At 37.3% G+C, this 103,185-nt stretch overlaps 6 protein-coding genes across 7 annotated transcripts; all 6 read left to right on the forward strand.

Annotated features, from left to right (window-relative positions):
- Window positions 1-42,437: 42,437 nt before the first annotated feature.
- Window positions 42,438-51,509, forward strand: LOC139120208 (cytochrome P450 10-like). The gene is made up of 8 exons (XM_070684449.1): window positions 42,438-43,009; window positions 44,968-45,161; window positions 45,634-45,837; window positions 46,018-46,193; window positions 46,590-46,756; window positions 48,918-48,996; window positions 49,607-49,813; window positions 50,243-51,509. Exons 1-8 carry the CDS (start codon window positions 42,549-42,551, stop codon window positions 50,354-50,356), a joined length of 1,602 nt encoding a protein of 533 aa, XP_070540550.1. The 5' UTR covers window positions 42,438-42,548; the 3' UTR covers window positions 50,357-51,509.
- Window positions 51,510-54,011: 2,502 nt separating this feature from the next.
- LOC139120265 (cytochrome P450 10-like) lies at window positions 54,012-71,615 on the forward strand. The gene is made up of 8 exons (XM_070684582.1): window positions 54,012-54,547; window positions 65,255-65,448; window positions 66,048-66,251; window positions 66,403-66,578; window positions 66,992-67,158; window positions 68,089-68,167; window positions 70,524-70,730; window positions 71,436-71,615. The coding sequence occupies exons 1-8, from the start codon at window positions 54,084-54,086 to the stop codon at window positions 71,559-71,561; spliced, it is 1,617 nt and encodes a 538-aa protein (XP_070540683.1). The 5' UTR covers window positions 54,012-54,083; the 3' UTR covers window positions 71,562-71,615.
- A 4,203-nt stretch (window positions 71,616-75,818) lies between these two features.
- Window positions 75,819-84,516, forward strand: LOC139150208 (cholesterol side-chain cleavage enzyme, mitochondrial-like). Its single transcript, XM_070722471.1, has 7 exons — window positions 75,819-75,970; window positions 77,956-78,013; window positions 80,711-81,114; window positions 82,640-82,833; window positions 83,346-83,549; window positions 83,715-83,890; window positions 84,511-84,516. The coding sequence occupies exons 1-7, from the start codon at window positions 75,819-75,821 to the stop codon at window positions 84,514-84,516; spliced, it is 1,194 nt and encodes a 397-aa protein (XP_070578572.1).
- A 261-nt stretch (window positions 84,517-84,777) lies between these two features.
- On the forward strand, window positions 84,778-87,756 carry LOC139120401 (sterol 26-hydroxylase, mitochondrial-like). Of its 2 annotated transcripts, XM_070684830.1 has the most exons (4): window positions 84,778-84,931; window positions 85,943-86,021; window positions 86,335-86,541; window positions 87,285-87,756. In XM_070684830.1, exons 1-4 carry the CDS (start codon window positions 84,783-84,785, stop codon window positions 87,411-87,413), a joined length of 564 nt encoding a protein of 187 aa, XP_070540931.1. In that variant the 5' UTR covers window positions 84,778-84,782; the 3' UTR covers window positions 87,414-87,756. The 2 variants fall into 2 exon arrangements, 1 of the variants encoding a protein (XP_070540931.1); XR_011549102.1 differs by lacking the exon at window positions 85,943-86,021 and having other exon boundaries at window positions 84,780-84,931.
- Window positions 87,757-90,992: 3,236 nt separating this feature from the next.
- Window positions 90,993-101,586, forward strand: LOC139120332 (cholesterol side-chain cleavage enzyme, mitochondrial-like). Its single transcript, XM_070684704.1, has 6 exons — window positions 90,993-91,577; window positions 98,678-98,871; window positions 99,349-99,552; window positions 99,721-99,895; window positions 100,324-100,490; window positions 101,508-101,586. Exons 1-4 carry the CDS (start codon window positions 91,123-91,125, stop codon window positions 99,819-99,821), a joined length of 954 nt encoding a protein of 317 aa, XP_070540805.1. The 5' UTR covers window positions 90,993-91,122; the 3' UTR covers window positions 99,822-99,895; window positions 100,324-100,490; window positions 101,508-101,586.
- LOC139150283 (cholesterol side-chain cleavage enzyme, mitochondrial-like) lies at window positions 100,336-102,747 on the forward strand. Its single transcript, XM_070722596.1, has 4 exons — window positions 100,336-100,490; window positions 101,508-101,586; window positions 101,748-101,954; window positions 102,634-102,747. The coding sequence occupies exons 1-4, from the start codon at window positions 100,336-100,338 to the stop codon at window positions 102,745-102,747; spliced, it is 555 nt and encodes a 184-aa protein (XP_070578697.1).
- Window positions 102,748-103,185: the final 438 nt, after the last annotated feature.

Here is a 103,185-nt window from a genome sequence, read left to right on the forward strand (position 1 = left end):
CAAAATATTTTCGTATCCCCAATACAGAGTGCAAACTTTACAACACCTCTCTACTACCCCCAGAACTTTCAAGTTACCCCTCGAGTTCCTCCATCAAATTATGTTACGATCAAATCAAATCACACATATTGGTACGTCGGTGTACAGTCTCTCCACAAAGGGGAGAGGTTAGGAAAACATGTTGAAATGTAGGCCCTCGATTTCTTTCTTTTCGAAGTTACAGCGTTGTATAGTATTTTAACCTGCCTCAGTTGCCATATTGGCGACCCGGAGCTGTTTTAATCCTGGATTGTTATATGTGAAATTTATAGACCTACATGAAATGAACCTATCACAACGTCACCGATGACGTGGTAATAGAGTCGCACTCCACATCCGGGGACAGAGAAAGAATATAAAAAGTAAACAATCGATGCAAATCAGTAATACGGTGGTAGAGTTCATAGGTCGTTGCAGAACTTATTCTGATTGTCATATCGTCTCACCAACGACCATGTCGCATCGTCCGATGACCTGTAAAGAAGAGAACCTGGCTGCGAAGTCCGATGAGCCAGTTTCAGGACAGCAACCGCTGTATTGTACACGTCATCCTGACAACCCGATGAGCTTCTACTGTGACACGTGTGACGTAGTAATCTGTCATAAATGTACGACATAAGACCATCCAATCACAGATCATAAATACAGGTACTTGGACGACGCAGCCGCAGAATACTCCAAAGATTTGAAGGCTGTAATCGACAAAGTGAAAGTGAAAGAAAATGAAGCTGGCCAAAGCAAAGCTGTAGTCATGGAAATGATCAGATCACTTGATAGATGTTATTATAGAGAGGAAAAGAAAATGACAAGACACATCGAGAGACGACGTGTCACACTCGTTTGCGACTAAAATATGGTGACATGTTGCTTCGGGAATTAAATAACGTATACGACAAAAGGAACAGTGACTTAAACACACAGCTTACGGAATTAGAGCGCATCAAGTGTGACATGTCACATGCAAGAGAATATACTGAGAAACTGATGCATTATGGGAATGCTGCACAGTTGATGTCAGCCAAGAAAGAAATCGCATCTCAAATGGAGGAATTATTAAATGCGGAGACAAAAACTGACCCGGATGAGACTGATTACATGGAGTTCAGCCGTATGATGATTTCTACACCACAAAATCTGTACGAATTTCCAGTTCGGATAAACCTTGTATAACTCATTAAGTGCATGATAAAATGTCGCAAGAAAGCATATAAAACTCACAAATGGACCCTTTATAGGTACTGGAGAAATAAGATTAATCGTGCAATTCATACAAACAGACAGAATTACTATACTGAGAAGATAAAGTTTGCATCTGCGAATAGTAAACGGTGGTGGAATGAAGTTAACAGGTTATGTGGTCGTGGGAAAAATAGGTCTATCCCAGAAATTGAGGTAAATGGTGAATGCCTTAGTGGCGCCGACTTAACCAATGCCATCAATACCCATTTTATTAATGTCACAAAAGATTATGTCCCTTTAAATTAAGATGAATTCATTTCCAATCTTCCAAAAAGTTCTCCACTCCCTACAGTTACATATAATGGTATTGTCAACCTGTTAAAATCCTTACCTGGTGCTAAAGCAGGTGGCCCTGACCAAATTTCAAATAAACTGTTGAAGGAATTGTATATGAATTTACCAGTTCCACCGCGTTATACGGCCTCCCACCACAGCTCTGCTGATTGCCATGGACAAAACCGGCAACATGCGGACCCAATTCGGACAGAACACGAAAAACTACTTTTCGAACTGTTTTCGGCCGAAATCAACTCGATTCCGATCTATGCAGCCAACCCAAATCACTCAACCGCTCACAGACTGCGGAAAAATGCTCTCGTGACGTCCAAAACCGTTGTTTGCTGGCGATGCACGGTCATTGGCCCATGCAGTGGACGGCCATTGGATACGTTCACGCCACGATTATACAGGTGCCCATGAGCTGCATTATTTTCTATTGGGTCGGGGCGATGAAACTAAATCGCGATTGCTTCATCTCTGTCAGATTTGACCAAAAAGAGACATTGACATAGATTATAGCATCAAATGTTGATCGTTCAGACTGAAACATGATAAAAGGTTTGAAGATCGCCGTGATGTCGTTCTTCTCTGTACATTTTTCTGAGCTTGTTTTTTACTAAATTGCTCTAATATTATCTGACTTTTTTTGAAATCTTAATAAACTTTTCTTTCCCAACCAGGACTCAACGTTACCTTTTTACTTTCATAGTAACCTAGGATTCATTTAATTTGCAGATTAATAGACTCTTGTGTTCTTCCTCGATTGTCTGTGACTGATTTAGCTATCCCGATATCGATATTGCGTTCGCACTCATGTGTCTTGAAACTTACGTCATTCACTGAAATAGCTTTCGGACAAACTCATGAAATTCGACAACTACTAACGAATGTTCGGCAAAATTTACAGAGACTAGCAATAATAATTATGGTTATTTTACCGTCTTTGGCTAAGAGGACTCGCTTGGCGGAAGCAGTATATAACGTTCTGAGTTCCCATTTTTACCGTGTGAGTGTAGTACTCGAACGAGTGAGATCATAATCTTACGCTGTTCCGAGTGGCCTGGAGATTTTTAATAATATACAATAAATTGCCCTTATCAAAATTACTCTGTTTACAATGCTTGGATATTGATATTTTTCTATACTTTTTTACTTTTGATTTGAAGTCTTTTGATTCTCCATTGGCGGCAGCACATGTACGGTTACAACCGTCATGTGATGACCGGAGTGTGCTTGTAAAGTTGTCGGCAAGTTGTCGGGAAGTTGTATTTAGAGGCTGCAGTTCGGGATTTTTCAAGATGAACAACACATTATACATTTCCTACATCTTTGAAACGGGGATTACGGTAATCTTTCATGTGATGAACATTTTTGAACGTCTTTGCAATGTGTTCCCACGATGAGTGTGAACTGATTCTTTGTTTGTAAAAATCGTCAGAAATGGTCCAGTGACCGTGTTAAAATAGACACAGATGTAAAACCATATCGAGGAAAATAGTGAGAAATTCACGTTGCAATATTTGCTGTCGTATTTCACAGCAGGAATAATCATTTTTTACACGTTGAGTATAAGAACTGCAAGCAGGTGTTCGGCGGTCAATTGCTTCTATTATAATGATCTTGATCGCAGCTATTTGGCGAGAAGACAGCGGGTACTTATAATCTCGCAAAACTATATCGATATCATGTCTTTGTATAGAAAATTTTCGATCGTAGCAGCTCAAATCACGGTCCCTCCATGGAGGGACCGTGCTCAAATCAACAGCCATGGTATATTGGGAATAGTGTTCTCACTGGACACCGAACTACCTGCTATCAACAGTACGTTATGTACCATCGGCGGTAACACATTGGTCGTAATCTTGTCTAATTCTGCCCCGCCTTTTGTACCGTCCAGAAATTTCAAACTAGATTTTTTTACCCTGACATATAATACAGCGACCTTGCACACTACTGATCATTACACTGATTTCTGTTGGGATTTGTTGGTTTTTTAATTTGTTCCGTGGCCCCGGTAAGATTTTTTCAATACGATACACAGTTTGAATTTTTTTCAAGGTAAATTTAGTATATTCCCAGTTTGTGGGGTAAAGTTGTCTGGAGTGAAAGTTTGAGTTGACGCTGATAGAGTAGACGTCGAGCCCGGCACAGTTGACTGAGATCCGGTCGGTTTGGGGTCGTTTAGTCCAGAAACCTGCAGAGTTCTGTATGATCACCGTTCGGCATTTGGGTGAATTTTTTTTGGTCAAAGTAATTCAGTAACAATATACGCCAGATTCCTTGTGTTGTTTTTGTCACTGTCATACGCGTATACGGACGGTTTTCGATTAAAAACGGTAAAAATATCCAGTGCTCGTAAATGCGTGCAAAATTTATTCAGTGACTGTTTACGCAGCAGTCGTAAATACGACTAGGATTTACCACCACGTAACAACTGTAAACACCGCATCAACAGTCCATACGAAAATTTTGTGCTGAATCGAGGGAGATAACAATTGCGGTAGGAAAGGTCAGTCCACCATCTGTCAAAGTTGTTGATCGGAAAAATCTTCACTGTTCACAAACTACATGAGTGGCTGTTATAGTTGTACACGTAGTTCCATGGGCTTTCCACTGTCCCTTGTTACGAGCTATGTTCAAAGTGCGTCAAGCTACGAATATTTTCATGTATTGAGTTACAGACATCGGTGAAGTACCGGCTACATTATGTTCACAGCCCCTGTCTGTTTGTTCCTCGTGTTGTTTTTTGTGTCCCTAACGTCGACTGGCTCTATGTGCGTACAAACATAGCAGTCGGGATTAAGATTTCCTGGATAAATAGATACACCTATCGTTATTCCGCCTCTGACGCAAAGATACACACTGTTTTACATGTGCCACTCCTAGGCCTTGGATCGATTTCCATACCTTTAAGCTTTTCTCCGTTGACACTGGAAACTGTGTCCTTGATATTGAAGACAACTTTAAATGTCCTGGTTTAATCATAAATAATAAGCTTAAATGGGACAATCATATTGATGAAATGGTCAATAAGGCCTCTCAAAGACTGGATATTCTCCGTGTCTTGTCTAGATTCGGTGCAGCAGTTCATGAACTCAAACAAATTTACATATCATTAGTTAGGTCAACTTTGGAATATGCCGGCATTGTTTGGCAAGGTACTCTTTCAGAAAAAATAGATCGGCTATTGAAAGGGTTCAAAAGAGGGCTCTACAAATTATTTATCCATGTCTGTCTTACAGGGAATCGCTTTCATTGTTGAAGCTCGACACGCTTGAAATTAGACGTCAGAAAATGTGTAAAGAATTTGCCAGTAAAATCTTAAAACCGGATCATAAGCTAATTATCATATTCCCTCGACATCATGTCATGGGTATTCAACGAGGAATAAAAACAAGATTAATTTTAAAACCCGTACAAGACGTAAAGAATTAAGTCCATGCAGCGGTTTACAGCATGAGATTGCTCCAGAGTTCGTGAATTCCTTCTCTGGCATCAGCTGTGATTGTGAGTGTTATTGTCTATCGATTTATTTTACCGTCTGTCTCTCTTTGGACTTTTTAAATGTTTGATATCAATCAACTGGAGTATCTAAAGTTTTTCCTATATTTTATATAGATTTGAAAAAAAACTGTGTTGAACGTTTTGACACTTTTATATATCGTACACTCATTCTATTTGACGTTTGGGTCACAAATTGAGTACGAAATAAACCATGATAATAATTATTATGATAAAATCTGTCGGTGTATTGCTTATTTCCACAATATCAGCAGATAATTGCCAGTTGGTTGATATTCCGGAATCTGTTAGAAAAGACGAAGACATCATTTTCACCATAGCAACAAACATTCAACGAACGAAAACGGAGGATAAATATATGAAATTAATGCCGCCATGACGAGACCTGACAACACCTTGGAAGACCTTACAGCAATTAATAATAATGATGGTACGTGGAGTTTGAAAAGCAAAGCTAAGATGACAGGAAGACATGAAATCACGGTGTCAGTATTCGAGAAACCAGTCAAAGGATCACCAGTTACGATCAAGGTTTGATTTGTAAATGTGGCAAGTTTGGGTTAGGTGATGTGTATAGTGTCATGGTAACAGGAATAGAAATATCAGATTCTGTGATAACAGTAATGGTAGACTAAAAACTTTCACAGTCGATGGTAGAAATATATGTACAACAAAGTTCAGTTATATTTCAACAAGAGTTACTCCACTGTTTCAGCAGTATCTGAGGATGGTAGTGTCTTTACAACCGAAGATAACTTTCATCAAGTGATCGTACATAAAGAGAATGGTATAGTGATGCGATGTTTCGGGGAAGGTGTAATTTATTTCCCACACGGCATTGCGATAGTCCAATCGATGGTCGGGTCTACGTTGTTGATATCTTGGGTCACTGCATTCGCATATTTAGTCAAGACAGAAAGTATTATAAATCCTTTGCCAGTCAAGGTCAAGGTGATGGTCAACTCAATAGTCCTGTAGACATTGCCATCGATGCTGCAGGCAAGGTTTTTGTATCAGATAAAGAAAATCACCGTATTCAAGTGTTTAATGCTGAGGGTCAATACCTGTATAGCTTTGAAAGTCAAGGGTCAGGTGATAATCAGATGAGCAATCCCTGGGGCATATCACTTGATATGCGATGGCAGTGTGTATGTGTGTGACCATGGTAATAACAGAGTGATGAAGTATGAGTCACGTGGTAAATTTATCTGTCGTATCGATTATGAAGATAATTGGGCAGTGAATCCTGGTATCTGTGTAACTGATGATAAACCATTTGGTAAAGTTGTAGTCGTCAACAGAATCAAATGCGTTCAAGTTTTCTCACAAGAAATGAAATATTCTCAGTAAAAGGTTAATTCCAACCCAAGGACAAATGAAATAGAAACGTGTCATTTGTTTATCAGTCTATTTGAAATAAAGGAGTGATATACGTCTTTATGAGGTCTAGTAATGTGATATAATATAAACAAATAATGTCAATGGAGGAACATGTAGTGGATCATTTAGGGTTTCTCAAATTTATATCGATGTCTTTCATACAGTCTGTGTTTTTTGCTCACGTGTTGACACACGTGGGCATATGTCGCAGCGATGTCTGTGTGTCTGTGTGTCTGTGTGTCTGTCTGTCTGTGTACTCAATATCTCAAAAACGGCTCATCAGATCAGAATCAAATCTGGTACATAGATTCAGTTTGCAAATGGCAAGAACTGATTAGTTTTTGGTGGGTTTGGCTTGCTTACTTTTTGCTCATTTGCATAATTAATGATTTTAGAAAAAACTGATATATATTGACAACGACTGCACATAATTTGATGAGATTCGCTACAAATGTTGATCACACCAAGATATATCAGCTTTGAAAGATATTAAGGGGTGACGTGAAAGATAATTACTAATTTGCATGTTTAATGAAATTTCCTAATTAGGAGTATATATCTGAATTTACTCGATCAAAATTGACGAAACTTGGTATGCATATTGAAGATACTATGACTTAACATTATTGAAAGTAATTAAGCATTTTTACTTCATCCAAATCCTAATTTGCATATTTAATGACCTTTTGAAATTAAGGATATATATTTGAAGTTACAAGACCAAAATTGATAAAACTTGCTCTGTACATTAAAGATACTATGATAGAACATTATTAAATGTCATTAAGCATTTTTACATCTGCCAATTCCTAATTTGCATATTTAATGAACTTTCCTAATTAGGGATATTGATCGGAATTAACGAGACTACAGTTGATGAAACTGGTTTTCTCGTGAGCTTACTACGTATGATATAAAGATACGTTTGTGATGAATTCCATGAACACCATACATCCTTTAGTTTCATGTTTCGTCACTTGTGTACCTTTGCGCTTTAATTAATCTCTGTTATTTTCCATCATTTCATTACAGTTTTTGTAACAATGTCGTCATAAGTAACGTCTACCAAAATTGAAATTAAGGCATTTCAATTCCAATGTCAAAATGACGAGATGGCATTTTCTGAGATAGCTAGCCTTTTGTGTGAGAACATGTACAATTTTTCAAAGAGTGACAATTTGACTTCTTTGTGTGTAAATTTATTGTCGAGAGAATTACAGTTCTATGTTCATTTTACTTTACTTTGGCGGTATCTACAATAATCACTCAGCTTTTTCATTGTTTATATTGCTTTATGAAAAATTGTTTTCCTCAATAGAAGTAGGAATGAGATCTGGTGATTAAATGCAATGTTATTTGTTTTTAGCTGTGATTTCTGAAGTCGTACTGTCCAATATATATGAAGTTTTAAATATTGTACCATACAAGTAAAGAATATAATATATACACATTTTATGTCCATAAAACTATATAGAAAATTTTGATGTCATCATTTTCGAAGTGTTAACATTGCAACATGTGACAAAATGAAATTCTGAGATCATTAAAATTAAAATTGTCGTAATAGAAACCTGTGGCATGACTATTTTCTCTCGCTTCCTGTGGACAATAATTGTAACTTTAAATGAAGTTTATTGATATTTGTGTTCTTCCACATGCCAGAATGTTCATGTTATTATCACTAGATAATGAAAAATACTGTAAAGCATCGAATACAAAAGTATTGGTGTTGTCAATGCAACACTTTCTGTGACCTATTAAATGTAATTGTTAAAGCAATATTTGTCTTTTGACTTCTATTCTTTACTGGAAATCTAGGTCGTAAACAGTCACGTTGAACACACATAGATACACACAAACGCATATATATATATATATATATATATATATTATATATATATATATATATATATATATATATATATATATATATATTATATATTGATAATATATAGAGAGAGAGAGAGAGAGAGAGAGAGAGAGAGAGAGAGGAGAGAGAGAGAGAGAGAGAGAGAGAGAGAGAGAGAGAGAGAGAAGCGACATGTATTGTAAGTTGAACATACGATATTTTGACAAAGTTTGGGAAGTGGAACTGGAAATTAAATTTACAAACAGAACAGACATAAGACATCAAATTCTCCAGCTAGTAAAGTTCAAATTACTGTTGCCTAAGCTTAAATGTGGTAATAAGCGGCCAATCTAATACATTAGAAAAAACAAAACAGAGAAAAATAATCATGAGAGAGGCACGTACTCTTGCTAGTTCATTTTCTACTAGTGCATGGAAGGGTCACGGTTTTTCTATGCTAGTACATTGTTACCGTGCATAGAATGACACGATATTTGGCCTGACTACCAGTTTTTGGCCTTTTAAACTTGTATCCCCGACGAAGTAGAATTCAATTGGCTGTAAAATGAAAGTGGAGCTTAAAGTTTGTTGTAAAGTAAAATTCTGCCACTGATTTCCAGGTATCATTGTCACTATTTAGAAATCTCCCAACCCATCTACATTTCAACGCTTTTATCATACATTCAACATCAATCATTTCAATGCCTCCCTTTTCAAATTTATTTATGACGATCCATCGATTAACTTTTCCCTTTTTTTCTCCCCATAAAAATTTATAAAACAAACTATTGAGACGTGATATTACATACATAGACTTTGAACCTTTTGGACATATACATATATTCAAGGTCAAGGTCATGAAGGTCACGTGACATTTTGTCAAAAAAATTGTATTGCTAAGTTTATGCCTATTTACCAAAAATCAGACCTCTAGCTCTATTGGCTTGCCCAGAATTAGATATGTGCATATTTAATGAGGTACCGATATGGCACCATAAGGTCTCCCATCATACCAAATATGAAGGGTGTAGCACTTGTGGTTACTGAGTTATGAACATATACGTATATTTAAGGTCAAAGGTCATTGAGGTCACATGACAATTTGTCAAAAAAATTGTATTGCTAAGTTATGCCTATATACCAAAAATCAGACCTCTAGCTCTATTGGCTTGCCCAGAATTAGATATGTGCATATTTAATGAGGTACCGGATATGGCACCATAAGGTCTCCCATCCGGAGAATAAAAATATTGAAATTAATGCCGTCATGACGAGACCTGACAACACCCTGGAAGACATTACAGCAATTGATAACAATGATGGTACGTGGAGTTTGAAAAGCAAAGCTAAGGTGACAGGAAGTCATGAAATCAGGGTGTCAGTATTCGAGAAACCAGTCAAAGGATCACCAGTTACAATCAATGTTATTGCACAGAAAGGTTTGATTTGTAAATTTGGTAGGAGTGGGTCAGGTGTAGGAGAGTTGAATAATGCTTGGGAGTCAGAGTGACCAAAGATGGGAAGATTAGGGTCTGTGAGTGTGGAAATAGGAGATTACAGACTTTCACATTGGATGGCCAACATAGTTACACACCACGCTCAGTAATAGTTCAACTACAGTCTCTCCACTGTTTTCAGCAGTATCAGAGGATGGTAGTGTCTTTACAACTGATAGTGATAGTCGCAAAATAATTGTTCATGATGAGAATGGTAGCGTCATACGATGTTTCGGGGAAAATGTGATTAATACCCCTTTGGAATTGCAATAAGTCCTGTTAATGGCCGAGTTTACATTGTTGATATAAATTGTCACTGCATACACATCTACAGCCAAGATGGTGATCATTACAAGTCATTTGTTGTCAAGGTCAAGGCAATGGTCAGCTAAATAGCCCCGTAGATATTGCAATCGATGCTGAGGGCAACGTCTCCGTATCAGATCAAAGCAATCACCGTATTCAAGTGTTTGATGCTGAGGGTCAATACCTGTATAGCTTTGGAAGTCGAGGGTCTGGTGATAATCAGATGATCAGTCCCTGGGGCATATCACTTGATAGCGATGGCAGTGTGTATGTGTGTGACCATGGTAATAACAGAGTGATGAAGTATGAGTCACGTGGTAAATTCATCTGTCGTATCGATAGCGATGATAACGCTGAGTATCCTACTGCGGTGTGGGTAACTGATGATAAGCCGTTTGGTAATGTTATTGTTGTCAACAAAAACAAATGCATTCAGATTTTTAGACAGTGAATGAAGCGATCCAACAATAAAGGAACAAAGTCCCTCTCCTTTCAAATTATTTCTGCTTTCGTATAAGAAGTTTCTTATATTGCTCTGCTTAATGAAACATGTTTGATTATCGATCATGAAGAGCTCTACCCGCACCTTGCATGTATGTGTGACATGTGATTTCTGGTGTGTTCCGTTAATTATGCTCTGCATATTGTTATATCTACAAGCAGGGAGGGAGTAGAAATCTGAAGACTGACAGTTTTGTATGTCTCAATAAGCAGAACATAACGTGAAGAATGAAAAATAACCGAAATAATCTGAAAAAATTATGACTTTGTCTGTAAAATTGACTGGGTAACATATTTTGACATATGCAAATTTAAGATTATAGGAAAAATATACTTAGCAGTGTGAGCATATTGTAAGCCGTTGTCACAGGGGAAAGAAATCAGTCCCCTGGGGTGGGGAGGGAGGTTTTATTTTGTGCAACGGTTTACCTTATTTGATTTTATTAAGGTTGACTATGATATTTCAAATAAAGAGTTCAACTCCACACCGTCTGACTGCTTTCTTTATTACTACAAGTAATTTTATTAATTTTGACTGTGGTATTTCAAAGACTTTAAAGTGGTGTATACACAAGTTGGAGAGGAGATAAGGACTTATTGGTAATATACAAAGCAGTAAGACGGTGTGGAGTCGAAATCTTTATTTATTAACATATGAACAATTTTACAGTGTGATTAATGGATTTAAAGTTCATAATTGTCAGGTATTCTGTTTAATTGTTTTTATATATGGACGATGTAATGGTTATCACAATTTATGAAATTAATAGAGTACTGGGGAGGATGGCGCTGGATGTCCGCCATATTTGTTTAGCTATATCGACATGTATTGATTGCAGGTTGTTGTCAATGTACAATACAAGCTATAATAGTCAGCGCAGAATCCTTTTCAGTAAACCATAGAAAGAAGTGATTATCAAAAGACATGAAAGATATTGGAGTTTTCGTTGTATAAATTAGTGAAATATAAAGAAATAAATGATAATTTATAACATCATGAAATAGTGACCGACATTATGTCATCAAACAATCGTTGTTAAGGTAGAATTTGATAGTGAATGTCAAAGTCGCCATTACAATGTAAGATGTCAATAGACACGGCGAGAAATGTCTTTGATGGTAAAGAGCGAACAAAGTCCGCCCATTTACTTTATTTTTTACGGAAATGAAAACAGAAATGTGAATTACACATTTGTACCGCGCCTAAAGTATGTTAAAACATCAAATAATATTCAAGGCTTGCGATTACCTTAAAATATTACACAATATTTTTGTTTTCCGCATTTTACATCGTATCTAGCATTGAGAGCACCTGCACCCACTAAGCCTACACTCGTCCGCAGTGCCAAAACATGCTAGCTTTCACAAAAGTACATGATGGACACGTCGTCACAAATCTGTGAAGTGCATGCAGGCGATTTGTTCCGTGCCTACTCAGAAAAATTGAGACAAATACCGTGGACGAAATTGTAAACAGTAGGAGAAATGTTTGACAGTAGAGAGAAATTGAAACAGTACGTATTGAAAACTCTCTCCTAGCAAAGAAATTGGTAACAGTACGGAGAAATATTTAACAGCAGAGAGAAATTTGAAACAGTACGGAGAATTGTCGTTTTCGTCCACGGTAGACAAATCATCAGTCAGTTGGCAGATTATAGACGTGTCGACATTTTTTCACTTCAGGTAAAATTAGAACTGAATAGGACATAAACACTGATTGCCAAAGCTGTCATTTGGTCATATACATGCTCATTTCTCCCATGTTGGACCTTTCCGTAGATGACAGTTGACATTAGAGTGCCGTTTCCATCAGTTTCTATTGAGGAGTTCGTAATTTTTCTCGCAGCGGCGTTGCAGTAAAACTGATTGTCAAGTTCAAGTAGTCTACCTTTCAGTACAGTTACTCTTGATGATATTCCAATTATATTTTAATAATTTGACTGGAAGAGATGGGTATTTCAGTAAGAAACATTCACAATTAAACGTTATGGCTTCAGAACAAAATACGAACTCCATTTGAAGCATTGAATTAGGTTGGTGAACTGGTACATGTTGCCTTATTTACAAGACTACGAAAACATTTAAAAGCAGGACATCAATCATTACTTGACTTTATTTATTCACATGCAACCTTACAGTAACACTTTGGAAGGATACCAACTCTTCATGCATGGATAGTTTTTGTATATCACGAAAATTTAAGATATCTTCAATCAATGTTGAACTCAAAGTAATGTCCATAGCTTTATCTGCACACTTAGAAATATTGGGTACAAAACGTTCAAGATGTAACTTGGTACATTACCCGTTAGCTAATTGGCAAGAATATCACTGAATGGTAGAATTAAGCAAATCGCTTGCAATGTTGGCTGTGCTTTTTGTTCAAAACGTGATCTAATAACCACTTTCTCTGTCCACGCATTTCAAAATTGTCAATCGCTATGACAAACATCATCTCTTTACGACTGTAACGAAGATTCTTTCCCTGATCAGGCAAACGAGTTATGATTCTGGACCACATTTTCATTGTGTTTGCTTGTCAAGATCGCTTTCCCAATATCGTACTTCCATGGTAACTATGCTTATCCATCATCAATTAGTAGACCGATCACATTTACACATGTCAGTTTCCGTGGGAAGACTACGCTGGCGAGAATATTGTAAAATGTACAGACACTAATTTGTCAAATCAATAAGCAGATCTCCTTGCCGAACACCATATCTATGATAGCATTAAAAGCAAAACAAAATCGAAAACATCTTCAATGGTGTAACAATGTTTTGGAATTCGGCATGTAAGTCAAGGCTACCCCGTAAAATGCTTTAAGCTAGATCAATTACTGTGGCTTATTTGTTTGATAGTCACTACTTTTACACTAGCAATAGAGCAGTCCAGGACATTCGTGAAAAATAGACATTCAAGAGTCAGTGTAACATTTAAACTTTCTCTGCAGGGCAAAGTAGCACCTCCCATGATAGTTGTATCTCACGTACATATTCTGTATCGTCCTCCTGTATAATAATCAAAAACCATTTCCACCTGTGTAGGTACATATATATTTCACCTGCTCGACCAATCATTTACCTTTCCCTGAAAGGATATTATTTCCTGCTCTGGATAGTGAGCTTAGAAGATATTATTCCAATACCTTGTGTTAAACATAGCATCCTATCTTGCCTATGCAAATTCACGAGTATTTCTGCTCAAATTAAAAAGACAAAACAAAAACAAAGACAAAAACAAAAACAAAACAAAACAAAACACAAAAATAACAACAACTGTCAGCTGTGTGTGACACCCAATGTTAGATTTATGTCTACCTTATCAGAAGTTTAATCATCTTCACAATACTAGCTTACTTGTTCCTTCAATCGTTGAGAACTCCCTCGCTTCTAGCAGTAAAAATATGATTTTGATTGTTGACTTGAACTGTAATTGACAAAGGAAAGTCATAGTGAAAATAAGTATTGTTACCTTACAAAACCACATATATGCTGACATATTGCTTGATGTAGATGTTTTATTGTCACGTAGAGATAAAATGACATTTGAAGTGTTACTATTTAAATTATTAACTTGGTCATAAGCTAAAATGCATTACTTGAGTAAACATGCCTAGTCCTCGATGCTTTCACAAACTTGTCCTTGTGCACACACATGACAGGTCTATAAACTGTGGGGGCGCCCTCTAAACTCGCATCAATAAACGAACCGGGAGTAACATTACAGTCCATCAAGCGGCTGTTTACAATTTCATAATAACTGCTTTATGTTGATTATGAATATTCCAAAAGAGTACGGTTTTAGTACCAAAACCTGCGTTGATAGCAATCTCTTTTTTGCTTAACATATTTTGAAGTGAAAGTTTTGTTTACGTACTACTCAATAGTGATGGAAAATGTCGTCTCAGCAACATCGTCAAAAATTGAAGCTAAACTGTTTTGATCCGGAATAATGTGAACGAGGAAAAGTGCGCTAATAAATCATGTGGTTGGTTCGTTTGCATTTAAATGTCACTTAAATATTGTTATTAGTATAATATTTCATTTTCACATAAATTTCATCTTTTGTTTTTCCTTGCCTTGTTCACTCCTATGGTTGATTCCAATACCAACGAAATGTTCGACGTGTTTTCCATTGTCTCTTTACGGCATCCAGTGAATGGATTTATGAAAATATTTTCATCACATTGTCGGACACAATAAACGGACTCTCAGAAACTACCATTTTGCTTCGTTGAACCGTCCAGAATAATTCCGAATCTGCATTGCGAAAAGAGTTCGATTGAAAGTCATACAAGCGAGCAGTCTTTTTGGGCACAATTTACCATAAACACAATTTAGCACATTTGAAAATACCATAACCCAGTGCAAAGACTATTATGGGCGATAATAGTATATAGAAACTGGTCAGAAGCCAGAAGGAAAAATAATAGAGAGTTAAATCACAGTTTTCGGGACGATAAGCGTTTCTGTAGATTACAACGTTTCCTACAGAGATAAAAATGTAGAAAATGTGCACAGTTAGAAATGTTGATTATATAGTTCAGCCTCCTACAGAACCTTTTTGTTATTGTCTGCACTGTAACGAGACATACTTGCGAGGTTTATATATTTGCATACATACGTATGCGTGTGTTGTGTGTGTGTGTGTTTGAGCACAAAAACATATAACAATTTTACCCCAACACTTTAAGACATTGACGATATTACACACACACACACACACACACACACACACACACCACACACACACACACCATATATATATATATATATATATATATATATATATATATATATATATATATATATATAATACACCAATTTCTGAAGTCACCTGATCTTCCTTTTTTGGGTTACTATCAACAAATGTTTGTCATGGAAACAGCAAATTTCTATTGTCAAGTTCAAAATTAGCAAGTTAAAAGCATTATTTTGACGTTTGCGTTCCGTTGTACAGCAATCTAATCTTGTTATATCATACAACCATAGTTCTTCCATTTATAGTCTGGAAATTTTGGGGGTATATATAGCTAACGCATTTAAAGGATATTTTATACAAAAAATATGGTACGAATCGTAACTCTTAGCAATAGAAATTCATCGTCAAAACCACTGTTTAAGAGCATGGTATTATTATATTAAATACATACCAACAACATAGTTTACAATCGGCAATTTCTTCTATGACGTTTTACACGCGAGGTTGCCCACAGAAGTTTTTGATTTTTTTACGCCCATTAATCATTATTACTCACCAAGACAGAATGTTAGAAATGATCTTATAAGCCAAAAAATTAAACAAAGCTCGGGTCAATTTAGTTTAGAATTTGCCGGAGCAAAACTATGGAACAGTATACCATTAAATATTAGAGATATTATAATTGCAGGTCACAATTCAAGCGGGAGTACAAACATTTTCTGAAAACTGAAAGTTAATCACACTGATGGCATCTTAGTTATGTGTACGTGTGCTTGTACGAGCTGAGGTGATTTGAAAGATTGCTAGACATGTATTTTCGACCCTTTTGACATTGATTGTGTAAGCATAGTGTAACTTCCATATATTACTGGGAATAAAGAATTCAGTTCAATTCAATATGACGAGCAACAATTTAAAATTATGAACAGTGTAAACGTTTTTGACGACGTGCACAAAACTGATGTGTCCCAAATCGGTAACAGGACAGTTACCCCCGGGACATTTAGTCCCTGGACATTTGCCACCTACCATTACCCCCCCCCCGGCTATTTACCACCGGACACTTACCACTCGGACACTTACCACACAAGACATTTACCACCCGGACAATTACCCCATCTCTTAAAAATTAATTTAAAGGACGCCTGATTCATTATCTTTATTTTCAAACAGTTTCAACTTTGTTTTGACATACCATAGACACTGTCTATGATTCAAACAGCCTTATAGAGTGTATTTTATATGTTGGTGATGAAGGAATTAGTAAATATTTTATGAAACATCTAACACACATTCTACCGGTAAAAGAAACTGAAGATGAGTGTAACTTTCGATGCGACCCGGTTTTGACTGAGAAAAAGATAAAAATGGAAAAAGAGACAAATATTATTAGTTGGCTAGTGTTAGGGTCAAGGTAAGGTTCAGGGTAAGCAAATAAAATGATTCGTATAAAGACATCATTTCAGTCCGGTTACACCATATAGTTAACGTTGTCATTTTAATGTCATGTATAGTGTTAATTTATTATATAATGCATGGTTAGGCATATAATGTCAAGTTCAACATTAACATTTCAACTGATGGCCGAAGACAACTTCGCATGGCGTAGTGATTAGAGTGAGGTTCTTTAGTTCAGGCGTCCCGGGTTCGATTTCCTGTTCGGCATAGAGTAAAAGTTAAAATGTATTACACTTGTGAGGCATAATGAAATGTAAATCATGTGGCACCCATTAGGAGACAGTTCTACAAAAGATGAACACCCAGTATTCGCGAGTGTTCGGGAACATTCTTTTTTTTTTTTTCATCATTTCCCATCTGACGTAATTTCGGCAAAGCAATATTGTTGTTATAAATAGATAGTGTAAGGGCGTAAATATCCGGGTGTTAAATGTCTCGGTGGGCATTGGTTGGTGGTAATTAGCCTGGGGGTAAATGTCTGGTGGTGATTGTCCTAGAACCCCGAAATCACACATTCTGCGAATGTCGTTCGTGCAGCAGCTGCGACACTAACTGTATCTATCTGAAGTAGGATGTGTCTGGAGTGTCTGTTCAGAATTTCATAATCTGTCGATGTACCAATGGTTAGTAAATTTCAAAGTGCTATTTCAAAATTGTTAAAAGTTTAAGACCCTGTGCGGTCAACTTGCGCACTTAATCTCCCACGATTCCCACCAAGTTTCAACAAGTGTTGTTTGACAGAAAAATCGATCATGTGACACGACGAACTTAATAGACACTCAATACATAAAACCGATAGCATCATAATCAAGGAGATGAGGAAAACAATTACAGTTGCTACTTACCTGCAATGAACCATCCAAGGGAAATTAGAGCTATTACAACATCACAAGCTACGCAGCATCGTGGACAATCTCCTCCAACCGAGATACAGTAAAAATGTGGCCAAATAAGCAGAGATATCAGAATCAACAGCGCCCCCATTCCAATGTTGTAAATAGGAATAAAAGGTTCACCTTCGCATTTGTCCAAGAACGAAGCTCCTAACCATTTGGAGATTAAAATAATTTGGGAAGCCTGGAGTTATCATTACTACTAAATTAAGGTCACACCTTTTCAAAGTAATAATATTCATTTCTTTACCAATGCTCAGCTATTACCAATGCTCAGCTATTACCAATACTCAGCTATTACCAATACTCAGCTATTACCAATACTCAGCTATTACCAATACTCAGCTATTACCAATACTCAGCTATTACCAATACTCAGCTATTACCAATACTCAGCTATTACCATACTCAGCTATTACCAATACTCAGCTATTACCAATACTCAGCTATTACCAATACTCAGCTATTACCAATACTCAGCTATTACCAATACTCAGCTATACCAATACTCAGCTATTACCAATACTCAGCTACTACCAATACTCAGCTACTACCAATACTCAGCTATTACCAATACTCAGCTATTACCAATGCTCAGCTATTACCAATGCTCAGCTATTACCAATGCTCAGCTATTACCAATACTCAGCTATTACCAATACTCAGCTATTACCAATACTCAGCTATTACCAATACTCAGCTATTACCAATACTCAGCTATTACCAATACTCAGCTATTACCAATACTCAGCTATTACCAATACTCAGCTATTACCAATACTCAGCTATTACCAATGCTCAGCTATTACCAATACTCAGCTATTACCAATACTCAGCTATTACCAATACTTAGCTATTATCAATACTCAGCTATTACCAATACTCAGCTATTACCAATGCTCAGCTATTACCAATACTCAGCTATTACCAATGCTCAGCTATTACCATTAGCTCAGCGAAAACAATCAAACTCTGAGCATCTTCTGTGTCTGAATCTTCGCGTTGTTCTTGTAAGTCAGTTTAGTTGTTCACTAGATGAGAGTATATTCAGGGATATTTTAGGTGGAAAGACTCGCTAAAAACACCAATGATTCGCATAGGTTCTCTTGAATCTTAAAGAAAGTTTGGACATCGTTGGTTGTACAGTGTATTTTTGAAACAGCTATTGATTCCGACAAACGTTCTATTGTCTTCTTTAAGTTGCGTTCGTATGTGAATAAATAAGTTTGATTTTGTGATGAAAACTACTTTTCGAAGTCAGGGTAAAGGAAATAAATATACTCACCTATAACTATCATGGCGATGGAGATAGGGATCACAATGAACACTTGGACGGCACAGGTGATACGATTAACTTTGCATAAGGGAGATTAAAATGTAATTATGGTAATTAGTTCGCGACTCGAAAATACAAAAAGAATGCACTTTGCTCAAGCTTTCTTTAAGCAAACTTTCAACATGTCTTTCAAAATCAAGCATAATTATCAGGGCTTACCGAGCTAAATTTGCTACAAGAAAAAATAATTACGCAATATTTACCGATATTCGGACTTCAAAATGGCCATGGAGGGTTCTCGATTTGCACAGAATTAAGTCGGCGACAACTTTATCTACTCCACAAGCTTCAAAACGAGCTCCCACAAATGACGGGCCGAAATAATATTGTAAAAGTTTGAGAGTCCGAATATCTGTCCTCGAGGCGCATTCTACCGTAATTTAAAATGGAAACAGATATTCAGACTCTGTCACTGAAAATTTCAAAATTCTTAACTATATAGTCTACTTCCTTTGTGGACTCAATTTGACAGCTATGAACGATATAAAATTCTCACTTGCCCTTTGCTATACCAAAAGCTTTGGATGGTGACTCCTGATTTTTAGTTTTTTTTACTGTACAAAAGGAATGATTTCAAAGTTTCCTTATTAATGCAACTTTGGACAAAACAACTTTTCTTTCGAGGCCCCCGTGCCGTTATGTTATGAGGTCCTTCTTAAGGGATGAATATTTTGGCGACTCCCTTCCCACCCCATCCCACCCCCATAAAAATGTAGCGTCGACCAGCACGGACTTATCCCGTATTCTATCTTGCAAACTATGCACAATGTTCTCTCCGTACATAAGTAAATACATTTGTGTAATTATATATCTTGTACAACACTGTACTTCACTAGAATATGAAGATTAAGACGGCAATTGCATAGACGAATTTTGATTTTGAAATTTCAGCCAAAAGTGTTATTGCATTATACATTGTCTATGGTGCAAACTATGAATTTTTTTCCTATAAAAACTGTCTATATCTGTGCAGTTATATATCTTTTAAAACTGATATCACTGTAGTTCACTTAATTATAGTTAGAAGGGCATTTGTATTCCAATTTGATTCCAGAATTTTACCTCAAAGTTTCATTTCACTTTACTCTGTAGTCTATGGCAAAAAAATATAAAATGATTGAATTTCGTTAGTACATTTGCATATGTTTGAAAGTCGACTCCAATTTAATCGCCTAGAAGAAAGTGATCAGAAGTGAGCAACAAAGATGATATTAAAATTTCACTCAACATATACACATCTTATTCATGTCAATCTTCCAGGCAAACTTTATAAAACTAGCAGCATCTATCACAATTATTTTCCAAACGTCTTTTTCCCAGCCAACTGTTTACCTTTTTAGTACCCCTTATGATAGTCATCTGTTGCTCTCATTTCTCATTCCCACACTTTGATAGTCAGCATTACCTTATTCACAAGCACAAACTGTAAATGATCATCAGTCATTGTAAAGCAGCTATTTCATTATATAGGTAACTTCAGAAAACTGGTCGACGAAATATTTCTTTTCTGTTCCGTTCAGAGTGATTTAGCGGTACTAGACCCTCATATAGTACTCCGGAATTTTCAAGCCTCCCCCACACCCTTGCTTTTTTCGTACCTCACCTCTGCCATTAATAATGCGTGTTCTCTACGAATGACTCTCTCACAATGAGCCGGCTAAAACAGTCATAGTGCGTCATAGCCAGCAGGGGTCTGTGAGAGAGAGAGAGAGAGAGAGAGAGAGAGAGAGAGAGAGAGAGAGAGAGAGAGAGAGAGAGAGAGAGAGAGAGAGAGAGAGAGAGAGAGAGAGATAACGATGTTTTTCTCAGTGTTAGGTTGCTTTCGTATGTACTAATCCAAGAAGTGTTCCTATACAAAACCATCAGGATGTTCGTAAGGATACTCACACAGTTTGTATTCTTGACAATTTATGTCACAGCATTCATCAACACGACCTTCTTCACTGACTGCAAAATAAATTTATGACATAGTTGTCTGCATTGAGTCTCAATACTGAAAGTAGTGTAATAAATGGCAGTCATTCATTGGTAGGAGGGTATTGTCATATCTGTCAACTCTTGCAAAACTTTTTATCTAATCTTTTAACTTTCTACACACTGTCAACCAAATATTCTCAAACTGTTGCCAAATTTTCAAATTGGCCAAATGTATTATGTATACCTGTCTATACATGTGCTGGTGACGGAGTATATCCCACAAAAGTATAATTTGAGTACCTGTATTTGCTGAGTATCTATATTCTCTGTAAATGTCTTTTTGCATGAATTGTATTTTCTGGTATCAACGCATATATATTTACATTTTATTACACTTTTCTTGGAGTTTACTATGAAATTTATTCCTCTTACTTAGCCACCTTTTTTTCTGCCAGTCTGGAACAAGGTTTCCAAGAGTATTTCTATTAATCTGAATCAGAGCAGTTAGAGGGTCTGTTTTGATCAGCGTGTTCTCTGACCGTTTCGCATTGATCATACCATGATTATTTGGTAGTTAAGTTGGCATTTAGAAATTTTTTCACTTTCTTCTATTTTGACGTGTAACAAACAGCAACTAATGTGATTTCGCAATTGTAGGCGCAGGGTGTACGCAACGATGTATTTTTTCATGTGAAAAAATATTGTATGGTGTACGTACACTGTACGGATATCATCTCCAGTTTACAAAAGCTATAAAGGTAGTAAACTTGTTATACAAAGTTCACCTGGACTTATGTTTCGTTTTCTCGTTCTGAGAAATGGTACAAACTCCAGAGCTTACTATAAATACTAGCTGTGGAAACGCAGCTATCTGTTGGCGGGGTAGCGTGCCTCACTATGCGGTTCATAAAAAGGTCAACCCCGCAAAGGATACTTTTGATGATCCGGGCCGTGGCTGGGTTGACTTTTGATGACCCGTATAGCGACGCACGCTACCCGGACAACAGATAATTGCGTTTACTTTCAATAAGCTGCGGTTTTGTTGGACCATCACGCCATTCTAACGATTCCTGAAAGTTCGTCTGTTTTATCCAAAGAAAGTTACTGTAACCCCGACAAATTTGTAGTGCCTTGCAGTGACTGATTTACCCCGCCGGTAGTAGTAATATATATATAATACAATGATAAATTTTTACACAGTTTTATCCAAAAATAGCTACAGGATGGGGAGGGAAATCTCCCTCCCTGTAGCCCGCACAGCCATAGTAACGGTCATTACACATAAATGCTAACGCGTAAGCGGATTGTGCAAGCAAGCGGTTAAGCGTTGGCAGTGAGTCATAGACCAGTAACATGGATTGCGCAAGTAAGGGTGCTCTGTAGGGAACTCACGTAGACATGCATGGTATTTCATAATCCTCGCGTATAAGTATTGCAACAGAGACCATCATTTTCACACTACCCCTAGGGAGTCACGGAGCGAACTATGCATTCTAGCTATTCTGGCTACATGTAAGTATAAAAATTTTTAGTCCATAATTTACACCTAGAACAAAGTTACCAGGGTTTGACATGATTGACGTACATATACAGTAAGCACTTAAACGATACCTTGTAATAATATACAATGCGTCATTGGATTGAAAGCAAAACGGATGAACCCATTACTGTTAATTTTAACCCTAGCATTGGCATAACACAGTTTACTAAAATATGACTGCTGGAGTGCGTACGCTGTAATTCGTGGCATAACGTAACCAGTGTTCGCGTTGACTTTTTTTCTCCTTGCGTACGGCATACGCATTAGTCAGCTAAAATTGCGTAATGGCTGTATTTGAGTGCGTAGTTTCACTTTCGCACTCGATTGATGAACAAACTGACTGCAAAATACAATGTGCCATTCAATAAACCTACACTACATATTCGGATTGTACGATGTAAGACCGTGACTGTTTTAATGAATACAGTTCAACGAACAACTTGAACAACTGGGCATTGTTTCAAAATGCTGAAACGTAACAGCGAAGGGTATGCATGCGACCGTCAAAATACATCGGGCAAACCAAAAGTTAATGAGTTATGGCAGCTTATCCAGACACTTCTGCAGTGTTCAAAATTTATCAGGATTCTGACGAGCTCTGGCGATTAAAATCTCCCTGGCACGGTCAAATCGGGATTCACCTATTGGCGGGCCTTCCATGATCAGTAACATCAAATTGTCCGAGTGATCGTCCTTGAGTCTGCTGCGTCTGGCCGTCTTTATTCTGTTTTGGCAGCTGAAGCCTCTCTCACACGGAACAGATGACACGGGCAAGACGAGCGCCATGCAGGCGCAACTGACCAACGGAGCCGTCATTATTTATGGCCTGGGGGTTGGAGGAATCTGAGGGGGGGGGGGTCACTCAAAAAATCGAAAGCTACAAGGGGGGGGGGTTGCTCAAAAGTGGAGAGCAAGAAGGGGGGCTACTCAATGCTGAAGATAAATGCTGAAGCATTTAGTGAAGTTATGGATTAATACAACAATAATAGTAAATAATAGCAATATGTATGCTTGAGATATGTATGTTCATACCTGGTATATGTACACACACATACATACTTACATATATATATATATATATATATATATATATATATATATATATATATATATATATATATATATATATATATATATATATATATATCATAATACAGGTGGTTTCAAGTAGAAAAAAATCTCATTACACTATGTGTTTCACGTTATCGTGATCTTCAGACGAGAATGATCAGCTATCCGACGTGGTAAGCCTTTAATGTTAGAGGCTAGTACTGAGTACATATTTCAGTATTTCCTGATTAAAGATTGATATACTTGCCTGATCATTAATGAGAAACGTCTGCTTTCTATATTCTACATTGTATAGGTTACCGATAGGGGAAAATGTGTAAAGCAAGCTAATTCTGATTCTATAAAGTTTAAAACCTGTGGAATGCCTTGACAACAAACCCATCTTTTATTGCAGGAAAATGATGAATGTGAGTAAATGTATGTCTGTCGCTATTTTTTCGTTTTCAAAATATGAAATCATTGAAATCACTTAAGGTGAAGTACTACGAATTACGTCTAAATTAAGTTGTGGTGTCATTTTCTTGAAACTTTGCACAAATATCCTTGGAAGTTGTGCAAGTGCAAAAATGAAATAAAAAATGGGGGTCACCACGCTCGTTTCCATGGAAACGGACGTTAAAATGGCGTCGTTAGAAATAAATAAAAATGATATAATTCACTTAAACTAAAGAAAGCAATTATAAAACGCTTAGCAAATGAGTTAATTTTAATAAATACCAAGACTTAAGATCCATATCTATCGAATGTATAGTTTTCATGATGTTTGTAAAGAAAGTTTAACATAAGTATCGATTACAAAATGACGATATCGAAATTATATCACTACATAATTTTCGAACTTTCTTCCTGTCGCTTTGAATGGTGACATTTTGACCAAACTCGGCGAATAAACTCCTGACATAATACCATTTAGTTTATGAATGAATGAACGGAGATGACTCTCGTGTATTTATTGCATTATAGGCCTCCGGCCCCATTGCAAGGAGTTACATTTCAAAATCTGTACAATTTTGAAGCGGTATGAAGTACGCACTACAATACAGAAAATAATTTATTCAGAGAGACATTGTTTTCTTAAATTAAATGCTTTATAAAGAAATATACAGAGTTTTCGTAAAATTACATCATTTGAAGACTGTAGTAAGTTGTTAAATTTACATTGGTTCGGGTGGGTAGAGTATTCATTTGGAATATACATAAGACGGAGGTCTTTGTAAGCGGGACATTCTAATAGGAAGTGGAACTCATCCTCGACTTTGTTTGAATTACAAACTTTACAATATCTTTCAGTAGAAGTAATACCTGTGCGTCTACCTTCTTCGATGTTCAGTGGCAGACATCCACACCGAAAACATGCTAATACTTGAAGAAATTTGAAACTAAGACTAATATGTAAATACTTCTCTGGTTCCAATGCACTTTTATAATTGACATAGTTACGCATTTTGGGTTTACAACAAACATTTGCCCACCAATTCTGTTTAGAAACATCTTTAACTCTTAATTCGAAATCTTGTAAAAATTTATTTTTATTACCAACTTGTTGCGCAAACCAAGCATAACCAAAACCATATGTAAATAAAACGTGTTTAACTGACGTAACCCAGGTGTGTCTTCCCAAAGAATCTAGTTTCAAGAGCATATCGTAGGCTTGACGTGGCAACCTAGCAGAAGGTAATTCTATCAATCTTAACCAAAATTTTACACAACGCTTTACAGTTGATACAAAAACAGGAGCACGACCACATTCACCTATAACAGCTTCGTTTTGAGCGGATGAAGGAAGACCCAAATATACTCTGCACCATCTTCTTTGTACTTGCTCAAGTTTGTCATAATATTGATAGCCCCATATCTCAGAGGCATACAGTAAAATAGGCAAAACGGTTGCATCAAATAACTTAAAATGTGTATGAAAAGGCAGCCCACCGACTCTCTTACTTGCAGTGTACAGAACTGATAACGCTTTACTAGCTTGATCAGCCAACGTTGTCACAGCCTTTCCCCAACAATTTCTTGATGAAAGTAAAATACCCAAATACTTATAATAACTAACAACCTCAATAGGCTGTCCATTTAAAATCCAACGTTCTGAACGTGACAAGTGACCTCCCCTGCGAAAAACCATAACTTTGTTTTACCAACATTAACCTGCATGGACCACTTGGCACAGAATTGACCCAGTACATTAATGAGCTTTTGTAGGTTTACAACAGAATCTGCAACTATTGAAACGTCATCTGCATATAACAAAGAAAATAAATTACAATACTCTTGCATTAATTGAATACCCATTACATTGGAGTTGGCAAGCATGTCATTAATTCTTCGATGAAAAACGTAAAAAGAATCGGGCTTAACATGCATCCCTGTCTCACACCCACTGGACAATCAAAATACTGTGAAATTCTGGATCCTGATTTAACACATGATTTAACGTTAGAATACATTGATTTAAGGATATGAAACATCTTCCCACGGGTACCTAGCAAAGCTAACTTGTATAAAAGAAAAGAATGATTGACTCTATCAAACGCTTTTGAAAAATCAACGAATAAACAGTAAAATTTCCCTCCCCTAACACTTAAGTACTTCTGTCATTGCATGCAAGACAAAAATATTATCAACTGTACTGTGATTTTTTCTAAATCCTGCTTGACAATCTGACCTTAAGTCATTATTTTCAGCCCACGTTGATAATCTTTCATTCAAGATGGAAGTAAAAGATTTTCCGAAGGTATTTAAAAGTGAAATTCCTCTGTAATTATTAACATTGTTTTTGTCGCCTTTTTTAAACAAGGGGACAATTACACCAACTAACCAATCTTCAGGAAAATGCCCAGAATCAAAAATAAAGTTGAACAGAGTATGAAGAAAGGGAGTTATTACATCTGATGAAAACTTAAAAAATTCACTTGGAATACCATCCAACCCTGGTGCCTTTGAACCTTTCAGTCTTTTCAAACTTGACATAATTTCCTCTGTTGAAATAGGCCTATTCAGATCTTCAACAGACTGTGGTGATTCATGGAATGTATCAATGTTATGTATGACATCATTCACTGTTTGAGAAAAGCTTGTATTATTAGCAAAACTATCTGAACACTGCTCATACAGATCTTTGAAATATTCATACCATTCACCAAGGCTGATATCATTTGAGGTGTGACGTGTACGATTAGTGCAGGATTTTAAGATCTCCCACATGTCTGCTGAACCACCCTTGAAAGCATTTGTAAGTTTTTCTTTCACTGCAGTCTGGTAATCACGCTTTTTAAATCTACAGGTTTCTCTGAAGTCTTTCTTTGCAGCAAAATACTCTGACAAGGCAAAGTCTGTACTTGACTTTCTGAAATATTTCAACTTGTTTAACATAAAACGCTTTTTGTTAACACAGATATTATCAAACCAACCTTCATGTTTGCGATTCACTTTTTGCACGTTAGACCCTTTACATAACATATCTTTACCAGCAGTTTTCAATGCAATTATAAAATTCTCGATGGCACCGTCGATATTTGGCAAGATGTCAATAAAACTTTTGAAAAGATTTGTAACACGACTTGAAAATAAATTTTCAAGAAAAGCGTTTCTAAAATTTTCGGGCCATATATAACACATTGTAGTTGTATACCCATGATCATTTTGTGGTATTAGGTAACCATCATTTGTACATACATTACACAGAAAGTTGCAAACTAACGCCATATGGTCCGATTCAGTAAGATGACACACTTTAAAATTCTTTACATTACTGAAAAGCTCTGAAGAAAGAATGACATAGTCTACCACACTAGCACCAGCATACTATAAACAAGTAAAATTTCCATCTTGATCATCATCTGTTCTTCCGTTTACAATATGCATACTTTCTTTTTTGCACAAATCGACCAACACTCTACCAGCTGGTGTTACAACCAAGTCCTTAGAATGACGAGGTCTGCAAAACGCATCTGACACGTAGCCAATATCTACTAAGCCTGGAACATGCTCCATTGTATCGTCAATTATATAATCTTCGAGAGACCCAACTCTGGCGTTGAAATCTCCCGCTAAAATAACACAGCAGTCCGGATTATCCGAACGAATTTTAACTAAATAATTATCCAATTTTTCGATATCACAAGTGGCACTATCTGGCTTTAAATAACAACCACCAAGAATTATTTTTTGCTGACGAGCAAACATACCCTTGTCGAATTCAATAAAGACACAGTTTTCAAGCTCACTCTGTATTCTTTTGACATTTTCAATCCACTTTCTTGTGTAAATCATTACCCCGCCACTCGGTCTACCTCTTTGAGACTTTCTTTTGGCTGAATATGAAAATACATTGTAGCCAGAAAACAAATTTACAGAATCTTTCTCCGTACAAAATGTTTCTAGCAAACAAATTATATCAAAACTTTGACAGAAGGAAATAAATTCAAAATTATGTACATCTCTTTTCAAGCCCCGTACATTCCATACTAGTAAAGATAACTCACTATGAATTTCATGGCAAGGACCTTGGCCACATCCCTATTGGGGTGTATATCTATCAAATTTGACAAAGGATTTACATATTTCATCTGCCCCTTCATTTACACTGAAAATACGCTTGCAAGTAGTGTCTTGAACCACAGGTTTGTCGTACTGAAGATAAATATTCAAATCCTAATGGTTTATGAAGAGAACAGCGATGTTTTAACAATTTGGAACGTATCTTACGAATTCTTCTTGAAAAATCTTCACTGTTGATGGAAATGACCATACCGTTTACTTGAAAGCTTTACGGAGAATTTGTTCTCGGTCCTTATAAATTCCAAAGCAAGTAACGATAGGCTTATAACCGCGTACAAGTGACGCGTGCTGAATTCTCTGAGCCCGATCTATATCAATCGTGTCCGTTAATTCCAGTTGGTTTCGGATTACACGTGTCACTTTTTCTTCACAATCTTCCCAGCTTTCATTTTCACCGTCTTGTGGCACTCCAAAGAAAACTAAATTATTTCGCCTACCTCTATTCTCCAAATCGTCTTTCTCCTTTTTGATGTCCTTTATAGATTTCTTCATTTCAGCGATGTCGGATTTTAAATCTTCCCCTAGTGTTACCACATTACCAGCATGGCCAGGATCCTCCAGTAGCTTGTGCACATCTCCCTTCATTTTCTCAAGTTCTGTTAATCTATCGGACTCTTCTTGTATTTGTATTTTGATGTCATTTATGTCCTCCTCGACATTATCAAGTCTGGATTGCAAGAGCTCAAATTTTTGCTCATAGTTTGTGGGTCTTTCAAAATTGCATCCAATTTCTGATGCAATGCACAGATATCTTCTTTAGTTGCGGCCTCACCACCCCTCACTCGAGGACCAGGGTTACGTTCAACGTTACCAGCCAAAAGCAGAAGACCAACCAGGCATAACTTGATAGCCAATGACACATGGCACCTGAGGGCTGAGAGACGTATCGCCGCCATCTTTGCTGGCTTCCGTTGCCTTGCAGAGTCTCCACCACAAAAATACCCAATTCTCCTCCTGTAACTCTGTAATCTATTCCCATCTTCTATAACTTTAGACTCTGAACCTTTAAACACCTTCTGAGGCACATTTGAAAACTCGGACGAAAATATTTCTTTGGTAATTTTCAAAATATCACGGAGCGCTACACCATACCAGTGCTCAGCACGACTGCTTACGTAACTCCCCCACCATTTAGTTTACATCTTTAATAAAAGGGTGTCACCACGTTACTTTTTACAATATCTCTAGGTGAATGGGTAATTTGCGCCATATAAATGGGAGAGAAATGTTAATTTTTCGCTCATATTTAATAAAAAACCAGCTTCTTAGGGGGTCAAAATATGACAAGGTTATAGGTCACATGTATTTCTAAGACACTGGGTCAAAAAATTAGGTAAAAGCGCAATTTCAACAATGACAGGTGATGTTAAATACATACGCTACAAAATAACCCATTTGCGGCAGGCTGGAGTTAAATCTGCGCAGAAACGTTCTAAAGCGTGTGCGCGTCCGAATTCGTCGCCCTTCACCTTAATTTTGGAATACTGTCTCAGATTTCTGTTCCTTTGAGTTTTTCATACGAAAAAAATCTGCAAAAAATACTCCCCAAGTGCCACCAAATAACACCATTTTAATCTATATTTTTTCAAAACCTCCAACGGCAGGAGGGGGACACCCTCCTGACCTCCCCGCGTACGCGGTCGCTTGTGGTGCTTTTGCACCACATCTTCGCCCTCTTGTAAAAAAAATCCTACGGAGAACACTGCATGTCATCAGATAAAAGAGCACTGGATACAGACCTGTACATCAGCCCCTGTCACGGCAATGGAACCTCTTTCCGACACAAACCTGTACCACAGGGTTTAATCGGGGTCTGTACAGGGCCTGTCGCAGCAGCAATTACTGTATAGATATTTAACTTTCCCAATTTTTTTTTTTTTGGGGGGGTCACTCAAAATTTCTGTAGCAGAGAGGGGGTTACTCAAACACGTCATAGTTGGCGGGGGGGGGGGGGGGTACTCGAAATTTTGGAGTTTCTAAAGCAATTCCTACGACCCCCAGGCCGTAAATAATGACGGCTCCCTAAAAGCAGGGTAGAGTTCACTATATTCTTGAACAAGAAGTCGACATGATTCGTCGAAATTGGGATTTCCGTTGCTCTCAGTGAGAACTTCATTGGTCTGAAATCTCGGCGCAGGGAATCAACATCGATAGGAGAGATTGCATCATCACGGTTTTTAGGACTATTTGTAAAGTGCGTCATGGTTGTCACAGTATCCAGCGAGTCTGTGCCATAGTCTCGCAGTTCCATGTCTCTTTCGGGAAACTTACTTGCATTGAGAATTTTTCCAAACACGTTAACATGTCGGCACAATCTTGGGGAAAACGCTGAAAACGCTCCTCCATTCTTACGATCGGGTGCTAAATGATATCACCCACGACGACAGTTCTGGTGGCGTACAACGTCATTGTGCGCAGCATGCGTGAGTGTCTGGCCACGGTAGAGATTATTGTTTCTTTCGAATTCTTGTTGGAATTCCCCTTTCGTGTTCGCCAATATTGTCTAGCAGTCCCTGAAGTTCTGCGCTGGTGGCCCGAATCATGGGCTCAATCACTGACAGATTTACAGAGTCACGTTGAAATACAAAATTACATCGGTCGATGACCGGAATGACATCCATTAACATCGATGTGGTTGCGACCTTTGAATAGATACTGTTACTGTCTCAGTAAACCATTTGCAGTTGCGTTGTTGTTTTTACGATTTTCTTCTTCAAACTCTAGTACCAAGGCAGGCCAGTTTTCGTGTATCCCACGTACTGGTCGCCCGAGAGATTATAACCATCGAACAGAGCATGGTTGTTTCAAACTTTGAAAGTCATTATTATCCAGAGTTTTATTCAGTTCTCGAAGGTGTTCATACCTAACGGCAGAATACTCAAAGAAATTGTAGATATTATTGACCACTTTCTTGTACTGGGCAATTTTCTCAACACCATGACTGGCATCAGAGGCAACGAGAGCAAGTTTGTGAGCCACATACACAATGCATGTGTATTAGATACAAATTTCGTTGTTTCAGCCGAACGCCAACGCAGTTGCGACGGCCCGTCATAACGGCGGCGTCGTCAGATCCCAGACCTATAACTTTCTGTACATCAATGTTATTTTCCGCTACACAGAAATTATTTTGTCTGTAACAACTTCCGCAGTTCCATTAGATACTGTATAATTGCCAAGGAAAACAGTCTTGGGTTTTCCATCGTCAACAAGTCGAATAAATAATATTAATTTCTTGCACACCGTCACATTCACAGTCTCATCAACATAATCAACATAATTCCAACAAACGGAGAATTGGCGATTTTGACCGATATTTCCTCGCGAATCGTGTCCGCTAGTGCCGCCTGCATGGCTTTCACGCTTTCATGGTGGATATATGTCTCTGTTGATAGGGTTTCACATTTATTCAAGCGCTGTAACTCGATAAGTGAAAGAAACTTCCTGTCAGGGATTTCTTCTTGAGCCATGTAATATACTGTTCTCTGAACGGCACGCTGTTTATCATCGGAGATGGACTGGGCCCTCTCTGTGAAACGCTGTAGAACTTTCCGTGAATGCAGCGACCCTGATGCATCTCTGTGATCATCAGTCTTGAGATGCCTTTTGACAGCGGATTTCTGTACATTGGCCGAACCACGGGTAAATGCATTCCGCTTTCCATTTTTTTTTACATAATTGGCAGTACAGCAGTGTCTTGTTGTTGACTACATCGAAACGTAACCATGGATATTCAGTCTTCCACTGCTCTTGGTAGCCTGCATATGGTTGTGGACGGGATTTTTTGGTAACCGGTGCATCATCATCACGCGGCTCACGGTTTCACTATAGCGCGAATCCCCTCTTGTTGTATCGGCGACAACAGGACAATATGTCGTGGATTCCGACATGGGTTCAATTTCACTGCGCTTCTCTGTGTTCTCCATGTTGAGTTGCCCGGTAGTGTCTTTCGATTGACCCTCTGAATCATTTTTTCACGAAAACTCGGCCTGTCTCTGGTACACTCCTCGACCATGTTTATGTAAATTGCCCGATGAACATTTCCTCTGTGTGTATACCTAAAGTTGGTCTGTCTGATCACTACCCCGTTTGTATAATGAGGAGTAACCATGGCAACAAAACAATACTGGCTCCCACATTTGTGTTAAATCAAGACAGTTTCGTAACTTCAGTGTTGTCAATTTTACTAGTGATTTAATGGCGACTTCATGGCCACAAGTTTCTCTGTCAAATGACGTCAACTTAGTCGTTAATGGTTGGACTAGTATTTTCAATAATGTTTGTGATGCACACGCTCCTTATTTTGATAGGCGCGTGAAAAGGTACATAAAGCCGCCATGGATTTGCCCTGAAATTCTTGACCTCATTCATGTAAGGGACTATCATCTTATTAAAGCTACAAGGTCAAAGTCTCCCAACGATTGGTCATTGTATAGATCCCTGAGAACCAGGGCTGTTCCCACCATTACTCACGCAAAGCGCAGGTACTATAAAAATATTTTCAGTAGCAATTCTAGCAACCCTTCTGTTATATATTTGGCGCTCTGTGAATGAAATTGTGTCTCAGGGAGATATTCGTACACAAAGCCCTTGCGTTCATAGTGATGGTAGATTACTAAGTATATAACCATAAGGACATTGCCCAGGCATTTTATTGGAATTACTGATAAGTATCTTAACTGTATCTATGTTTCAAATGATTTGAGTATTATTACTGCTGCACGGGTTAATTCCAAAGTTGGCTCAACCCCTGTTACTTTTCAAATTCCCCCTTTCTCAGTTAATTTTGTAAAAGAGCAGCTTTCTCTATTGGATGATAGTAAATCTGCTGGAAGGGACAATATATCACCCAGACTTTTGAAACTTGGTGCAAATTGCATAGCAGATTCTGTCACCAGTATTTTCAACATGTCTATTATCAATGGCATCTTTCCTGAATGCTTCCAAAGTGCCAAGATTATTCCTATCCATAAGCGTGGTTCAAAAAGTGACATTAACACTGAACTATAGGCCTATTTCTCTTTTACCTATTATATCAAAAAAATTAATAGAATAGGTAAAAGATAAATAGGCCTATAGTTGGTAATGTCACTTACAATAGTTTGTACAATTTTTTGCCTAGTAATGACTTAATTGTTGACTCTCAATCTGGTTAAGAAAGTTACACTCATGTCATACTGCTCTGCATCAACTTCTCAGCAGTATGGCTCAGGGTTTGTACAGTGGCTTAATGTTTTTAGACTTGTATAAAGCTTTCGATCTTGTTGATCATAACATGCTGCTTAAGAGCCTTTTTACTTATGGTGTAACTGGGTCATCTTTAAATTGGTTCCGCTCCTACCTGACCGGTAGAAACCAGCTTGTCAGTTATATGTCTGAAAACTCTGACGTGTTACTAGTTACTTGTGGAGTCCCACAGGGCTCTATACTTGGACCGCTTCTGTTTTTAATTTTCATAAATGATCTTCCACTATGTCTCAATGGAAGCAATTTGGAAATGTTTACAGATGACCAGACCATGTGTGTTTCCGGGGCAACCATAGAAAATGTCAACTTCAGTATGAATGAGGATCTTATACCGGTTTCAAACTGGGTTTCAAACAATGCACTGTAAATTAATACCACTAAAACAAATGTATGGTTGTTGCATCACGTCCTAAAATCAAGCTTTTTACTGATTCTGATGCCCCTTTCACTATTCAAATCAACAACACTCCAATTGTGTTTTACTCACACACTTCTAGGTGTGCAAATTGACAACATCTTAAGTTGGGCTGATCACATTAAGGTAAAGGGCGACGAATTCGGACGCGCACACGCTTTAGAACGTTTCTGCGCAGATTTAACTCCAGCCTGTCGCACATGGGTTATTTTGTAGCGCATGTATTTAACATCACCTGTCATTGTTGAAATTGCGCTTTTACCTAATTTTTTGACCCAGTGTCTTAGAAATACATGTGACCTATAACCTTGTCATATTTTGACCCCCTAGGAAGCTGGTTTTTATTCAATATGAGCGAAAAATTAACATTTCTCTCCCATTTATATGGCGCAAATTACCCATTCACCTGGAGATATTGTAAAAAGTAGCGTGGTGACACCCTTTTATTAAAAGTGTAAACTAAATGGTATTATGTCAGGAGTTTATTCGCCAAGTTTGGTCAAAATGACACCATTCAAAGCGATCGGAAGAAAGTTCGAAAATTATGTAGTGATATAATTTGATATCGTCATTTCGTAATCGATACTTATGTTAAAATTTCTTCACAAACATCATGAAACTATACATTCGATAGATATGGATCTTAAGTCTTGGTATTTATTAAAATTAACTCATTTGCTAAGCGTTTATAATTGCTTTCTTTAGTTTGAGTGAATTATATCATTTTTATTTCTTTCTAACGACGCCATTTTAACGTCCGTTTCCATGGAAACGAGCGTGGTGACCCCCATTTTTTATTTCATTTTTGCACATGCACAACTTCCAAGAATATTTGTGCAAAGTTTCAAGAAAATGACACCACAACTTCATTTTGACGTAATTCGTAGTACTTCACCTTAATAAGCTATGTAAGAATTTGTCTATGAGAATCGGAATTTTGCGAAAACTGCGCCCTTTCACTCAGAGAAATGTACTACTCTTGGTTTACAATGCGTTATTTCTTCCTGTGGTCGATTATTGTTGCACTGTCTGGGGTAGCATTTCCAAAACAAATCTCCAGAAATTGTATAAACTCCAGAAAAGGGTTATTTTAGGCGTATATACATCTGATTTGGATTGATTGTGTCTTGTGAGACCTTTGATGACATTTTAGTTTCGCATATTTATTTATAATCTGTATAATTAATCCAAATGTTCCCAATTCAATACTTATTCCATGTATGCTTTCTCTGTTTATGATGACAATGGACTTATTTTAGAGGGCTCTGATGGAAATTACAATTCATTTTGTAAATCAGACTACCCTCGTTAAATAAAGTGTAATATAATAATAATAATAATAATAATAATAATAATAATAATAATAATAATAATAATAATTATAATTATAATAATAATAATAATTACCGAACACATCATTCACCAATCGTAAACATATAAATACCTTTTGAAGTGACCATATGTGAGTTACTGACATAGTAAGTTTATTTATTAATAAGCTACACTGCGGTAAAAGCTAGCACACGCAAATATCATGTTGGAATATTAATAAAGTTGCTCGTCGAAACAAATTTGTGAATTTATTCCCGAAATATCTAATATTAGAATAGAGTACTCTTGTTGCTGGTAATTGATGTCGGGTACATTCATTGAGTTTGTCATGGATCGCCAATCTATATCTTATTTACAAAGAAAGTCTTGACGCGTACCTCCATGAAGTTTAAGTGTGAGGATATTTTGTCGTGTAAGCTTACAGCGATCTCTCGTAGCAACGATACAAAAATATTTTTGTTTCAGGCTCAAATATATCCAAATTGTACTGTAAGTTGCCAAGCAAGCACTTGTACATTTCCCCACTACATTTTTCACTCAAGACATTGTGTAAGTAAAATCTGTAATTTTAAAGATACAGCCCATAAACTGCTACTCATACCGAACTCTGACACATTACATCAGCCTGTAAAACATGTGAAAATAGGTTTAGCCCTAAAGTTTATTTTCATTTGGCGGAAAGACCAGGAAAAATGCAAAAGCAGGAAGCTGGGTACATTCTCCCGACAATACTTTAATTCTATCAATTGTGTGTGTGTCCGTTTTGCTGAATTTCGAATCGAGTAATGACATATTGCCTTCATAGTGAAATGATATCAAACTAATAAGTATGCAATACTAATTGTTTATTTTTACAATCATACCAAAATGTTAATTTAGACCTCATTAGGGAAAAAATTACTGCATGTCCATTTTCCGTTTCGAGTGTCGGAATTGAATTATAGTAAACCTGTTTGTTCTTAAACACCATTTTCTCGGCCTTCATATGAATCTCTTTTCATTTATATCCTTCTATACCACGTTTCAGCACTTTCAGTACGTTCCTCTTTTATCTTTGAAGATAAAAGAACAACTAAGAGTTTCAAAGTCTTTGTTGGATATCACTTTATTTGATAGACCACGGTCCACGGTCGTGACAGAGGGACCGTGGATAGACGTGGCAGTAGTGCCTCCTACTGCACACCATGAAAGTAAAGTTTCCACCATCGCCACACTGTGGAGACCCATTTTTGCACCATGAAAAAAGTATGCCTACTATTTCTTAACTCAACAACAAATTTAAATGTTTTGTAGAGTGGCAGTAAATAAAACAGCGTCAACCGATCACAATCATAGAAATAAAAAAATGGGAAAACGTAAAAAGGGGTCGAAAAATAGTAAAACTGGTATTCTGAAGGTAACGCTGAAGACCATTCAGATTTGATTTGACTGATTAACACGTGGAGGGGATGTGGTCAGTGTTAGGTTTGAAGCTATTGAAAGTGGACGCAAAATATGTTAAAATGTAAGCCCTACTATCACAACAACTGAAATTACTGCGTCATCGAGGACACACTGTAAAAATAGCGGACGCTAGACGCGTCTTTACGCGTTCAAAATGTACATGTCGGTGTTCAATTTGAACGGCTAGTGTTCATATTGTTAACACCAGTGTTCATATTATTAACAATGATGTTCTAAACTTGAACACGTAGTGTTAACAACCATCTCATGCAAGTGTTCAAAAACTGAGCATCACAGAAATTTTACAATACTGTGAAACAATTAACAATCTTTTGTGTTTTTTACTTTACAATGACTATATTAAATTTACAATTGCTTCACTGTCCGGTAAACGTACACGGATTTTGGTGTAACGAATTTCACACTAAGTGAAAAATATTTCCGGCCGACAATTGCTGAAAGCATATTTTTTCTAAAAAAGGAAGTATACAAAAAATTTTACACGTTTATTACGGGTTGAAAGTTCAAAAATTAGAAAGAAAATCTGAAAACCACCATGAACGTTTTAATTTTAACATCGGCGTGCAAGAGGCGTTCTACTTCTAAACACTTGGTGTTCAAGTTTGGTGCCTTTTCCTATCCCAAGATGCATCAAAACGGAAGTTGCGACATTTTTCTTGTAAGCGCACGCTGAAGTTGTGATCGTGCGGAAGCAAGACCAGAAAGGGTAAGTTTCCTCTCCAAAATAGTAAAAGGTATTAGATTTTTGAAGCATCTATATTATCGTCCTTTGAAATTAATTGTATTGTACCTTGAAATAGCTTAACTACGTGAGGAAACCTTTTTTTTCTTTCATGGCTGCTATACCAACAATTAGCTGTGACTACGCAGTGGTACTTTTGGCCATAGCCTATCGATCGATCTCACTCGGGTCAAGGGTCATCAAAACACATCTGTAGCGATAACCCTTGACCTGAGCGCTATCGATACGCCTTGCATAGTAATGCTGCGTAATCACAGCTAATACATGTCTTTTAGCAAACACAATCGCATGTAAAACATCAGTTAAACATCGTAGAGTATACAATGTATTGTTTCAGCATAGGAGAGTTTGGCTTTTTTTATTTTAATCACAAGAAGCAGCAAATATTTTGTAACAGTATTGAAGAGAGGCACTGTATATGAAAGTCTCCCCTTTTCCTTAACTCAATCAGCTCCTTGTCTTTCGTTTAAAGTTTCATCTCGCCATATTACCTATTGTTGCATTTTTTCAGGATGTAAAAAGTTGGATTTAACTGAAAATCGAAGAGTTGTTATAGAAGCTGGTGGTACAGATAACGAAGAAGATGAGTGTACAGGTAGCTGTCTGGAAACAAGCTTGAGAACCTCAGTTCATCTCTAATGTAGATTTAAACTTCCAAGGGTCAGTAACTGAATTTTGATAAATTTCTGTATTTTTGTTCTGAATTAATCAAAGCTTTGGTAGCATGCTATAATCAACTAAATGTTGTCGGAGAATAAGCTTTCACAGACGTGTAGTCTAAAGCGACAGACCATTCAAAGTAAAAATGTCCGCTCTGAATTACTGATTTTCCTGAAATTTTCACTCTGAATTTTCTGTCACTTTTTGTTTCAATTTTTCATCCCCCCTTGCATCTGATGAAGGAGACTTCACGTCTTTGAAAGCTTATGCCCTTGTAACATTTAGTTGATCATAGCGTGCTACCAAACCGTATATTATTTTGTATTGTAGCTCAACACGTCTCGTGTACTTAGCAACTGGTTTTTAGCTTTGCTGTCAGCTACATAGGCGGATGTGTAGCATTGTCCTCAAATTTGTACATCCAAAGGTTTTTCTTCAAAACAGCCTGTACGAATCCTTAAATATTTGGATTACAGGTCCCAAGGGATTACCCTAATCAGATATGTTCAAATTATGATGAAATATGCAAATTTATATTTTTGAGGCTAATTTTGCTATTCTTTGGCAAAAATCTTCTTCTATTTTTCTGCCGTCTTCAATATTTGGTAAACATGACCCTGAAAATGACCTTAGTCAAATTTGTGCTAGTTGTGATTAAATATTCAAATTTTTATATTTCATGGCAATTTTTGTCATTTTTGGTCAAAAAATCTTCAAAAAGTCTCTTTCAACACTGCTAATCGAACAGTTTTGATATTTAGGACATAGATCTCTACTGATAGTCGTTTTCAGATTTTTCAAATTATGCAGACATTTGCAATTTTGTAATTTTAGGACATTAAAGATATTTCAGACATTTTTAAGACATAAAGGGATTACCAGAATGTGATATATTCAAGTTATGATGAAATGAACATTTCTTTCATTTTAAGGGCGATTTTTACCATTTTTGGTAAAAAAAATTGTATAAAAATTAATAGCAGGGTACACCAGAATTTGAAAGGTCTTTATGAATATGTTTTTAATTTCTCAGAAGTATATTTTTGAAATGTCAGCCATTTATTTCAGGGTTTATTTAAAGATATTACAAACAAACAAACCTTTTTGTTTATGAAGAAATTTGTTGGACTAGGAAATAGGTTTTACCCTGCCAAGGACCAACTTTCCCCACTTTCTGCATGTTGTGCCTTACTGTGACACTTTGACACTTTGACATGTTGTGTTTACTTTAGTGTGGACAACTATATACCATGTTCACTAGAGAAGCCTTGACTAACTTTTTTCTTCTTCAAAATTTACAATTGTCTATACAAGAGGAAATGTCTTTAAGAAACCATCTTACAAAATGGAGTATGCATTTCATACATATACTTTTCAACACAATAAGTATGCCAAATTTTGAGCTTTTTCAGATTATTTTTGTACATTTTAAACAAGTATGAACATAAAACGTCATCCACAATATGGTGATTTTTATTATGTTTTTGGTAGGAAGGTGTTAACACTGTTGGTTTTTTCCTCTGACAAACTTTACATACAAAGTTGCAATGTTTATTTGCCCATTTTACAGTAAATTATTGTATTTTACTCTAGAAATGTTTCGTGTATTTTTAGAATAAAATAATTTTACTGGATATCAATGGTCTGTAATGTTATTTCAAGGCTTGAACACCCCGTGAACGCCCAAAATTAAAGGTGTTCAACAAGCGTGCATCATGTGGTTCTAGCCTTTAACACACTTATCGTTGAACGGCGTCCATGCGTTCAAAAAGTGTTACAGCCCTTTGAACGCGTAAAAGCGTTCAATTTTTTGAACACATTTCATGTGCACGTGTGTTCAGATATGGAACACCATGGTGTTCAATATAATGTCTGATGAACACGTAGCGTTCAAAATCTGCACACGTGTGTTCAAAAATTGAACGTTGGTTGAACACGTAGTGTTAAATTTCTGAACGTCTAGAGGCGTTCAAAAAGTGTTACAAAAAGGCATTTAATTGGTGTTCTATCCTTGAACAGTTAACTTTACAGTGCGCATAGGACGAGTGGGGTTTTTTTCTGCATTGACAGCTACAGAAATCACAAATTTTACGTATTGAGGATTTCATTTCACTGGCATGAAAAATGTTGTAGCAAAACGAAATGATCAGGAGAATCTTGCGATTTGTAGAACCCAGAATATATATTAAGTCACATGGCTGTTTGAGCAGTGGAGTAATTATGGTCAGTTTGTCTATGTTTGAAAAAGTTTCATGTGATTGCTTGTGTATGAAAAAGTTTCACGTGATTACATGTACCGCCATTCACGTAGAGGCTTTATTAAATACCTGTGACGGGTTTTGATTTGTCTTTTGCTCAAAGATTTATTAAATATGCATGTCAGTTTGCAACTGAACACAAAAATTGTTTGTAGAAGACTTCCAACAACTGACAAGTACTTACATAGGAAGTTTCACAAGCGTTTGGACGATAAGCTGTTGTTTTGGCTTGGCCTCTGTTTTAAATAAAAGATGCTCTCTACTACCTCCATGGTGGAACCAAGAAAGTCATATCAAATGTCAGGTTGCTTTAAAAATACCTAATTGCATTTTGCATTTCTTGTCGAGCGGGGCTCTTGTGATCGTGGTAATTATTTTGTTTATTGTCTTTAAGTCATAAGCGAAAGGTATCACGGTGTACATGAGAATTGGTAATGTTTATGCCCACTTTGCAGGTTTTAACAGATACTAATTCCGGCGACAAACATGAATGACTGATTACACAGGTTCTAAATCAGACAAAGAGCTACCAGTAAGTTCATGTGGAAAAGCAGAAGCGCAGTTGCGAGATCGGCAGTGGGAATAATTGGTGTGAATAAGAAAGATATCGACAAACAGGTGCTGCATTGCAAGAGTAATCGCACTGTAACACATTGCAAGACTTCTCGAGTTTAAAACTTTGTAAGAAAATGTTGGAAATGTAATAAAAACGTCAGAAAATACACGTACGAATTGTATGTCACCTCATTCGGCGGGTAAATGATGAGAGTAGGCCTGTAAGTTTCCTGGCAAGACAATAATTAATACGGCAAAACATGACAGTGTTTTTGCATGAATAAGATTGATAAGAAAATAGCTGATAGCCAGCTAATAGCCAGCTAACATTGGCTAATAGCGGCTAAAAACGGCTATTAGCTTGAATAGCTGAATAGCCAAGGATTTGGTATCATAGCCAGTGTTCTCTCTGAATAAGGTAACAGGGGCGTGGCGCCCTCTTGTAAATTCCGAGCGCCCCCTTGCCAGAAATGAAAAAGATTTATTTTTTTGAAAAATAAAACAATAAAATGTACGGGGAAAAAGTTGACAGTGATTTACAAGCAAAATGCGAGCGTGAGCGTCGATCCTGCAGACTGCAAACGTAATTCTCATCGATCTTGCAAATCTCGCGAGTTTGTGATGTCATCCGAGATCATAAGCCCATGTGCAACTCATCGAAGGCAGCCATATTTGCATGGCTCAGTCCGTAACGTTACGTTAGCCACGGTCCCTCCATAGGGACCGTGCATTAGGTAACCGACTTAGCTGAGTAAACATGGCAAGGAGCTGGAGGGTAACCAAGGACAGCAGAGTACACTGAAGTTTTTATAGGAGGTTAGAATTTCGTTTGTGTATTCCTTCCAAAAGCAAAACAACCTAATTTTAGGCTCGGTCGGACTTGTATCAGGATGAGAACACGTGAGTGTTATGGTGATAATTTTGCCATCGATGAATAAATGTATGTCTCTAGACTCGCTATGTTTTCGTTTGTAATAAAAGTTATGGAAAACTGTTTCAGATCTCTTTTCCTTTGAGTTTTTTGTACGAAAAAATCTTAAAAAATGCTCCACAAACCTGAGTGTTATGGTGATAATTTTGACATCGATGAATAAATGTATGTCTCTCGCTACGTTTTCGTTTTCAAAAAATGAAATCTTCATAATTGAAATCAGTGAACTGTAATAAAAGTTATGGTACACTGTCTCAGATCTCCTTTCCTTGAGTTTTTTATACGAAAAAAATCTGAAAAAATACTCCCAAAGTGCCACCAAATAACACCATTTTAATCGCTGTTTTTCAAAAGCTCCAACGGCAGGAGGGGGGACACCCCCCTCCTGACCTCCCCCCGCGACCGCTGGCGCGGTCGCTTGTGGTGCTTCGCACCACGTCTTCGCCCTCTTCTCAAAAATCCTGGGGAGAACACTGATAGCAGAATAGCTGAATAGCTGCTCAACAACCCCGAAGCAGCTATTAAGTTTCCGTCAGGTCACAAACATAATAGCTGAATAGCCGCTAATTATCCCTTGAGTCATTGTTGTGAACCCTGTTAGCTGAATAGCTGCTAAATATGTCAAAGCTGGCTATTTTGGCTATCCAGCAATCCCGCACCTTTATGCATAGGACAGTACTAGCTAGGAACAGACAAATAACAGAATAATAAACAATCGATGCAAACCAGTCGTTCACAGTATTAGAGTTCAAAGGTCGCCTTGTGACCCAGGAAGACATACAGTGTGAACACAGTGCATTTCAGCGTTTCTACGTCTCTCTGTGTTTCTAACGACAGGTATAATTTGAAAATGGCCATCGCGATGACATCTTTACGAAAGTCCTGGTTGGTGTTTGGTCAACGGCCCTGGACTTGTCAGTCTCCAAGACAAGTTCTTACAACGTCCGTCAGAATGCGGACAACAGTTGCACAGTCAGTACAAGGCAGCAGCGACAGACACAACCAAATCCACGACACCAAAGTCAAGCCGTTTGAAGATATTCCTGGACAACAGAGCAAACTTGCAACCTACATCAACATTTTCCGCAAGGGTGGTCTGGCGAGATTTGACGAATACTTCACATGGCGTCGAAACACCTTAGGTCCTATTTGGAAGGAAAGTATCGGGGTTATGTCTGGAGTTGTGGTAGCCGATCCTAGCGCAACGGAGGCTGTTGTTCGTGCCGAGGGAAAATACCCCCGTCGAATGCCGATGGAACCATGGTTACTCTACAGAAAAATGGGAGGATATTCGCTTGGTGTCTTTCTAGCGTAAGTTGGCAATATGTTTTTGACCTAAAATGTATAGGATGAATGTTCAATACAAAAGAATACCTCGTCCAGGATTAGGGTTTATGTTGCCAGGTTGATAGAGGGCGCTCAGCTGTCGGGTCGTAGACTGCACTTCGCCCCTCAAAGGTTACAGACCTTTTATGGAATCCCTTCGTTCACGATTCTGCAGAGTCATCGATCGTATTGTACGGTCGAGTTTAGGTTGTACTAGATTATTGCCGCTTGTGGTTAGGTACACGGCGGAAGGCCTCAGTGACCCAGAAAAATGCCTTCTGCCGTGTACTTAACGTGGCCAGTAGGCTACCCATAAGTTCTATATGCTATTGTCGGTAGATATATGTAGAGCTCAACAAACTATGTGGTTATCTCTTGATCGGGCTAGACTGAAGTCTGTTCGCCCAAAAGGTGTGCTTATGACGTTTCTCGGTAAATCAGCGATGCTTATCCTATAAATGGCAAAGCATAGAGTTTTGATCTGAAGACACTGTTTGCAATATTTTTGGGGCACGGTCACTTGTTGTTCGATACCCAGCGAAGATCGCTGTATGCATTAGATGGAGAGCAAAAGCGGCCTTCATCAGGTATCGAACAAACGAGCGACTGTGTTTGGGAGTATAGCGGGTGGGTAGTATATAGACCGTTTGTGGCACTTGCAGACAAAATGACTGAAATGATAGACTTGGTCCACGGTCCGGGACCGTGCTTGGTCCAAGTCTATCAACAAACTGACTTCGTGAATACTACGTAGTTGAGTAATCGCAACTATTTTTTCTGGCCGCGGTGGTAGTGGAGTTATCCGAGAGAGACTTCCAGCCGACAGCGTTCACTCTAGGTGTGTTTAAATTCACTACCCTGGTTGTTCACCCCACACAATTATGAATGCAGTGCAGCATCGTATTACGGAATGAATTTTAGTTACACAATCACCGTCTTGAATTAAGTCTAGTAAAATGGGCACTCACGAGTGTTTGCAAAATCACGGAAAGAGTAAGTTTTTCAGTGTCAAGGTCCATATAAACACGAAAAAGAAGTACTCTTTTGCAGCTGATCCGTGAAAGGATTAGAATACCATTTTGAAATCTGGAAAAGAATTTTCTTAGATGCACAACTTTCCAAGGCTAAATTGAAACTGAGGGTTTTCAATGAGCGTCATCATGTACACTTCCCAAAAGTTATCATGTTGCGCCAAACTGTGATGGAGGTTAGCTGGTACAAACAATAGACTACATTGATGTGTCAAGACAATCTCATTGATATACATGATGCAGATTGTGCAAATGTATTTTTAATAATCTCACCTACTCCTAGGTTTCATATACTTCGGACTGTTTGCTCGTTTGTTTTCTTCGATGATTCGCACAATAAGGGCGTTTTTTTGTTGAGAAATCCCAGATAAGTTGTGTTTTGAAATTCGGCGGAACAAGCATGTGTACCCATCCTTTCCTATGGTTATGCTGATTCTGCGTGTCCGGCTAGACAAAAGCTGGCGACGACTTCTTGCATACACAATTTTAGTTTTAAATAGCATACGCTTTTACAATGAAAATATGGATAAATCATATTGTCTTAACGATTTTCGTAAATGCTGTAGTCATCCTCAACCGTGACCATCGATGTACAGTTTTATATTCAAAACATTAAAATGCCGTTTGCAAAGATTAAAGAAAATAACATCAGCTTATAATTATATCTCGTAAATTAGTCTAAAAATTTTAGTTCTTGTGTCTGTTTTTCGCTGCCGACAACGTTTCCGATAGGAAAGCAAATCAAAATATATTCACATGTAAGTTCTTTCTTGTTTTTATGACGTCACAGACCTTAAGTATTTTCAAAATACCTCCGAAGCCATTCAATTATTGAAGAAATCACAAAATGAGTTTCCTTTCCCTGGAGAATTTACTTAGTGCCTGAGATTAAGTCGATAATTTATTGTACAGTGAAGGAGAAGACTGGCAGCGTCATCGTAGTGTTCTACTGAAGCCATTACTTCGACCCAAGGAAGTTGCATCACACACAGACACACTGAATGAAGTTTCTGATGATCTCATCGCCAAGATCCGTCGCGTACACGCAACTCCCGGTCAGAGTTCCGGTACTATGGACGATGAATTAGCACGGTGGTCCATGGAAGGCAATGACATTTTCTTTATTTGTTTGAGTTTTTGTCTTTGTGTGTTCGTCGGCCGTCTCTATCTCTCTCTCTAACTCTTTCTGTTGCAGTTTCACCATGGCAACAGCTAGATCAACAACACAATTTATCGAACGTTTTATTATCATAAGGAATCATTAATCACTCAAAACAAGTCAATATTCAGTCAATTACGACACCGATGTATTGTAGCTTTGTTTCAAATAGAGGTATAGATAGATATCTGTTTGTCGACTCTAACTCGACTCTGTTCATAGTCTACGTGGAATACTTTAAATTATGATTGGAGACAACAACTTTACCTTCCTTAAGTATTTACTTCGTCGTCGTCATCATCATCATCATCATCATCATCATCATCATCATCATCATCTCCATAACCACCAACAACACTGTCAACAATGAAACATGCTGACATTATGCAATGTATTTCTGTATCCGTTATCGTACACAGGTATCGCGGCAACATTGTTTGAAAGACGGCTTGGATTGTTAGCTGATAGCGTGGATCCTACGTCAGAGAAATTTATCAAAAGTGTCAAGGACTTCTTCCATTACTCCGAAACATTGCTATACTTACCATTCAAGCTACAAGTGAAGTTAAATCTACCAGCGTGGAAAGGACTACGAGAGGCGGCGAGATCACTGTTTGAAATCAGTAAGTCTTCCCACTATATTCTTCGTCAGTTATCTTCATGTAAGTGTCATCCAAAGGCTTTGTTAGAAACATAAAAATAAAAATGCGTCTTGATACATGCAAAGAGACTTAATACGACTCAGTGAATCTTGATTCTTAATTCAAATGATTAAGTTGTAACTGAGCTTGAATAATTTGCAGCGGAGTTCCATGTCAAAGAAAATATCTCCGACAAGACGAAATCTGCGGGCGAGTCAGCTGTTGATAGTGAGGGACACATACGTCACATCATCCCATATCTGTATGAAAGTGGAAAGCTCTCGGACGGTGAAGTATTGGCAAATGCTGCCGAGATGTTCGGTGCTGCCGTTGACACGGTAGGACATTGAACCGTTCATCACACCTATACTCTGAAATACTTCAAATATGTACAGCATTACGCTTGTACAGACAAACTTTTCATTATTGTATTAAAAACTCAAAACGTGAAACCCGAATTCACTTTAAACTGATTATTTTCTGATTGCAGCCTTTCAACTTGCTTTGGTTAGAAGGGAGTATAAGATAAACTATATCCTTGACGATGTGCAAAATTCGAGGAATGTATGTTAACGTAATGACTAATGGTATATAGTAATTTTTATCATTAGAAACCTATACTAAGATAATATATACAAAATATTAGGACTAGTAAAGGCTTGACATTAAGAGAGAGAAAAAATATACTTTATGCAGTGTGATCACAATGTTTTCAAAATTATTTTGTGAGAAAGACATCAAGTACCATGGTATGGATACTGGATTTATTGGCCTGGAACAGAAATGTCCAAGAAAAGCTGCACGAGGAAATTACTGGAGTGGTGAAGAAAGGAGAAAAAATCACCCAGGAACACTTGAAACATTTGCATTATCTGAAAGCTGTTATCCGTGAGAGTATGAGGTAATTCTTGGTCACATATTTTCGTTTCTTTCCCGTGCATACAACAACCCGTGTCGGACTCTCTTTCTGCGTGTGTGTCTGTCTTGTATGTATGTATGTGTTTTACGTACGTATGTATGTATGTATGTATGTATGTATGTATGTATGTATGTATGTATGTATGTATGTATGTATGTATGTATGTATGTATGTATGTATGTATGTAGGTAGGTAAGTAGGTAGGTAGGTAGGTAGGTATGCAAGTATGCATGCATGTATTTATATATGTATGTACGTATGTATGTATGTATGCATTTATGTATGTATGTATGTATGTATGTATGTATGTACGTACGCACGCACGCACGCACGCACGCACGCACGCACGCATGCATACATGTATGTATGTATGTATGTATGTATGTATGTATGTATGTATGTATGTATGTATGCATGCATGCATGTATGTATGTATGTATGTATGTATGTATGTATGTATGTATGTATGTATGTATGTATGTATGTATGTATGTATGTATGTATGTATGTATGTAGGTAGGTAGGTAGGTAGGTAGGTAGGTAGGTAGGTAGGTAGGTAGGTAGGTATAGGTATGCAAGTATGCATGCATGTATTTATATATGTATGTATGTATGTATGTATGTATGTATGTATGTATGTATGTATGTATGTATGTACGTACGTACGTACGCACGCACGCACGCACGCACGCACGCACGCACGCACGCATGCATGCATGCATACATGTATGCATGTATGTATGTATGTATGTATGTATGTATGTATGTATGTATGTATGTATGTATGTATGTATGTATGTATGTATGCATGCATGCATGCATACATGTATGTATGTATGTATGTATGTATGTATGTATGTATGTATGTATGTATGTATGTATGTATGTATGTATGTATGTATGTATGTATGCATGCATGCATGCATGTATGTATGTATGTATGTATGTATGTATGTATGTATGTATGTATGTATGTATGTATGTATGTATGTATGTATGTGATGGATGGATTGATGGATGTAATGAAGTATGTAAGTACGGACATAGCTGAAAACAGATGCATTTTTGAACGGAGGAACCAATGGTCAGACATCTTTAAAACTGAAGCACATGCTGCTTTGATTTTTTCAATGACAGTGTCTGTATTTTTTAAACAGACATTTATTTAGCTGTCATGCAAGTGCCAATTATGCCAAGGAACTTCAAATGAGAAAATCTCCTTCAACACCACTCAGTAGAGAGAGTATTACTGCATTGACTCAGGGATATTTCAACTAGTTTAAAGCTTTCAAATGTATTTTATTGCCTGAGGATGAATATAGAATTGGTATTGGTATTTTACAATGATTAAAATTGGGAATATTTTAAAGAAACCGTAATGTGGCCGTTAGTAAGACAACTTTTCTCCTACAGTTACATCGTTATAATTTTCAAATTTAATTTTGTTTCTTGGAGTGAAAAGCTTCAGAAATTATTGTGAATTTTTGAAATTGAAATTCCATGGGTTGCACGCCAATATAATGCCTAAACCACCTTGCCCGATAACCCCCATATTTGGTTTGTCAAACTTACTTCAGTTCTCCACAAATAGGAGGGTAATCAATACTGTTTTGTCGTATGTATGACTAGATGTAAAATTTTGTCTTTGTTTTCCACTTTTCAACTTCGACATGTGCTTCTCGCTCACTTCTCGGTCAGGCCGTTGGCTTAAAATGTTTCAGTTAAGCTAAAAGGTGTAAAAATATCGGTGAATGACATATCAGCAATTCTCAGGCCAAATTTAAAAATGTGTGTTTCCGGTAACATGCCACCGAAAATTAGGGAAGATAAGGTTGGATGGATCTTGTTCTACTTTGTTTTGTCGACTGAGAGCCATAAAATACGGTAAAATTTAGAGAATTTACTCAAACTTTTTCGGACATGCGAAAATATGTCTAGGGTCGGCGTGGTTTTTCTAGGATAGGTTACTGGAAACACAAAGTAATATTTTTTATTTGGCCTCATAATGACTAAAAGAACCCCGCGCCCATTTGTACTAAATTTTTCAGCCTCTTCCAAATAACTGTGTTTAGCATGTGGTGAATTAGGACCATGTTCTGTAAAACTAACACTAAATGTTTTTGTGCATCTGTTCACTTAATAGAGTGTATCCTGTCACGCCTGCATTCTCTCGTATCCTTGCATCTGACGCTGTCCTCTGCGGGTATCACGTGCCAGCTGGGGTAAGCTTATATTGTCACCTGGAAGTATGCCATACATATATATTGCCAAGACCTTATACCTATATATTGCCAAGAATTTGACCATTTAACCATCGTCAATGAACTACGTTGGAAAATCGCCATGCCTGGTTGACTCTGCCCGATGTTCATTACAAAGCAGATAGTCTCACTTAGGGTCCTCCCTAGACTTGGTACAAGTCTGTGTATAAAAACAAATTTAGTGAGTGCGATCGTAGTGTAATTGCAATTGTTTTTACTATTTTTCGATGAGGTGGAGTTATCGCGTGATTCGCACAGGTGCGAAGACACTCGGCTTGGCGTAGGCTCGGATTTTTGAAATTCAGTCAAAATATTGCAAATACAAATTAACATCAAGGCATTAAAGCCCCGCTGAAATGATTTTATTTTACAAAGTCACCAATATGAACCAAGTCTGGGCTCCTCCCTAGCCTGACCAAGCAACTTGACTCCTCTGGAATTACGATGATTTGTTGCATTGCCCTGTGTGGATCCAGTGGTGTTCATCCTTGTCGGAAAATTTAACAACTGTAATTTTCCCCATTGTTTCCACTGCAATTTTGAAAATATGTGTCGATTCTTCACATTGTAGACTGCAGTCATAGTCCACTCAGGACTGATGTCACGTGACCCACAATACTTCGAAAATCCGGACCAGTTTATTCCGGAAAGGTGGCTGAGATCAGACAAGCCCATACCACGACTCAATCAGTTTGCTGCCCTTCCTTTTGCTACGGGACCACGGCAGTGTATCGGTAGAAGACTAGCTGAACTTGAAATGCATCTTTGTATAGCAAAGGTAAGACATGAAGAACATTTAAAAATTCACCGATTGTTCCCAATTTTTTCCTAATGGTGGAACACTTATGGTTACAACATCCCATCAAGCCATTCACTTTTTACTGAATAGTTCTTGCTTGAATCTTAACGCGTAATTAAATTAAATGATACACCTTGATTGTCCTTATGACTGGGTAGCAGGATTCAATTCTAAATAAAGTATTTTACGATCAATGTTACAACACATTTTACCCGCCCTCGACAGTTTCAATCACTGATGGATCCGGCCTCGGTTCTGTTGAAACAAAGTTGGTCTGAAAATTTGAACGAGATACGCGTTCATGTGTAATATTCTGTTCAAATAAGCTTATGACATACTTGTCCTAACTTAAGTGCATGGATTTTTCCCAATATGTGCTAATTTCTCATAACCCTTCCCCGTCTTCAGATTGTACAGAACTTTGTGCTGGAGCCAAACAGTAACCAGCCATTGAAGCCTAAAATGAGACTTCTTCAAGTGTGCGACAAACCTTTGAATTTGAAGTTCCTTGAGCGGACCTGATTTTGACCGAGGAAGATGCAATCATCTGAAAAGTAACATGCCAACTTCTTGCAAAGAGACTTTCTGTACATAATTGATTATATTTCCAACATGAGTAGATATATTAGTTATTATATATCAGCGATTGTCTGCCCAACTCAATATTCATTTACAGTAACTTGTATAGTATAAAATTTCTTCATATGTACTCAATTACTCAGAATGATGGTCGTATCGGATCTGCAGCAATCATATTATTACGAATTATCGTTTACTATTTGTCCACTTTGACAGCAATGTTTGGTGATCAAAAGTAGAAACTATGAACCCATAAAGGATATCATGAAAACTGGGCTTTATGGTGACGAATGTGTAAGCCCATTGTGGTTATTGTAAAATTCATTTTAAGAAGATCATGTCAATGGCTCACAGGAGTTAACTTTAAGACGTAGAGTTTAGTTACAATAATATACAAAATATACAATGGGTGACTGACCCACACCTCTTCAGCGAACCAAATCGAATTAAAGCTTTTAATAATTAAAAAGACCAATCAGTAATGTTCAGTAATGTTGCATATTTAAGGAAACGTAATCAGTACTATGTTTATTATTCAAGGTGTCAGTCCATGATTTAGATCGTCTACATCAATCAAGTAGATACCGAACATTAGTTTTGAAACACAACAGTCAGTTATGTTATGAATGGGTGACATCTCATAAAGCGTTATATTAATCGTGTTCAGAAGCTGTCGAACGCTCCTGGCGATTACTGATATCTGTGTCACCAATACCTGGCAGGTGTAGCAAATAGCGCTGATATGCTACTTTCAGAGATCGAACAATCAAATACTCCTGTTTTTATTCGAATCGTACAGTTACTAGTCATTCAAACGAAGTAATAAAACTCGTTCAGCATTGCGATTAATTTCTGACTGTATATTTCCGGAGTGTGTCTGTACTTCAACCTTGCTTTTGTCACAATATCACTGACAGTAATTCGTACAGTGCGACTCTTAACGTACACACGCTGCAATCTTGTTTAGATGATTTTATTTATTCACTTTCGATACATTCAAGGTAAGTGCCATAATCAGCTCCGAGTGGAATTCACGCAATTCACAAATATGTCATCATCAAATAAATTATTTTGAGAATAAATGATAAAAATTGTCGATTCATCATCTTTGAGATTTCTGTATCAACCATTAGCTGTATCTAGGTTGCATCGATGACCTGCAATTTATGTTTAGGGTAAACCCCGAAAACGAGCACTCTTCTTAGACATCGTCGGAAAAGCTGGCAGAGACCTTTCATGGTAGAATCGGACCAATGTAAATGAAGAGCCCGGGCATGAGAGGATAGAATCCTTTGCATAGAGACTATCGCATAAAATTTCTCTCACACACTGGCATTTTACTTCAATCGTTCTGTTGTCAATATAGCAATTTTGAGACTTCTTACAACATCATTAGTGAATTGATCTTCCAATGTGTGTCCCATCTCGCTCTTGAATGTTGAAAAGGAGAGTGACTTTCTCCAATTTCTGGGGTTTATAATCGCAGGAATAAACATCAACAGGCTGTCGCGTTAAAGGCGAGGTGAATGCGAAATTGAAGTAATATACCCTGGCAGACTGTCGCGTAGACGGTGGGGTCTCAGCAGAACTTTGGGAAGCAAGTAATTGCACGCCCAATAAATGCCGTGCGAGTGGTTGGCTAGTCTGATTGAACGGTACCAGGTGTCGGGAAGATGCGACATGTAAAAAGCCTTTTGGCTTTTGTAAAGGCTATAGAGTTCTGTGGCTGATCCCCACATAAGCCTAAGAACGCTACATTGTGATAGGTCAATATCACATGATGGTCGTAACCAGCACAACAGTACTTTTCAATCTAACTTCGCTTGGCCACTGCCTTGATTCTCACTGATATAGTCAGCAACACTTCGATTTCTTCAAAACACCAGTTACATCACCGTTGTTTGTTCGCGTTGAAAGTCATCGACACTTACAATTGTTGCACATACCCTGGACGTAACTTGCGTTTGCTGAGTAGATTTGATAAACTTGAACGGTCCTTGCCCCATAAAGTGTGGCAATAGGTTTGTGCAACAAAATCATATGTAGGTAACTTAGTATAAAATTGCCACTTGTAATATTGCCTTTCGGTTTTTGCTCGAACCCCCAAAACTAGTAACTCAGATTAGAGTCCAGACTGACAGTCAGTTGTCAGTGATACAAATGCACAGTACACATACACAGGCTGTGTTGGCAAGCTGAATACTAGACAGTTTAAAGTGCTGTAGGGAGTAGAACAAGAACGAAGTTGTATAAACTGAACAAAAATATTGTCAAAATTATCAAAATTAAAACAGCTACTGCCTACGGGCAACTGGCACTATCAGATACTGCCCTACTACTGTAGTGTCACTGTTACTGCATACCTGAGCAGTGACAGAGATAGCTCTGACTCTGATGTACATGGTAGTTGAAGAAGAGTTTGGGTCAAATGACGCCCGTGACAGTGAAACATTACTAAACAAGATCAGGCCAGAGAGAAATAAATGGAAGAACACATGGAAATTTTTGAATTCTGGCATATGAGAATAATCAAATATTAAATAAAAAAGATGGGGTCACCATTCTTGATTTTCTAAATTTTCACATTCTCGTCATAAAATAATACAAAAGAAAAACTTTGAACAGTAAAGACTAAATGAAAAAATATATGACTAAATGGAATTATTTTTTAACCGAATTTGCAATTATTACTCCCAAAATTTCAGAGATGACAACATTTATTTGATGGAATATTTTAACCTTCCAGTATTGTCAATTTTGAGTAGTATCTATTTCATATATGTCTTGTACTTTTGAAACAATTTTTGGTAGGTCACTGTGCTTAGTATTTACAATATGGCAATTAGCCAGAATTCACAATTTGCCTACTCTCTCATGATCATCATTTTGTGTGCTCTTCGGCAGGAGCAATAGACCTGGCCAGAGTTGGATTAACTAAAGTTGGCTTAGACCAATAAATCCAAAAAGTTCACTGATGCGTTTAAAGAACTTGCCTTGGGAATATGACTATAGAAAGTGCTAATAACAGGTAGTGTTGAACACCTGTGAGCAGAACGGCGCAATACGTGTTTATTATTTCTGAGCGCACATCCTTTACAAATATGCGGGCCTGTGATAGTTGGGGGGACTTGAAAAATTTTGATCATATAGAGGGGGCATCTGAAAAAAAAGATTTTAATCGCGATTCCTCCAGCCCCCCTTATCATTATTTGTAAACGCAGCCTTATGGAGGAAATCGTTTGCTACAGGAAGATTGACCATAGCTCGTTTAACATGAGAAGGTTCTTTGGAATGCACAATGTCGCAGAACTGGATTACAATATGGAACAATAAGCAGAGCGATCAATTCTGCGAATGGAAAGGTTTGTAGGTATTTTGGAATATTAAGATTGTTGATAGATGTCGTATAGGATGCCGCATTTTGACAATATTCGGTCTGGCAATAATGACATCCTGCCATTGTCACTTCACTAACGCATGTTTTAAAGTCGGGCGCTGTTGGACAAACTCCCCCGGGCCTCGAAACGTACCACACGGTGAAACCACTATCGATGCAATCACGTACAATAAAGACAGAGTTCAAAGTTCAACTTGAAGGGTAAGAGACTTCAGCCTCTCTATGCCAGTATCACATCGACTGTGGTTCTCTACAATAAGGTGACTTGGTACAATGGCAATGACATCGTCTTCGATGAGAGTTTATTCATTTTCGTTTACTAAACGAATCCAAACTCGTTGCCAGTCCCAGAGCTCACTATTCACTTTGTCTGCCAGAAGATCGACGACAGTAGCACAGCATGCAGATAATGGTGATGACAGACTGCAGTTGGTCAATGAGGTCAAAGTCAAACCGTTTGACGCAATTCCTGGACAACAAGGCAAGCTTGCTACCTACATCAATGTGTTTCGCAATGGTGGTCTAGCGAGGCTTGATAAATACTTCACATGGCGTCGAAACACCTTAGGTCCTGTTTGGAAAGAAAGTATCGGAGTTATCTCTGGAGTTGTGGTAGCCGATCCTAGCGCAACCGAAGCTGTTGTTCGTGCCGAGGGAAAATATCCCCGTCGCCTGCCGCTGGAACCTTGGTTACTCTACAGAAAAATGGGAGGATATTCGCTTGGTGTCTTTCTAGCGTAAGTTTATCATATATGTGTTTATATCTGTAGGTCTACATGATTTGTTTTTAAAACACATAACCCATGTGCTGAGAGCCAATAGCTAGTCGTTGTTGAAAGGGGTCGTGCAATGTTGTGTCCCGTGTGGGTTTGACTGCCTTACGTCAATCTGTACAAAGGTTACATTACGTAATGTAACCTGTACAAAGGTTACATAACGTAATGTTTTGGTTGAGAGCTTGTCAATACATCGTGCAGTAAGCAGAGTTAGGTGCGGAATTGTGTCTTTTCCTGAAAGCCATTTCTAAACTACGTGTATTCCCTATGGGAGCTAAACTAGCTAAAAACGATAAACACGGCAAAAAAACGATAATTATCACTTTCTAAATAGCGCTCAAAGTTTAGAAATTAGCTGTAGTTTAGAAAGTTTAGAAAGTCAGGCCTTAGGTTGAAATTTTTTTTCCAAGGATATATCGGATAAAAACGATAATTATCACTTTCTAAATAGCGTTCTAAGTTTAGAAAATAGCTGAAGTTTAGAAAGTCGGGCCTTAGGTTGGAAATTTTTTCCAAGGATATATCGGATAAAAACGATAATTATCACTTTCTAAATAGCGCTCAAAGTTTAGAAATTAGCTGTAGTTTATAAAGTTTAGAAAGTCGGGCCCTGGGTTAAAAAATTTTTTCCAAGGATATATCGGATAAAAACGATAATTATCACTTTCTAAATAGCGTTCTAAGTTTAGAAATTAGCTGAAGTTTAGAAAGTCGGGCCTTAGGTTGAAATTTTTTTCCAAGGATATATCGGATAAAAACGATAATTATCGCTTTCTAAATAGCGTTCTAAGTTTAGAAATTAGCTGAAGTTTAGAAAGTCGGGCCTTAGGTTGAAAATTTTTTCCAAGGATATATCGGATAAAAACGATAATTATCACTTTCTAAATAGCGTTCTAAGTTTAGAAAAAAGCTGTAGTTTAGAAAGTTTAGAAAGTCTGGCCCTAGGTTGAAAATTGTTTTCCAAGGATATATCGGATAAAAACGATAATTATCACTTTCTAAATAGCGCTCAAAGTTTAGAAATTAGCTGTAGTTTATAAAGTTTAGAAAGTCGGTCCTCAGGTTAAAAAAAATTTTCCAAGGATATATCGGATAAAAACGATAATTATCACTTTCTAAATAGCGTTCTAAGTTTAGAAATTAGCTGAAGTTTAGAAAGTCGGGCCTTAGGTTGAAAATTTTTTCCAAGGATATATCGGATAAAAACGATAATTATCACTTTCTAAATAGCGTTCTAAGTTTAGAAATTAGCTGAAGTTTAGAAAGTCGGGCCTAAGGTTGAAATTTTTTTCCAGGATATATCGGATAAAAACGATAATTATCACTTTCTAAATAGCGTTCTAAGTTTAGAAAATAGCTGTAGTTTAGAAAGTCGGGCTTGGAGTGGAAAAAGTTTCCCCAAGGATATATCGGATAAAAACGATAATTATCACTTTCTAAATAGCGCTCAAAGTTTAGAAATTAGCTGTAGTTTATAAAGTTTAGAAAGTCGGGCCCCTGGTTAAAAAAATTTTTCCAAGGATATATCGGATAAAAACGATAATTATCACTTTCTAAATAGCGTTCTAAGTTTAGAAATTAGCTGAAGTTTAGAAAGTCGGGCCTTAGGTTGAATTTTTTTCCAAGGATATATCGGATAAAAACGATAATTATCACTTTCTAAATAGCGTTCTAAGTTTAGAAATTAGCTGAAGTTTAGAAAGTCGGGCCTTAGGTTGAAATTTTTTTTCCAAGGATATATCGGATAAAAACGATAATTATCACTTTCTAAATAGCGTTCTAAGTTTAGAAATTAGCTGAAGTTTATAAAGTCGGGCCTTAGGTTGAAAATTTTTTCCAAGGATATATCGGATAAAAACGATAATTATCACTTTCTAAATAGCGCTCAAAGTTTAGAAATTAGCTGTAGTTTATAAAGTTTAGAAAGTCGGGCTCCAGGTTAAAAAAAATTTTCCAAGGATATATCGGATAAAAACGATAATTATCACTTTCTAAATAGCGTTCTAAGTTTAGAAATTAGCTGAAGTTTAGAAAGTCGGGCCTTAGGTTGAAAATTTTTTCCAAGGATATATCGGATAAAAACGATAATTATCACTTTCTAAATAGCGTTCTAAGTTTAGAAAAAAGCTGTAGTTTAGAAAGTTTAGAAAGTCTGGCCCTAGGTTGAAAATTTTTTTCCAAGGATATATCGGATAAAAACGATAATTATCACTTTCTAAATAGCGTTCTAAGTTTAGAAATTAGCTGAAGTTTAGAAAGTCGGGCCTTAGGTTGAAAATTTTTTCCAAGGATATATCGGATAAAAACGATAATTATCACTTTCTAAATAGCGTTCTAAGTTTAGAAAAAAGCTGTAGTTTAGAAAGTTTAGAAAGTCTGGCCCTAGGTTGAAAATTTTTTTCCAAGGATATATCGGATAAAAACGATAATTATCACTTTCTAAATAGCGTTCTAAGTTTAGAAATTAGCTGAAGTTTAGAAAGTCGGGCCTTAGGTTGAAATTTTTTCCAAGGATATATCGGATAAAAACGATAATTATCACTTTCTAAATAGCGTTCTAAGTTTAGAAATTAGCTGAAGTTTAGAAAGTCGGGCCTTAGGTTGAATTTTTTCCCAAGGATTTTCGGATAAAAACGATAATTATCACTTTCTAAATAGCGCTCAAAATTTAGAAATTAGCTGAAGTTTATAAAGTTTAGAAAGTCGGGCCTCAGGTTAAAAAAAATTTTTCCAAGGATATATCGGATAAAAACGATAATTATCACTTTCTAAATAGCGTTCTAAGTTTAGAAATTAGCTGTAGTTTAGAAAGTCGGGCCTTAGGTTGAAAATTTTTTCCAAGGATATATCGGATAAAAACGATAATTATCACATTCTAAATAGCGCTCAAAGTTTAGAAATTAGCTGTAGTTTTTAAAGTTTAGAAAGTCGGGCCCCAGGTTAAAAAAATTTTCCAAGGATATATCGGATAAAACGATAATTATCACTTTCTAAATAGCGTTCTAAGTTTAGAAATTAGCTGAAGTTTATAAAGTCGGGCCTTAGGTTGAAATTTTTTTTCCAAGGATATATCGGATAAAAACGATAATTATCACTTTCTAAATAGCGTTCTAAGTTTAGAAATTAGCTGAAGTTTAGAAAGTCGGGCCTTAGGTTGAAATTTTTTCTCCAAGGATATATCGGATAAAAACGATAATTATCACTTTCTAAATAGCGTTCTAAGTTTAGAAATTAGCTGAAGTTTAGAAAGTCGGGCCTTAGGTTGAAAATTTTTTCCAAGGATATATCGGATAAAAACGATAATTATCACTTTCTAAATAGCGCTCAAAGTTTAGAAATTAGCTGTAGTTTATAAAGTTTAGAAAGTCGGGCCTCAGGTTAAAAAAAATTTCCAAGGATATATCGGATAAAAACGATAATTATCACTTTCTAAATAGCGTTCTAAGTTTAGAAATTAGCTGTAGTTTAGAAAGTCGGGCCTTAGGTTGAAAATTTTTTCCAAGGATATATCGGATAAAAACGATAATTATCACTTTCTAAATAGCGCTCAAAGTTTAGAAATTAGCTGTAGTTTATAAATTTTAGAAAGTCGGGCCCCAGGTTAAAAAAAATTTCCAAGGATATATCGGATAAAAACGATAATTATCACTTTCTAAATAGCGTTCTAAGTTAGAAATTAGCTGAAGTTTAGAAAGTCGGGGCTTAGGTTGAAATTTTTTTCCAAGGATATATCGGATAAAAACGATAATTATCACTTTCTAAATAGCGTTCTAAGTTTAGAAATTAGCTGAAGTTTAGAAAGTCGGGCCTTAGGTTGAAATTTTTTCTCCAAGGATATATCGGATAAAAACGATAATTATCACTTTCTAAATAGCGTTCTAAGTTTAGAAATTAGCTGTAGTTTAGAAAGTCGGGCCTTAGGTTGAAAATTTTTTCCAAGGATATATCGGATAAAACGATAATTATCACTTTCTAAATAGCGCTCAAAGTTTAGAAATTAGCTGTAGTTTATAAAGTTTAGAAAGTCGGGCTCCAGGTAAAAAAAATTTTCCAAGGATATATCGGATAAAAACGATAATTATCACTTTCTAAATAGCGTTCTAAGTTTAGAAATTAGCTGAAGTTTAGAAAGTCGGGCCTTAGGTTGAAAATTTTTTCCAAGGATATATCGGATAAAAACGATAATTATCACTTTCTAAATAGCGTTCTAAGTTTAGAAATTAGCTGAAGTTTAGAAAGTCGGGCCTTAGGTTGAATTTTTTTTCCAAGGATATATCGGATAAAAACGATAATTATCACTTTCTAAATAGCGCTCAAAGTTTAGAAATTAGCTGTAGTTTATAAAGTTTAGAAAGTCGGGCCTCAGGTTAAAAAAATTTTTCCAAGGATATATCGGATAAAAACGATAATTATCACTTTCTAAATAGCGTTCTAAGTTTAGAAATTAGCTGTAGTTTAGAAAGTCGGGCCTTAGGTTGAAAATTTTTTCCAGGATATATCGGATAAAAACGATAATTATCACTTTCTAAATAGCGCTCAAAGTTTAGAAATTAGCCGTAGTTTATAAAGTTTAGAAAGTCGGGCCCCAGGTTGAAAATTTTTTCCAAGGATATATCGGATAAAAACGATAATTATCACTTTCTAAATAGCGTTCTAAGTTTAGAAATTAGCTGAAGTTTAGAAAGTCGGGCCTTAGGTTGAAAATTTTTCCAAGGATATATCGGATAAAAACGATAATTATCACTTTCTAAATAGCGCTCAAAGTTTTGAAATTAGCTGTAGTTTATAAAGTTTAGAAAGTTGGGCCCCAGGTTAAAAAAATTTTCCAAGGATATATCGGATAAAAACGATAATTATCACTTTCTAAATAGCGTTCTAAGTTTAGAAATTAGCTGAAGTTTAGAAAGTCGGGCCTTAGGTTGAAAATTTTTTCCAAGGATATATCGGATAAAAACGATAATTATCACTTTCTAAATAGCGCTCAAAGTTTAGAAATTAGCTGTAGTTTATAAAGTTTAGAAAGTCGGGCCTCAGGTTAAAAAAATTTTCCAAGGATATATCGGATAAAAACGATAATTATCACTTTCTAAATAGCGTTCTAAGTTTAGAAATTAGCTGAAGTTTAGAAAGTCGGGCCTTAGGTTGAAAATTTTTTCCAAGGATATATCGGATAAAAACGATAATTATCACATTCTAAATAGCGCTCAAAGTTTAGAAATTAGCTGTAGTTTATAAAGTTTAGAAAGTCGGGCCTCAGGTTAAAAAAAATTTTCCAAGGATATATCGGATAAAAACGATAATTATCACTTTCTAAATAGCGTTCTAAGTTTAGAAATTAGCTGAAGTTTAGAAAGTCGGGCCTTAGGTTGAAAATTTTTTCCAAGGATATATCGGATAAAAACGATAATTATCACTTTCTAAATAGCGCTCAAAGTTTAGAAATTAGCTGTAGTTTATAAAGTTTAGAAAGTCGGGCCTCAGGTTAAAAAAAATTTTCCAAGGATATATCGGATAAAAACGATAATTATCACTTTCTAAATAGCGTTCTAAGTTTAGAAATTAGCTGAAGTTTAGAAAGTCGGGCCTAAGGTTGAAATTTTTTTCCAGGATATATCGGATAAAAACGATAATTATCACTTTCTAAATAGCGTTCTAAGTTTAGAAATTAGCTGTAGTTTAGAAAGTCGGGCTTGGAGTGGAAAAAGTTTCCCAAGGATATATCGGATAAAAACGATAATTATCACTTTCTAAATAGCGCTCAAAGTTTAGAAATTAGCTGTAGTTTATAAAGTTTAGAAAGTCGGGCCCCAGGTTAAAAAAATTTTTCCAAGGATATATCGGATAAAAACGATAATTATCACCTTCTAAATAGCGTTCTAAGTTTAGAAATTAGCTGAAGTTTAGAAAGTCGGGCCTTAGGTTGGAAATTTTTTTTCCAAGGATATATCGGATAAAAACGATAATTATCACTTTTAAATAGCGTTCTAAGTTTAGAAATTAGCTGAAGTTTAGAAAGTCGGGCCTTAGGTTGAAATTTTTTTCCAAGGATATATCGGATAAAACGATAATTATCGCTTTCTAAATAGCGTTCTAAGTTTAGAAATTAGCTGTAGTTTATGATATGTTTGATGAAAACGTTGGTTCAGCATTTGGTTTTAAATGTGTATTTTTTCCCATTGTTTCAAGGGAAAATGTGTGAGCTTGTAGAGTAGTCTCGTAGAACCAGGAAAATACTATTAGTTTCCCAAAGAAGTAATTTTTAAAATGCGAAGCTCAAATATGACTTATCCAATAGACCACCGAGATAGTCTACTTCCGATAAAATTTACCATTGGGCAAGAAGTTTAAAGTTACTAAGTAGGGAAATATGACAGTGAGTAAGCACAAACACAATTTGTGAGGAGTAATTGTAAATATTTGTTTTGTCCCTCAAAAACAAAGTCTGTCGAATAACCACCCGGCTATTGCTTATGACAAATAAACCAGTTGTGTGTCTTGAAGACAAATGTAAATACCGTAAAAGTAACCAGACTGCCACAGTTCAAATGACCAAGGTGTGTTGGGATTATCTTAGTTCCACGACAGGAGCAGATTAAGTAATGATGCAAATTAATGCTAATGGCCTTATCAAACGTGTTGCCCCTGTGGTTGCCATCACCTGGCAGCTGCGTGCTCGCAGTAAAATATGGCGTCATTAAGAAATCCGGGCCTGAAGTGAAACTTTTTTCCAGAATAAATCGGATGAAAATCTGCGAGCTTGTAGCAGCATTATTGTAGAACCAGGAAAATACTATCAGTTTTCCCCTGAAGTAAGTTTTACAATCGAAATCTCAAATGTGATGCCCGAGATACTATACCTTCTGCTCATTGCATTAGGCAAGAAGTATAATGTTACGAAGTAGAGAAATATGACAGTGAGTCAGCTTAAACCAAATTTGTGAAGAAAAATTGTAAATGTTTGTTTTTCAAGGTCTGTCAAGCAACCTCCCGGCTAGTGTATATTGCAAATAAACCAGCTGTGTGACGTGAAGACGAATGTAAATAAAAGTGACCATATTGCCAAACTTAAATGACCAAGGTGTGTTGAGATTATGTTTGTCCACAACGATCGCGTCCATTTGTGCTGATTAATGGAAATTTATGCTAATGGTCTTATCAAATGTGTTGCCGCGGCCAGGCCGCCATCTTCCAGCTGCGTGCTCACAGTAAAAGATTGAATCCTTCAGAGAATGGGGCCTGAAGTGAAAACAATTTTTCCTTGATATATCGGATAAAAACGATTATTATCGCTTTCTAAATAGCGTTCTAAGTTTAGAAAATAGCTGTAGTTTAGAGAGTCGGGTTGGAGTGGAAAAAGTTTTCCAAGATTATATCGGATAAAAACGATAATTATCGCTTTCTAAATAGCGTTCTAAGTTTAGAAATTAGCTGTAGTTTAGAAAGTCGGAGTCAGTGAAAACATTTTCGAAGGATATATCGGATAAAAACGTTGGTACACCATTTCTGTTGTCATCTGTATATGCCCTAGTGTTTCAAGGGGAAAAGTGTGAGCTTGTAGGAGCAGTCTTGTAGAACCTGGAAAATACTATCAGTTTTCCCCAGAAGCAAGTTCTAAAAGCCAAAGCTGAAATGTGACTTGTCCAATAGACCGACGAGATAGTACCTCCAAATTAATGCATTGGCCCTATCAAAAGTGTTGCCGGCCAGGCTGCCATCTCCAGGCTGCGTGCTCACAGTGAAATGTGGAGTGCGTGAGATGAAGTCCCGCAAACTTTTCCAAGAATATGTCGGAAAAAAGGCTGATACAACGTTTCTGTTGTCATCTGTATATTCCCAAGTGTTTTTATTAAAGTAAAAAGTGTGAGTATGTAGAGTTTCTTGTAGAACCCGGAAAATACTATCCGTTTCCCCCAGAAGTAAGTTTTAAATCCAAAGCTCAAATGAGCTTGTCCAATAAACCAAAAATGGAACAATACTACCACAGTTCTAATGACCAAGGTGTGTTCAATTACGATCGCGCGCGTCAAGTTAATGCTAATGAGGCATTGATAAGGCTATTAGCATTAATTTGCACTACAATGGACACGATTGTCGTGGAACTATCTGACCCTCTTCTTGTCTGTGTCTGAACACACCTTGGTCATGCGAATTGTGGCAGTATGGTTATTTACATTCGTCTTCACGTCACACATCTGGTTTATTTGTCATTAACACTAGCGGTGGCTATTTGACAGTCTTTGTTTTTGACGGTCAAAGAATAAACATTCACAATTTTTCGTCATCGCTCACTCAGAGCCACATTTCTCTACTTCATGACATTCAATTCTTGCCCGTTGCAATGGTCAATTCAATAAGGGGTGCTTTTCTCGCGAGTTTATGGAAAAAAACATTTGAGCTTTGGATTTGCCGCTTGGCAAAACTGATACAGTATTTTCCTGATTCTATCCGACATATCCTCGAACAAATTTTTTTCACCCAAGGCCCGATTTTCTAAACTTCAGCTAATTTCTAAACTTAGAACGCTATTTAGAAAGTGATAATTATCGTTTTTATCCGATATATCCTAGAACAAATTTTTTCAGCCAAGGCCCGACTTTCTAAACTTCAGCTAATTTCTAAACTTAGAACGCTATTTAGAAAGTGATAATTATCGTTTTTATCCGATATATCCTTGGAAGAAATTTTTCACCCAAGGCGCGACTTTCTAAACTTCAGCTAATTTCTAAACTTAGAACGCTATTTAGAAAGTGATAATTATCGTTTTTATCCGATATATCCTTGGGAAAAAATTTTAACCTAAGGCCCGACTTTCTAACTACAGCTAATTTCTAAACTTAGAACGCTATTTAGAAAGTGATAATTATCGTTTTTATCCGATATATCCTTGGAAAAAAATTTTCAACCTAAGGTCCGACTTTCTAAACTTCAGCTAAACTTCAGCTAATTTCTAAACTTAGAACGCTATTTAGAAAGTGATAATTATCGTTTTTATCCGATATATCCTTGGAAGAAATTTTTCACCCAAGGCCCGACTTTCTAAACTTCAGCTAATTTCTAAACTTAGAACGCTATTTAGAAAGTGATAATTATCGTTTTTATCCGATATATCCTTGGGAAAAAATTTTAACCTAAGGCCCGACTTTCTAAACTACAGCTAATTTCTAAACTTAGAACGCTATTTAGAAAGTGATAATTATCGTTTTTATCCGATATATCCTTGGAAAAAAATTTTCAACCTAAGGTCCGACTTTCTAAACTTCAGCTAAACTTCAGCTAATTTCTAAACTTAGAACGCTATTTAGAAAGTGATAATTATCGTTTTTATCCGATATATCCTTGGAAAAATGTTTTCACCCGAGGCCCGACTTTCTAAACTTCAGCTAATTTCTAAATTTAAAACGCTATTTAGAAAGCGATAATTATCGTTTCTGGCTAAACTTTCTAAGTTTAGATTTAGATTTAGACAATTCTAATTTAGCTTTCTAAACTTCCAGCTAAACTTTCTAAAAACGATAAAAACACAATTCCGCACCTTAATGGGAACTTGTCTAGGTACCGTCAGCTACTTCCATGTAAACTTCATTTAGAATTATAGGCTCTGCTTTAACTACTCAGTGATTCCAAAGTTAAACTAGTCTGCTCAGCAAACGACTGCATTACGGACTTTCACACAGTTAAGAAGCCTGACATAGAGCCGCCAAAGAAATTGGCCAATGAAAATAAGGTATCTACACTATTGGACTGTCTATACCTCTTCCCTACGATTTAAAGAATACAGCAATGTTTTACACTGACCCACACAAGGAGGGTTAAACTAACGATTATTCAAAGGGCGACCAGACAGCAGCTAGTGTCTAAACACATCTTGATGATTTAAGGCTGAAGCTTACGTCAAATACGCTTATACTTTTGACAAGAAATATTGATATCTGAGTCGTGTATTTTAGTGCAGTCCCATATTTTCAAATATTTTTAAATCTCAAATCGTTTTGTTAGTGGTGTCTAGGCCTCTCTGATGAGTCGAGTGGCAATCTTGAAGAAATCTGCCTTACGTGAAGTTTTGGAGTGGAAGTTTTTCTGCCTTCTTGAACTATGCAGAACAAGTGAGCATGAAAGTTCAGGCAGCTTTGGGAATCGACCGGCTAGACCAGTATCATATAAAATTTACATGTTCAAAATGTTTGTGAAGTTCCTTATTGAACTCAACGGTATGCTTTTCACTTGTTCATCAGGAATAGAGAAGAGACATACATGACATTGCAAAGGGTGGTGATTTGTTTGTGTTTCTCTGTCTGACTTGTGTGGAGTGGCCGTGGTGTGTTGTGTAACTGAGAGCATGTAGCTGATTAAAGATCTAAACAAGACCACATCAAGCTGCTGTGTTAATGTTGTAAAAATCACTGATACACGTCGATTAAAACAATACCTTGGCCAATTATGTTTTGCAGTTTGATCGAATTTGAGTGTATATCACCCGGAACCTATCTTCACTCTGCGTACTCATGAATCATTTGTCAGAAATGGTGTTTAGGTCCCTTTTTTCGTACCAACAATGATGCAGAGCAATATGTTTATTTGCAGTAATGCATCTTTGGGCCCTTCAGAAATTTTATGTTAGGTTACGGTGACCTTCTCTGTGTCCAATATTTTCTGTACTGATTTACACAGTGAAGGGGAGGACTGGCAGCGTCATCGTAGTGTTCTACTGAAGCCATTACTTCGACCCAAGGAAGTTGCATCACACACAGACACACTGAACGAAGTTTCTGATGATCTCATCGCCAAGATCCGTCGCGTACACGCAACGCCCGACAAGAGTTCCAGTACTATGGACGATGAATTGGCACGGTGGTCTATGGAAGGTAAAGACGAGCTTCGATTGATATCATTTGCTGTGTTAACATTTGCAATCCCTAATGTTTTGCTTCATTAAAATTCAACAACACGGTATTATTTGCTAATGGCATAAATAAAACTTGGTATTGTCAGGATACGAAAGCAACAGTAACATTGTCGTAGCTATAGACGAGTCAACGGAAGAAATAGAGCATGTTTGTTGACATCGTTCAATCAATCTTTTATTACTCAACACACACTGACAGAGAGTGTGGTATGGTACATTTCAGATGAAAGACTAACATGTCCAAAACTGACATCGTCCAGGATAACGTCGTAAGCGAAGTGTAATTCAGCTCTGATCGAAAGTTAGGAGATTAGAAGTATTTTTAAATTAGCACCCTCCCATGTTTACCCTTAAGTGGTGAGCCAGTTGGTTATTAATGCTTTCCAGGCTCATCTCAAATGTCAATAAACACCAGTCTTTACGTTACAGATGCAAGAAGTTGAGCTAATTGGGATGCTGCTGTTTCTGCTTCTGCTTCTGCTGCTGATGATGATGAATATAAGCGTCATGACATGAGTGTAGATACATTTATATCCACTCCTTTTCTCTCTTATACAGGTATGGCTGCAATATTGTTCAACAGGCGTCTGGGATTGTTATCAGATTCTGTTGATCCCATGTCAGAGGAGTTTATAAATGCCACTAAGGATTTCTTTCGATATTCAGAAGCCTTGTTCTTCTTGCCATTCAAACTGCAAGTGAAGTTGAATCTTCCAGCGTGGAAAGGTATAAGGCGGACGGCCAAGTCAATTTTTGATATCAGTAAGTCTGCATCATATTCTCCTTTAGTGTCTTTGACATACTTACACATGTTGATAGTCTGGTATCAACATACAATGCTATTGCTTGAAAGCCAAGCTATTTATTGTACATGGAAAACTTATCAGTGAAACGAGGGTGTTATTCTTTGCAGCTGAGTTCCACATAAAGGAGAGTATTGCCGCGAAGAAGAGTTCCAGCGATGACCCAAGCATCGATGATGATGGACACATACGTCATATCATTCCGTACATGAATGACAGTGGAAAACTCACAGACGGTGAAATACTGGCCAGTACAGCAGAGCTTTTTGGCGCAGCCGCTGATTCAGTAAGAAATTTGATCTATTCGTTCAGAAGCGTTCTGGACAATTGAGTTGTTCGAGGGGAGCTTAAAATGTTCAACTTTTTGTAAAGTAACTCCAGTTTCTGGTTTACAAAATACAATGCGAGAAATCATAATCATAGTACATCGGAATTTCTCATTTTGGTTCCACTGTATGATCCTAGTAAATATTTTCCGTATAACATTGAACGACGCGAAAGTGTGTGTTAATTTGAAACCTTATTATCATGATATTTTTGTTTTCTATGTGTCCAAATAAGTTGTGCACAGCTTTGCTTATATTAGCATAATATTTCACCAGTATAATACTGAATATGTTTTATGGATATCCGATCATATCAATATCTACGGAACCACATGAAATTATTGACACGGTTTTTTTAAATATTTCGGAAAAGACATCGAATACCATGGTATGGACCCTGGATTTATTGGCCTGGAACAGAAATGTCCAAGAAAAGCTGCACGAGGAAATTACTGGAGTGGTGAAGAAAGGAGATAAAATTACCCAGGAACACTTGAAACATTTGCATTATCTGAAGGCTGTCATCCGTGAGAGTATGAGGTAATTGTTTTAATATATTTGTCTCCGTCAAAATCGTTTTACGATTTTGTGTTTCATCTATGCCTTCTAAAATTTTTACTGTACTGCTCCAAAAACATTGATGATACTTGATCGGTGATTTTTCCATTTTTTTCCCCCCAAAAAAACCGTTTTATACTGACCAAAAACTAAAGGAAATTTAAGTTTTTGAAAATAACCGGTAGAAACGAGTACAGTGTATATGCTTTTTGGCGCACGTGGGTAATGACACGTCAACCTCCGTACTTTTGGAAAGGGTATTGTGTATCGATACAAAATGCATAACACGAATTTCAAAATGTAGATTTGATAGATAAATGTCGACCCTGAGAAACATTTTTGACTCACATTCTGTATTATGTATATATGCCAAAGAGAGCTTATATGGTATGTCGGTGGCGTATGTATGTATATATGTTAGTATGTATGTGTGTGTGCAGATGTATGTCCGTCCACATCAACGACGCCAAACCCGCAGCACCTACATATTCAAATCAATCTAAAGTCGAAATGTCCAACAGGCAGTTAAAGTGAAAACCGGTACGTAGACCATTAAAATATGCGAAAATGGAAAGGGCGCAAAAACGTCAGAATGCTACTTGATCTGTGAATGAACTAAGTTGTAGAAATGGTATAGTTCTTCACTAATTAACCCCATGCATTTCTCTTGTGATTTAATGCCTGGCCTGCGAACGCAAGAACTACTGAGATCAGATCATCTAGATACAGTAAACCTGTAAAGTATTCAAGTTTATAAGTTTTCGGTTTAGACTAAACATGCAACGGAAATTTATCAATGTCTATCAGACGTTCTAATATATAACGACGAAACCTGTCACTATTGTCTCTTAAAGTTGTGCATCATCTTGGAAACTAACCTGTCATCTTTGTCTCCTTTTCGTTGCCCAACAGGCTGTACTCTGTATTGCCTTTCTTCACCCGTATCCTCGCATCTGACGTTGTTCTCTGCGGCTATCACGTGCCAGCAGGAGTAAGTATGTATCATCATTATGAATGCTGCCCTGGCTTGTGAGGTGTGTTGACCTTTGTCCAATCGATTGTCTGGTGTGCTTAAATTTGATGGAATTGCCTGGTGTGTGAATATTTGGCCAAACGTTTGCCAGGTTTGTAAACATTTGGCCGATGGATTGTCAGGGGTGAACATTTAGCTAGTAGATTGCAAGGGGCTTGCACGTTTGGCAATGGATTGCGAAGGGCGTGCGTAATTGGTAGTGCGCGTGATGAATTTCATCACAAATAGAGAAAATTCAGATTCGAACTCATAACGTTCAGAAGCCAATCACAATGGAAAAAAACATCAAAGACAACACTTCTCGGCTAAATCCACGCCCTTAAAATGAGTTGATACAGTTCTTAGGTACTATACTGATACAGTTTTTAGCTACTCTAGAATATATAACTATTGAGATGGGTATCCATCATCATCCGGCGCCCGTCGTCAGTGTGTGTGTGTATGTATGTATGTATGTATGTATGTATGTATGTATGTATGTATGTATGTATGTATGTATGTATGTATGTATGTATGTATGTATGTATGTATGTATGTATGTATGTATGTATGTATGTATGTATGTATGTATGTCCGCTTGGAAGGATGTACTTACTGCTGTACTTACAGATTTGATATTTGTTGTGTAGATGCAAAATATGATTATTACAAACTTACTTTTTTATATTTTTGAAAATATGCAAATAGCACAAAAAGGCGTTTTTGGTAAAAAATCTTCTTCTTCATAACTGCTTGTCAGACAGCTTTGACATTTGGTATACAGGTCCCTACGGATGAACCAACTTAGATTTGTTCAAATTTTGATGAAATATACAAATTTGTATTTTTAAGGAATTTTTGTAGTCATTTTTGGTCAAAAATTTATTTCATCAAAACAGCTTGTCTGACAGCGTTGACATTTGGCATACAGGTTCATAGAAATGAACAAAATATGATATATTCAAATTATGATGAAATCTACAATTTTGTATTTTTAGGGCAATTTTTCGCTCATATTTGGTTTTGTATATAAATACCAAAAAGAGCTGATATAATGAGTCGGTGGCGTCCGTATGTCTGTATATTTGTGGGTATGTATGTGCGGATGTATGTCCGTCACACACAAAGGCTCCCATACCGCCAGAGCTACCATCTCAGTGTTTGGTGTACAGGTAGATGCAGGGGTTGAGATGTGAATTTGTTCAAACGAACACATCAGTGTCAAAAATGTGCAAATGAGGTAAGAAAAAGTGAAATCCTGCAAATGTGCAGGAGTGATGGCATGCCAGTAAGAAACAGGCCAACTCCACTGATCTTGAGTCATTTCCTGTCATTGTTTATGAACTGTCACATATTAACAGACCTGCTGAAACCATAGACAGTAGGGGGGGACCGTCTATACTCAAACTAAGAGGGGCTTGTTTCTGCTATACATGTTGCTAAAGTTGACCTCCAGTACCTAAAGTTTCAGACCTTAATTACTTTTGTCATTCTTGTTTTTCTGGTTTATATATTTCTTGTTGTTATTCTTGTTGTACTGTGCAGAAATCATTGTCATAACATCAACGTAGAATTTTCCTCCACTGAACAGATAGAAACAACATTTATTGTTGATCATTGGTACCCATACTGGTATATACCAATTCTGATCAAATTTGAGCGACACCGTATAATTGCGGTATTTTTGCCATTTATGGTCAAAAAAATCATTCCTCAAAAAGTACTCGTCTGATAGCTTTGATATTTGGTATATAGGTTCCTAGGGGTTGTCTCAGTGAAATCTTCAATTTTTGTATTTTTGGGTCAATTTTTGCCGTATTTGGTCAAAATCTTTGTTTCTCAAAAGTTACTCACCTGATAGCTTTTATATTTGGTATACAGGTTTCAAGGGTTTATCTTCATGTAATATATTGAAATTATGATGAAATCTTCAATTTTGTATTTTTGCAGCTAATTTTGCCATTTTTGGTCAGGCTGTCCTTTAAATGAGCTATCAAAGATATCCATCTTCTCCACCTTCGTCATCAATACATGCGTCACAAAAAGTTATTCTCTACATAACACAGCGGAGATCTGTCGACTGTTAGGTTACTTGTTTATTCAAAACTGCTGGTCAGACAGCTTTAATATTTGGTATACAGGTCCCTAGGATGACTTTAGTGAGATAATTTCATACATTCAGGAAACATTAATTTTTTGGTCCATATCTATAGTAGTTTCAGGGACATTGGTCCTTTGTTTTCTGACGGTGACCCCTCCACACTCTACATCGAGCTTTTTTATTGTTACCGTAACCACCTCTAAAATATGTATCCTTGTATATTTTGGGCCCTAGACTACCGTGATAGTCCATGTAGGACTGATGTCACGTGACCCACAATTCTTCGATAATCCGGACCAGTTTATTCCAGAAAGGTGGCTGAGATCAGACAAGCCCATACCACGACTCAATCAGTTTGCTGCCCTACCATTTGCCACGGGACCACGGCAGTGTATCGGTAGAAGACTAGCTGAACTTGAAATGCATCTTTGTGTAGCAAAGGTAAGATTGTTATAAAGATGCTGGCAGCCATTGTGTCAAAACTATGATTCTAGTTGTGCTATACTCATAGCCATAAGATTTCAGTGATCTGTACATTATAAGCTTCATCATGATGTTTTAAATGAACTTAAGTGTATGAGATATTTTGGAGAACAAAGATGATACTTTCAAATCTGTACGGACCCTATGAAAACAGAGACTTTTAACGAGGGCAACAGGGCCTACTTCGTCTTAAACTACATGCCACTTACTGATATATTAATTCATCGCAAGATATATTTGAGTTCTCTAATGGTCAAAGCTAAGTGGAATGTTTATCTTAAGAATGGTTTAATGTGTAAATATATGCTAAATAACATAAAACCGCTGAATTTTACAGCTCTCTGTTCTTCAAACTTTCGCTCATATATGAATGAACAATTTTGATCAATAATACATTATGCTCAAAATTTTGAAAGTCGCACTGAACTTGTCATCAGTCTGCAAATAATAGGTACCAAAATGTTGTCATGTGAAAAATATTTTCTTTTAAAAATAAAACTATTTGTTCTTTTATCTGCGTTTATAAAGACCAAACAACCTGTCATTGGGCGAAATATCAATGAGAACCTTGCTGGCAGCAAATAAATCTGTGTCACCCACACCACCTGATCCGTTACACCTTGTTCTTTACAAAAAAGTGCAAACATAACTTCTCCTTTACAGATTGTACAAAATTTCATATTGGAGCCAAACAGTGACAGCCCACTGAAGCCAAGAATGAGGCTTATTCTGGCGGGTGACAAACCTTTGAACGTGAAGTTTGTGGAGCGTCAACAAAAGAGCATTTGATAATGTGCATCGTATCGTGACGTGCATGTGTCCAATTTTGCAAAATAAAAGACATTCTCGTAATATATATATAATATATATATATATATATATATATATATATATATATATATATATATATATATATATCGGATGAATAAATTTGCACACGTCTACTGATCTGGTTGTATATTTTCTGTTTATTCTGTTGGTAATTTTGACACAACGTTTCGTCCTAAAAGTAGGACTTCATCAGGTTGAAGATGTCTACAAAAGGAGAATACAGACAAATACAGAACAATGTAAGGCTAGTGTTGATCTTCATTAAATGCTGAACGGACTTTATAGGCTGAGTAAATTAGAAAGTTACAAAAGATATAGGGTATGACAATTCTTACCGTTTATGTGTGGCGCAGATGGAAAGTGGCAATATATATATATATATATATATATATATATATATATATATATATATATATATATATATATATATATATATATATATATATATATATATTTATTACATGCCTCGTATATTGAACGTCGCGCGCTCCATAGGATTCAATGGTAACTCGTCGATGACGTCGCGGGCCGCATGGTCATCATTGGACTGAAAGTGAACCGGAACTATTTTCAACTTGACAACTTTTTTATGTAAAAATGTCGAAATTTCATTTTTGCACAGGAAATCCGGTTGTGGGAAAATTTTGCAGAAAAAAATTAAACGCATAACAGTTGTTTAAATATATCATTGCGCCATTCGATGATAAATCGTTCCATTGTTAACGGATTTTCGTCTAAGATGGAAATGAAGCATAGGATTATCATTTGCCAATAAATCTAAATATTTTGAGTGAAAACTGTGTAAGAAAGGAATGTAATAAAAAACATACGCAGGAGACCATTTGCCCTCCTTACGTCGGACAAATGGTCACCTGCCCTCGGGCACATAGTCCCATGTTTGGGCTAATATATATATTTATTACACCTCACTCATTCAGCGTGCACTGCCATTGGTTAAACACGACTCACGTGACATGTAAAAGAACGTGATGATGCCCTCTGCGAACGTGATGATGCCCTCCTCTGCGAACTTGATGATGCCCTCTGCATTTGATATTACATGGATGACGTCAGTTACATACTGTGCAACCTTTCTGCGCGTAACAAATTGTCGTTCGCTTGTAGGCCTACTTGCAGTCGGCAACTATGGCTGCGAAACGTCATGCAGAGCTGTCACCGGCACAGTTAGACGATATTTGACTCAAGTAAACAGCAAACGAACGAAAATAGCAACAAGGAATGCAATTTCTGTGTTCAGCGACTATGCAAGCAACAAATTTGGATACGCCAACGAGGAGATCGGCAAACTTTCAGCGGCAACCTTAGACTTGGCACTGACAACATTTTACGCTGAGGTCCGGACTCATGCAGAAAGGCGAACTGTACTCGAAGAAGTTTGTTCGGTGTAATAAAAATAATAACACATGAGAGCTAGGGCAAGATCACGATTTTTGCCTGCCCTCGGGCTGGTGGTCATGATCGAAATATTGATGATGCCCGGGCATCTTCGCCATTTCGATCATGACCACCATCCCTTGGGCAGGCAATAAATCGTGATCTTGCCCTCGCTCTCATGTGTTATTATTTAAATGTAAGCAACTCAAGAGCCAGGGCAAGGGAAACGTTGTTCACAAACCAGCTATACTGCCCGGTGATCTCGCTAAGATAGCCACGTACTTCAGTAGCTCAAACTCGGACGCAAAAGTACTGCTGCACAAGGTATGGTTCAACATAATGTTGTATTTTTGTCGTCGTGGTAGGGAGGGACAACGTGATCTCCGTGCAGAAAACTTCGAGATAAAGACGGACGATTGCGGCAATAAGTATGTAATCCAAGTTGGTAGCGAAGTAACAAAAAATCACCAGTGCGACGACGATGGTGTATCGGGCGGTGTGATGTATGCCAATAATTCACCTCAGTGTCCCGTTCTTGCCTTCGAACTGTACCGTTCAAAGATGAATCGTCGTTGTGATGCCTTATTTCAAAGACCTCGTGATAACTACAACACCGAGATGCTGTATGGTTCGACAATAAACCCATAAGCAAGAAACACCTTGTCAACGATGATGGCAAGCATATCTACAGCAGCAGAATTGAGTCAACGCTATACCAACCATAGTATCCGGGCGACATCAATCACACTTCTGAGTGAAGCAGGCTTCAACAATAGGCACATCATGAGCGTTAGCCGTCATCGAAACGAAGGCAGCATCAGTTCGTATGTCAGAGATACATCGATCCAGCAAAAGAAGCAAATGGCGGAAACGTTATCATCTGCAATTGACACGACCGGCCAAGTTTCCATCAGCGAAAACTACACTCAGAGTTCATCCGTCCCGACTGCATCTGCTACTGCTAGCCATCTTCAACACAACCGCATGCCGTTATCATCCGTCACTTCTCAACCTGTGTCTGGTCAACAGTCCCAACCAAACATAAACATTGATGTTCCAAAATCTGCTGCAGCGTCTCTTTTCGCGGGTGCCATGATCACTGGCGGAAATTTTCACATTTTCCTTGGACAGCAACAGTAAATGCTGGAACGAGTTCTCCTTTTCGTAGTTGTCCATTTGGACATTTAAAATATTTTCGGAAACCAAAGATTCAAATTAAATAATTTGAATTTCTACATAAATTATATTTTGATTGAAATTAATGAATTCCCCAATGTTGAATGTTCAAACTGTTTTCTGCTGTTCAAATTAGGCCTACAAGAGAAATGCGCCTAAAAGTGTTCCTAAGTGAGTTGTAAATGTTTAAAAGTTCACTCACTTTTAGTTTGTCGGATGTTTGATCGAATATTTATTAGCCATTAAATTAATTAGTGATTTGAATCCATTTTTGTTGTGTGAGTGTCGTTATTTGGTGTGAATCTTCGGTGTAATAAAATAAATAACACATGATAGCGAGGGCAATATCACAATTTGTTGCCTGCCCTCGGGCTGGTGCTCATGACCGGAATATTGATGATGCCCTCGCCTTCGGCTCGGGCATCATCAATATTCCGGTCATGAGCACCATCCCTTGGGCAGGCAACAAATTGTGATATTGCCCTCGCAATCATGTGTTATTATTTAACTATATCGTTAAGACTTCAAATTTCTTAATCAACCAAGAGTTTTATCTATGTTGTATCGACGACCTAATGGCTTATGTATAGGATAAAGCCCGAATACGAGCACTCTTCTCAGACATCATCTGACTTTAGGCAAATGATGAATCCGAGCATGAGGATAGAATCCTGTGTATAGAGACTATCACTTGTTTAAAATTTATGTTATGTACGTTTTACGGTAACTGTCCTGTTGTTAATATAGCAATTTTAGGATTGCTTACAACATTATTAATGAATTGATCTTCCACTGCGTGTCCCATCTGGCCCTTGAATGTTGAAAAGTAGAGTGACGTTCTCCAATATGTGGGGTTTATAAATGTCAAAACGGAGTGAATCGCAGGAATAAACGTCAACAGGCTGTCGCTATGATGGTGAGATGAACGTAAAATTGAAGCAACACATCTTGGCAGACTGTAACGTAGATGGTGGGGTCTGAGCAGAACTTTGGGAAGCAAGTAATTGCACGTCCGAGAAATGCCGAGCGACTAGTTGGCTACTTTCATGAACCAGTGCCAGTTGTCGGGAAATTGTGACATGAAAAAAGCCCTTTGGCTTTTATAAAGGTATGGGTGTAACAAATGCCGAGATCCCCAAGTTAAGACAAACAATGCCGCATTGTGATATGTCAATGTCACGTGATGATCATAATAAGAACAATACGAAACGTGGTCACTGCTCTGAATCTCACTGATATAGTCAGCAATACTTCAATTTGTTCGAAATACCAGTTACATCACCGTGGTTTATTCGCATGGAAAGTCATTGACACTGACAATTGCTGCACATATCCTGGACGTATCTTAAAGGGTATATCTCACCTAGATTTTTTTTTCATATTTTGACAAAAAATAATAATACAATTTATACGCTAAATGGTGGTCTTTTTTTACCTTTTTCTGTTGATAAATAAATATGAGAATGAAAAATGTTCACTGCTCTACGGAAAAACCTCTGTGAGGACCGCATCGATTTTTGTGACGTCATAAGTGGCGTCTGAACGTGAGTGTAGAACGGCGAAGCTATTTAGTAACATACGCAAAATGGCACTATCTCAAGTTCTGTCTATCAATTGGAAAGTGTCCACTACTCCAAGAACGGAATGTTGTTTGGAGTGTTTGATTCAGAGGGTAGTGATGAAGAGTCTGGTGTTATTGTTGAAAATGATCTCATCGGAAATATTGTGAGCGTAGATTTTGACCCTCAGTTCACTGCCTGGAATGTCTACCTGGTTCAGCCGGCCGCTATAGTAGAGTAGGTCAACACAATCAATGAAGTGTCCACAGCTCACTAGAAGTCTAGAATTGTTTTGATCTGCTTGCTGCCCTTTTCTTTATAAATATTATTCCCAACAAACTGCTTTTCCTGGCCTTACCGCATGTGGGATCGATCCCGTTCTCTCCTGAAGTACACAAATAAAAATACCTGAGACGTCAGACAGACACCGCACACTTGGGTTTTCAAGGCAGCACCATGGCAGTTACAAGATGGCCAAGGCCATCGCTTTGACCCCTGTAGAGCAGTAATTTGTAATACTTTCGTAATTTGTAATACTGCAGTAAATTGTAATAAAATTTTGCGGTAATTTGTAATACTGCAGTAAATTGTAATAAACTTTGAAGTAATTTGTAATAATTGAACTAGCGCAATTTGTAATAAAATTTGGAGTAAATTGTAAGTAGGCTTTTTAGATGAATATGAAGGAAAATGAGAGCAACTTTACACATCTTTTTCTACCTTTGTTAGTGATGCGGTATATTGAATCGATCAATGTGGTTTTTTGATATGGAGAAACATTGCGAGACACCGGTGAATCGATAGTGCTTTGACCCTAGTCATGTGATCTGGGTCCCCGGGAAAACCGGTTCCGTGGTAGAGTAATTCGTCTTAACGCTGTTTCGGAACCAAAGTGCGGTTTCTTCATCAGTCGCTCGAATTGTTTTGTTTTCCCACATGTTAGTTTGATGGTAGCGATTGTTCATCAAATAGAGATGCCAGTATGGTAATTTTGTGGTCTGAACTTTGAGTGGTTTGTTTGTCAGACCGTTCGTGTTTATTTTCATCCTCGTGCTTGATTTGTGCTTGAACGAGGATGTCTTCTATGTTTTTATTACTTTTGTATGCTATGGTGGGTTTTTCTGGAAAAACTTTGGGCAGTGTTTGATCGGCGTCTATCATTTTCCAAATTTTTATTAGACATTATTTGATTTGACTGATTTTGATGAAAGGACTGAAGGTCGTTGTGTAAACCAGTTTTGTTCTTATGTCATTCCCCTTATCTTTAAGGCTATGTATCGGCGATGTTTCGAGTGGAAAATATCCTGTACCTTTACCATTTCCAAAGATTTTTCTACAACATTTCGATACATTGCAGAATTTTGAAAATGTTCCAATCATTATTACTCTTAAAGAAATGCAAGAATTATAAGCCTGGATAGGAGTCAGCTACTATCGCTCCAGTTTAAAAACATAACCAATGAACTCCTTGATTCTTTCGAACGAAACTCTAGCGTGCATTATCCCCGCTTCAGCTATGCAAAAGTTTCAGTTCTCAGGGAAGGATGGCAAAGCGCCCCCTACCGTGGATAGATAGATAGAAGGCCGTCTGTTACCTGAAAATCCATCTATGCCTTTTACATGTTAAAACTGTGCTAAAACATGATTAAAAGAAAACATGTTTGCTCGAAATAAAAGGATATGTAATCAGCGTCTGCTCACTGACTAGTACCACCATTCAAATTAGAGATTGGTTCATCAAAAAAGCCTTATTACAATTTACTCCAAATTTTATTACAAATCACTGCAGTGATTGTTATTACAAATTACTCCAAATTTTATTGACAACTGCGCTAGTTCAATTATTACAAATTACTCCAAAGTTTATTTACAATTTACTGCAGTATTACAAATTACGAAAGTATAACAAATTACTGCTCTACAACCCCCATGATCAACACATGAGCCTGCCAGACTACATTGCTTCAATGTTGTGATCATCGTGACAGGCGGTTGGTTTTTATTCCTTCAGTGTATTCTGTTTTGATATTTATATACCGACAAGCTAGGGGCAAGCAATTCTAGTCAGACACCGACGTACGGGAATTCGGAGCCAAAATGGCCGCCTAGCCGCATTTTGATATTTTGATAAATAGACTAATCCGATTGTTGATATTTCTACAAGATGAGGACATTTTGGAGCATCATTTGAGATTAGGACGCTTTTTTCTTGTATACCCTAGCATAGGATCCAAAGAGTGTGCCAACCCTGAAACTGACAGGATGCAGTCCATCGGAAAGGTGATTGAAAATTGCCGGTTGCCTCGTCGGGGCCAAAATTATCCTTTTTAGCGGGGAGTCGCGCACGTAATACAGTCAGCCAGCCCGCTACAAATTTATTGTTAGTTAAAATGCCTAACCCTGATGTCTGGATTGTGAAAAATTGAAGTTTGTAGAAAGCTGGCTGGATAAAATAATCGAACAATTGGATGAAATTACATTACCCTCATCAGTGTCAACATTGGGGTATTAAGCTGAGCGGAAGTTTTCCGCCATCGAACCTCGCTTGTCGGAGGCTCTAAATAAATTACGGTGTGAGGTAAGAGTAAAGCATATAACGAGGAGAAATCTGATCTTAGACAACCTCATCGCTTCTTCTGTGCTGTGGTGTACATTATCATGTCCAAGACGAATGCCTTTTCTTTCCACTAACACGGGCGGTTTGTAAAAAGAAAGGGCTAGCTCTCTCGGGTTCCGCTCTCTGTGCATGACGTAGCTCGATGTTGCAGCGAATATACATGTACACAAGCTGTAGGCTTGAATCTTCCCCAGGCGTCACGGTGTATATGCTTCCCGCCGCACTCTGGACCTGGCCCAACAGTGAGCTCGCCTCGGATTCTGCACCGAATTATACTGACCTAAACAACTGTACATAGAGCATGAAAAAAATGCAAAGTCTCCACGATGTAATTTAACAGCTGAGGTCTTGTCTAATTCCCTTTCTGAAATACAATGCGCATCAGTCCTACATGTTGATTGTTGATTGTCTCTTCGGTGTTGGTGCGGTGGATGAATGGATTTTCGAAACACCTGACATCAGTTCTTCGTCTTTTGGCCAAAGGTCTATATATCTTTCTTTCATGAATTTGACTCTGCTGTGTGTGTACCGGTGATTTACTGTCTGTTCTCTGCTGTTTTGGTTTATAACTATTGTATTACGAATTTTGACCTAGTGTTATCGGATTATGGATTGCTATGATTGCGATTACAGCTGTGGTATTTTAGGCGTTATTACGAATTTTGACCAAGTGTTATCGGATTATGGATTGCTATGATTGCGATTACAGCTGTGGTATTTTAGGCGTTATAATGTAGAACAGTTTATTAAGCAGTACAGTTTAGGGAGCTACTAATTATGAAAGGGCTTGAGTCTGATTCATAGAAGTGGGATCGTGTTCAGGATGGGTCGGTTTCATGTCCGGGCATACTACTCCTGTAGACAGCGGTTCCAAAATAGCTCGGCGTGGGGCAGGCAGCTACAGCACTGGTAACAACATATAGCCCTGCCACGCAGAGCTAAAACGAGCGTGCTCTCATGGAAGTATCTTTCGCTCCACACCAAATTGTCGGCACATATGTAGACTAAAACCATTCAGATTTGTGTTGTTGCAGCTCTAAACCGCGCATCTTTCCATCTGAGATCTTCACAAAGTTGGTAGTGACTCACTGACACTCACTGTCAGTGAGTGTGTTGACTATTGCATTGCTCTCTGATGAGTGCTCTCAGTTATCAGCAACTTGTGACGTCACACCAAGTGACCAACACGCAGCGAATATGAACTCGAACGTTTTCGGACAGGATGTATTTTCCACCACTTTGATAAAGAAATACGCTACGGTAGAAAAAGTCACCACGAGAACGTTACGGATTTTTTGAAATAATGAATATTGTTTGACGCGATTCAATTAAGTTTAGACATACAAAAAAGGTGAGATATACATTTTAAGATTGATTAATTTCAGTTTTGGGGGTGGATTTTATAAACTAGAATGTTTCTTGCCCCATAAAGTATGACACTAAGATTATGATACAATATATCATATATAGGTAACGTACTTATACTAAAACCTGTAATTAGTATAAAATTGCCATTTGTATTATTGCCTTTCGGTTTTTGCTCGAAACCCAAAAACTAGTAACATCAGTGACAGCGGTGACATTGTAGTATCATCAAATGATTCAAAGATTTGTGAAAGGAAACATACGTAAAATTAAGGATCTGTTGTCTTTTTGGGAACAACATCATCTCTTACACACTAAGATACATTGTACACTAGTCATATTGTCTTGTTGAGGAAGCAGTATTTTGTCTAGGTAAAAGTAACACAAAGACTAGAATAAAGTGACAAACAACGACCATATCAGAACATCGTATGAAACAAAATTCAAGATAATACATCTTGTTATGAGAGTTAGAAGGGCGTTAAGCACACGTGTCGCCCTATGGAGGAAAACGTTTACTGTAAGAAGATTAAACATCGATAGTTTAAAATGAAAAGGTTCTTTGGAATACATTAAAATGCCGCAGAACTGGTATAATGGATAGGGAGAGTGATCAATTCTACGAATGGAAAGTCTGTTGATAGATGTCGTAAAGGATGAATCATTTTGGGCTGGCAATAATAAGTAATCCTGATGTTGTCACTTCACTAATGCATATGTTATAATAAAGACAAAGTGCGATGTGGCGGACGCCGTTGAACAAACTCCCCCGGGGCTCAATATGCTTTACTTGATAAAAGCACCATCGATGCAAGTCTCATGCAATAAAACAGAGTTCAAAGTTCGCCTTCTTTACAGCTCGAAGGTTCACGAATTTCAGCCTCTCTATGCCTTTATCACATCGACCGTGGTTCTCTATAATAAGATGATTTACAATGGCAATGGCATCGTCTTCGATGAGAGTTTCTTCATTTTCGTTTACTAAACGAATCCAGGCTCGTTGCCCGTCCCAGAGCTCACTATTTACTTTGTATGTCAGAAGATCGTCAAGAGTAGCACAGTCTGTTGATAAAAGTGATGCAAGACCGAAGCTGATTAGGGACAGCGAAGTCAAACCGTTTGAAGCTATACCTGGACAACAGAGCAAGCTTGCTACCTACATCAATGTGTTTCGCAATGGTGGTGTAACGAAAATTGATAAATACTTCAGCTGGCGTCGAAACATCTTAGGTCCTATTTGGAAAGAAAGAATCGGAATTTACTCTGGAGTTATGGTAGCTGAGCCTAGCGCAACCGAAGCTGTTATTCGTGTCGAAGGCAAATATCCCCGTCGTACAACTCTTGAACCGTGGTTACTTCAGCGAAAAATGGGAGGATATTCGCTCGGTATATTTCTAGCGTAAGTAAATCATGTATGTTTATACCTTTAGGTCTACGGGACTCATTTTTAAAACACATAACCCATGGTGGTCGACGGGCTTTATTTTTCAAACACATAACCCATGCAATGTAGTGTCCACGTTTCTGACGGTTTGTCTTACGTCAACCTGTATAAAGGTTTCATACGTCGGACAACTCATACACGTTCACCACCACATTATACAATGTTTAGGTTGAGTGCTTAACAATACATCGTGTAGTAACCAGACTAGCCTGGGTAGGCTAGTTCCAGGTAGACTTCGTTTACAATTTCAGCTTTTGCTTTAACTGCTTGCTGACCCCAAAGTTAAACAGCCCAGTTCTGCAAACGACTGTATCACGTACCTGTACACAGGAGTAGTTTCAGAAGTCGTTCATAGAGTTACCAAAGAAATTGGAGTATGAAGAATAAGGTATCTACACTAAGGACCGTCTATAACTCTACGATTTAAAAAATACAGCAATGTTTCACTCTCTCCCAAAGCAAACGATTACACCAACGGCAACCCAAGCAGCAGCTGGTGTCTATCATAATTGTGATGATCTAAGGCTCAAGCTGACGTCACATGCGCTGCAATGTCTTCGTTTGTAATTTCGACAAAACATATTGATATCTGAGAAGTGTATTTTAATGCAATCCAATATTTTACAATTGATGATCTTTCTGTGTAAATGATATTCATATTAGTGCACTATGAAACGATGACCAGTTTGATAAAATGTCATCGCGTGCATAGCGGAAGAAAGGAAAAAACTTCCACTCCAAAATTTCATTCAAGAAAGCAGATTTCTCCAGAATTGTTACTCGGCTCATCAGAGAGGCCTAGACACCAGTAACAAAACGATATATTTGTGACTTGAGGGACTCATTGTAAACATGAAACTATCTCACGGAAAACGGGAATAAAATTAGACAAAGCTGTTTTGTCTGGAAACCTCAAAAAGCAAGTTTATCACAAGATCTATACAATGTACATATAGCATGCTGTCAAGCAAAATACTACAATTTACTGTGAAACAAGCTCTGCACCACATTACATTTCGCTGACGTAGTGATTGAAAATTGGTTTTCACGAAGAGAGTCACTATAGTAGTAAGTGCATTTTGTAAGCTCTCGTTCAAGTAGATTGTAGATTGAGGAGATATATAGGCTTCTGTGAAGTAATTTAGCCACTCAGTGAAAGGATAAATAAATAAATAAATAAATAAATAAATAAATAAATAAATAAATAAATAAATAAATAAATAAATAAATAATTTAATTAATTAATAGGTAATGATTTATAAGTACAGTAAACTACATCATCTGGAAACTATATTCACTCTTAGTACTCATAATCATCTGTCAGAAATGAAGTTTGAAATCATTTTCATTGCACTTCTTAATGATGCAGAGCAATGCTTATATGTAGTAATGCATTTCAGGGGCCTTCAGAAATTCTATGTCAGGTTTGATTTTGTGTAACCTATTCTGTGTCCTATATTAATTGCACTGGTTTGTACAGTGAAGGAGAGGACTGGCAGCATCATCGTAGTGTTTTACTGAAGCCATTACTTCGACCCAAGGAAGTTGCATCACACACAGACACACTGAATGAAGTTTCGGATGATCTCATCGACAAGATCCGTCGTGTACACGCAACGACCGGCAAGAGTTCTAATACGATGGACGATGAACTAGCACGTTGGTCAATGGAAGGTAAAGACGAGCTTCGATTGATATCATTTGCTAATACAAGAGCCATTCATGTTTTTCGTGTTTTGTATTAATATTTGCAATCCCTAATGTTTTGCTTCATTAAAATTAAACAGCACGGTATTACATGTTTATGACATAAATAAAACTTGTTATTGTCAGGATAGGAAAGCAACAGTAACATTATCGTAGCTAGACGTGTCAGCATGTATAATGACATCGATCAGGATTACGTCGTAAGCCAAGTGAAATACAGCTTTGATCATAAGTTAGGAGATTAAGAGTTTTTGAAATTCGTACCCTTGAAGTTTATCCTTAGGTGGCGAGCCAGTTGCATATTAAAGCCTTCCAGGTTCGTCTAAAATGTGAATAAACACCAGTCTTTATATTACAGCTGAAAGAACTTTAACTAATTAGGATGCTGCTGCTACTGCTGCTGATGATGATTTGTCATGAATATAAACGTCATGACATGACTGTGGAAAAATTTATCCACTCCTTTCTCTCTTATACAGGTGTGGCTGCTATACTGTTCAACAAACGTCTGGGATTGTTATCCGATTCTGTAGATCCCATGTCAGAGGAGTTTATAAAAGCCATCAAAGACTTCTTTCGCTATTCAAAATCTTTGTTCTACTTGCCTTTCAAACTGCAAGTTAAGTTGAATCTTCCAGCGTGGAAAGGTGTAAGGCGGACGGCTAAGACACTGTTTGATATCAGTAAGTCTGCATCATATTGTTCTTTAGTCGTAGACATACTTACATATGTTGATAGTCTGGTATCAACATACAATATTTACTAAAGGTTGAATTGACAATAGGCAAGTATTTAATTGTACATTAATTAATAACTTATCAGTAAAACAAGGGTGTTATTCTTCGCAGCCGAGTTCCACATAAAGGAAGGCATTGCCGCGAATGAGAGATCCAGCGTTGATTCAAACATCGATGATGTTGGACACATACGGCAGATCATCCGATACATGTATGAAAGTGGCAAATTCACGGAGGGTGAGATGCAGGCCAGTGCAACAGAGCTTTTTGTTGCAGCTGTTGATACGGTAAGAAATGCGACAAAATGCTTAAAGTATTCTGGATTATTTAGTGTTGAGTGTCCTTGAGGGGAGTTCAAAATGTTGAACTTTTTGCACAGTGACTCAATTTTCTTGTTTTATAAAAGCAATTCGAGAATCCATAATCAAAGTACATTGAAATTTCTCATTTTGGTTAAATGGTCCCAGAAATAATGTTTTCCATATAGTATCGAACGATGCAAAATTGCATGTGAATTCGAAACATTATTAGCATGATATTTTGTAGTTTTCTATTATATCCAAATAAATTATGCAAAGCTTTGCTTCTTTAAAGGCGGAGCCTCCCTTTAAAAGGACGCCAAGGTATGGCGGCGTTCATTGTGTAAGTGGACACCAAACAGGCAACACGCGAGCACACGCTCCAGAAAGTGACACTTTTTAGTTTTCCCCGGCCGCAAAAACACAGACAGACTGCCAAGCGGTCAGCGCGAAGTTGCTGCTGATCGAACTCTGTGGTTATATTCAAAGTCTAATGCGACTAGAAGACAATTTTTTTCGGAAATTTTAGCATTTGTGGTGGGGAATCAATGACAATTGGCGATTTGAACCGACCGTCAATCAAAAGCTTGCATAAACTCTGTTTGCAGGATTAGCAAAATGTGACAAAAGGTTGAGATCAGTAATTAATGTTATAGAAATCAAATATAGTACTGGACAAACATTGACTTGGAGGAGAACTCCACTAATGCGAGAACCTGGGATTGAAAAGTGCGGCTTTAAAGAGCGCATGTTTTTTCATAAATGACCAGTATAATGTTTTATATTTTTTTTGAGTATCAATCCATACCCTATAACCGGAAGCACATGGCATTATTGACATTGTTCTTAAATATGTTGGAAAGACATCTATTACCATGATATGGACACTGGATTTATTGGCCGGCACAAAAACATTCAAAACAAGCTGCACGAGGAAATTACTGGAGTGGTGAAGAAAGGAGAAAAAATCACTCAGGAACACTTGAAACATTTACATTATCTGAAAGCTGTCATCCGTGAGAGTATGAGGTAATTGTTTTCATATTTTGTGTTTGTCAAAATCGTTTATAAATTTTATATATCCACCTTTGCGTTCTAAAATGTGTAATGTACTTCTCCATATACAGTGATGGAAGGCCCTGTGTCAAAGGTGTGTTGTATCTCTTTAAAAGTACTATTAGACTTGTTAGACTCAACAATTTAGCTTTGATTCACGGCCCTCTTAATTAAAATTGTGTAGTTAGATATGTTACTTTCGCCCCAGTCTGTATATTTTAAGTGGCAGTATTCAGTCGTCCGGTACAACTATTATTCTTTGACTCCAGAGAGGCTGCAAAATATGTAAGATTTCTCTACTACACATTTAGAAATGATTCAGCTTACTGAGATACTATTGTCGGGATCGTCCATAGGTTTTCAAGTGCACGCGGGCGTTTACATGTCAACTTCCGTACTTTTTGAGAAGGCATTTTTTATCGATATAAAATGCATTGCAGAAATTTCAAAACGTCCACAAAATAGGCAAATCTCGACCTAGTTAATCAATTTGATAATATTTGTATTCTGGTAAAATGAAGTGCGTCGATTTTCTCAAGTGATATGGCAATTAAAATACATATTCCGAACTACCAAAAATTCGAAATGTTTAACGATAAAGTATCATCTGTACAGACAGTGGAAGTACAACCAAAACTTAACATGCAAAAATGGAAACAACGCAAAACGTCAGGGTGCCAGTAGATCTATGAATGAACTAAGTTGTAGAAATGGTACGGTTCTGCACTAATAGTGACCTTATTGACCTAACCGCTCATGCCTGTGAGCGCAGGAACTACTGACTCAGATCAGGCTATCTACATATTAAACCAGCGAAGTATTCCACAGTTTATTGTCTTTCCGTTTAGCCTAAAACATGCCATGAAATGTATCAAAGTCTATCAGACGATAAAACCTGTCATTATTGCCTCTTACAGTTGTGCATTATCTTGAAAACTAACATCATGATGATGTCATCTTTGCCTTCTTTTCGTAACCTAACAGACTGTACGTTGTAGTGCCTTCCTTTACACGTATCCTCGCATCTGACGTTGTTCTCGGCGGTTATCACGTGCCAGCAGGGGTAAGTATGTATTATCATTATGAATGCTGCCCTGGATTGTCTGGTGTGCAAACATTTGGTCAATATTGCCAGGTTAGTGAATATTTGGCCAATGGATTGTCATGTGTGTGAATGTTCGCCGATAAATTGTCAGGGGCGTGAACGTTTGGCCAATAGATTGCCAACTTTGGCAAATCGATTGGCGGATGTGTGAACATTTCGCCACTTGATTGCAAGGGGCATGAATAATTGGTAGTACATTTCATGAGGTCCAACATAAATTCTTGTTCGGACTCCACAGCCTTATGTTTCCTATGTATATTTTGTGTCCTAGACTACGGTGATAGTCCACGTAGGACTGATGTCACGTGACCCACAATTCTTCGATAACCCGGACAAGTTTATTCCAGAAAGGTGGCTGAGATCAGACAAGCCTATACCACGACTCAATCAGTTTGCTGCCCTGCCTTTTGGCACGGGACCACGGCAGTGTATCGGTAGAAGACTAGCTGAACTTGAAATGCATCTTTGTTTGGCAAAGGTGAGATGTAAAGTTGCTTGCATAGATTGTATTAAAACTGTCTTCCTAATAGTGCTATGTTCATTCTAATAAGATTTCACATGACCTTGAATTATTTGCTACATCGTGATATTTTAAATGATTGTTAGGCGCTTGAGATGTTTTGGAAAACAAACGTTTTGTAATACCTTTAAATCCGTACGAAACATTTTAAATATGGAGTCTCTTCACAAGCGCAACAAGGCTTACTAGATTGGAAACTATTGACACTTACTGTTATATTAATCCATTGGTACATCTGCTTTGCAATGTGTGATTTATCTTATGGTCAGAGCTAAGTAGGACAATTTATGTCATCAATGATTTCATGTGTAAATATATTCCAAGTAGTTATAGCCTTTGAGTTTTACAGCGCTTAGTTCTTTAATTCATAATGCTAAACCTTCGGATATATATGAACGAAGAACTGGATTTCGATCAATGAAAAATAGGCTCCTAAATTGTAGAAAATCGCATAGAACGCGTCAATGGTCTGTACACGATAGTTACTGAAATATCATCAATTAAATTATTTACTTTTTAAAGATACTTTATTTCTTTTTAGTTGCGTTTAAAAGACCGAAAAACCGCACGTCGCCGAATTACCAATGGCAGTATTTCCGGCAGAAAAAAATCGATGGCACCCACACTATACTTCATACTAATGTGATCCGTTTCACCTTGTTCTTTACAATAAAGTTGTTACACAACTTCTCCTTTCACAGATTGTACAGAATTTTATATTGGAGCCAAACAGTAACAGGCCACTGAAGCCAAGAAGGAGGATGTTTCTTGTGGGTGACAAACCTTTGAACGTGAAGTTTGTGGAGCGTCAACAAAATGTGATGATGTAAATTATGACGTGCATGTATTTAATTTTGCAAAACGAATTCTCATTCATATAAGTGTGACTGGCAGATATGTGATACCGATACTGAAGCAAACCAACGTTACATAAGATTTAAAAAAATATAGAACTTTGTGAGGAAAATATCGACCAGTGCTTTCCATGTTGGTATCTCGTCTTCATATGTTATACCATTTACAGCTTTTATAATATATCAAGACTGATTGCTGAATATATGCATGTAACACTTTCTTGAGTTGAGTTTCCATAAAGAAAGAAATAGATATTCCTTACGAAATATTAACAAAACCAGGCAACTGATTAACCTTGTTTTGTGTAAAAGAGTATAAAGTCTTTTATGAACATGTATGTCTATATCGCCTGCCGGTTGTTAAGATAAAGTCATGGTTGTAGTGAAATTTTGATATACTTTTATTACCCTTTATATGACGAGTACTATTTAAGGTGCTGAAGTTCTTGTTTAAATGTGACAATACATTTCGGATCCAATGTAGAGTCGAGTAAAATCATAAAGTGCACCTCAATCATATTTGTCTTCTGTGGCAATCTTCATGACAGAATAACGACAAATAAAAATCAGAATTTCCCACTTGCTGCTCAAACCAGGCATATACAAACCCATATGACATAAATTATTTGGCTTGATTAGTCTTATGCTCCTTTCATTTCACAGAGACCTTTTAAGGTATGGAGACGGTCCGTTGTCAAATTTCAATCAATAGGATACACATATTTTTATATTAATGCGGGTACTTTGTATCAGCTCCATTTACCTGAAATTCACCGATATGCGCTATTATATGATACCAGTATAATGATGGCGCAAATACAGTGATCTGATTGGTCGAGGCGCGAAAAGAACCGTGGTATATTGGCGATATACCACGGCTGGCATACGCGCGTGCTCTCAGCTTGAGGAAAAATCCGTTTTTGACGTTCCACGCTAGAATTTCAATATACTGTTATGATATAATTGCAATAAATCACACCCAGCGACGGTATACCACTCGATTTTGACCAGTTCACGACATATATGCACTCGCTATCGCTCGTGCATATATGTCGTGAACTGGTCAAAATCTCGTGGTATACCGTCGCTTGGTGTGCTTTATTGCTTAAATATGCCCTTTCTTTCTGTCTTACATCTCATATCCCCTTTCCGTCGTCAGATTGTATAGAGTTATTTGTTGAAACCAAACAGTGGCCAGCCATTGAAGCCTAAAATGAATCTGTGCGACAAATCTTTGAATATGAAGTTCCTAGAGCGCACCTGATTTTGACCGCGGATGATGTAATCATCTGAATAGTAACATACCAATTTTTCTTCTTGCAAAGTGAAGGGCTTCTAGAGATTCTGTGTGTAAGGGGTTAAATTTGCAGCTTAGTCTGCTCAATATTACAGTAACGTATATCTATACTATGACACTTATTCAAATGAACATAGTACTCAAGAAGATGAGCGTATTGGATCTGCAGCTAGCACATGGCAAATTACTGTTTACTACTCCACTTGGTTAGAAATGTTTGATGATCAAAAGTGGAAACAATAACCCCAGAAAGGATATCATGAAGACTAGGGTTTGTGGTGACGATTATGACACTCTTTTGGTTATTGTAAAATTCATTTAAGAAGATCACCTCAGTGGTTCACATGAATAAGGCTTACAGTGTTTAGATACAATAGTATACAGACGATATAAGGGGTTAGAGGGTCACACCTTTTTGCGAACCGAATTAAATTAAAGCATCAATATTTAAGAAATGCCAACATCCCGTTTTGGACAAACGCAATCGGTGCGATATTTAGTGTTCCAGGAGTACTCTATTATTAAGGTCGTCTGCATCCATGTAGATGATGTAGAACGGTTAAGCTTTGAAAGAATCTGGTCAATTATGTCATGAAAGGTTGATACATCCACAGAACCTTAGTGGTATACGTTTTCAGAAACTGTCGAACGCTGCTGGTGATTACTGATAGCTGTGTCCCCAATACCTGGCAGTTGTAGCCAACAGTGCTGATATGCTACTTGCAGAGATCAAACGAATCAAATGCTCATGTTTTTATTCGAATCAAACAGTTATTAGTCATTCAAACGAAGTAATAAAAGTCGTTCAGATTAGCGACAAACTTCTGACTATATTGTTCCCTGAGTGTGTCTATACTTCAACCTTACTACATCGAAATATCATTGATAGTACCAACCTTACTTCATCAAAATATCACTGATAGTACATTCAAGTACACACGCAGAGTATAAACGCCGCAATCTTGTTTAGGTCTCTTTACTTTATTAACACGTACTGTCGCTACACAATAGCTTGCTGCCATATTCAGCTCCCAGTGGAAGTAATGCGAGTAGCAACAAATGAGTCATCATCAAATGAACTATTTTGAGAATAAATGCCAAATAGTAAAGATTGCAAATTTAGTATGTTTGCGAAAAACTTCAGATTTCTATGAACCGCTGCATCGATTACCTGCGATTTATGTATAAGCCCGAATACGAGCACTCTCCTTATATATCGTATCGGATTCTACTTTTAAATGATGAAAAAACCGGCAGGGACCTTTCATGGTTGAGTTGGACTTGATATAAAATAATTTAATGACGTCATAGCTGGCCAAGGCAGTCTTTACAGCCCATGCGATTGTTCCATTTAGATGGTTGAGTGGCGTAGATTCTACAGTCGTGACCGGAAGGTTCAAATAAGATTGAATATATCGTGATAGGTCATGAAATTCGCCGTTTTCCCACAGATTTTCTGGAGAGTTGGTAAAATAAAGCCAAAATTAGGTAAGTTACTTTAATGTCTGATCTCATACTACCATCTTAATTCGATAACTGGCGAAAGGGATGGGGTTATTTTCAGTGCCTTGAAAAATTGATACGTGGGCACTTACAGTGGAAGCTTTTATCCCTTGTGTGTATTTAGGAAAGTATGGCCACTGACGCTGTACTCTATCCTTTTGTCACCTCAACGCCTTGCAAGCTCTTTAATTATCATTTTCTTTCACACTTATTTAAGAGGTTAACAGTAAAATTGAATCAACAAAAAGAAAGTACGTCTTTTCTTCTGTTTTATTACCAATAGCAACATAAACAAAACAAACAAACAAACAACAAGAACATAAAACACCGACATTAGTCATGCGTTATGACAGTGAGAAGAGCATTAAGCAAGTATTTAGACTTACGGGGAAAACGTTTGTTGTGGGAAGATTTAACATCGTTGTAAAATGATTAAGTTCCTTGAAATGTATAAATGTCGTGGGACTGATAAAATATTAACTGGATCATAAATGGGGGAATGAGGTGGGCAAGCGCTGCTGCGAATGGGAAAATATTACTAGGTATCTCGGAGTATTAAGTTTGTTGATAGATGTCGTGTCGGATGCCACATTTTGGCCACAATGTCTATTCTCGCTTTCCTGGCCTTTCGCTTCTCTGCGCATATGTGATGACCAAGGCAAAGTGTGTCGCTGACATGCGCTGAAGGACAAGGTTCCCCGGGCCTGGAAACACTGTATACGGCACTGCTGGAAACCAAACATCGATGTAAATCACATGCAAATAAGGTTAGAGTTCACAGTTCGCCTTCTTTCAGCTTGAAGGGTAACAAAGTTCAGTCTCTTTATGTCGGTATCATCACATAGACTGTGGTTCTCTACAATAAGGTGACTTCTCACAGTGGTAATGGCGTTGTCTCCAAATCGAGTTTTAACACTTTTGCTTACTAGACGAGGCCAGACTTGTTGCCAGTCCCAGAGCTCACTCACTTCGTCCGTCAGAAGGTCAACAACAGTAGCACAGCCTGTAGATAAAGGCGATGACAGACCGAAGCTGATCAAGGAGAGCGAAGTCAAACCGTTTGAAGCTATACCTGGACAACAGAGCAAGCTTGCTACCTACATCAATGTGTTTCGCAATGGTGGTCTAGCGAGGCTTGATAAATACTTCACATGGCGTCGAAACACCTTAGGTCCCATTTGGAAGGAAAGTATCGGAGTTGTCTCTGGAGTTGTGGTAGCCGATCCCAGCGCAACCGAAGCTGTTGTTCGTGCCGAGGGCAAATATCCCCGTCGGTTGCCGATGGAACCATGGTTACTCTACAGAAAAATGGGAGGATATTCGCTCGGTGTCTTTCTAGCGTAAGTTTGCCGTAGATTTGTTTATATCTGTAGGTTTATATGATTTATTTTTAAAGCAAAGTCCCTATGTGTTGAGAGCCAACAGTTGTTGTTGAAAGGGGTCATACAATGCAGTGTCCCGTTTGCTCGTATGCTATTAGCCTGTACAAAGGTTACAGCGTTCGACAATTCATACACGTTCGCCACACTTTTTGACAATGTTTTGGTCGGTTTACTTTTCTGTACCTCGTGCAGTTAGCAGACTAGTCTGAGTAGGCTAGTTCCAGATAAACTTCATTTAGGATTGCATATAGCTTGCTTACTGATCAGTAATCCGAAAGTTAAATTGGTTCGTTCATTTACTGACTGCATTACCGTCTTGTACGCAGAACTAGTGTCAGAAATCTGACATAGAGCACGTGCAGCCAGCGAACAATGCACTTTTAAAGGGGCCATCATGACAAGATATATTGTGCATGGCAAGTAATGTGAACTGACTAATTTTACGTCCAGAGGCTAATTAATTAGCTGTTCATTATTTGCCCTCCCACTGAAATTTTTCGACTTACCCTGTCGCCCTCAAACTCAATTTTTAACCACTCCCCACATATTTTTGCGTGATTCCCCTCCCCATTGTGAATTTTTGAAGCTCCTCTGCCCTGTGTGACGAAAAAACTTGTCGATTTCTCCTGCCCTGGAAAATTTGCTTTCCTTGTTTTCCCCATTCCCGGTCCAAAGTCAACCAATATCTGGCAGTGCCCTGCCCGACCAAAACAAACCTGAAATCTGCTCCCTGCCAGCTAAAAATACACATCCCCTGCCCTGCATGCTGTCAAGCAAAATGATGCAATGCATGTGAAACACAGCTCTCTACCACATTACATTTAGCTGACTTAGTGATTAAAACAGTGATTGTCACGAAGAGAGTCAGTATTGCACTTAGTGCACACTTTACTTGCTCTCATTCAAGTACAATTGTGCTGTAAGGGAGATGTGTAGATAATGATTTACATAGAAAACTACATCATCTGAAAACTATTTTAATGCCAGTATGACTCAGACCAACGGTAACACTATAATCGGTTTTCTGCGGGAACTCAAGGCTTGGATCATGTCTGCCTGTGCTCGTATAAGGACATGACCCCATGTCATGTATATGCCAGAAGTGCAACTACATCAATAAGAAATTGTTTATTTGACCAGATAAAGATACAAATACAAGAGAAAAGTAACAAGAGAGGTATTACGGTAAAATATAACTTTATCGGGTTTGGACCATAGAAATCGTCCACTGTAGACTAGTCGAGTCAATGGCCCACTATCAACTCATAACAGTAACCGATGATGTCATAAAGGGTTTGAGTAGGGACAAGCTTGTTTAATTTTAACCACGAAATGATCGTTAACCCTTTGCACCCCAAGGCCCTGGGGTTGAGTTGACATTTGGAAGTACCATCTAGTATGACGTCTGACTTCTTAAATTAGCAAAGACTGTCCCCCATAACAATATATTTTTGGAATCACCATTAAACACTTGTCCAAAAATATGCAAATTATGGTCATGTGACCTCATTAAATATTCAAAATGGCCGCAAACATATAAAATATTGTATTTTTTCAACATATTTCTTTATATTCATAGGAAATCCTCATTAATTTATCATTTTTCATCACCAAACCATTGCTTTCTATCACATCAGCATGAACTCATATAATATTGAGACAAAAATTATGAAACATACTGATATTTTGTATATTTTTGGCCTGCTAAGTGTAATGTAAACAAAGGCCCTGTATAAGGGTTAGTTCAGTCAAAGCATAATGTAACATAACATCCAACATCTTATATTGTGAAATATTTCAAATGGTAAGGATGTATATTTGAATGACAATGAAACACTTGTCCCAAAAATATGCAAATGCTAGTCATGTGACCTAATTAAGTATTCAAAATGGCCGCCAACAATAGAAATTTATCATTATTTTTACATGTTTTCCAATTTTCCAGTAAAAAATAATCAATATTGTATCATATGCTAATGCTGAATCACATTTTATAGTCCCATGACCATGAACTTTGATGTAAACTTTATACATTATGATAAACTTTACACAGATTTGATCAACTTACACAGATGTCCTTGTCCTCACTCGTAAGTGAAGAATTATACACTGTGCCCTTGAATTGGGGTCAGACAGGTCAAGTATCCTATTTTATAACATCTAACTATTGAATTCATCAAAATTTGTCCACAATAACAATATATTTTTGAATTGTAGAATAACAATTGCCAGGAAAATATGCAAATACTGGTCACATGACCTCATTAAATATTCAAAATGGCCACCAGTATTCTAAATTTACAATGGTTTTCAAATATTTGCTTCTCTTTCTGGTGACATTCTAAAGAATTTATCACTTCCCATTACTCAATTATATCTAAATGTATATTAGATTCTGCTTTCTACAACTGATGATTCAAGAAAATGTTTGAACATCATTTTTATGAATCCAATACAAGCTTTTTCAAACCACAGAGAACAGTAATGTTACAATATTTTGCAAAACGCAGACTTTGATTATTCGAGTTTGCAAATTTCATCCAATATGCATGCAAAAACATAAGAACACACAATTTCATTGTAACCAAAACAACATTATATTTTTTCTTTAGTAAAAAAGTAAAAATAATGTAGCAACACACTATAAACCAGACCAAAAACCCTAAAAATATCACAAGGAACCATATCTGGACAAGGTGGGTTTTGTGGTATGTACATCATTTGTATAATAAAATTGGGTCTTAGAACACAACACTATCAATATTGATGATATCACTGTCTTTTATCATATTCTGAGCTATGCATGTAATCTGTAAGTCTTCCTCTTTCCATCTACCAACTGTAACATTGAAGGGAAAAAATGCAGAAAGACCTGCAGTATATAGTCTTTTAAAAGTACAGTATTGTGTGTAAAACCTATACTAAACTTTCTCATTTTGTTTTCTCAATTATAAATCACATACAGTAAATCTCATTCTACCTTCAATTGCATTTTTACAATCAAACAAATTACTCTGAAGAGAACAAAAGACTATAAACCCCAAGCATTATGCTTGAAGACAAAAACAAATTGAGTATCTATACAGTACAAAAATGTCATATGATACTATTTTTACTATCAAACAAATTACTCTGTACAAAATAAATACTACAGACCCCAAGCGTTATACTTGGAGACAAAAATAAATTGAGTATCTACACGGTCCTATATGTCATCTGATGCTGACATACAGTCACCGGTGGACCATCGTCCTCTGGTGAATGAATAGTTGACAGACTGGCTTACTATCCATCCAAGGAAGGGCCAGCTATCCTCAATAACATCATTTCCCTCTGAACGTAGGTAAGCATGTCTAGCAGAGCAGAACTAAATTTGACTGTTCCACACAGCCATGTGTCCTGTTGATAAAGGTCTTGCTATCCTAACACTTGTATAAACGTTGTCTGTCTTCAGATGATGGCCTAAATTTAGTAAACCCTGCATAAGATCAAACATTCCTTGCCTAGCTTGCTTCACACTCCTTGCCTTCTGGTTTTAGGTTCTCTTTGCCTGAAACATAAACAAATACAAAATTTTTAAAATGTTATATATTTTGTGCAAATAAGTTTCAGTAAGATAATCCAAGTACAAAGCCATGCTTTTTTCAAGGTGGCATATTCTATAAATAAGAAGAACAAAGCTTGATATGGACTAAGGAATTACTATTACCCCTCTCTCTCTCTCTCTCTCTCTCTCTCTCTCTCTCCTCTCTCTCTCTCTCTCTCTCTCTGTCAGGGTAGTGCAAACATGTTGCAGTTACATATTGCAAATACTAAAATATAAGAGTATGTAATACACTCTTGATGGAAATTTGCAAGGTATTAGCACCCATTTGCTTCGATAAAATTTATACCACAAATAATAAGTTTGTACAATGCTTACACACACTATCTGTATCCTCCTTACATTTGAACAAGCAGCTAAATAGTTCACCTTTGGCATTAGTATCCATGAATAAAAAACAATAAGATTATGAGGAATATTTATATAAAACCATATGTAATACAAAAGACAGACGGTAAGTTCCGCCTGCAATACACATCTACAGTCAGTAGGACACGTCCTACAGTAAACCTAACAATGCCTAAATGCCCTATCTTGCATCTGTCAACGTCTGTCTTATCATCTCTGTTGTTGCTCTGTCTTTGCCTTGTTGCTTTGAGGTCTGTCATGTTTACTAATAAACATCGAGCTATGCCAAGTGTCATCATCGATACATACATCTAACTGTGCACTGCAAGTTGTCAATTATAAAGAGGAACTAGCCTACCTTTTTTACTCTGCGCTGCCGCGGTGCCGGATTACTTTGAAGGCACGGGTCGGACTTCCAGTTGCTCTACTGGCGGCTGAATTTCTTCGCCGTTGGTGTGGTCTTAGGACGCCATTTTGATCGACATCGATGTCCCGTTGGTCTAATGTGCGATGTTCACTTTCTGAGCGGATTTCTACTCGGCTTCGGTCAAAACTATCCCCCAAAACACCCCGTCTTATAACGGAGCAAAGTGTAGCTGTCGTCGGCCGCCATTTTTAAATTCCTGTCAACTTTCGCTAACGATCGCCGCTTAAATATCACGAACTTGATGAAGCTGTTCGTATGTGAAACAGTATGTGGTTGTTTAGAAAGTCGTATTAGGCTCCCCTAGCTTTCTGACTCAGTGTTATATGGCTGGCATTGCTATTCAGCCGGGAAAGGACCTGACGTCAACGTATTGCAAAATCAGGGGTCAAAAGGTCATCTTGCGGCAGTTTAGTGCCGAACGGGGTTCAGAGGGTTAATACGTTTATATGACCGCACAGCAGCAATTTGTTTAGACCGCCTGATATTTGTTAAAATTGGCTCATTAATCTAACATTAAAAGGACATTGTCAGATATATTGATTTCGACTCGAGTTATTTTTGATAAAACTGCATATGGCCAGGTTTGTTGAGGATAATACACTGTGATTTCATACTTCCAATCGGTACATAGTATCGTAATCGTATATACTTTCATTCAGTCACATTTAATCCAGATATACCATGACATGCAGGGGTTATGTAATTGACAACGAATAGCTTTCCCGTTTATCTGTACGTAGAAAACTATTGTATGCCCACGCTAATATCGTTCCGTGACGTTTACCGTAAAATATCGGCCTTGATAATTTACGGTAAACGTCAAGATATGCATGATAAACGTCATCAGTTTTTTCCCGACTACATTTGACCAAGGTCCCTCGTTTTTGTCATTTGATGGTAAACAAAGTAAACAACAAGCTGTATGTCACTCTCCGTCTGCGATGTCAATGTTGCAGACATGAAGATTTGAAGGGCTTTGAGGAAAATTATATATTTCAATTTGCTAAATTCTGGAAAAATAACTTGAATCTTGTAATTTTATCCCGTGGTTATTTCGCGTAAGTTACTGTAATTTTTAGACAATCTCTAGCAAACATTCTGTTCTCACAGCATGGTCTACCTGCGAGTCCGGACAGACATGGCAGCATGCCGTGCGCGCGACGCCTGTTGACAAGTCAACTCTCAGTGTAAACAAACAAAACCGTCAACCACTCTCCGGTACATGCAACGATTGAGCAGACCGAAATCGGGAGAGATGTAAAGGACGGTTTATGATCGGTAACGATTGTAATAGCATATTGCACCATAACAAGCTCTTCCCGTGCGACTGCATTGGAATCCCGGTACCTTATGAGTTCATTGAGATATGGAGGATTTGTAGTGCGTGGTATTAACTTTTTCTTTTAGTTAATGAATGGGAGAGATATGAAGCCTATTTATATATTTCCATTTTATGCGTAAGGTGGAATGAAAGTAAAGCCTAAAAATTTAAGATTTTCTCTATCATTTGTAAAATTCTGAGCATGTGTGTATGACAAGGGAACGAGCACAATTAACGGCAGGGGGGCTGGAAGAGAAAATATGTGGTGCATATATTTTTTACAGCCCCCCCTAACACCAGTAAAAATTTTAGTGGCCCCCATCACCGGCAACAAAATTTTTGTGGCCCCCCTCCCCAAAAAAGAAAGATTACATAGGTACAAAGTTGTACACATATATATAATCCTTATAACTTTTAATATATGCTTTAGTGAAAACAACATTCTTGCATTCTTGAAATAAATAATAAACAAATAAATATATAAATAATAAACAAACAAAATAACATAAGTTCAAGCTTTACTACTTGTAACACCTACAGCTACTTTTCAGTATTGTGTTGTGCTATTTTAATCTCAAAGAATGATGAAATTACCAAATACCTTATAAACAATCTACAAGTTCATTCAGTGCTGTTATAGTTGTTATAGTTGAAGCATTGATTTAGACATGAATTATTTTTAATGATGACAGTGTTCACTGCACATCTCCAAGTTAGTCTAACAAGCTCAAGTCAATTTTCAATAATAATATTGCTCATTATACACATAACAACTGCATTGTGAGGTTTAAGAGTTGTTATTTCATCATGCTACAAGAAGTTTGACAAGGAACTCCATCTTCAACAAGGAACAAAAATGCTGAAAAATATTCTCTGTCTGTCATGGTGTAAAAAATTTTGGTGGCCCACCCCTTAACTTCCCTGGAATTTTCATGGCCCACCCCAAGAACACTCATTTTTTTTCGTGCCCCCCCTCCCCCATTTTCTCTTCCGGCCCCCCTGCCGTTAATTGTGCTCGGTCCCTAAATCAGTTGTTACCCAATATCGAAAGTTCATTGTGTCGTATTAGCTTTCATGTCATCTGTGCTACATCAAACGCTCGACTTCATCTCATGTCCGACGCAGCACAAATGACACTCATGCTGATACGACAGAGGAATAGGCGATCTAATTATACCATACATATAAAATTAACCCTTAGAAATGAAGTTCGAGGTCCTTATATTCATATTCCTAAAAGATGCAGAAAATTGTGTTTATTTGCAGCAATCGACTTAAGGGCCCTTCAGAAATTTTACCTGTTGTATTTTCTATAGCATTTACTGTATCAACTGTATTTTGTCTACTAATTTACACAGTGAAGGAGAGGACTGGCAGCGTCATCGTAGTGTTCTACTGAAGCCATTACTTCGACCCAAGGAAGTTGCATCACACACAGACACACTGAACGAAGTTTCTGATGATCTCATCGCCAAGATCCGTCGCGTACCCGCAACGACCGGCAAGAGTTCCAGTACTATGGACGATGAACTAGCACGTTGGTCCATGGAAGGTATTGCGACCTGCGATGTTGTATTGTTTGCTCGTAAAAGGGCTATTTACGTTTTCTGTATGCGTTAATGTTTGTTGGGTTTCCGTCCGGCAACGTAACATTGTAGTAGCTAAAATTGTCAATAGCAGCAATTTTATCATGCATGTTAAAATAGTCGAAGGTTTGCATCGTAAGTTAAGTCAGATGTAGCTCTGATCAAAAGTATCGGAGATATGTTTATTTTTTATTTGCATACTGGCTTGTAACCTCCATGGATGGCATGGCAATTGTCTACTGATGCACGCCTGGCTTTTCTAAATATTCAATCAATTCCGGTATTTAAGCAGTCTATCAACACCATGTCTTCATTACAGCTGCAAGAGCCTGTGCTAATTTGGATGATGATGATGATGAAAGTATTATCATTATTGTCATGAATATGAGCGTCTTGACATCGTTGTAGCTATATTTATCTGTTCGTTTTTCTATCTTTTACAGGCATGGCTGCAATATTGTTCAACAGACGTCTGGGATTGTTATCCGATTCGGTTGATCCCTTGTCAGAGGAGTTTATAAAAGCCTCTAAGGACTTCTTTACCTATTCAGAAGCCTTGTTCTTCTTGCCACTCAAACTGCAAGTGAAGTTGAATCTTCCAGCATGGAAAAATGTAAGGCAGGCGGCCAAGTCAATTTTTGATATCAGTAAGTCTGCATCAAATTCTGCTTTAGTCTTTTTGACATATTTACAAATCGTGATATTCTTATATATGCCTTGAATCAATGAGATTACTACAGCTTGGCATAGGTTAAGCTACTCCTTTCTAAATTGAAATATAATCCGCGCAACAATTTTGATGTTGTTGTTTGCAGCCGAATTCCACATAAAGGAGAGCATTACCGCAAGGAAGAGATCCAGCGATGACTCAAACATCGATGATGATGGACACATACGTCATATCATCCATACATGAATGACAGTGGAAAACTCACAGACGGCGAAATACTGGCCAGTACAGCAGAGCTTTTTGGTGCGGCCGTTGATACAGTAAGAAATTTGAGCTTTTTGCTCACAACTATTCTGGACGATTTGAGTGTTGAGTGTATTTGAGGGGATCAAAATGTTCAATCTCTTACACAGTAGCAGTTTCCAGTTTTACAAAAGACAATTTTATTCGAGGAACTACTAGTATAATCATAATAGATCATTCTGGCTTTCATTTTCGGCTCTATAGTATGTACTACCGTATGTTATCCGTAATTAGAAACATATATTTATCATGATATTTTGTAGTTTTTTCCATACGTCCATATAAATTATTCAATGCTTGGCTAGGATTAGAAACGCAGGTTCAGCAAAACCCCTGACCAGTGTAATTGGATATGCTTTATGAACAATATTCTGTCAATACTACTTAATTGTGATCACAATAGAAATATGATATAATTGGCGTTGTTTTTAAATGCTTTTGAAAGACATCAAGTACCATGGTATGGATACTGGATTTATTGGCCTGGAACAGAAATGTCCAAGAAAAGCTGCACGAGGAAATTACTGAACTGTTGAAGAAAGGAGATAAAATTACCCAGGAACACTTGAAACATTTGCATTATCTGAAGGCTGTCATCCGCGAGAGTATGAGGTAACTGATGTTTTACTTTTGTCACTGTGGTTTAACCGTTTAACGGTCCCATCCATGTCTTCTCAAATATGCAATGTACTTTTCAAGATACAATGATAGAAAGCAATGTGTCAAACTTTCAGAGTAAGACTCTTTTTACCTTAAACGGTCCTCGTCCATACTGTTGTTCGGGAAATTTGTTATGTAATTAATTATTCTACTTTCGCCTCAGCCTATGGCACAACAATCTTTGTTGGTAGCAGAGAGGGCTTCAGAACGTATAAGCTTTCACTTCCATAGGTTTGAATTTGCGACTGCCATAAACAGTTGATTCGGCTCACAGTGACTTTCATGAAAGTTTTCTACCTTAATAAATAGAGTCTTTTGGAAACTACTGTCGGCTTGGAAGAGCACGTGGGTGACGACATGTCAACTTCTGTACTTTTTGAAGTGTGCATTACAGTAACTTTAAAATTTTCGTTGAATATATAAATCTCGACCTTGTGAAACATATTCGACATTTTATACTATCGCGATATGTTCTAGTAAAATAACCTAATAAGGGGAATGTTCGATGAGGAAATCTCATCTGTACGGCCATTGGATGTGAAACGCTCGCGTTGACCCTGAGAGGATGCCAATATGGAAAAGGCGTAACATTTTCGGGGTTTCAGTTGACCTATGAATGAACTAAGTTGTAAAAATGTCATAATTCTTCACTTATTGGCTATATGCATCTGACTATTGGCATAATGCACATAAGCCCAGGAATTATTGAAAAACGTACTGAGATAAGATCAACTACATAAACTACACTAAAAAGTATTCCATAGATTTTTACCTTTGACAGTATTGTCTTGTTGGCTAAGCCGAAAACATGTTGGTAAAAGTTTAAATTCTTCCGGAGAATTTAAGCCAAAATTCTTCCGGAGTTCTAAATATATAACATTCAAGGAAACGCGTCCTATTGTCTTTCTAAGTCACGTATATTCTTGTAAACTGACATGTCATCTTTGTTTGAATTTTAACACTGAACAGGCTTTACGCTGTAGCGCCTTTCTTCACCCGTATCCTCGCATCTGACGTTATTCTCGGCGGGTATCACGTGCCAGCCGGGGTAAGTTTGTTTTGTTTTCGGGAACGATGCCCTGCATCGGCGTGTGAACATTTGGCCAATGGATTTGATAAGTTTCATCGTCTACTTTATCTACATCGAGATTTTTATTTGTTTCCACCAGAACAACTAAATGTGTATCCTATGTATACTTTGCGTCCTAGACTACGGTGATAGTCCACGTAGGACTGATGTCACGTGACCCACAATTCTTTGATAATCCGGACCAGTTTATTCCAGAAAGGTGGCTGAGATCAGACAAGCCTATACCGCGACTCAATCAGTTTGCTGCCCTACCATTTGCCACGGGACCACGGCAGTGTATCGGTAGAAGACTAGCTGAACTTGAAATGCATCTTTGTTTGGCAAAGGTAAGATATAAAGATAATTGCATACATTGTATTCAAAACTGTGTTCCTAATTGGGATATGCTCATGCTCATAAAATTCCACTTGTCCATACAATATTTGCTAAATCATGATGCTTTTTATACATGAACGTTACGTGTATAGGATATTTTGGATAATAAACGCTGTGTAATGCCTTCAAATTCGTACGAACCCTTTGAAAATAGAGGCTCGTAAAGAGGGCAACAAGGCTTACTGGATTGGACACTTATTGTCATATTAATCCATTGGTACATCTGCACACTGCAACAAATATTTGATTTCTTTAATGGTCAAAGTTAAGAATGATTTATCTTATCAATGATTTCATTTGTAAATACATACTTTAGTGTATATAGCCTTTGAATTTGATAGCGGTTTTCCTTATCTTATATTCTTAACCTTCGGATATGTTAACGAACAATTAGAATCAGTGAAACGTTAGGCTTAAAAATTGTTGAAAGTTGCATGGAATGCATTTAAAGTTTACACATGGTTTAAACTATTTACTGTTTTGAAGATTTGTTTTGTTCTTTTTTAATTCTTTAAAAAGACCGAACAGCCGCATCTTGGCGAAATATCAATGAGAACCTCTATCTGGCACACTTGATCCAGTACGCCTTGTTCTTTACTGTAAAGTGCTAACATAACTTCTCCTTTACAGATTGTACAGAATTTCATATTGGAACCAAACAGTGACAGGCCACTGAAGCCTAGACTGAGGCTTCTTCTGGCAGGTGACAAACCTTTAAACTTAAAGTTCGTGGAGCGTCTCTAATTTTGACCATAGAAGATGTGATGATGTGCGTCGTTACGTGCACGTATGCAATGTTGCAAAGTTAAAGATATCCTGAGATGTATGTATGTTGGGAGACACTTGGAGATGTGAGACATTATATATATATATATATATATATATATAATATATATATATATATAATATATATATAATATATATATATATATATATATATATATATATATTATATATATATATATATATATATATATATATATATATATATATATATATATATATATATCAAATTGTATATTTACTTAGATTCATTTCCGCAATAATTTCAGCTGAATTTCTCATAAGGCTAAGCACAGTCAATATGGTCACATCTGTCAACAGTTTTATTGGAGTTGACTCGGGCAATGCAGCGAAATATATGTATCGGCTTTTACAGCATGCGCAGATGTCTCTGTTTAC

The sequence above is a fragment of the Ptychodera flava genome, chromosome 1, assembly GCF_041260155.1.
Source record: "Ptychodera flava strain L36383 chromosome 1, AS_Pfla_20210202, whole genome shotgun sequence".
Taxonomy (NCBI): Eukaryota; Metazoa; Hemichordata; class Enteropneusta; family Ptychoderidae; genus Ptychodera; species Ptychodera flava.

Excerpts from the sequence above, each read along its gene's own strand:
- LOC139150283 (XM_070722596.1), top strand. The coding sequence starts at position 100,336 with ATGGTATGGATACTGGATTTATTGGCCTGGAACAGAAATGTCCAAGAA. Across the intron at positions 100,491-101,507 it reads GTCATCCGCGAGAGTATGAG|GCTTTACGCTGTAGCGCCTT; the intron begins GTAACTGATGTT and ends AACACTGAACAG. Across the intron at positions 101,587-101,747 it reads GGTATCACGTGCCAGCCGGG|ACTACGGTGATAGTCCACGT; the intron begins GTAAGTTTGTTT and ends TTTGCGTCCTAG.
- LOC139150208 (XM_070722471.1), top strand. The coding sequence starts at position 75,819 with ATGTTGTTTGGAGTGTTTGATTCAGAGGGTAGTGATGAAGAGTCTGGT. Across the intron at positions 75,971-77,955 it reads CAGCCGGCCGCTATAGTAGA|CATAGGATCCAAAGAGTGTG; the intron begins GTAGGTCAACAC and ends TGTATACCCTAG. Across the intron at positions 83,550-83,714 it reads TAAGACACTGTTTGATATCA|CCGAGTTCCACATAAAGGAA; the intron begins GTAAGTCTGCAT and ends TATTCTTCGCAG.
- LOC139120208 (XM_070684449.1), top strand. The coding sequence starts at position 42,549 with ATGGCCATCGCGATGACATCTTTACGAAAGTCCTGGTTGGTGTTTGGT. Across the intron at positions 45,162-45,633 it reads AGCACGGTGGTCCATGGAAG|GTATCGCGGCAACATTGTTT; the intron begins GCAATGACATTT and ends TATCGTACACAG. Across the intron at positions 45,838-46,017 it reads GAGATCACTGTTTGAAATCA|CGGAGTTCCATGTCAAAGAA; the intron begins GTAAGTCTTCCC and ends AATAATTTGCAG.
- LOC139120265 (XM_070684582.1), top strand. The coding sequence starts at position 54,084 with ATGGCAATGACATCGTCTTCGATGAGAGTTTATTCATTTTCGTTTACT. Across the intron at positions 66,579-66,991 it reads TTGGCGCAGCCGCTGATTCA|ACATCGAATACCATGGTATG; the intron begins GTAAGAAATTTG and ends ATTTCGGAAAAG. Across the intron at positions 68,168-70,523 it reads GCTATCACGTGCCAGCAGGA|ACTACCGTGATAGTCCATGT; the intron begins GTAAGTATGTAT and ends TTTGGGCCCTAG.
- LOC139120332 (XM_070684704.1), top strand. The coding sequence starts at position 91,123 with ATGGCGTTGTCTCCAAATCGAGTTTTAACACTTTTGCTTACTAGACGA. Across the intron at positions 98,872-99,348 it reads AGCACGTTGGTCCATGGAAG|GCATGGCTGCAATATTGTTC; the intron begins GTATTGCGACCT and ends TATCTTTTACAG. Across the intron at positions 99,553-99,720 it reads CAAGTCAATTTTTGATATCA|CCGAATTCCACATAAAGGAG; the intron begins GTAAGTCTGCAT and ends TGTTGTTTGCAG.
- LOC139120401 (XM_070684830.1), top strand. The coding sequence starts at position 84,783 with ATGGACACTGGATTTATTGGCCGGCACAAAAACATTCAAAACAAGCTG. Across the intron at positions 86,022-86,334 it reads GTTATCACGTGCCAGCAGGG|ACTACGGTGATAGTCCACGT; the intron begins GTAAGTATGTAT and ends TTTGTGTCCTAG. Across the intron at positions 86,542-87,284 it reads TGCATCTTTGTTTGGCAAAG|ATTGTACAGAATTTTATATT; the intron begins GTGAGATGTAAA and ends CTCCTTTCACAG.